Raw genomic sequence first — 130069 nt, 5'->3', positions numbered from 1 at the left:
ATTTATATTCCGTCTCCGGCTTTTACGTTTGTTCCGTATATTGTCGAAATGGTGAAATTCGATTACAATCATAGATTGATATCGCAAACAAGTCCCTACAAAATGAAACTTCTCTAATATCTTCATCATTGTACATTAACATTTTCACTACAATCCTACTATGTAACCTTACCAAGCGCAGTCGGCATTCATCATTCTATAAACTCCCATCCGCTTATATCATTATAACGTCATAATCATTGTAATGTCACACTTGTCGTGCCAGCGATCTCTGAAGATGGCTGTTCAAATAAGTCTTTGACGATAATGAATTTTCCATTAATTTTAGATGCAAAATCCCTTGGGACTTAATAATCATAAAATTGTTATCAAATATAAATACTGGTATAAGCTTAGCACGTCTTTCAGTTGGCATTCGTAGCAAAATAGGAATGTCAACTGGACAGAGGCAAATTCAACATGAAGCACTCTAAACTGGAAAACGTTCAATGCTTAAATGAATTCACATTTTCCGCATTTCTGTGTGTGAAAAGAGGATATGTCTTTTTCCAGGGGAATACACCCGTACAGAAGCAAATCAAAATGTCAGATGAAATGAAAAGCATTCATTGAAAGCTTAGACTTCATTAAGGTACTGGGATCCAACCAGCAGTCTTGACGGAACAGTAGTCGTGATTGAGTGCATATTCTATAGTGCATCCAGATTTCCGAATGTCTGGAGCTGGTGGCGAAAACTTCATGATGGTTTTGTTTTGTTTATGTAGAAATAACGTGCTTCATGAAATGCAAACAATTAAATTTTTCTCAAATCACGACTATTGTTCCTTCACGACCACTGGTTGGGTAAATAAGACAAATCGATGTATCTATGGACTTATACTGCAATGTTTGTTTGGTGTATAACGTAGATGTTAGTTGTATGACGTAGATATTAGTTGTATAACGTAGATATTACTTGTATGACGTAGATTTTAGTTGTATGACGTAGATGTTAGTTGTATAACGTAGATGTTAGTTGTATGACGTAGATTTTAGTTGTGCGACGTAAATGTTGCGTACGTAAATGTTAGTTGCATGACGTAAATGTTAGTTGCATGACGTAGGTGTTACTTGTATGACGTAGATTTTAGTTGTATGACGTAGATGTTAGTTGTATAACGTATATGTTAGTTGTATGACGTACATGTTACTTGTATGACGTAGATTTTAGTTATATGACGTAGATGTTTGTTGTATGACGTAGATGTTTGTTGAATAACGTAGATGTTTGTTGTATAACGTAGATGTTTGTTGTATGACGTAGATTTTGTTGTTCGACGTAGATTTTAGTTGTGCGACGTAAATGTTAGTTGCATGACGTAGGTGTTACTTGTATGACGTAGATTTTAGTTGTATGACGTAGATGTTAGTTGTATAACGTATATGTTAGTTGTATGACGTACATGTTACTTGTATGACGTAGATTTTAGTTATATGACGTAGATGTTTGTTGTATGACGTAGATGTTTGTTGAATAACGTAGATGTTTGTTGTATAACGTAGATGTTTGTTGTATGACGTAGATTTTGTTGTTCGACGTAGATGTTAGTTGTATGACGTAGATGTTTGTTGTATAACTTAGATACATAGATTTATTCTGACAACATACATGTTAACATGTACAGGATTTTTTATAATCCTATAATAGTCAGCTCTTAGAAATTTACGGTTTTATTTATTCAGTGTACAAATACTTTTGTGCCTGATTTTTCCAATGTGAATCGAGTTCATATTCAAATTGCTTAACTGTCCTAGAGTGAACAATATTTGATGGGAGACTGTTCCAAGTATTCACGACTCTCTGGGTAAACAAGTGTTTTCTCACGCACAGCCTTGAATGTTCTTTGTACATTTTCAAATCATGTCCGGGGGTACTTGATCCCTGGTTGATTGAAAACAAATCAGCGACTTCTTTATCGTATTTTCCAGAAAGTATTTTGAACATTTCAATCATATCCCCACGTGACCCCCTGTATGCGTGTTTTCTGTGTACGATAAAGTTGAGAGACATGGCAGATGTTTGTTGTATAACGTAGATGTTTTGTATGACGTAGATGTTTGTTGTATAACGTAGATGTTTGTTATATAACGTAGATCTTAGTTGTATCACGTAGATGTTTGTTATATAGCGCAGATGTTAAATGTATAACGTAGATGTTTGTTGTATAAAGTAGCTGTTTGTTGCATAACGTAGATATTTATTTGTTCATTGTAGATGATACACATTTTGTAGTCCAGCTGATAAACCATTAAACACATAATATCGTATTGAACAAATGTTTAAACGAAACGTTTGTTACAATTTAGTGCTACGTAATGTTTATGTAAGACTTTTAAAACCAACGTTAATTGTCATTAAATATTTCATGGCTATGATCGGTGCCGAATTTCTAGGATAATTCTATATCTAAGTTGGAAAGAGAACTCTCCTTCATTCAGACACTGGACTCATTCCCTGACATTACCATGGGTACATTGATGGTTTCGTTGTTGATTGGTTTTGCATCCATGCCCCTTGTGGTCGGTAAGTAAGTTATGCATTCCTTAAAGCGTAGGGCGACAGTGTCTTTACTTAACATATCTTATAAATCATTCATGCAATGGCACTCAATTATTTTTTCGAACAACTATGGCAACAAAAGACACGTTGGTTACCGAATGAAATATGTCTTTGATTGAGAAGATATGATGAATATGCAATAAAAGTTTAAACTTAAATACTATGGTAACAATACCATAACATTACCAGTTACCAGTAATATGTTAGGGTCAGGGACCTTTGAACCACATCGTTGCCTTGACTATGCAATGAAAGCTTAATGCAATGGTAATTACATTCATTCATTCATCGTGACCAAAGATGTTAAATGACTTAAATGACTTCTATTACAGGCAACCCGACATGGCATCACGAGATAATGAAAAGCAAAAAAAAAAAAAAAAAAAAAAAAAATGATTGGTTGTGTGGTGTACCAGAAAGCAGATAACCTCACTTCCTTCACCGTGAGCAACGGAAAGGTAGATAATGTTTACTTCCAGAAACATACATTTGCATATATATGGTATATATAGCGCTCCTTTCATTTTAATGTTGTGTGAAATTCGTGGTAGTGGTTTTTGCGGTATAAAATGCACGATAATTCAGGGACTTAGAAGCGGTTTATATCTCGTAAACTGTATACTAGCCGTGCGGTCCATTTGCGGATCCGTACCAGTTTACCAGTGATTCGGCACCGCCTAATGGAACTCGTTTGGATGTTTCCATGATGGCGGCATCCATATGAAAGATACGCTTCGAATATAACTATCAAAAATTTTTCTGTTAAAATAAATTAATATAAAAGTAATACCTAAATACTTTCGGCATACAGTGAAACAAATAATCCATGTAATTTTCAACAAAGAAAATACTTCGATGACAAATGAAAAATCTCGGGTCCACTATCTTGGATCCAAAAAGTAAGCTTCTGAAAAAAAACCACTTGTACAGTTCGTATCGAAAAAGGGGTGCGAATCTGCAAATAGAACGCACGGCGAATAAGACAAGAATGACGAAACAATACATACATTTCACAGTTGACCCAGACAGTCAACAACACATATAAAATTCTCACTGCCATACGTTTGATAAAAATATCATTTTTCTTTTGGCCTGTATCTGTCTTTGAAAAGGGATTCAAATAACTAAATATTTGAAATTAGAATTATCAAAAAATGTCGATCAGATTATAGATACATGTAACATCATCAGCTCCATCTGGCTGTCGTGGAGCGTATCGGTGTGCTAGGGGAGCCTCAAATTTGTACCAAAGTGACTCATAACTACGATGTCTAAATAACAATCTCTGAAGTCTAATGCCTATCTTATTTTTTTCAATTTATATTTTTTTTGTTAACTTTAAAAAGTTTTCCTGTTGTTATGGATATTGAGGCTATTACTATCTCATAAGTGAAGTCCAAAATCAATATTGAAAAAGACAATGAGAGAATACTTATGTAGGTAATGTCTGCTGTCTAATTCCTTTGGTATTTGTCAATAAAACTGTTTGAAATAGAAAAGTCATTGGTTTACTGAATTGTATAAAATAGCTTTTAATACATGAATTTATACATTAACTATTGTACTGGGCAATTGTTAAACGTTTTACTGATTTGCGATATTGTACGTTGTAATAATTCTAAGTGCACCATTGTTACCGTATCATATCACGGACCATATCTGCTATAACTAATGTTCTTATTCCAGGATCATTGCAAGACATTAGAGGATAAATGCAAGGACATGGCGTTGATTGGTAAATTCCGTGCTGCAAAACGCTTTGCAAAGGAATTCGAAAAGATTTCAGAGCAGCACGAAGGTAAGAAATGAGAATTAAATTCATAAATATAGGAATTCAAAGTGGTACACTATATCTACCATGAAAGTCACAGTTGTCTGAATGTAGGAATACTTAAGGGAGGCGGAAAAAACAAACTCAAACGAACTTTTGTTCGTCCTTAATTCAAGGCAAACATAGAATCTTTGCTCAGATATTTGGCATTGAAAAACGTCTTAATAACGGAATAGAAAAATATGCACATGAACTCTGCAAAAATACCAATGAGGTGTTTTTTTTTTATTTTATTCAGATCTAAAACATACAACAAGCTTTCTGACCGGCGTAATTCTTGACGGGGGCTGTGAAAATTGTCTGTTGGTGAAACATAATGGCAAGTTTGTTGCAGCAAAGGCTGGAGAAAGTCTTAGTGGGGATGTCGGAATTATATGCGCTAAATACAAACAGAAGGAGGATTAATTTATTACCTTCTGTTTTGTTCTACGCTGCAAACAAAACATTAAATGGCAACAACCTGATATTTGCTTTTGTTTTTGTTCTTTTTACAACAACACTACAAAAAGTCTATTACATTAAAAATGAAGCGAACTGTCATATTGGTGTTTTTAAGGGAAAACAGATATAATGGTTATGTTTCCCAGTTATCAGATGTCATCTGGTTGGCATGGTTAACAAATGAAACGACAAATTGAAAAATTGACAAATTTTGTACATGTTTGCGTATTTTTCTAAATTTTACAAGGTACCTAAAATACAAGTCAACAAATTACATAACGTTAGTTATGATGCATCCAAACTTTCATACTGCTAAACATCACTGAAGAAGTGTTTTATAGCTTGCAAACAGAGGATAATACTTTGAGTAGCAAAAGCTCATTGCAACTAGTTCTGAATATTTTTTTACAATTTAACCTACACATATTGTCAATAGAGCATACCTTCTCCTATATGAATTTTGAGATGAAGATCGACTATATTTTCGCCTACTTGGGAAATACAAAAGATACACACATGATGTTCAAGAAGTTAAGACAAGTTTTATTACTGATTTACGTTCCTACGCGTCTATATCGCTACAGAGAAGACACTGATACAAATCATCATCATAATAATCATACTCCTTAACTTAGAAATATCCTACAGGGATAAACGGTTACACGAGAAACGTCATCCGATTTGTCAAAAATTAATTCTCACAATTAAAGTCATATATGCAAACTGTTTGGTTTACTTACAAAACCTCATCAAAATTAACTCTTAATAAACGTTGCCAGAACTAACTGAGAGCATCAACAAGTTGTAAATCAAGGTAATTGTGCTAACCATTACCTCGTGTCATATGAAGATTGAGTTTCAAAAATCAAATGTAATAAAGACCCACTAACAAATACATTTCCATTCGACCGAACAAAGAAGAATTAAAGCAAAGAAAATTTTAGAATAACGATTATAGGGGACAACCCATCGCAGCAATCACATAACACAATTTGGGTGTTATGAAAGCGAGAATTATGTCTTCATTTATCATACATTTAGAATTGACTGCTAGGAAAATTAGCATTTCTTTACGTAAACAGAGATGTCTAAACTTCCTTTGACTAGCTTGAACATTTGTTACTTTAGATATGTCGCTGTATAAAAGTCTAGCGTTGTTGTACTTGATATAATTTCTTTAAATGATCAATAAAAGACAAAAAAGCTCCATAATTTCAATATATATATATATAAACAAAAGTTCTTTTCAGCAGTGGATTGACCACTTACAAATTTAGAAAACATCACTAGCGCCAACTTTAAACGTCCACTTCAATATATCAAAGAATTGTTTCCTGTATTCACCAGTTTCTAATTAAGTTACCACCTCATTATATAACTGTACGTTTAAATAATAAACTACAGTAATTGTAAAAAATATGGAATATTTATGAAAAGTTTCTTTCCTTGGTTGTACGATCGGCAAATGTTGAAAATACTGCACATCTTAAATATTAACCTACATGCATGTAACCAACCACTGCTTTGGATATGTCAATAAATTGTCTTCTTTAACGGCATTCTAATCTGATATTGTTCTGAACGTCTTAAAGTCAAGGCAGCGATGTTTCTAGATTTCAGCAAAGCATAAAAACAAGTGATTCTTTAAGTTCCTCAAACTAGTCACACTACCAAATTATCGTCTCGTAGTGATACAGATCTTCGAAACGAAAATTTTAAGAATCCGTTTTTAAAATAACAAAAAAAAAAATCAGATTACAAATTTCTACGAGTCTATTAAATTATGCTGATGATCATATTGCACAATTCGGAAACATGGGCGAAAACATATGGGGAAGACCAACTACTTCATGAAGCATTTATATGTATAGATAAACCTCGTTTTCAATTCAGCACATGAAAATGCAGATCTTAATATTCCAGTGATCAAGCAAAAAAATGTAAATTTTACATACATGTCCCAGGTAACTAATATCTCCTCTGAGATAACGTACAATGTATTTGATTAAATGGAACAACAGTATGAACGTTATTTGTCGTATCGACGTTCTGAGAGAAGGTATTATGAGACATTGTTCAATTAAGACTTACTTAGTACAACGTCTTTAAAACACAAATAAAACACCTGCATGGAGACACAAATATCTTACTACACCTGCATGGAGACCACTTCAGTTCACACGGTTAAAAGGCGTTTTGGCCTGCTAATTTTGATCGATTTTGGGGATGATTTAAAATCAGGCCAAATGAGGAAAGTCGCATATGTTCTGAACATTTTCACGGCGGGTGGCACAGTGACGAACCATCAGACGAAAACTACCGGCCGACGTTATTCTCGTATAAAGAAAAGACCCCCGTCCGTGACAGATCAGACGAGAACAGATAGAAAGACATGAGTTCTGTTTAACATAAACAAATATAACAAATTGAGGAACACTTTAATGACAATGAACTGTGCACGTATGCGTATGCATGGTCAACTTAACCACAGGAGTTTGACGTTCTGTGAATAATATATGGTATAAATATATAAAAAAAATATCCCTGTATCTAGTATATAGGGGTATTTTTTATATATGTATACCATATATTTTTTCACAGAACGTCAAACTCCTGTGACTTAACTGAAGGAGTCAAAGTGTGTTAAATGCTTTATTAAGGATTTCTGAAGTTCCATAGGCTAAGTACTGTATATTAGGTTAACATATCATATTCAAATTACGTGCATGATATGTACATCTATTATGTGCAAATATCTTATCTGTAAAAGGAGCGGGTCAGTGAGGTTTATACAGTATTTATATGGTTTTTCAGCTGGGAACATGCTTCATTGGCTCAGTCGGTAGAGCCTTGGTTCTTCACAACCAAAGACGGGGGGTTCGATTCCTGGTCGGAGCATTCAACTGCTGGAATCGTATGTATTTTTTCTTGTTCTGCAGAGTTTAAGAAAATACGTGAGGGGGAAAGCAATTATAACTTCAGCATGTTTTTCCCACCACTACTGTAAGACACATCACACGGTACAACCAACTGAACCAAAGACTTTTGTTGATAACGGTTTGTACTTATCTCACTTTTAGATTTGTTTGTTTACTTCTAATCTAACCCACTGGGCATATATTACAAGCATAACTATACATTTATTTTGTTTAAAAGAAATGCAGACAAACTTTGTAGTGTCTCTATTCTAAACAGGAAATGCATGAACTCTGATTTTAGCACTATATCAATAAAAGTTCAGTTGTTTACTTTTAAGTGAATGCTATTGAAATCTTCATTCTTTCATTTTTAGGAGTTCAGTGTGATCCTGATCCACTGTTAGAGGAAACAGGAAACTAAAGAAAGAGCTGCAAAAGACCAAAGAACAAGTGTAGGAGTCCAATTGGGGGGGTTCACAAGATCCAAGATAATGATGAGAAGACACGTTTTTATACTGGACAACCTACATTTACTGTTTTCTTGTGGCTGTTCAAGTATGTTGTCTTTATATGTAATGTACATATTATATTATTACCATAATTGTGTTATACTGTATGTGCATATAAACCACATCCAAGAATGCTAGGGTGAATATATTATAAACTAATACTGAACCTTACTTTTGAGATGTACATTTCTTAGGTCAGTATCTATTAATTTTTTTGTAGTTTCAGTTAAAGTACTATGAAAAATAACCAAGGTTCATTCTTGTGTACTATTATGTTCCCCATGTTATCTTTGATTCATTAATAATGATTCTTTTTTAGTTTCCTTAAACCAAAGGCAGAGAAGATGAGGTACTGGGTAGGGCAGAAGACGTCAAGTTTTGCAGACAGACAAAGACCATCTACTGGATACTTGGAGCTTGTAGACCAACTGTTTGCTGTAGTGATGAGGTTGCGGTAAGGTCTTTTAGTTGCTGATTTGGCAGATAGATTTCTCATATCAGAAGGAACTTTTTCTACTTTTCTACTGGGATTGTCTTTCTGCGGAAAGAAATAGATTTTTTTAAATCAATTTCCTTCACGAGATATCATTGATAGGAGTATGCCAACTTCTTTTAGATTGAAATATCCCTCTGTTCGAGTTATAATCGATTGTAGAGTAAAACATTTCCATATTCTTGATGGAGTCATGCAACTTACTTTGCAACCATTATCAACACACATTTTTAAGTCATCTGTTGTTTTGACAAATTTTGACGTCCCTTTAGTAAATTAAGTACAGTATCTTCATGCCTGTTTGTCTTGATAATTGTTTAATGACTAGGGACTTGCCATTTTATGCCAATCATGACTTCAATGTGATCACTTATGGTAGAGCTTTGCTGGACCAATCATAATTAACAAATGTAGGATTTTTGTCCTAATAACTATGATACAAGAAATAAATGAACTTTATTAAGTAGTTTTGTTGCAAAAGAAAAATACTTAAATATAATTAATTGTGTAATTTTAATAACTTTTGACAAAAAGCTTGTGTATAAATTCTTTTAGTGAAAAAAATCATTACACACTTTCATCCATCATAAAAAATTCACCTGTAGTGATCCCTGTTACTGCTACATTGATACAGACTTTTCAAGTTTGCAAACAGTTTAAAGAATACTTTTGGTTTTTGTAAATGTAAACTATTGTTTTATATTCAATTTATATTCTTGATCATTTAAAACCAACTGTTAGCACCTTCCAACTGGTCCACATGGTTTACAAAATCAAGATAAAGGCATTGACACCCTTAACCATTGTGGTTGATACTATGACCCAAGAGTTTTAGAACATGGTCATACAAACAATGGACATAATGACAAAAAGTACTAACTTTAAAACTAATTTATTTCTGTAATAATCATTTCTTTTTCATTAAAAAAATTCATTTTCAATACAGATTACAAAAATATTAAGCTCACTTATTGTCCCTTCACATAAATTAAATCCCTGTTCGACTTCATACATACATGTACATGTAAATAGTTCACTTTTAAGAAAAAGGAATTCAAAACAAACATATTGTAACTATTGAATACAATTAAAGACAGGTTTATTAAGTTTAAAAAAAATAATATTCAATTACTTTAATTTGTAAGCGTCAATTATATATGTGTACATATGTAATGTACTTTCTGATCAAATTACAGTTGGGAATAATCATTTCTATGCAGCTGTTAATTTAATGTTATGAGAATTCCACTACCGTCTGAGTTGTTCTTCCTTGAATTGTAAAAATGAAACTGGTTGAAGATCAAAATGATTTTTTTTAATCTTGGATCAACTCAAAAGCTTTCAATATTCTCAATGGATCACTGCAGTATCATTTGAGAAAAGTTAAAGCTCCTTCCACCGTTGGTACGGAAGAAGGTTGAAATATACCATGTACTATCAAGGCAACAGTGACAACTTTTGTAAATAACAATTAGTTCTAAATTTTTATAAGAGAGCTCATTCTTATTTGTGTGAAAAACTTTAGGACCACTTTCTCACTAGGAAGGAGTGCCCTCACTGAGGCAACATTTTGAATGCCATAAAAATATGTCATCAATAGCCATCTTTATCATAATTATTCTCTACTTAGGATTGAACACATTGCTTTCTGAAAATTACAAATCATTACTGGTAAAATACTTGGAAAATATGCTTAATATAAAATTCCACAAGTTTGGGGCATCATTGCATTGACATAATCAATATCAAAATTAATTCTTTCAACAAAGTCACAAAATGACAAAGACATGATTGCCATTTCCCCCTGTACCTGGGAATAATACTTGTGTTTTCGCCTTAACTGTACCTCTTCCTCTACACACTCAAGGCATAAGTCATTACTGTTCAAGGCAACAATATCCTGTACCTCCATTTGGTTAACCTTAATCCCCTTGACCGAGTATGGACATTTCACTTCCGAGACCCCACTTATGTCACCTTCATTTACTCTGCCATCACTGGAACCACCCAGAAATGAATGAGTTTCACACAATGTCAAGCCAGTATTCTCCACCTCGAAAGTGATGTTGGGGTTGACCATTGTCTGCAGGTGTGTTCTGCTCTTAAGCCTTACTTTCGCAGTTAATGCCCCCACTGTACAGCAGGTGGTAGTGCATCATAGCTGTTGAAGTCAGACCATTTTATGGCTACTGAGGCTCCTGTGCATTAATCATAGATTTTAGTACATAAACACTTGAAAATGAATGATCTACAAATTTACAGAGTTAAAGGAATGAAAGTAATTCTTATCGTAAACTTGCATGCATAATACATAATCCCTTGTGATATTATCTACCTGTCAAGATTTGATCCATTTAAGATCCTTTTTACTAAAGACTTTGGGTTGTCACCTGCACTCGAGACATCTCCAAATATGGAACTGGTCAGGCGGCCAATATGCAGGTCTTTCCACATCTGTGATACCCTCTGATCTCTTGTATGATACTCTATGAAACTGACCAGTTCTGCACTTATGCTCAACGAGGGTACTGTAATTCAGTAAACACTTCATGTCAATTATGTCAATTTACATCCTACATATACCTGTCAGCAACAAACTGTTATTACAGTATTGTTACTTGATCAGTGCACTAATTGATATGAATTGGTGTATATTGTAAAGTTATATTTGTAAATCAAAATATTATGAGCTTCAAGTTGTTATTTATTTAATTGAGTGGTTCTGATAAGGTTTTGTGATGTAAAATATTTGACTTACAATTTTCTTTACAGGCATTCGTAAACAACATGGGGTCTATTGTGGAACTGACTTCCATTTCAATAGAAGCATCTGGGGCAGTGTCTGGTATATTCCACAAATGTGCTAACCCTAAAACAAAATCTTTATTTCTATTTGAGTCACTCTTGTTGTTAGCCTTGGTAAACAAAATTCCCTGGCTGTTTCACAGATGAAATATAGGAATGCTAAGCCATTCATTTTAAAGGTTATGATATAACTTCGAAGACTAGTAATTTTGTGTATAGATATTTCTTGGAAATTTGCACATAATATATTACCCCAAATATTGCTTATTTATTTTATAAATTAAGGTTTTCTACCTGTATATTTTTTTTTTTTAATTTTGATTTTGTCTAGTCATGCAATTGTAAAATATGGGCCATTTAAAGTTAATCTTTCGCTTTCCATGCAAAAACATTTCCCAGTGTGTATTGTCAACACACAAAAATACTATTTAAGATTCTTACTTATCTAGAAACTAACAATATTAACACTGAGTTATCAGATTTTGACATCGCGAGAAATGAAGAAGTGCAATTATTAGTTTCAATTGGCCTTAATTGATGTTAATAAAATAAGCTTCTTCAATGCATAATATTTATTATCATAAGTTACTGTTATTGTTATTGTTGTTTTGTTGATATATATACAAATGTACCAGTATTTTGAAATACAGCTTTAAAATCTGTCAAGTGCTTTAGTCCTTTCAACATCATTGCCACGGGTTGATGTATGTCTCGGGTCAAATGCTGACATGCAAGGCAGTGCACTGCTGTCATCTGTTTGCACAGGATCCATGCTTGCAGGCATCAATGTGGGTTTTCCTTTCAAGTTAAAAAAGGTCATTAAAGGCTAGGTTTTTAAGAATCCATACAATATCTTCTGGTATGTCCTATGTTAAACTGTGTAAAATTACCACTGTACCAGTATAACATGTATAGGGTGGATTTCGTATAGGATTCTATGATCCATTAAAGGCCCACTACCTTTCCGAAAACGATTTTTAAAATGGGAAAGTAAAACAAGATCGATAATTATGTAGAGTCGCGAAAGTTATTAACTTAGAATTACCGTTAATACTACACCTATCATCACCTTCTGAACAATTTAATAAATCAAATGTTAATTCTAATAAAGCGGGTCATCTTATGTTTCCCTCCATCGTCCTAAATACCGCAGTATAGTTGACTATCACTGCGCCTGACGGCAAAACAGCAAATTGACTCACCATTGGTTTCATATATTACACCAGAAATATTGCACATGTTTGGTGTCGTAACCTTATCTTAGGCCATCGGCATGTATTTTCTGATGTTATTTATGTTTTTTTTTTAAGAAACTTTTATTTTGTTCCGGAAAGGTAGTAGGCCTTTAACTGTTCTCCAGTGAAATTTACACAAATTTAAAATCATTTTACCAAATTAAAATTGCTATGATATAGAACTTACTTTAACAACACTAAAATGTTTAACAAAGAGATTATGTTAAAAAAAATATTAAATGTTACACATGCAATTATTATTTAAGCATTGATGTCACTATTTTTTTAATTTTATCGGGGTAGCGGATTCTCACAAAAGTTCGCAAACAATTTTTTTTCATACCCCGATAAAATTAAAAAATAGTGACATCAATACTTATAATTAATTTCATATTCTATTTGATAAAATGAAGTATGTTTAAATGTAACATTATATTGGTTTTTCAAGGGATTATTTTTTCCTAATCAATACGCAACGTCAATGTCTCTATTGTGACGTCACGGTAACATCGGGGTTTCGCGCCGTTCTCGGATTTTTTTCTTCATAGTGGTATGCAAAAATGATATTGGCCAATCAGAAAGCCTGATTTGGTATGAAAACAAAGACAAATTAATTATAAGCATGTGAAATAAAAGACTATCGTAGTACAATATTTAATATTTCAAAATGATCAAACTTGAGTTTTTAACAGATTGTTTTTTTTAATTAGTCATACCTGTTTTCAGTTCACTCACTGCCTTTGGTTTAACAGAATGGTGAGGGATATTCCATTCGCACAGCCTGGAAGTTGAACTGCATGTATCAGTTGTTGCACTTGTTGCATTGCTTAAGGCAAACAGCATACTCCCCATATGACTGCATGTCTGTGCTAAACTGGAATCATATCAAACACTTTTTAATAACTTAACTAAATTAAAATAAAACAAATAACATATTCCTAGTAGAAACTAAATCAACATTTCTGCAGTTTACATGTCCTCTTTGATAAACTTTATAGCAAATATTTCAAGTTCCTTTTGCTTTTCAACAGAATGCATTATTTAATTTGAATTTCATCATAAAGCAAGCGAATATTTACAAATATTAACATAACCTCATGTCAGCTTTTAAAACCAATAATTTTGGTAGCAAAGCTAGCTCCTGTGCTGGACAGACACACATATACATCATAGACATGCTTCTTCATAGATGCTTGACAGGTTCCTTTGATGTATATGACTTTATCGGTCACCTATAAGAAAGAATAAAGACTATTTAGTATACACGGACCAAACAAGGGCATTAGTGGATTTGCATATAGAATACCATACTGTATAGAGTTTAAAACTTTTAACATACTAGAGAGCAAGCCATGCATATACTTTATGTATATTCGTGAAAGTATAGTCAGAGTTAAGTTTAAACACATAACCAGGAAGCTCATTCCATAAAAAGAACAATATATCGCCTTTGGTAGACTATGAAATGGGAATACGAAAAATAATTATGCCTACAGTACTGTACCTTTGCTGTGCCTATGACATTCACATCTCCTGCGCTGAAGTGCTTCACAGCTCTATCCAGTCCCTTAAAATTGTTCACACCACCATAAATAGAGAATACATGGTTAGTATCTTACAATACAAGGTTTATTTTGGTGCGAGACTTAGGAAAGCCGAGATGACGAGGCTTTGCCGAGTCATCTCGGCTTTCCGTGTCGAGCACCAAAATAAAACTTGTATTGTAAGATACTAACCGTGTATTCTGTTTATCCTGCAACCATTATGGCATTCAAAACGAAAGCAAATTGACAGTTCCTTACTTTGTTTCGCTCGAAGCGAGACGCTTCTTTGATGCGGAGGTAAAGATTCATTCACTTAAGCGAATGAGAGTGTACTCCTTTTTACTGCCGTGGGAAATAAAGAAGCGCATTCACAATCAGTAACCGTAATTCTATTCAGTGTGATATATCACTGAAAGGAAATGAAAATACTCAAATAACAATAAATACCCATTAAAGAATTACTTAACAATACATACCTTTGTCATAAGCCAAGAAAAAGACGACACCGCCATACGAGATTTTCGATATCGTAAAAATGACGTCATTTCGGTGAATGTGACGTCACGTTTTAGCGGGACTGACTGACGTTTCATTCACCGGAAGGTTCAAGTTCTGGGTCAAGTTAGAAAAAGTTCCGTCAGATATGGAACAAATTCACGTGATCGTATTGACGGATAAAGCATATCGTAATTGACAGATAAAGCACAAGTTTATCTGGCAGTAGTTATCGGTCAGTATGTGGGACAGTTGCAGGATAAAGTCATATATATCACTAAAAGTAACCAGAGGGTATTGCGCATCTTTGACATATGTGACCTGGTTGAATGGGGGTAAACTTTCCTCACGGGACACTGGTGTCTGTATCGATATCTCATCAGTTGATCTGTTGAGTACTGGCGTTAACACAGAAACAGGAGCTTTACATGATATCAGGTCGTTGATCAGATCAGCCTTTTTCTTCTTTAGTACGTCAACTCCATATTCTGCAGCTAACGACCTCATTATAAGTTGTTAAGAAATGCGGAACTATGAGTTGTCTTCCGTAAGCGTTTGTGCGCATGTGCGGAAATAACCGTGAAAAGGTATATTTTTCGCAACGACCAACATTTAATTTAAATAATTTTTGAATATATCTCAATGAAAGAAATTTCATTTGTAGCCACATGTATATTTGGTTTGGTTTGGTTTATAACGTTTAACGTACTAACAACCAGGGTCATTTAAGGACGGCCTCCCTTGTCTACAATGTATATGTTTTGGGAGGCTCTTGGTTCTGTCTCCTGGCCACTTTGCTGAAGATGTCGACGATTGCCCCTCCAACCCTCTCGGTATCGATGCTCTTCAAAGCGATTGCTTCTAGATATCTAGTGACGTAGCCTACGACAATCAAAATGAAACGATAGGCCATAACAGTGGTAGTTTCTGCTCCTGCTGAAGGCCCTTTGCAAAAATTCTGCATTTTTATTCATAAATCCTTTGAGTAAGTAGATCGTACACTATCTGAGCCATTCCTTGAGTGTTAAATAGATTCTATTTGAAACAACATTTTTACAAACAAACACACTTCTGGGGAAAAACAAAATAAAACCCTGTTCTTTTTTTTTATTCATTTAAAAACAATCACAGACATCTGCATACAGTTTACATAAATGTAACATCATACTACATATTATCCTCATTATCACACATATATTGTCATACTGTAAACATGTATAATTTTACATATGTATCAATCAGTATGTTATGGGCATTTTACAAATCTTTGTGCATAAAAATGAAAGTATGCTATTTAAAATAGACCATTCATGACTCCATAATATTCTATAAAATTGACATTTATCTTGTACTTGTGACAAAAAAAATCAAGGGACATAAATCGACCATTTTCCAGTAAGTTGGAAATATGAAAAACATCTTTTTTGCATCATCTCGTCATGAATAAAACTCTGATTGTCTCTTTTCATGAAATGATTGAGAAAAATAGGCTGAGATATTATTTCTTCTGGGGTTGTGGGTGACATATTTCCTTGTAGGGAAGCCCAAATTATAAATACTTCTCTCCAAAAAGTATTGAATTTTTCTGATAACTTTATTAAACCCTGTTTTGTAAGTTTGAAAATTTTTTATCTCCTCCAAAACGCTCTTATTTGTCAAATACAGTCAAGTCTCCCCATGCCGAATGGTTTTAAGGGGGAGCAACAATTTTCTTTAGCCAAGACATCTTAAGAGCATGACAGAAAGTCAAAACATGTGGTAGGTGTAATCCTCCATTTATGTAATCATTGTAAATAACATTCCTCTTTATTTTATACTGGCTTTCCATCCCATAAGAAATTGAAAAAAAAAAGTTTTTTTGTTATTCATCAATGATATGTGAGGGAGGGTCGGGAAGGACCGTCAATGTTTTGAATGAAAATAGTTAAAGCCAAACTTCTAATAATGGTTACTTTTCCAATAAGAGATGAATTTCGAAATGACTAATCTTTTAGTAATTTTTGAACAGATTGAAGTTTTTCATTGTAATTATCTTCATAGATGTTTGCCTTTTGAAAATTTATATTTAATACCAAGAAGTTTAAAGATACCTTGATTGTTCCATGGTAATTTCTTAATAGGTAAATAATTTATGCCTACAAACCTTTCTTGCCCCAATCCATATTACTTGAAATTTTCGAGATTTATTCTGAGACCCGATGCTTTTGTTATTTCAAGAGATACTGGATCATCTGATAATGTAAGTGATATGTCATCCGCAAATTGGTTTACTAAGTACTCTGAATTGTTTATTGTAATACATTTTTATACTTTGATTGATCTTTAGCTGAAATATGAAGTTCTACACATAGAATAAAAATATATGGACTCAAGGGGTCACCTTGCCTCACCCCATGTTGTACTTCAAAAAAGTTTGAACAATGGCCATTATTAATAATACAACAGGAACTTTTTTACCAAGGATTTAAGTCAATGAATAAATGAAGGTCCCAAAACTATAAAAATAAGAGTCGAATATAAAATCAAATTCGAGAGAATCGAAAAGTTTTTTCATTATCAATTAATAAAAGTAGTCCAGGGAAATTTTTTTTCAGTGTTTTCTATTAAATCAGCAATTAATTTACTACATTCTCCAATATATCTTCCTTTTATATTTCATTTTTCATTTGAAATAACCGATGATGCAATTTTTATAATTTAGAAGTGTAATGGGCCTCCAATTCTTCATAGATAATTTCGATTTTTCTTCCTTAGGGATACAAGTAAATCATCCCACGTCTTTGTGAGATTGAAAATTGGCCATTCTATATGTGCATGATTTAGAGAAACGTTTTAAAAAATATGATTCTCTACCCAATTTTGTGGCCCTGCAGGTTAGGGCGTTAGAATTGTACCTGCTGCCCCTATTGCATGATCGTAAAAGGTGACTAAATTTAGGATCTTATCTTTTCTATTCTTCCTAACTTTATCCTTCCTAATGCCTCCCTTGGCACCGCCTCACTTTTGGCCTTGAGTTGAGCGTTCGCCCCCTGTGAGGAAGCCTCTGGGTTCTGTCCCCTGGCCGAGACACACCAAAGTCTGTAAAAGTGGTAGTTTCTGCTCCTGCTTAGCGCTCAGCAAAAAGGGAGTGGGACGACTGGTTCGCCCGTTGTCAGTATAATGTGACCGGGTGGGGTATGTTGCTTGGTGTCTTCGGCGGCATGCTTCAGTGATTATAGCACTATAAAAAGGGCAAAAGTTCCACTATACAAGAAGACACAACACGAACATACCGCAGTCTCCCAGTACACTCACCTCGCACAACAATCACGCAACACACCGCATACATGGGAGGCCGTCCTTACATGACGCTGTTAATAGGGACGTTAATAAAATCAAACAAACAAACAAATACCCAATTTTGTTTTGTAAAATACTACAGTTTATCCGTTTATACCAGGTGACTTATTCCTTACATGTACCAAATACTAATTGCTGTTAATTTGTTAACAAATGGATTTATTTCATCAAAGAAAGTATGTGGATTAATCTGAATTTTTTTTGTGTAGAGGTTTTCGTAATAAAGTATTTGTTTCGTGTAATATATCTGCCAAATCGGTAACCTCTTCACCATTTTCTTTGATAAGTTTTAGGAATAAGTTTCTCCTGAAAGTTTCTTTTCTCAAAATTACAAAAATATTTGGTACTTTTCTCACCTTCTACTTTCCATCTTACTTTTACTCTTAAAATAATGCCATTAATTCTATTTTCTCTGAACGTTTTTTAGTTCCATTTCCAGCTCTTCTATTTCTTCTATTTGTCTATGCTCAGCTTTCTGTAGTTTATCAAATTTTGTTTCTATCTGGGTTTTTTTCTTTCTCCCTATCCCTCTTTTTCTGTGCTGAATAAGCAATAGTTATACCTCTTACAGTAAATTCTTTAGTTTCCAAAAAAAAAAAAAAATAAAAAAAAAAAAATAAAGAGCCACTCAAATCTAGTTGATTACGGTCTTCTTCTTCATGATTTTATACAGTTATACCTTGTTTAACAAATCTTACATATTCCTGATCTCACAGCAAACTATTATTGAGTTTCCATGTTCCTCTTCCCCTTTTTGTTTGATGAATTCAAATGTTATGGAAATTGGACTACGGTCTGTTCTATAACTGATACCAATGTCACTATCTTTTATTAAAGGAGCCATGTCTGAAGATACCAGGAAGTAATCCAACCTTGTTTCTTTATTATTTGGGCTATGCCAAGTATATCAATTTGTATCTTTGTTTTGTTCACGCCCAAATATCTATAAGATCAAAGAGAGTCCATAATATTAAGAGGTTTATCACAAAATTTATAGCATTGTTTCTATAAATATAAATTTCTGGTATCTTTAGCATAACCTGTTGTGTATTCCACCCCCCCCCCCCCACACACACACACATAATTATAGAAGTATTTTCACACGATTCAAGATAGTTAGTCATAAAAGTATTCATCTGTTACCGTTTGGCCGTACACAGCAACAAAGGTTAAATTCTTATTACACGAAGACAGATTAATATTTACAATAAATATAATAAAAATACTTGTTCTTTTGTCATCTCAGTTCACACTGTAAAAGATGTGTCCACATTTTTACCCTGCATTAGAAATTCTGTCAAGGGCATTTTTCGGTCTGTGTGTAAATCAGTTTCAAAAATTTAAAATCTGTGAAAACCGGTTTTATTTTACTTGAACATATCGAGTGCAGTTAACAATGGAACATATTTTGTAAATATACCTAGCTATGTATTTGCGTTTTTGATATTCCAGATTTCGATTTAAATAAAAAAAATTGTATATTAATAACGGTATGATATAATGGTAGCACTTGCAAAATTATTGGTTTCCATGGTAACAATATTGGCGACACTGAAACCAGGTTAGAATTTAGATATTTTTAGATATAAGTGAACATTATTGGTTATTATGTTTAAGATTTTTTATATTAATATCAAGTAGTTTTATATACATAAGAACGAAAGTAATTAGTCTTATTTAGCATCTTTTAAGTTTGAGCTGCTTAAATACGACAGGTTGGTGTCTGTTACATGTTTATATTCGGCGGCATGCTTAAGTGATATAGCACTGCAACATTCCCACTATGCAAGAAGACACAACACGAACCGACCGCAGTCTTTCAAAACACACCCGCACTTAATACACGTAACAGACCACGTTCATGGGATGCTTTACTTACATGACCCTGGCTGTGAATAGGACGTTTAGTAATCAAACAACCAATCAAACAAACAAATTGAGCTGCTGATAAAACTACATGGCTTTCCGATTAATCTTTTATTTCTAATAATAGAATAACCCTAGAGCATAATTATAAGGTGATTAAGCTTTTACAGTTACTATTACATAAAATGCAAGAATAGAAATGTACAATTTGATAATAAATATGTTAGTTTACAAAAATTTCTATCACAAATTGTTGTTTTATTTGGGTGCTTATTGACGATTTTGAATTAAAGTCACTAGAACAAATGATTACTTTTCAGTACATCTTTTGAAAAGATATTTTCCCAGATTTTAGTTTTTATTTAAATATCTGCTAGATAATATACTTATGGCATGTTTCAAGATGATCTAAAACTGTAGACACAATCGATAACATGCCACATTGGAGTCTGTCAAAAACTTTATTATCCCTGATAAAATTATGTTTTTCTGCTTGAAAAAATAATTTACTATCAAACGTATTAGTACAAAACCAATATAAATAGGTTTAAAATAAAAAATGAAGCCTCTTTCATAAGCATGTTTGGGTTCTCTTGCCACATACCCAGAGTGTTGTTAGAAAACATCATTTCAGGTCCTTATGCTTTTTCAAAAATGGCAAAAGGCATGAAAAGAAAATATTATGTAGTAATGCACCTAGACCTTTAAAGTTTTACATATCGTATTTGTCTTACTTACAAATCAAGATTAGCTTTTAAAATGTTATTAATTACTAAAAGTTACCTACATTTTGAGTATTACTGTATAGGTTTTAATTTACAGGTACAAATAAGAGCTGGAAACGATTTTTGGACGTACTGCCGAAAATCATTATATTTACATAAAATGAGTACATACGGTCAAATCCTGAAGCCAAATGGTTGTCTGCACTTTCATTTAACATTTAAATAGTGTTATTACTTTTTGAAGATATATTTCCAACTAAGAATACATATGGCATAATTTTTGTTTTTGTAACTAACATTCAATAGGCATCTGAAGTCATTTAAATGATTTTCAAAGCTTATTTCATCATCAAAACTTATGATTTTAGATAAATTAATGAAAAAAGAATAGCATGTCATTTTGAGTATTACTGTTTAGGTTTTAATTTATAGGTACAAATAAGAGCTGGAAACGATTTTTGGAAGTACTGCCGAAAATCATTATATTTACATAAAATGAGTACATACGGTCAAATCCTGAAGCCAAATGGTTGTCTGCACTTTCATGTAACATTTAAATAGTGTTATTACTTTTTTAAGATATATTTCCAACAAAAGAATACATATGGCATAATTTTTGTTTTGTAACTAACATTGAATAGGCATCTGAAGTCATTTAAATGATTTTCAAAGCTTATTTCATCATCAAAACTTATGGTTTTAGATAAATTAATGAAAAAAATAGCATGTCATTTTGAGTATTACTAGTTTAGGTTTTAATTTACAGGTACAAATAAGAGCTGGAAACGATTTATATTTACATAAAATGAGTACATACGGTCAAATCCTGAAGCCAAATGGTTGTCTGCACTTTCATTTAACATTTAAATAGTGTTATTACTTTTTGAAGATATATTTCCAACTAAGAATACATATGGCATAATTTTTGTTTTGTAACTAACATTGAATAGGCATCTGAAGTCATTTAAATGATTTTCAAAGCTTATTTCATCATCAAAAACTTATGGTTTTAGATAAAATAATGAAAAAATAGCATGTCATTTTTTCGCCCAGTAACGGCATCAATAACTTTGACACTTTGAAAAAAAATTGGAGTGTGGGCGAATTTCGCATCCACACCTTTGGAAATAATCTGAAGCATATGTACAGAAAATGGAAATATAGATTATTTTCGTATCAACATGATTTTGTCTAACGTATTAAAAGACGATGCAACATTCGTCTTAACGCTAATGGTGACATATCAAATTTTCAAACTCGAAAACTCAGACGTAAAACAGACAACACAGAAGTTTATAGATTATGGTCACATTCCATTAATCTTTTAATAGTACCACCAGCTGATAAAGTACTCATGTTATTATTGTGTAATGTATCAATTGATGTATATATTTATGTGAACATATGTTTAAATAAACACAAGACACGGCAGTAAATTATAAGGGTAGAAAGTGTGAAGCACTTCTAAGGTAACACATACATGTACGAGAAAAATATAAGAAACCCGCTATATTCAACATTCAGGCAAACACACTGACACGTTTTCTGGTGCCATATTGGATATATCACATTATGGATATGAGTGCTTTGCAGAATAGTTATTAGAATTGATCCAGCACGGTCCCAAATGCTCCTATGATTTCGTAGGAACTTAAATCTTTATCCGTCAGAAGCTTATATGGATTCTCGCTGTCGGCTCTTATATTTTTCCATACTGTTTCATTTGGTGACTTGGGGTAGTAGACATTACATAATGTAATAATTAGATTTATCTTGATATCTTGGATTGATTCATTTATTTTCATGTACATTGCCTCTTTGATGAATACCATGCAATTTATCGTTGTCATCGATCCATTATCCAAGCGTTAAGCAATATTTTGTTTGATATATATTTCTTGGGATGATGTTCAAATTAAAAAAACTCCCCTTTACACCTAGGGTCCAGTATTAATCATACTGCCCGAAATAGATCTGTCTGTAACGAAAACGAAATTTCATTCTCAAATGGGGTATTGGGTGAAAGATAGAGTGTGAATACATTAATTAAAAAGGAAATGGAAAAAAATAATTATCGGTTCCGTTATTTCCATAAAATATTTTTTTCACACTGCATTCTTAATGGTTACTAAACATCTAGATGAGCCCTTTAAAGAATTGCTTTCAATCACATTACCGATGATAAAAACGATCTTTACAATACGTGTCACAAAATAGCTTATTTTTATCGAAGTCGCGTCTAATTAAGCATTGCACGTCTTTCAGTTGGCATTCATAGGCAATATGAATGTTAACTAGACATAGGCTTATATTAATATTTGATTTCGATTTTATGTTAAAATCCCAAGAGAGTTTGCATTTATAATGAATTGTCATGATAAGCGAATGACAGTTCATAGACTGATGAATGCCAACTGCGATTGGTAACATTACATAGTAAGGCTGCAGTGAAAAATGTAAATATTCATGAATGTACTTCCGTCTTTTGTTTATGACTTCATAACCCAAAATAATATCAAGAATGCAAATAAATTAATTTGCATAACTCAGTGAGGTACTCATTAGGTGTTACTTTTCTTGTTTTTACTTAACTGTCGCTCGCTTTGATTTTGTTTTGCATGGATTCATCGACTTTAAAACAAAAATACTATCATTTGTTACTATCAAATCGAAACATCCTATGGGCAAGATAAAAGTTAAATCAATCACAACGCAAAACACACTAAAAATGCCAGCATCTGCTTAAAATAACTTTCACACCTATCATCTTCAAACATTTCTCCGCCATCTTGGAATGATTTTTGTGTTTTAGTTTTATTAGTTTAAAGGCACACTACCTTTCCGGAACGGCTTTTAAAATCTAAAATAGGGATGTATAACGAAATTGATAATTTTGTATAGTCGCAAAAGTTGTTAACTAACCGTTAATACTACAACTCATCATCATCTTCGGAACAATTTAAATGAAATAATTCAAATGTTAATTTTTGTAACGCGGGTCGTTTTATGTTTTCCCGTCGTTGTCCTAAATACCGCGCGGCTGTTGCCACTCCCTGCGCCAGACGACAAAAAAGCGAAATGAATTTCGACAGTAATCACATATTACGCAGTAAATCTTGCATTTGTTATTTGGTATTGTTAACTGATCTCATATCATGGATGTGTACTTTTTTGTGTTCTTAATGTTTTCAAGAAACCTTTTAGTTTTGCTCCGCAAAGGTAGTGGACTTTTAACGTCCTATTAACAGCAAGGGTAATGTAAGGACGTGCTAGGTTTGTTGTTTGAGGAAAGCCGGAGTACCCAGACACAAACCACCGACCAGAGGTCAATACCTGGCAACTGCCCCAGATGGGACTCGAACCCGCATCCTAGAGGTGGAGGGCTTGCAGTAATATATCGAGACATCTTAACCACTCGGTCATTGCGGTCCCTAAAATGAATGATGATTCCTGATAAGGGATAAGGCAGTATGATATCATCGTCCATCTTTCTGTCAACGGTAATCTGCTCTCCTGATGTTTCAGCTCCATCAAAGTCCCCTTTGGTTGAGAAATGAGGAGTGTCAATTTGGGCCCTCTGGTGGCATGACCGATAAGCATTACTTTGTGTTAACAGGTACCCAGGGTTTAGGACATCATGATATGACATATGATGAAGGTCAGGTCGGAGTCCCTTGTGAGTTATAGGGGGTTAAACAGGATGGACTTTTTTTATTTTGTCCCGCTTCGTTTGAACCAAATGATATTTTTGAATGATTTTTTCATGAATTATGATTAAAATGTTTTTTTATCAAATGTAAATAGCGATATTAGCATATAGCAAGTCTTTCAGTTGGCATTCGTAGCCAAATAGGAAAGTCAACTGGGACAGAGGCAAATTCAACATGAAGCTCTATATAAACTGGAAAACGTTCAATGCTTAAATGAATTCACGTTTTCCACATAAAATGCATGTGAAAGGAGAGAATATGTCCTGTTTTCTTGGGAATAGACCCGTAAAGAAGTAAATCAAAATGTCAGATGAAACGAAAAGCATTCACAGAAGGTTTAGACTTTAAGGTACTGGGTCCCAACCTGTAGTCGTGATTTTGTGCATATTCTATTGTGCATCCAGATTTCCGAATGTGTGGAGCTGCTTGCGAATACTTTATTATGGTGTTGTTTTGTTTATGTGGAAATAATGTGCTTTATGACGTGTAAACAATTATTTTTTCTCAAATCACGACTATTGTTCCTTCACGATTACTTGTTTGGTCCCAGTTGATAAGATAAATCAATGTATCTAAGGACTGATACTACAATGTGTTTAAGTGTATACGTAACTGTTAGTTATACGACGTAGATGTTTGTTGTATAAAGTAGCGGTTTGTTGTATGACGTAGATGTTTGTTGTAAAACGTAGATGTTAGTTGTATATAACGTAGATGTTAGTTGTATGACGTAGATGTTAGTTGTATGACGTAGATGTTTGTTGTATAACGTAGATGTTAGTTGTATAACGTAGATGTTAGTTGTATGACGTAGATGTTAGTTGTATGACGTAGATGTTAGTTGTATAAAGAGATGTTAGTTATATGACGGAGTTGTTTCTTGTGTGACATATATGTTTGTTATATGACGAAGTTGTTTGTTGTGTGACGTAGTTGTTTGTTGTATAACGTAGATATGTGTTGTATAACGTAGAATTTGTTGTATAAAGTAGCTGTTTGTTGTATGACGTAGATGTTTGTTGTATAAAGTAGATGTTAGTTGTATGACGTAGATATTTGTTGTACGAAGGAGATGTTAGTTGTATGACGTAGATAATTGTTGTACGAAGTAGATGTTAGTTGTATGACGTAGATGTTTGTTGTACGACGTAGATGTTAGTTGCATGACGTAGATGCTTTTTTGTATATAGTAGCTGTTTATTGTATAAGGTAGATATTTATTTTGTTCATTGCAGATGGTACACATTTTGTAGTCAAAATGATAGATCATCAAACACATAACAACGTTTGAACAAACGAAACGTTTGTTTTAATTTAGTGTACGTAATGTTTATGTAAGACTTTTAAAACCAACGTTAATGGTCATTGATTATTTTTATGACTATGATCGGCGCCGAATTTCTAGGATAATTCTATATTTAAGATGGAAGGAGAACTCTCCTTCATTCAGACACTGGACTCATTCCCTGACATTACCATGGGTACATTGATGGTTTTGTTGTTGATTGGTTGTGTATCCAAGCCTCTTGTCGTCGGTAAGTAAGAATTACGTATTCCTTAAAGCGTAGGGCGACAGTGTCTTTACTTAACATATCTTATAAATCATTCATGCAATGGCACTCAATTATTTTTTCGAACAACTATGGCAACAAAAGATACGTTGCTTACCGAATGAAATATGTCTTTGATTGAGAAGATATGATGAATATGCAATGAAAGTTAAAACTTTAATACAATCGTAACAATACCATAACATTGCCAGTTACCAGTAATATGTTATGGTCAGGGACCTTTGAACCACTTCGTTGCCTTGACTATGCAATGAAAGCTTAATGCCATGGTAACAACATTAATTTATTGATGGTGACCAAAAATGTTAAATTACTTAAAAATCCCTACTATTACAGGCGATCCGACATGGCATCACGAGATCATAAACAGCAAAAAAATGATTGGTTGTGTGGTGTACCAGAAAGCAGATAACCTCACTTCCTTCACCGTGAGCAACGGAAAGGTAGGTAATGTTTACTTCCAGAAACATACATTTGCATGTAAATGGTATATATAGCGCTCCTTTCATTTTGATGTTGTGTGAAATTCGTTCATCAGCTCCATCTGGCTGTCGTGGAGCGTATCGGTGTGCTAGGGGAGCAACAACTCAAATTTGTACCAAAGTGACTCATAACTACGATGTCTAAATAACAATATCTGAAGTCTAATGCCTATCTTATTTTTTCACAATATATTTTTTTGTTAACTTTAAGAAGTTTTCTGTTGTTTTGGATATTGGGGCTATTACTATCTCATAAGTGAAGTCCAAAATCAATATGGTAAATGACAACGAGAGAATACTTATGTAGGTAATGTCTGCTGTCTAATTCCTTTGGTATTTGTCAATAAAACTGTTTGAAATAGAAAAGTCATTGGTTTACTGAATTGTATAAAATAGCTTTTAATACATGAATTTATACATTAACTATTGTACTGGGCAATTGTTAAACGTTTTACTGATTTGCGATATTGTACGTTGTAATAATTCTAAGTGCACCATTGTTACCGTATCATATCACGGACCATATCTGCTATAACTAATGTTCTTATTCCAGGATCATTGCAAGACATTAGAGGATAAATGCAAGGACATGGCGTTGATTGGTAAATTCCGTGCTGCAAAACGCTTTGCAAAGGAATTCGAAAAGATTTCAGAGCAGCACGAAGGTAAGAAATGAGAATTAAATTCATAAATATAGGAATTCAAAGTGGTACACTATATCTACCATGAAAGTCACAGTTGTCTGAATGTAGGAATACTTAAGGGAGGCGGAAAAAACAAACTCAAACGAACTTTTGTTCGTCCTTAATTCAAGGCAAACATAGAATCTTTGCTCAGATATTTGGCATTGAAAAACGTCTTAATAACGGAATAGAAAAATATGCACATGAACTCTGCAAAAATACCAATGAGGTGTTTTTTTTTTTTTTTATTCAGATCTAAAACATACAACAAGCTTTCTGACCGGCGTAATTCTTGACGGGGGCTGTGAAAATTGTCTGTTGGTGAAACATAATGGCAAGTTTGTTGCAGCAAAGGCTGGAGAAAGTCTTAGTGGGGATGTCGGAATTATATGCGCTAAATACAAACAGAAGGAGGATTAATTTATTACCTTCTGTTTTGTTCTACGCTGCAAACAAAACATTAAATGGCAACAACCTGATATTTGCTTTTGTTTTTGTTCTTTTTACAACAACACTACAAAAAGTCTATTACATTAAAAATGAAGCGAACTGTCATATTGGTGTTTTTAAGGGAAAACAGATATAATGGTTATGTTTCCCAGTCATCAGATGTCATCTGGTTGGCATGGTTAACAAATGAAACGACAAATTGAAAAATTGACAAATTTTGTACATGTTTGCGTATTTTTCTAAATTTTACAAGGTACCTAAAATACAAGTCAACAAATTACATAACGTTAGTTATGATGCATCCAAACTTTCATACTGCTAAACATCACTGAAGAAGTGTTTTATAGCTTGCAAACAGAGGATAATACTTTGAGTAGCAAAAGCTCATTGCAACTAGTTCTGAATATTTTTTTACAATTTAACCTACACATATTGTCAATAGAGCATACCTTCTCCTATATGAATTTTGAGATGAAGATCGACTATATTTTCGCCTACTTGGGAAATACAAAAGATACACACATGATGTTCAAGAAGTTAAGACAAGTTTTATTACTGATTTACGTTCCTACGCGTCTATATCGCTACAGAGAAGACACTGATACAAATCATCATCATAATAATCATACTCCTTAACTTAGAAATATCCTACAGGGATAAACGGTTACACGAGAAACGTCATCCGATTTGTCAAAAATTAATTCTCACAATTAAAGTCATATATGCAAACTGTTTGGTTTACTTACAAAACCTCATCAAAATTAACTCTTAATAAACGTTGCCAGAACTAACTGAGAGCATCAACAAGTTGTAAATCAAGGTAATTGTGCTAACCATTACCTCGTGTCATATGAAGATTGAGTTTCAAAAATCAAATGTAATAAAGACCCACTAACAAATACATTTCCATTCGACCGAACAAAGAAGAATTAAAGCAAAGAAAATTTTAGAATAACGATTATAGGGGACAACCCATCGCAGCAATCACATAACACAATTTGGGTGTTATGAAAGCGAGAATTATGTCTTCATTTATCATACATTTAGAATTGACTGCTAGGAAAATTAGCATTTCTTTACGTAAACAGAGATGTCTAAACTTCCTTTGACTAGCTTGAACATTTGTTACTTTAGATATGTCGCTGTATAAAAGTCTAGCGTTGTTGTACTTGATATAATTTCTTTAAATGATCAATAAAAGACAAAAAAGCTCCATAATTTCAATATATATATATATAAACAAAAGTTCTTTTCAGCAGTGGATTGACCACTTACAAATTTAGAAAACATCACTAGCGCCAACTTTAAACGTCCACTTCAATATATCAAAGAATTGTTTCCTGTATTCACCAGTTTCTAATTAAGTTACCACCTCATTATATAACTGTACGTTTAAATAATAAACTACAGTAATTGTAAAAAATATGGAATATTTATGAAAAGTTTCTTTCCTTGGTTGTACGATCGGCAAATGTTGAAAATACTGCACATCTTAAATATTAACCTACATGCATGTAACCAACCACTGCTTTGGATATGTCAATAAATTGTCTTCTTTAACGGCATTCTAATCTGATATTGTTCTGAACGTCTTAAAGTCAAGGCAGCGATGTTTCTAGATTTCAGCAAAGCATAAAAACAAGTGATTCTTTAAGTTCCTCAAACTAGTCACACTACCAAATTATCGTCTCGTAGTGATACAGATCTTCGAAACGAAAATTTTAAGAATCCGTTTTTAAAATAACAAAAAAAAATCAGATTACAAATTTCTACGAGTCTATTAAATTATGCTGATGATCATATTGCACAATTCGGAAACATGGGCGAAAACATATGGGGAAGACCAACTACTTCATGAAGCATTTATATGTATAGATAAACCTCGTTTTCAATTCAGCACATGAAAATGCAGATCTTAATATTCCAGTGATCAAGCAAAAAAATGTAAATTTTACATACATGTCCCAGGTAACTAATATCTCCTCTGAGATAACGTACAATGTATTTGATTAAATGGAACAACAGTATGAACGTTATTTGTCGTATCGACGTTCTGAGAGAAGGTATTATGAGACATTGTTCAATTAAGACTTACTTAGTACAACGTCTTTAAAACACAAATATCTTACTACACCTGCATGGAGACCACTTCAGTTCACACGGTTAAATTTGGCCTGCTAATTTTGATCGATTTTGGGATGATTTAAAATCAGGCAAAATAAAGACAGGATTTCCTTGGCATTTGAAGACCTAGAAGTTTAACATGTAGGTTCCCCTAGCGTCCTAGTTGTGCATATTTCATTTTGGGACCGATCGGTCAACAAAATGGCCGACAGGCTTTTTTATAGTTGAAGCTTGTTACCGTTATTTCTCAGAGAGCACTGAAGCAATCTGTCTCAAATTGTATATGTATGTTTCCCTAGGACCTTAGTTGTGCATAATGCATCTTGGGACCACTCGGACAACAAGATGGCCGACAGGCGGAAATCTTTGATTTTGATAATTGAAGTTTGTTACCGCTATTTCTCAGAAAGTACTGAAGGGGGTTGTCTCAAATTTTATGTGCAGGTTACCCTAGGGGTCTAATTGTGCATATTGCATTTTTGAACTGATCGGTTAACAAGATGGCCGACATGCCACCATCTTGGATTTTGATAATGGAAGTTTGTTACTGCTATTTCTCAGAAAGTAATGAAGCGATCTGTCTCAAATTTTATATGTAGGTTCCCCTAAGACCTTAGTTATGCATATTGCAATTTTGGAGCGATCGGTCAAGAAGATGGCCGACTTGCCGCCATCTTGGTTTATAATAATTAAAGTTTGTTTCTGTTATATATTAGAAAGTACTCAAAGGATCTTTCTCAAATTTCCTATGTAGTAATATGTAGCAAAAATTTGAAAAAAAAAATCCCTCTTTTACCGTGGCTGATTTATGCCTTTTCGGGGCGAAAAGGCGAAAAGACGAAAAGTCAAACACGAAAAGACGAAAGTGATGCACACTTTTAAGCGCCTTTAATTTTCGTCTTTTCGCCTTCAAAAATCTTGGCGGAAATTAACAAACCTTAAATTTAGTCTTTTCGTCTTTTCGAGGCGTAAAGACTAAAATTAACAAACCTTTAATTTTGACTGTTTGTCTTTTCGCCCGAAAAATTACAAATTACAGATAAACTTTGTCATATTTCATATACGACGGAGATTATGGTATTTCTAATGTACAATTATGATGAAGACCATTTCATGTATGTAGTCAAAATGTCTTTTAAAATAATACACAGTACAATGTACCTACTGTTTGACTGTTATAATAAACTATATTTGAGCAATTTCTTGGTACTTAAGTCCTGCCTTTAAGTCAACGTCTTCACGAGTTATTTCATAAATTATTTCGTTAACAAGTTGATCCGTGGTTCAAACACTTTCAAATATTACCCGCCGACAACTTTTATTTTCAATTTGTGGAGAGGAGGCAACTCCTGTGTGTGCTATGTTTAGCATTTTATGTTCATTATGTGGCTTACATATACACGGCAATGTTTTGATAAGCATTATTACTAAATAGGGCAATTAGAACACAAAAATTAAGATATTGATGCATTTAAAAAAAATGTATCAATCAGGCTAAAAGATTTGCGGAATGACGAATCCGTTAGTGGCACATGTCACTTGTGAGAAACCTACGTATAACTGCTGTAAACATACATGATGACTTCTGAACTTAGTTATTGGTGATAAACCTGGTAATACTTATCAATTTAATAAATCGATTGTTATCATAAACTACTTTGAGACTTCCATATTGAACACTTAAGTCAAAAAGATAAAAAAAACTTCAAAATGGCTTCCACACCGGACCGGAAGACGAAAAGACGAAAATTAAGGTTTGTTAATTTTCGTCTTTTCGCCCGAAAAGACGAAATTTAAGGTTTGTTAATTTTCATTTTTCGGGCCGAAAAGACCAGAATCAAAGTCGCTAATTAGCGTGTATCACTTTCGGAGCGAAAAGACGATATTTAAGGTTTCTTAATTTTCGTAAGACGAAAAGACGAAATGGCACAAATCAGCCACCGTACTCTTTCCATTGTCAGACGTAGATTATTCTGAAGTTGGCGCCAAGAAAGATCCCTCTGGGATCTCTTCTTTGATATCAGTTTACGATTGTATTCTGAAAATAGCAGCATCGAGCTTCACCTGTCCGCGATATGATCCTTTGACGTACTAGGCCTGAAGACTCAAGAATGAATTTCTCTGACAGTGTTGCCTTGGTTACCATTGTCTCGAAATCATTGTTAGCGGTTTGCTGATTGCGGCGCGTTTTGATTATTTACATTTAAAATTTGTGGTTGTGCAGCGTCATAAATACTAGGACAAAATTTGAACGATACATTTTCACAATTTTCAATTTTGTATCTTGGTTATAGGTTTTTGACCTAGTTTTGATCTGAGAGTATTTCTATGTGTTTTATTTCGTTTCCAAGTTTTTGTCCAATATACAATGTTGTCTTCTAGGTCAGATTGTAATTAACCTATCTCAATGCCTTTCTTGAAAAAATTTGAGTCGTCTGCAAGTAATTTCATAGTGCTTGTTACTACCTCAGGCATGTCGTTAACTAATATAAATGAGAAACAGAACACACTACCCTGGGTGACCCCGCTTGTAACTTTAATGAGGCCAGACTTTCCACCATTTACAATGACCGTTTGTGTAAGGTCAGAAAGGAAGTCGGATATCCAGTATAAGACATTACCTTCAACCCTATAACCTTTTAATTTAGTTATCAGATGTTTGTAGGAGACTTTATCAAAGGTTTTGCTAAAGTCAAGGTAAATGGCGTTTATCTTTTCTCCATTGTCAATGTCTGTCGCCCAATGTTCCAAGACTTCTAGAAGGTTGGTTGTACATGATTTACCGGCACGGAATCCATATGGGATGCTGGTGTGTTAGGACATTTCGTTTTGATGACATGATTTTAGAAGGGTCCAAAATATTGTTATTTAACAATTACAACATGTGTAATTTATATATGTAAACAGAACAGGTCTGGCTTCGAGTAATTCACACTATTTTAATCCGACAGACAAACCGATTGATTACTGATATATCGTTCAATGACTTCAATCCGTTAACAAATAGGCATGTGTTGGAAAAGTTTAAATAATAACATACCAATAGTGTACATGTAGATGCAATCTGTACGCACTATGCAGACATCGCACATCATGTGTAATACAGATCACACATACGAATCGCACATATCACACATTAGATATAAAATTGTTCAATTTGAATCGCATATCACATGACATACGTGTACACATGTACATGTGAAGTGGAACCTTTTGTGGTTTTTCTCCGGGCACTCTGGTTTTCTTGAGCATCTTATCATATATAAACCTGACGTCCATATTTTTAAAAGTGACGATGTGCAGTAACTGTACAGATAAAAGTTGAAAACACTGAATAAAACCCAAACAAAGACAAGAGACTTTTAAATCTATATGTTATATCACATGTAGAGATATATATCACATGTAGAGTTATATTAACAATGTAGTACACACAAGATGCTTGCGTTTATACATGGCATACAGTTTACGGAAATTAAGTGAAAGTTTTAAAACTAAAAGTGAATTTAATACATTTATACATATCGGACCATATTAAATATAAAGGATATACTCCTCGGTGAAGTCAAAATTTTCTTGTATTAAACATTTGTTCTCATATATACTGTAGAACATATGGCCGTGTGCTCGTTTTTGAGCTATTTTCACTCAAAGATACCTAGTTGACAAAATATTGGGTTTTATGGGAATTTTGCCATTTTCACCATATATACAAGAGATTAAAGACATAATTTCCTAATGAGGTGATTGATATGTATAGATGTTTGTAGACTTTACTTACCAGTGGTATTCTTTAAAAATATACTAGTTTTGATTAAAAATATTCAGAATAACAACATATGCTACCCCTACATGTACCTCTTAATTTTGAGCTACAAAATGCACCATTTTCAGTCATTTTTTTCCAAATTTAGTCCTTTATAGAAATAGTTCTGGTTTTAAACTTTTGTTAATATTTTGCCTATCAACAGCGAAAGGGTTGTTCTTTCTAGACAACGCAGAAAAATGTGGTCCGTGTGCTTAATTTTTTGTAATAATAAGGTGATAAAAGTGTCTCATTTCACACACTAATGCTCAATGTTTTAATTAACAAGAACCTAGTAAAGATTTAAAGCAAAAATTAACTCGATACAGCTAAAAATGCTGGCGCAGTGATGATTTAAGTAAAAACAATATCAGTAAAAAATGGTAAAACTGTGGCTCTACTCAAAGCTAAAAAAGACACAATATCAAAATGGCCGCCAAATGGTCCGTTTTTTAAAATCCCGGTATAAAAAAATCTACTAGAATTAGAAATGTCTTTTTTGACAAAATTTGCAACTGGCAATTTGCTACAGATATTGATAGACTGTATTTGAAAATCTCATAACTTCTTTGATCTTTGTTTAAACGAGACTTCAACGGGACTGAAACCTCAGAAGGATAAATACATATATGTGTGTGTACAAAACCCCTCCCCACCCCAACCCATTTAAAAAAGCACCAATTCAGCGATTCAATTATCTAATTAACACAGCAACTGAAAAATTTGATATTCTTTGAGAGAATTTCTTCCATAAACATGATTTATTTATTAGTTTTTGTTTTATATCTTTTTACACAAGTTATTTTGAAAAAAAAAATCTTCATCAATGTTTAATATATAGATATTACATATAGGTATCAAAATGTAATACTTTTACTAATTCTAGAACCCTGACTAGCCTTTTATAAAATAATTGCGCAAACTCACAAAGTAAGCCATATAGCATAAGACCAAATGTTGAAATATATACAATGTATTTACATAAATATCTATATAAAGCTTCAAGTAGATCACCGCTATACAAGCAAACATTATAGTTGCACATACATTTTCACTAAGAATGTCTCATTTAGCTATAATCTGAAAAACAAATATCTTTTTTTGCAAGTTTAAGTTTTGACTGATGCTCAAAATTTCCTGCATTTACGGAGTTATCTCCCCTACTGAAAAAGATATGGAATATACAAACAGATACATATACATGCATGTCCCTTCTCTAATCAGATTGAATATATTTACAAGAATTCTTTGTGATTTTTTAAACATATAAGATATTAACAATACAAGTATATGAAACTCTTGAAATATGAAAATCTGTAGTTTGATAATGAAATGATTTCATCATAAAGTATTTTAATGTTTTACTGAAGTTTTACTTAAAAGATACACTTACAATGCTGTAACATTACACAAGACAAACATTTTTCAAAAACCAGTACTGTAAATGCAGTTCTAATGTTTGCCCTATACAATAGGAAAAAATGGTATGATTCACTGGGATGGACGGGTGGTAATATGCAAATTTATCAATTTTTCGAGGAATGCGGTAGTCCCATCCATTGTTACAAGCTGTTGTGTCCTGCAGTCCCGTTATATGTATTTCTGACAAAATCAGTTTTGGATTGTACGGAACCTGTTAGGGTCACATTGTAAAAAAATATTATGTCGTTATAACGACTTAGTATCTCGTTATAACTATTTACCTATGTCGTAATAACGACCTATTATCTCGTAACAACGACTTACCTATGTCGTTATAACGACTTAGTATTTTGTAATAACGACTTAGCTATGTCGTAATGACGACATAGTATTTCGTAAAAACGACATAGCTAAGTCATTATTACGACATACAAATGTACTAAGTCGTTATTACGAAATACTAATAGCTAAGTCGTTATTACGACATAAGTAAGTCGTATGAACGACTTAGTTAAGTCGTTATAACGAGATACTAAGTCGTTATTACGACATAATAAGTCGTTATAACGACATAGCTAAGTCATTATAACGAGTTATTAAGTCGTTATTACGACATAGCTAAGTCGTTATCACGACATAGCTAAGTCTTTATTACGACATAGCTAAGTCGTTATTACGACATACTAAGTCGTTATAACGACATACTAAGTCGTTATTACGAGATACTATGTCGTCATTACGACATAGCTAAGTCGTTATTACGACATACTAAGTCGTTATTACGAGATACTATGTCGTTATTACGACATAACTAAGTCGTTATTACGACACACTAAGTCGTTATAACGAAGCAATAAACAGAAGAGCAGTGTGGCCCTGGGTGATATTTGTATTCAGTGGGAAGCCTCTGTTTTGAACTATACATAAAAAAAAATCATACATGTATTTTCAAAAATCGGTACATCCAATTGCTACATTTTTAAATAGAAATAAGTAACATAGGTTACAGATTACAATCTGAGGCTCCTCCGGAAGTGTGTCTTGATTGAAAATACTTAAGCAGTTAATTAATTTACTTAAAGCAAAATCCATAGAACAGGTTCAGGCAAATTAAGAAATATTGGTAGATATATTTGTTTTATTTGAATGACTATATTTGGATTTATAAGCCATGTGCTTTATTTTCATAAATTGTCCAAATCTACTGTTTTCTGCCACCTTTTATGAAATGGAAATAAGATTTTGGAAGGATGTGCTGGATAGGTAAGGGGAGGTAATTGGCTTATTTCCTAAATTTCATGATATGTATACATGATTAATGTTAAATAAATCAGCTGAAATTCATTTTTCTGTTTTATTCTAAAGACTAACTCATGCGATAAGTTATCATATAATTGCTGTCATATAATCCATATGGCATGAATTCTGGTAATCTTAACTTGATTAATTCATCTTACCCGCTATACATGAAAACCTATAGCAATAGTGTAAATTTGTGATTTTTTCTGTAAAAACACTACTTAACTTTTCTTGTTCTCTAAAAAGTTTGTATTTTTAAAAGATTGAGCTTCCGGTCAAGTCAATATTATACAAATATTTACTTTTTGTAGGTTAATACGGGGAATTGTTAAACCTGGGAAAGGTGATATTCCCCGAGGCTGAAGGCCAAGGGAAATGTCACCTTTCAAAAGTTTAACTTTAATTCCCCGTATTCTGAACCAACAAAAAGTCATTAACTGTTTTGTTATATGCAATGATGCCTCTTTAAAAACCAAATTTGAAGGAAACATATTGACTATAATTTAACCAAGAAATCAAGAAAATCTTATCCACGTACATTGTGTCCTTCTGAAATGTTTTCTGCCATGTTGGCTTGTATTATGGCTATTGCCCTATGATCGGCCATGCTCTATTTTGATTGGTCAAAAATGTAGAAGACAGGGAATCCATGTGGCTATTTATAGCCAGGTTATCGGATTTGCAATGTCATCTTCTGAACAGGTGTTTATCGGTCTCAGGTTGATATTGCATTTTGCCAAGACCCTGTCTAGGCGATGTACACAAACCAGAAAACGGCAAAATTCACAGTCATATAACAATATCTATTAATATCAATTCCTTATTTATACAACAGATTCTTTTTGATGAAATTTGGGTACAGCAGAGACTTTCAAAAAATTATTTATGAAAAAGCATATTTCCAGGGTAAAAATTCAAAACTTCATGTCATGTCATGCATGATATTTCCACTTCTTTGATATCAAGTCATTATATATATATCAGAATCGGTGTAACTAGGATTTGTGCTGATATTTGTGTTGAGCATTTATTACATCATAGATACTGTCCATGCATACTGATTATGTAATTTGATAACTAGATGTATGCTAGGATGAATGGCTACTTTTGTTTAAATGAATGACCCTGAACTTAATTCAATGCCACATGATTCAAATAAGTTAGAATTTTTTTATCAAAAACCTAGCGGCCTACACACATGATATCACCGGTCATACATAGAAATTCTTATTGATTCTCTTACAGGTATGTACGTACTATTAAAAGTACATGCATATATACACTATGCAAGGTATAGCAGGTTCTTTTTTTAAAATCAGATCTACTTCAATTTACTTCAAACTGTGATATGATTTCCTAACATAATGAAATAGCTCCAAGAGTTATCTTCCTTTCGCAAGTCTTTTCATTTAATCCGCAACACTCCTTCAGGTGTCGCCCCACTAGTATTAATTTTATTTCTATGTAATGTGCCTCAATTTCTGATATATGACAACCATATCCAATACAAAAAAACTAGTTAAAGCCTATTCAAACTCTTTGTTTTGTGTTCTGTGGATTCTATCATAATAATGGTCCGAACAGAACCTGACAACAACACAAAAACTAAACAAAACAAAACTAATCAACAGAATTTGGTCCAACGCATTAAAAGTCGATACAGCATTCGTCTAAAGGCTGATAAAGACCTCATCCAACAGGAAACAAACAAATGTATATGGTCACATTCCATTAATCTCGCAATACTACCACCAGCTGATAAACTACTCCTGTTACCATCATATAACGGTTCATTAATGTATATTTTCATTTGATCGCATATTTACACAACAACAAGGCATGACAGATAATTGTTAATTAATGTTCAGTATTTGAAATAATGAAGCAGCATTTTAAAGAGGTAACGCATCCGTGAAGATATGAGAAACTCCCTCTCTTAAACATTCAGGCTTGCACACTCACAAATAAAGTTTTCTGGACCATATTGGATTCGTTCACGATGGTTATGCTACATTGCAGTAAACTTATTATGTTACTGAGTGGTCCAAACGCCTTTAGGATTTAAATGAACGTAAATTTTATTTGGCAGGAGCTTAAAGCGAATAGTCGGACAAACAAAGGCTAAAGTCGGTAAAAATGGTGTTAAAATATCCAGTATAATTTCTTTTGAAATAGAAAAATAAAATCTCCCGTCAAAATCGCTCTGTAAGCGAAGAAATTAATATATATCATAGGAATCCTAATACGTGTTCCCGACCGGAAAGAGTTAGGAGAATTGATATTTAGAATTGTGCTAAATTTAGACGGGGCTTCCCCATAATTTCAATGGTCAAAACTGGACACCGTAAGCAGAACTTGGCCATCTTATGGTATATAAGAACTTTTGGAAGGCCAAAGAACGCAATAAGACTGGTTTCCTTTACCCGACTATTCGCTTTAATAATACAGATCCTAACTAATTTTGAAGGAACTCAGTGGTTTGATTTCTTGTGCTTGACTGGTATATTTATTACATTACATAATGAAATGTTACACAACAATGTGCCGATGGTGTGAATCCGGTATGTTCAGTTGCATAATGGTATGACGACACTCACAATTATCATTTCTAAATGCAGGTAACTTTAAATCGAAAATTTACCGTGTTAAGAACGCTTTAAAATCATACATTATAAAACTAATCTCAGCCATTCTAAATCGTAATTTGTTTTTCCGGGGGAGACCCTCGGACCCTCCCCCCCCCAAACACCAAAATCACGTGCCTGCGGCGCTCGCAAATTCAACAAAATGCATTGTAAAACTCATCTTTCCCATTCAAAATCGTACAATCCCTCCCCCCATTACGTTTCATCTTCCTACGCCACTGCCATGGCTAAAGGACATTAATATAATAGACCAAAACAAACCAGTCTCCATAAAATCAAATTTTTTCACATTACATATTTAATGGTTAATAAAACATATGGCTGAACCCTTTAAGAAATTGCCTTCAGTCATATTACCGACAATAACGAGGACACGGCTATAATGTTTGTCAATTATGGCGTCATAATACTCGGCGTATAATTATTTCATACTATATGAAAAATAAGGTGGCAATGTATAGATATCTGAAAAAAAAGACTAAAATGATGTCTATAGCTTCAATCTTGTTTTGTTTAATCTTTGAAACAAAAATGTTGGCATTTGTTACTATCTAATCGAAACGACCATATGAATCAAACGCAAAAGTTGTCAGCATCGATCTACTTAAAGTCCTCGGAAACGTTGTTCAAAACTTGACAGCTACTTTCTTGAAACGTTTTGTCCGCCATCTTGTTATGATCATTCCTGGTCCTGAATAAGGCAGTATAATGCCAACAGTATTAACCTGTAAATGTTTATGTGTTGGGTATCGTAAACTTATAATTGATGTATGACAAAAATATTTATTGGTTCCATACCGCATTTGTTCTTTCACATAGATAAATGTTTTTCTATCTCGAAGATGTTTGTTTTATGACTAATATGTTTACTTGATGTTTCCCGTAAATGTTTATTTTTTATATGACATGTGTGATATGTTTGTCACGGAGGTGCTATTTCTGTATGATTTAGATGTTTGTCATGGAGATGTTATTTCTGTATGATATAGATGTTTGTCATGGAGGTGTTATTTCTGTATGATATAGATGTTTGTCATGGAGGTGTTATTTCTGTATGATATAGATGTTTGTCATGGAGGTGCTATTTCTGTATGATATAGATGTTTGTCATGAAGGTGTTTTTTCTGTATGATATAGATGTTTGTGATGGAGGTATTATTTCTGTATGATATAGATGTTTGTCATGGAGATGTTATTTCTGTATGATATAGATGTTTGTCATGGAGGTGTTATTTCTGTATGATATAGATGTTTGTCATGGAGGTGTTATTTTTGTATGATATAGATGTTTGTGATGGAGGTATTATTTCTGTATGATATAGATGTTTGTCATGGAGATGTTCTGTATGATATAGATGTTTGTGATGGAGGTGTTATTTCTGTGTGATATAGATGTTTGTGATGGAGGTGTTATTTCTGTATGATATAGATGTTTGTCATGGAGGTATTATTTCTGTATGATATAGATGTTTGTCATGGAGATGTTATTTCTGTATGATATAGATGTTTGTCATGGAGGTATTTTTTCTGTATGATATAAATGCTTGTCATGGAGGTATTATTTCTGTATGATATAGATGTTTGTCATGGAGGTGTTATTTCTGTATGATATAAATGTTTGTCATGCAGGTGTTGTTTCTGTATGATATAGATGTTTGTCATGAAGGTGTTATTTCTGTATGATATAGATGTTTGTCATGGAGGTGTTATTTCTGTATGATATAGATGTTTGTCATGGAGGTGTTATTTCTGTATGATATAGATGTTTGTCATGGAGGTGTTTTTTCTGTATGATATAGATGTTTGTCATGGAGATGTTATTTCTGTATGATATAGATGTTTGTGATGGAGGTATTATTTCTGTATGATATAGATGTTTGACATGCAGGTGTTATTTCTGTATGATATAGATGTTTGTCATGCAGGTGTTATTTCTGTATGATATAGATGTTTGTCATGGAGATGTTATTTCTGTATGATATAGATGTTTGTCATGGAGATGTTCTGTATGATATAGATGTTTGTCATGGAGATGTTCTGTATGATATAGATGTTTGTGATGGAGGTGTTATTTCTGTGTGATATAGATGTTTGTGATGGAGGTGTTATTTCTGTATGATATAGATGTTTGTCATGGAGATGTTATTTCTGTATGATATAGATGTTTGTCATGGAGATGTTATTTCTGTACGATATAGATGTTTGTCATGGAGGTGTTTTTTCTGTATGATACAGATGTTTGTCATGGAGATGTTATTTCTGAATGATATAGATGTTTGTCATGGAGATGTTATTTCTGTATGATATAGATGTTTGTCATGGAGATGTTCTGTATGATATAGATGTTTGTCATGGAGATGTTCTGTATGATATAGATGTTTGTGATGGAGGTGTTATTTCTGTGTGATATAGATGTTTGTGATGGAGGTGTTATTTCTGTACGATATAGATGTTTGTCATGGCGGTGTTATTTCTGTATGATATAGATGTTTGTCATGGAGATGTATTTCTGTATGATATAGATGTTTGTCATGGATGATGTATAGATTTTGTATGGAATGTTATGATATAGATGTTTGTCATGGAGGTGTTATTTCTGTATGATATAAATGTTTGTGTTGGAGGTGTTGTTTTCTGTACGATATAGATGTTTGTCATGGCGGTGTTATTTCTGTATGATATAGATGTTTTTCATGGAGGTGTTATTTCTGTATGATATAGATGTTTGTCATGGAGGTGTTATTTCTGTTTAATATAGATGTTTGACATGCAAGTGTTATTTCTGTACGATATAGATGTTTGTCATGCAGGTGTTATTTCTGTATGATATAGATGTTTGTCATGGAGATGTTATTTCTGTATGATATAGATGTTTGTCATGGAGATGTTATTTCTGTATGATACAGATGTTTGTCACGGAGATGTTATTTCTGTATGATGTAGATGTTTGTCATGGAGATGTTCTGTATGATATAGATGTTTGTCATGGAGATGTTATTTCTGTATGATATAGATGTTTGTCATGGAGATGTTATTTCTGTATGATACAGATGTTTGTCACGGAGATGTTATTTCTGTATGATATAGATGTTTGTCATGGAGATGGTCTGTATGATATAGATGTTTGTCATGGAGATGTTATTTCTGTATGATATAGATCGATGTTTGTCATGGAGATGTTCTGTATGATATAGATGTTTGTCATGGAGATGCTATTTCTGTATGATATAGATGTTTGTCATGGAGATGTTCTGTATAATATAGATATTTGTCATGCAGGTGTTATTTCTGTATGATATAGATGTTTGTCATGGAGATGTTATTTCTTTACGATATAGATGTTTGTCATGCAGGTGTTATTTCTGTATGATATAGATGTTTGTGATGTTTTCCATGGAGGTGTTATTTCTGTATGATATAGATGTTTGAGATGTTTTCCATGGAGGTGTTATTTCTGTATGATATAGATGTTTGAGATGTTTTCCATGGAGTTGTTATTTCTGTATGATATAGATGTTTGAGATGTTTTCCATGGAGGAGTTATTTCTGTATGATATAGATGTTTGTCATGAATGTGTTATATTGTATGATATCGTGATGTTCGAGATGTTTATCATGAAATTGTTGGATTATTCCAGATGATACTCATTCTATAAGCCAGCTGGTAAACAGTTTAACACATAAACATATAGCAACATTTGTTTAAACTATCAATTTATTGTTATCAAAGGTTAATGTAAGGCTTTTAATACTTATGTTAATTGACATTGAACATTTAATGACCTACATCGGCGCCGGCATTCTAGGATAATCTACTATATATGAGGCGAGAGGTGATCTTTTCTTCATCCAGACATTGGACACATTGCCAGACGTCACCATGAGTACGTTGATGATCTTGCTGTTGATTGGTTGTATATCCATGTCTCTTGGCACAGGTAAATCACATTTAAGTATCCCTTAAGGGTAGAAGTGAACTCAATATGATATAAATTATTCACTTAATCTGGCATTTGGTTATATGTTGGAGAAAAAAAAACAACGTTAGGAACTATTACATCGAACGATACTTTCCTCATCTAATAATGTTCATCTATTCTTTGAGTGAAAACATATGATCACTATGCAAAGAAACCATGGTTACAATACCATAACAATACCATGTACTGTAATATGTTCGGGATAGGGATCTTTGAACCACATCGTTCATCTAAGGCCGAAGACAAGAGATTGGTCCTATCTAGGCTCAAGTTACATGATGACCAAAAACGTAAAATGTCTTTAATCTCTACCGTACAGGAGGTCCGAATTGGAGCCACCTGAGAATCCATAACAGAAAAACCAAGGAAACGGTCGCTTGTGTGGCGTTCCAGAAGAAAAATAACGCAAAATCCTTCACCGTCGAAGATGCCAAGGTAGGTGATGTTTATCGAGAGTGTGTTCTTCAGTGGTATACATAAGGCTCCTTTCATTCTGATATTATATGAAAATAATTCAATTTTGCTCGTTACGAGCATTTTCATTGGCTTAAAAATTTACTGTATCAGCCCATAAAGTAAAAAATGGCGTCGCCGTTTGTAACGTTGCTTCTGATTGGCTGAGATGACGGCGTAATGATTTCATAGACAAAAGAGTATAAAAATGAATTTTGAATATTGAAGAGATTATCTTTAGTAAATTGAATTATAAGGATTAATTTGAATAGATTTTTAATGTTATGGAGATATAACACAAAAATCTGAGTGTACTCTCATCATAAACCGCTTCGCGGTTTATTTAGAGTACACTCAGATTTTTGTGTTATATCTCCATAACATAAAAAATCTATTCAAGTTAATCCTTAATGAAATTCGTGCTGGTGGCTGTGGTGGCATTATAAAATGCACGGTAATTCAGGGACTTGATAAAACAATATCGTCTACTGTCTAATTTCTCTGACATTTGGTAAAGGCCCACTTCCTTTCCGAAACGGATTTTAATTTTTAAAATGGAAATGTAAAACGAGATTGATAATTTTATAGAGTTGCAAAAGTTATTAGTTTACCGTTAATACTATACTTATCATTGCCTTATGAACAAGTTAATTTAAATAAATAAAATGTTTATTTTCACAACGCGGGTCGTCTTATGTTTCCCGCCGTCGTCCTAATTACCGCGCGTTTGTTGACAATTACTGCGCCAGACGACAAAACAGCAAAATTAATTTTCATTGTTAACATAAATTATGGCGGGAATCTTGCATTTATTTGGTGTTGTAACCTCATCTAAGGCCATCAATATATATTTCCGTCTGTTATTGTTGTTTTTAAGAAGCTTATTTTTTTTGCTTTCGAAAAGGTGGTGGTACTTTATTATAACTTTTTGAAATTGAAAAGCTTGAACACGGTTGTATATTTTGTAAAGCTTATCAATCTTAATAACTGAAATGGCCATGCATAAGTGAAATCCTGAATAATGTATCGCTAAACTAATAAATCGGTCCAGACAGTCAACAACACACAGAAAACTGAAACCTATTTTCCAATGTATAGACTTTCGATTTCATTATTTTGTATAGCTTCAGTTCACTGCCATACGTTTGTCTAGGAAAATAGTTATATTTGCGCTGTATTCATTCTAGCTCTATTGTTTTATCATTTTGGTGTCGATCAGATTCTCGATACATGCGACATCGTGAACATCTGAGTGTCGTGGAGCGTGTTGTTGTGCACTCAAAACTAAGATGTCTCATAACGATATACATGTATGAAGTCTAATACTTATTTTACTTTCAAAATTAAAATTGCATCTTTATTTTAGTCGCTGGCTGTTTAAGCTTTTATTATTTAACAAATTTAACTGCAATTGTAGATATTGAGGCTATTGATATATATCATATAGTGGTGCTAGAATTCATTTTGAAAAAGACCGAAAGAATAAGCCAACGAGAGACGACCTATAATGGTATAGAGGCATTACCTGCTGTTTAAATCCTTCGATCTATGTTAATAGAATTGTTTGAAATCAAGTTTACTTAATTGGAAAAAATTGGTTTTCATGACTGAATTGATACTTTATTGTACTGAACAAGTGGTAACCGTTTTGCTGATTGGTAATATGGTACATTGTGCATTATTGTAACCATATTTGCTATACTAGTTAAAATTCCTTTTTCAGGATCATTGCAACTCATTAAACCAGAAGAAATGCAAGGACATGGAGTTGCTTGATGATCCGAAAAAAGCAACGATATTTGCGAATATATTCATATATGTATCAAAGAGATATCCAGGTAAGAACTGAGCGATTGGTTACCTACATTGCGCATGGAAATTACGTCTGAATGCAAACTGTCAAGAAAGACAATCCAAATTCAAATAAATGTTTATTTCCTCCTAAATTCAAGGCAAACATAAAATCTTTATTTCTTAATTCAAATAGGCATTGAAATAAGTCTTAGTTGCGGAGATAAAAACTGCACATTATTTTTCAGCTTTGCAGTATACTGACAGATTTCTGACCGGCATAAAAAGTGCACAGTGTGAAAACTGTGTGTTTAAGAAAATCGGCGACAGGTTCTTTGTAAAGACACCCCAAGGGAAACTTGATAAACAAGTCGGAATTATATGCGCTAAAAAGAAACAAAACCAATAGTTTGATGCCTCCTATTTTGATAAAGGCTGTAAACAAATTAGTAAATGACAAAAAATAACAATCTATTGTTTGTTTTTTGTTCTTTTTTTTAAATACCCTGTATCTCGAAAATCAATCGAACTGCAATATTGGGGTTTCAAGTCATCAATTGCCATTTGGTTACCATAGTTACCAAAACAAATCGAATTGAAAATATTACAATTGGAGAATATGTACATTTTTGAATATTGTGCTAAATTTACAAGGCACCCAAGAATACCAGTCAGCAGTAATCAGTAACATTAGCTTTGATGCATCCAAACTTTCATACTGCTTAACATTTTTTTTACACTTTAACTTACGCAATAGAGCATACCTTCTCATATACGAATTTCGAGATGAAGATCGATAATATTTTCGCTTACTTACAAAACAAGAATTCCACGGAAGTGGATGTGTCCCTGCACAGCAACACAAAAAATAGTTATTTACAGTTGAAAATATTGTTAATAATTTAGTTGAAGAATTCAAGTTCCATAACTCTTGCAAATATTGATGGATTTTGAAAAGGTATCAAACCCATCTAAGATCTCATTGATATTAAGCAATATACGAAATTTGGTTGGAATCGGACAATAAATACTTATGTTTCCAGCGGAAGCCATGTTTCGACTATTTTAAGGTCCCGTAACTCTTGCAAATATTGACAGATTTTGACCAGTATCGAACCCATCTAAGATATCATTAATATAAAGCAACATACCAAATTTGGTTGAAATTGGACAATAAATATTTAAGTTATTGTGCGGAAACCATGGATTTTTCTGTTTTCATGATTTTAAAGTCCCGTAACCCTTGAAAATATTGACGGATTTTGACCATTATCCATTATTTAACTCATCCAAGATCTCATTAATATAAAACAATTTATGAAATTTGGTTGAATTTGGACGATAAATATTTAAGTTATCGAGCGGAAACCATGGATTTTTCTGTTTTGACGATTTTAAAGTCCCGTAACCCTTGAAAATATTGACGGATTTTGACCATTATCGAACTCATCCGAGATCTCATTGACATAAAGCTATATACCAAATTTGGTTGAAATCGGACAATAAATACTTCAGTTATCGCACGGAAACCGTTTCCCGGACGCCGACGCCGACGATGCCGACGACACCGACGACACCGACGCCAACATAGTGATACCTAAGTGTCGCCCTTGCGTTGCAGGCGACACAAAAATTACAAAAGATACACACAAGATGTTCAAGAAGTTAAGACAAGTTTTATTACTGATTTACGTTCCTACGCGTCTACATCGCTACAAAGAAGATACTGATACAAATCATCATCACAATAATCACACTCCTTAACTTAGAAATATCCTACAGGAATAAACGGTTACACGAGAAACGTCATCTTATTTGTCAATTTATTAAAAATTAATTCTCACAATTAAAGTCCTATATGCAAACCGTTTGGTTTACTTCAAAAACCTCGTCATAATTAATTCTTGATAAACGTTGCCAAAACTAACTGAGAGCGTCAACAAGTTGATCGAGGTAATTGTGCTGTCATATGAACATTGATTTTCAAAAATCAAATGTAATAAAGACCCACTAACAAATACATTTCCATTCGACCGAACAAAGAATAATTAAAACAAAGACAATTTTAAGATAACGATTATAGGTGACAACCCTTCGCAGCAATTACATAACAATTTGGGTGTTGTGAAAGCGAGAATTATCTCTTCATCTATCATACATTTCGAATTGACTGCTAGGAAAATTAGCATTTCTTTACGTAAACAGAGATTTCATAACTTCCTTCGAGCTTTTGACACTTTATATATGTCGCTGTATAAAAGGCTAGCTTTGTTGTAGTTGATATAATTTCTTTAGATGATCAAAAAAGAAAAACAAACTCCATAAATACAATAAATATATAATAACAAAAGTTCTTTTCAGCAGTGGAGCAACCACAAAGTTAACATATTCTGAAAACATCACTAGCGTCAACTTAAGACGTCCACTTCAATGTATCAAAGGACTGTTTCCTATATTCACCAGTTTTTTAATTAGGTGACGACCTCATTATACAACTGTACGATTAAATAATAAACTACAATAATTGAAAAAAAATATTGATTTTCTAAAATTTCTTTCCTTTTTCGTACGATCGGCAGATGCTGAACATACTGCACATCTTAAATATTAACCTACACGGATGTAACCAACAACTAAATTGTCTTCTTTAACGGCATTCTAATCTGATTTTGTTCTGAACGTCTTAAAGTCAAGGCGGCTTTGTTTCTAGAAAAGCATAAATACAAGTAATTCCTTAAGTTTGATTCTCACACTATTCACACCACCAAATTATCTTTTCGTAGTGATACAGATCTTCGAAACGAAAATTTTAAGAATACACTTTTAGAATAACAAAAATCTTTCAGATTACAAATTTCTACGAGTCTATCAAATTATGCTGATGATCATATTGCACAATCCGGAAGCATGGGCGAAAACATATGGGGAAGACCAACTACTTCATGAAGCATTTATATGTACAGATAAACCTCGTTTTCAATGCAACACATGAAAATGTAGATCTTAATATTCGAGTTATCAAGTAAAAAATGTAAATTTTACATACATGTCTACGTAAAATGTTCCAGGTAACCAATATCTCCTCTGAGATAACGTACAATGTATTTGATTAAATGGAACTATCGTTTGTTATTATTACGCCACCTGTTACACAATCGTTGTTTTTTATAACTGGTAACATATTATTTTGTTGCTATGTTTATTCAAGGAAAACTAATTCACACTCTTCTAACTATATTTATATGAACATTCTTTCCTAAAATTACAAAAGCTTTGAGTCATCTTACATATTGCGTTGAATCAACCTCTTGATTTGCCATAAAAGCATGCAACTACTTCTAAATATACTAGTTATATACAAAATATAATTTTTATTTGAAATTTTCACAAATACTAAAACTAGACATATAAATCACTATTCTTTTCTAAAAATTCAAAGCAATGATCCTTCGGGTCAGATGACCTAAAAAGGAATTAGGCAGTCATTTTATTCCTACTTGATCAATTCATGAGCTTGATCGTGAGGTCGCAATGATCAAAGTATCCCAGTGGTTTAAAGTTACATGTACCAGGTATATATTACACGAGTAATGCTTTCATACAAAATATACTGTAAAAGTAAAATCAAATTGTTGATTTTGAATAAGCACATTGATGAATTCATACATTTGCAATATTTTCTATATCGAAGACATGCAAATGGCATAATAGCATTATAGCATTATAGCACAAAATGTGCTGATATATATGATTATCACTGAAATATGTAGGTTTACATTATACAAATATCTCAAATGTTACCATTCACTCAAAGTATTAAATTTTCGTTAAATCTACTGCAGCTTAGAATTATGGATATTTAATACAACAAAAAACTTAACAGGCCTTGATGGTCACCTGAGTGCCGATACAGGAAAAGTATTGCAAAGTCGGTTCAAATCTGTAAAAAGCAAATTTGTTAATAGGTTTCAATGGCCATCTCATACTGATAATTATGACAACATTTGAATCATTTCCTATTATAAATGACTAAATAATGCTTAAAAATATGTTTTTCCCTATAAAAACTTTAGTCAACTTGACCTCCTCCCTAGGGAGAAACATGAGACCCTCGGGTCATATAGTTCACAATTTTTGTAAAGAACCTTAAGAGTATTTGATTCTACCATTTTCGTGGCATGACGTCCAGCGCACGATGCATGACGACGGGCAAAAGGCGATTAGAATAGGACTCTTGAGACTTGGTCTCAAGTGACCTAAAAATACTAAATCTACTAACTTGAAGAAGCAATATATTACAAAGATGTTTATCAGACAATTATAAGACATAACACAAAGTTTAGATCAATTACCTACTAAAACCCTGAAACATGGATGTCTAAAATAACTGACTAATCTATTGGATAGTTTACAAAAATTATCGTCTACTGACAAGAAAGACAATAGAAAAGACTACAGATTATGTTTGGGAGTTACATCTGTTCAGATGTTGACACATTACCAACGCATACCTGTATTGTGGAGGGAGTCTAAAGGTGTGCATGAAAAACAAGGACAATTCAAGGGAATAAGCACCATCAATCAACAACACCAGGAGAGCTAACCAATAAGTCAGGGAGGACATTTCTCATCTAAACAACTAATGTTTCACAACATGTTTTTAGTTTTTAGTGCCTGCAGTACTTTGATTACTATTTGTACAAGTTTTCAGTGCCTTCAGTACTTTGATTATATTTGTACATGTCATTGTTGTTGTAAATCCAACTGAAATAGAAACATGTCTTATATCTGATCAAGAAATAAAACAGAGGAAATAATTCCCTTCATATACATTTATATTTATCAATAATAAATAATGAATAATAAACAAATAATGACGTGGTAATGTGCTTTTACTTTGGTATAAATTCTACAGATTAGTTCCGAAGGTTAGTATTATTTTCATAAATATGTTTTGCCTTTTTCCTAAAAAGTAATGCTTTATAAAGTCATTAAATAAGCTTTGATTTCTAACAATGTTATCATCTGCCAACACAAAGTAGCACACATCTTGTATTTCACACAGAATGATATGGTAAAAGTTAAAGACTATTGGAATTTATCAACTTAGTGTCTTAATACTTACAAAACGTCAGTTCATAAAGCATGCTGACAGCTATATAATGCATGTTTTACATGTATTCAGAATAGTACCTAATAAAATAGTTTTCCATCGTGTTATCTTGCAGTATTTAATGAATTGAAGACCAAACTTAGAAGAACATAAGACAACATTTACCGAACACAATGTGTACATCACTACAAAATGGGCAGACGACTGAAAATAGGACATAAAAATATCAAAATGTTCCAGGTAGTGTACAATGAGTCATGTAACCTAGCTATAGCTCTTGTTTTTGTTGTTCTAAATATAGCATGGATCTCTTCTTGAGGAAATTGATTAACCATCTGGTAATAAATGGCTAAGACATCAGGACAGATGTTTCCTACTTCTCAGATTTGTTATCTTTCTTCTGATGAGACTGATATTTGATATATCTTACCAAACTTTACCTCTCTTTACCAAACTTTATGTTTTGAACAGAAGAGTTTTTATAAAACTTTTCATTCATTAGTCAGAGTCGATGTTGCTTCTAAAAATAATAAAGCTTGATATGTAGGCAAAAGAGCAAAAAAAGGAAAAATTAGGTTATTTGTAATGGATGATTTTGTTCTCATTCAAGTGACTTTGAATTGCCAAAATAAAACAATGGAAATAAATTAAGCATGAACTGAACTATGAACTGACAATGTTACCATGACGATGAGGTCACACTCTGGGGACATCCACTACACCAAATGCAGGGAAGGTCACTCCATCAGTATTACCTTCATTAAAATTCTCTCCTCTTAAACTTTCTACTATGACAAATATTTTCTTTAAACTTTGCATTTTACTTTCTAACACAGTACCATGGGATAAAGTTTCATACACGCCCCTCCCCCAATCAAAAACTAGGTGGTTTTGTTCTAAATCCTTCTCATTCATATTTCTTTCTCTTTTTATCATTATAGTAATGACAATACCTTTCCAACATTTTTTGCTTCAAAAAAGATTTTGACTTTTTTTCTTCATGTTTTTCACAAAAATGAAAGTTCTTCCAACCACTTTGATCTCTAACATTAACAATAGCCTTGTGATAATACTGACAGATATGACAGGGGAAGGAACAATACAGTCACGTCCACTAGTACTAGTGTGTGATAAAATTTGACCTTTCGACTGAGCCTGCCCGTACGACTGGTCTGGAGGCTGGAGGTGCGAGTCGTCACGGCTACGCTCTGCACTTTTAGACCGCTTTTTAGAACGAGAAAATCTCTTCTTTATTGTACGGGCTAGTGAAGAGCCCTTCTTTTTCTCTGTAATATCAGAGCAAACATAAAAATATTTAATCTCCCAAATAAATCAACTTTTAACCATACCATTTATTTATAAGAAAACATTTAAAAGTTTAAAAGGTCAGAAGACATTATTATGAAATAATACAACTAAATACGTGCATACCAAAAACTATGTAAGTTCAATATATCAAATTTACCCTAACCAATATCAAGAGGTCAGCTTCTTAAAAGCTATCCTCCATTAAGTGTTAAGACAAAGACAAAGACGAAGAAATATCTATTGTAACATAGGACTGCAGTAAAGTGTTGATTTGTATGTAAATATACACAGCTCATTAATAAAATTGATTAAGCAGACCAAAATGATATGTTAAATCAGATGATGAATCCCTTTACAAATGTAGATAGGCAGCAATTACTATAGCAGTACACTGCATGACATGTTTATCTTATCAAAAAGCAACATCACATAAATTCAACACAAAAACACTGAACCAAGATGTCCGTTTTTACTCTCAATCCTAACTAAACAAGGTTATACTGAATCTGTTTTACTCTATGTAGCCATACCTAGGTTAACAACATGTGATTCTTGTACTGCTCTAAACAACAGCATGTATGATTGGAAGGGGCGAGATGATTGATTGTGGAATATTTTCATATCCATTATTATATTGCATCTTATTTTTTATTCAAAATTATCTAAATTGCAGAAGCATGACTCAATCAGCTATTAAATTGTTGATAAAGATATTTCTACTTTTTTGAAACAGACTGAGATTGAACAACATTAGTCAAGCATATGCCGGAAAGCCAATCTTCAGATCTACTGATCGACAGGTTCCATTAAAAAAGCCATAAATCATAAATCAGAAATTGTAATGTTCCTGAAAATGTGTGGTATTTTGTTTTAATTTCGTTTGTTATTCAATGAAACACTTGAAACTGTTTCATATTTAACATAAAATGATAACCATCCTTAGATAAAATAGAAGAAATGACTTAAGGAGGCTTGTACCTTTTTCGTCGTGACCAGTTGGTGGAGGGTCCATTCTGACAGTAGCAACTGCTTTAAAACAGTCTAACTGATATCATTAACATTAATACAATAAACATTCTAAGAACAAATAAATGTCATGCCTTTAAATTTAAGCGCTTGTAATTTCATATCAATTCAAGATTTTGCAAACAGGAAAGAGATGAAAATAGATAATCGAGGAAACAATAGTTTAGAAAAAATAAAAATGTTTAACAACAATCCGTTTACCTTAATGGTTGGTATAGATTTTATAGGTTCCTGTGAGCATGCAACCAGAGATAAAAGGTATGGTAGTTCATGTCTTAGCTTCAATCATATTTACAATCTTTGTTTAAATTTTGATTAAAAACAAGATACCTAATATTTAATTACTAACATTAATGTCAATGAATAGATGAAATTTAGAACAAATTTGATCTTTGTATAACGTCCTGAGTTTATTTGGAGTCAATATCGAATCACATTGTGCACATTGTCCAAGAAATGCTTACCAGGTACATATATTTATTTCTAAAACAATTTGTTCATATTCACTCAAGTAAGCATAATTCCATGTAAATAACAGTGTCAGCTGTCTATAAATACAAATTATTTTCATATAGGGCTGCAAATGAGTCAAATCGGTTTAAACTGATAATACCAGGTAAACTTAGAATAATAAAATTCTATCCATATTTATTCTTAAGTATCACATTTACAAGTCTATGTGTAATTAATATGAAAAAAACAAGAGCAATTACTATACAGTGAAACAAAAAATTCTCTTCAAATTATCCAGATTTCAATATAACCAAGGTAAAATAAAAAGACTACATGTGAACGGGGATAATAATTCATTTCAAGATAATAAGTTGTACGTACACGATACTAACTTGTACGTACAAGATACTAACTTGTACGTACAAGATACTAACTTGTACGTACAAGATACTATCTTGTACGTACAACTTAGTATCTTGTACGTACAAGATACTAAGTTGTACGTACAAGATACTAACTTGTACGTACAAGATAAATTAACTTATATATAGTGGCCCTAATACGCCGCCGTATATTACAAAAGACAAGTGCATGAAGTTTAAATGTCAAATACAATGTTGAAGTATTGCAATGACGGTTGCAACCAATACATGTATTTTAAAAGTTATCTTTGATTCTTGCATAATTCAAGACGGCGGATCAAAAAGGAGCCAAAATATCTAAGATAAATCATTTATTATAGCCTCGATGCCAACTAACGAGTATTTTTTCGGCCCACTGTTTCGAATAGTTTTTTTCTGTACTGAATATCATCTTGTGGAATGTATGTATATAAGATCCAGATGTGTGAAACACACATTCTTGAGTATTTTCAAGCATTAAAAATGGCTTCTGGTATCTAAGATGGCCACATGAATCATACTATTGTGATAATGCCTTTAACATTCACACCAAATACAGATTAACCATTTACATTTGTACTTTACTATGTCTCTGTAAATCACTAACTAATGCTCTTATTTTTCAAAAATTCAAGATAGCGGAAACAAATATGGCCGCCAGTAGCTGTCATCTTCGTTCAAGATGGTTGCTATATTTTGGGAATTTTTATATTTCCATCAAAAAGCAGATACAAGCAAAAAGCAAAACTGTATTTACTTCAGTAAAGTATATTGGGGAGTCAAATGCTAATTACTAAAGTAGTATGTAGATTGTATTTATAATTGTACATCGTTAGAAATAAACCAAGATGGCGAATAAAATATCAAAACTGTCTAAAAATGATATCATACTTATCCTTAATATCAAATGGAAGTAATGCCATGCAGGTTGAATTGCCAATGCAAAGTTAAAAAGTAATATAAGGACAGAATTTTAAAAATAATCTTTGATAATTACTGAATTTAAGATGGCAGACCAAAAGGGCCTCATTTTTTTTAATTAATCATCTATTATAGTCTGGACGCCAATTTGCGATTTTTGTCTGATAAAGGTTTTTTCTCTGCTGAATAATACATATTGATATGTGTATAATAATATCCTGATGGGTGTGGAGTTCACACCCTTTAATATTTAGAAATATTCAAGATAGTGTACAAGATGGCTTCTGAAATCATAAAATTGTCATAATTTCTTTAACATTCACGCCGTATATAAAACACTGGGTAGTATTAACATTTGTGCTTTATGGATTCGATATTTACATGTAAGGTTTCCATTTACGTTTTTGTTATTCGCAATTCCAAGATAGTGGACACAAAAGCTTAAGATATGTATTTGTCTGTTTTGTGTCATGCCACATTTCCTGAATCATTAATCTATGGATCTAACAAGAGATCCCAGAGGGATCTTGGCGCCCACCAAAGAATTATCTATGTCTAACAATGGAAAGAGGGATCTTTTCACTGCTTTTCAATTTTTACTACATACTACATGTGAAATTTAAGAACCCTTTCAGTAATTTCTGAGATATATAGCACTAACAAACAATTATCAAAATTCAAGATGGCTGGTTGTCGGCCATCTTGTTCATCGATCGGTCCCACAATGCAATGTGCACAACTAATTTGCAAGGGGAACCTGCAAATGGAATTAGACACAGATCGCTTCAATACTTTCTGAGAAATAGCGGTAACAATATTCAATTATCAAAATCCAAGATGGCCGCTTGTCGACCATAATAATAATTGTTTGTTACAAGACAGGCCGTTAAGTCGGCCATTGTTGTATATTGATACTCCATGCGGTCTCCGGCACCCAAAATTGAAAATCCAGTGTAATCACACTTGACTCAAAACATCGAACTCCGAGACCGCTAAACAATCATCTCAGTATCATCAGGTTTCTAAAGTATGTAGAATTGTAACGATAACTTGATACCTTACCATCAAAACCTTGCTTGAAATGTTTCCTTGATTTGATCAAGCCGCGACGAAGAAGGAAGTATTCACCGCGCATGCTTACTGGGAAAAAACGCGTTTCACTAAATGCCGCTATTTGCGGTAGAATGACACACACCGGCTGTAACCCAACCCAAGCGTATGAAATAAAAATTACGGCCCCAATCCTACACAACTTACCATTCCATCCAAACTGAATAAAATTTTTGCTCCTTTAATAAATTGATTTATTCGTTACACAATAAATCTTATTATTTTTGAGCACATAAATATGCCATAACATTAATATGATCTTCAATATCAACTTTAGTTTTATTTTCAAAAAAAATGATTTTGAGAAAAAGTCTGTTTCCTGTGGTCGACATGAAGGTTGGTATTTGGTTTCTAGGGTATAAAATCAGTTGCTAGGAGGTTTCATTTTGATAATAATCTAAGTAAATCGTCTGTAATAGCACTATCATAAATATCTTATATTTTTCTTTTTGGTACCTAATATTCAATATTTTTCCGTAGTATATGTAAGAATTGATGTCACTATTTTTAATTTTATCGGGGTATGAAAGGAACTAGCTAGTATGAGCTCTGACCTTTAATCCATCTAACCGTTTCCAAAAAATTCCCATTATAAAAAAGTCTTTAGTGAATATATTGAACATATGACATATGTTGATGAAGAAAAATCAAGTTAAGTGTTCTAAAAGTCAAAATATGACTCACTCCCGCCAGTTTTTCAGCTAATAAACGACTTGACCTTTGACCCTTGTCCTTGACCCATCCATATGATCAATAAAAATTGAGATCATCAGTTTTTGAAAGAGGATGGCCTACTGAACATTTTGATATATGGTGTCAACTTTCCTAACGAAAAGCTCACATAATTACATAAGCCACCGGACTATTTGTTCTATAGCGCTGATGTTTGTTGTACCATGTTATATTTGTTGTATAACGTAGATTTTCATTTGTTGTATGACGTAGATTTTCATTTGTTGTACGACAACAATGTTTTTTATTGTATGGCATTGAAGTTTGTTTTATCACGGAGATGATAAGCAAACATCTACGTTATAGAACAAACAAATATCTCCGTGATGAAACAAATATATATACAAGCAAGGTATCATGTAGACGTTTATTTGTTGTATTACGTAAATGTCTATTTGATCCATCATGAAAGTGTTGGATATCTTCCTTCCAGATGGTACACATAGTGTGTACCAGCTGATAAACAGTTAAACACATAACATGGTAATAAACGCATTATTAAACGAAATGACTTTTTCAATTAGTTGTATGTACTGTTTGATGTAAAGCTATTAAAACAAACGTTAATTGTCATTAAATATTTTATGACTATCATCGGCGCCGACATTCTGGGATAATTCTGTATATAAGGTGAGGGGAGAACTCTCTATTATCCAGACATTGGACTCTCTTCCCAGACGTCACCATGGGGAAATTGATGGTTTTGCTGTTGATTGGCTGTGCATCCATGACTCTTGCCGCTGGTAAGTAATAATAACGACTTCCTTCCTCAAAGTGTAGGGAGGCGTTTTTTTATTCCAAATTTTATAAAGCATTCATGCAATCTGTCATTCAGTTATATTTTAAGGAAAAAGATCATTACTATTGCATCAAAAGATACGTGCCGTACACAAGATATATATCTAGATTGGTCCTCTCGTTCTAGTTTCATGGTGATCAAACTGTTTTAAATGACTTAAATATCTACAAATGTACTTCTACAGATCAGAAGTGGCATAAGAGATGTTTCGATGGGCCAAAAAGGATCGTTTGTGTGGCTTACAAGAAAGCAGATGACTCCATACCATTCTCCATTGGAGATGCCCAGGTAGGTAATGTTCACTTTCTAAAACATATGATATTTGAATATTAGTGGTATATAATGCGCTCCTGATTCTGACATATAGTGTTAAATGTAGTGGTTTCGGCAGTATAAAATTTTCGATGATTCAAGGACTTGGACGAAGTTGTATATCTCTTTAAGCTTACACGAATTACACATACACTAACATCTGAACAGTTTAAGGATGACTGAACTAAACTGCTAAGTTGACAGTCAGCAACACATAAAATAAGGAAACATTGAAAATTTATTTACGTTGATTTCATAATTTTGCATCGCTCCGTTATCATTTCCATACGTTTTGTATAGGAAAATGTTTTTGCCGTTGTAATTCGATGACTACTTTTGTTATGCGGTCCTATTTAGGAATGTTTGTAAATTGTGTGTTGTTTTGTAGAAAGAACACCTATATAGGCAATGCCTGTTGTCTAATCTCTTTGACATTTGTCAATAAAATCATTTGATATTGGTACCAAAATGTAATGCGCAGTGCTATATAATGGCTGGTGTATACAGGACTTACATAAGTCATCAGTGACTTTAATGAAATTTTTTTACGGGCACTATAACAATACGCTTTAGTTTTTTTTTTAAATCATTTTTTTTTTGTGTTGATCCGAATATCTATACATGTGACATCATCAACAGCCGAGGTCGCTCCGTAAGCTCCATCTTGGTGTAGTGCCGCGTATCGGTGTTCAAGGAGAGCAAGAACTCAACTTTGTATCCTAAGTGAATTATTGTTACCATATCATACCAAGGACCATATCTACTTTAAAAATTAATGCTCCTTTTTCAGACTCGTTGCAGACGCTTGGGAATGACGTTGTTGAATAAACTAGGTGCCGCAAGAAATGTTATAAAGGCATTTGAGGGGAAGAAAAATACAGGTAAGAAATGAGAAATTAATTGATCCATATTGCAATTTCACGTGGTACCCCATATCACCCATTAAAGTATTCACAGTTGTCTGAATGCATGAACTGTTAAGGGAGACAAACAAAATTTTGTTTGTCATATATCCAAGGCAAACATAGAATCTTCACTCATACATTTTGCAGTGAAATACGTCTTAATCATGGAATAGAAAAGCATGCTCATGAAGTCTACAAAAATCCTAATGAATGTTTTTTTTATTTGTATTCAGCGCAAAAACATATAACAAAATTTATTACCGGAATAACCGCTAAAGAGTGTACCAATTGTGTGTTGAAGACAACAAACGGCCGAGAGCAACCTGTCGCGAGACTTAGGAATAACGTTGGAATTATGTGCGATAAATTGAAAAAATAGCAGTAATTTGTTGCCTCCTGTTTTGATATACGCTGTAAACAAACCAGTAAAATTACAAAATTCTGATTTTTGGATTTATTTGTTCTTTTCAGCAACTGTACAAAATGCCCGATACCTAGAAAATTAATCGAACTGCAATATTGGTGTTCTTAAGGGAAAACACATTTAATGATTATGCTTTCCAGTCATCAGATGGTATTTGGTTGTCATGGTTAACAAATGGAACGACAAATTGAAAATAGACGATTGCTGAATATATTCCAATCCCTGGATCCCCATATTTGTACACGTTTGCATACTTTTACAAAGAGGTATGGCGTATATTGGCCTGTGTCGACCTAAAGATGACAGCTTTCAAAACCTAAAAATAAATATCAAAATATGAAGTTTCTGAATACACATACTTCAAATCTGATATATAAATGATCGCATATGGGAAAAGGGAGTCTATCAATTGCAGTATATAATTAACTAAATTATCCCAAAATGGGTTTAAAATCCAGGTTATTCATAGGGCGTATCAGAGGACCAACTTTTACAATGTCTCATTCAATTCAGCATAGTATAATACAGCTTTAATCCTATGCGAGAAAAAATTAAAATCAGACGACTGTGTAGCTCAGATGGTTGGGACGTGGAACCGTGTGCTGAAGTGTCAGTGTTTGGATCACTACCAGGTCTAACTGTTATTGTTATTTTGAGCCCAATTATTCACGAGTTCCAGTAAATAGTAATCCATAAAGTTACCTATGTTGCATCCACACTTTCATACTGCTTAACAGCACTAAAGTGGTTTATAGCTTGAAAAAGATCACTAGTTCAAACAAGAGGCCCAGAGGGCCTGTATCGCTCACCTGGTTTTTTGTTAGTAATTATCTCAAGACTCTTGATAATAAGAAAAATAAGCAAAATTGACTCCCAAAGTTGAATTTTGAATCACAACGATACAATGATGCTATTGATACCATACAAATATGCTATCCAAAACATAGGTTCAGAGACAAAGTAATTTATATGAAAATAGTAGCCTAATTGACCTTTTTGACCTCGCATCTATTGCCGTTTAAGGCCCCGGGGGTCAGCCCTATCATTTGTACAATTTCAAATCCCAACCCTATAAGGATGCTACCATTGCATTATAAGTGCTCTTCCATTCTTAGTTGCAGAGAAGAAGTCGTTTATATTGAAATAGCTAAATTGACCCCTTTTGACCCCACCCTTCAGGCCCCCGGGGGGTCAGTCCCATCATTTGCAAAATTTTGAATCCAAACCCTATAAGGATGTAACCATTGCATTATGAGCGCAATCCCATGTTAAGTTGCAGAGAAAAAGTCATTTATATGGAAATTGACCACTTTTGACCCCGCCCCTCAGGCCCCCGGGGGTCAGCTTTATCATTTGCTCAATCTGGAATCCCCATCCTACAAGGATGCTACCATTGCATTATGGGTGCTATACCATGCTTAGTTACAGAGAAGAAGTCATTTATATGGAAATAGCCAAATTGACCCCGCCCTTCAGGCCCCCCGGGGGTCAGCCCTATCATTTGCACAATTTTGAATCCCCACCCTATAAGGATGCTATCATTGCATAATGGGTGTTATACCATGCTTAGTTGCAGAGAAGAAGTCATTTATATGGAAATAGCCGAACTGACCCCTTTTGACTCCGCCCCTCAGGCCCCCGGGGGGTCAGCCCTATTATTTGCACAATTTTGAATTCCCACCCTATAAGGATGCTACCATTGCATTATGGATGCTATACCATGCTTAGTTTCAGAGAAGAAGTCGTTTATATGGAAATAGCCTAATTGGCCCCTTTTGACCCCGCCCCTAGGGCCCAGGGGGTCAGCCCCATTATTTGTACAATTCTGAATCCCCACCCAATAAGGATGCTACCATTGCATTATGGGTGCTATCCCAAGCTTGGTTTCAGAGAAGAAGTCGTTTATATGGAAATAGCCAAACTGACCCCTTTTGACCCCGCCCCTCAGGCCCCCGGGGGTCAGCCCTATCATTTGCACAATTTTGAATCCCCACCCTATAAGGATGCTACCATTGCATTATGGGTGCTATCCCATGCTTGGTTTCAGAGTAGAAATCGTTTATATGGAAATAGCCAAATTGGCCCCTTTTGACCCGCCCCTCAGGCCCCAGGGGGTCAGCCCCATCATTTGTACAATTTTCAGTTAGTAGCCCATAAGGATGCTACCAGTCAAATTTTGTTGAAATCCGACCAGCGGTTATGGAGAAGAAGTCGATTGTTGACGGACGACGGACGACGGACGCTGCGGTATCCCATAAGCTCACCTCGGTCCTTTGGACCAGGTGAGCTAAAAATAGATATTACTTTGCGTAGCAAAGGTTCATTGTAACTGATCCTGAATATTTTGTTAACACTTTAACACTTAAATAACGAAAATTGTCAATAGAGCGTACCTTCTCGTATGTGGATTTTAATATGAAGCTTACTTGGTGAATACAAAAGATACACACAAGATGTTCAAGAAGTTAAGACAAGTTTTATTACTGATTTACGTTCCTACGCGTCTACATCGCTACAGAGAAGATACTGATACAAATCATCATCACAATAATCACACTCCTTAACTTAGAAATATCATACAGGAATAAACGGTTACACGAGAAACGTCATCCGATTTGTCAATTTGTCAAATTAATTCCCACTAATAAAGACATATATACAAACCGTTTGGTTTACTTAAAAAACTCATGAAAATTATTTTTTAATAAACGTTGCCACAACTAACTGATAGCGTCAACAAGTTGTAAATCGAGGTAATTATGGTAACCATTACCTCATGTCATATGAACATTGAGTTTCAAAAATCAAATGTAATAAAGACCCACTTACAATTTTCATTCGACCGAACAAAGAAAAATTAAAACAAAGAAAATTTTGAAATAACGATTATAGGTGACAACCCTTCGCAGCAATCACATAACACAATTAGGGTGTTATGAAAGCGAGAATTATGTCTTCATCTATCATACATTTAGAATTGACTGCTAGGAAAAATTAGCATTTTTTTACGTAAACAGAGATGTCTAAACTTCCTTTGAGCATTTGACACTTTATATATGTCGCTGTATAAAAGGCTAGCTTTGTTGTAGTTGATATAATTTCTGTAGATGATCAAAAAAGACCAATAAAAACTCCATAAATACAATGAATATATAATAACAAAAGTTCTTTTCAGCAGTGGATCAACCACAAACATATTCTGAAAACATCACTAGCGTCAACTTTAAACGTCCACTTCAATGTATCAAAGGATTGTTTCCTATTTTCACCAGTATGTTAATTAAGTGACGACCTCATTATACAACTGTACAATTAAATAATAAACTTTACAATAATTGAAAAAATATGGTTTTTTTAAAATTTCTTTCATTCGTCGTACGATCGGCAGATGCTGAACATACTGCACATCTTAAATATTAACCTACACACATGTAACCAACAACTGAATTGCTTCTTTAACGGCATTCTAATCTGATTTTGTTCTGAACGTCTTTAAGTCAAGGCGGCTTTGTTTCTAGAAAAAACATAAAAACAATTGATTCCTTAAGTTTGAATATCACACTATTCACACTACCAAATTATCTTCTCTTAGTGATACAGAACATCGAAACGAAAATTTTAAGAATCCACTTTTAGAATAACAAATATCTTTCAGATTTCAAATTTCTACGAGTCTATCAAATTATGCTGATGATCATATTGCACATTCCGGAAGCATGGGCGAAAACATATGGGGAAGACCAACTACTTCATGAAGCATTTATATGTACAGATAAACTTCGTTTTCAATGCAGCACATGGAAATGCAGATCTTGATATTCGAGTTATCAAATAAAAAAATGTAAATTTTACGTCTACGTAAAATGTTCCAGGTAACCAATATCTCCTCTGAGATAACGTACAATGTATTTAATTAAATGGAGCAATAGTATGAACATTGTTTGTCGTATCGACGTTCTGAGAGAAGGTATTATGAGACAAAGTCCAATTAAGACGTACTTGTTACAACGTCTTTAAAACACAAATATCTAACTACACCTGCATGGAGGCCAATTCAGTTCACACGGTGAAATTTGGGCTGTGAACTTGGGTCGATTTTGGGATGATTTAAAATCATACAAAATACAGACAGGATTTCCCTGTTTCTTAAAGAAACTAGAAGTTTAACTTCCAAGTTTATCGAGAATTTTTTCTCAACGACCTACCTTTAAAATCCGAATCATATGGCATTAAGACTCCAACAAATTGAAAATGAATATGGATGAATATTGAGATATATACATTTTTTGGAATATATCTCAATGAAAGATTTCGTAAGACTGCTTATGTTTAATGATTAAAAACGAATTTTGTTAACTTATATCCAAAAACTACTATGTATATCTATTCATGATTTGAGATGTATGAATGTAATTGTCTTCATGCGTTCTGTCTCAATGCCATAACTATCGCTTGTTATAAATACGCCGCCTGTTACACAATCGTTATTTATTATAACTGGTAACATATTATTTTGTTGCTATGTTTATTCAAGGAAAGCTAATTTACATCTTCTAACCATATTTATATGAATATTCTTTCCTAAAATTACAAAAGCTCAGAGTCATCATATATATTGTGTTGAATCAACCTCTTGATTTGCCATAAAAGCATGCAACTACTTCTAAATATACTTGTTATATACAAAATATAATTTTTATTTCAAATTTTCACAAATACTAAAACTAGACATATAAATCACTATTCTTTTCTAAGAATTCAAAGCAACAATATCAACATAATTACCTTCAAATTTCTAATACTGGAAGTCACACACGTACACACACGTCTTGAAACCGAGGCCTGAGGGGTTCAACCAAATAACGTACAATATTATCAAAATGAGACCATAAGCAAGGAGGTGTTAAAAATGGAAGGATATGTCAAGAAAATGTAAACAAAACAGTGAATATTGATAAAGCTCAGTGTCAACAATACTAATAAGGATAGAGCAAACAATTAATATTCAACAAAGAGAAATATCGGATTTCTTCAACTAGACAAACAATACATTCTGTTCATTATTATGTATGTTGTGCTATTGTCCAGTAATATTATGATATATATTCATACACTGTATAGTAAGACAATGTAACTTAAACAATATCAAAACAATAGATATCTATAATGCTTTCAAACATCTAAAGCATTGGTTATCTTACAGCTAATCGAATCCCGACAGCAGAACTAAAACAAACTATAATAACATAAATATCAAAATAAAAGCACTTAACAGAAATAATCATCACTATTTCTCAATGTTATATATCAATCTTTTGTTGAAAATAAATAAAAAAGGATATGTGGACGGGATGATTTGGGAATAAGTTAATAAAACGTATGTATATGATAATGTAAAACTTGTTCCGAACTTGTTTTGTTATGTGTGCATATACGAGTTTTAAGTTAGTATTTTTTTCTTTGAGTTTAGTAACTTAAAAGGCTTTTGACAAATAACCAGCACAGTAAAAAGCATGAAATTTCTCAGTTATTCGTAAATTTGTAAACATTGTCACACAAAGAAATAGCTTGTCATTTTTGGATTTTGAGCAATGGATATATGGCACAGTACTCCAAAAATACGAAAGACGAAAATGTCTCGGAAAGAATATTCTTATAGTTAGTAAGTAGTTTCAAAGTTTCCATTTGAGCTTTTGCAATGTCTTGACATATAAAACATAAGTGAATACCTTTAAACTGTCACCAAAAGGGACATTATGAAGGGGAAAGGCCGGAACATTTTATATTAACTTGGCATGGCACTATGATGAATCCAGAGAGAATTGTTTGTTCTAATCTGGATGAACAGTAAAATGTTCCTTGCATTATTCACGAGGATTCTATCGTTGAAGTTAGAAATTGTCCAAGGCATACGACTGCACTACCACCAGAACCACTTCTATTGCACCTTGTTTTCGTTAACGTTCGTGATCACCATGCACTATCATAATCAATTTACAGATATCTGAATATCAATTGTTGTCTAAAAGAGATTTAAAGTCGTTGTAGAGAATCAGGATGCGCTTGTCTTTGGCTTTGTCCAATGTCCGCGGCGGACATCTACAGGTTCTGCTGGTATGACGGGTACCTCAGCTATATCTGTTGTGACCACTACTACCCCGCCACCTGATGGTTGGCTTGAGTCTGTTGCTGTCTTGCTCCAGTGGCCTTTTTTTGCACTAGGTGGTGGTGGTACTATAGGTTCCTCGGAAATCATTGGTTCAGGTTCCTCAAGCGCTGATTCAGCTTTAGAAGGTTTGGCTTTTATTGGTACAACTTTAACAGGTTTGGACTTGACATGTTCAACTTTCGTAGATTTCGCTTTCATCTTAACATTATCTGACGATTCTTTAACTGGAGAAGGCTGAGATTCAACTTGAGAAACAGGACTAGAAGGTTGGTTATCAGGCACCGATGTCCCAGGACTAACAGTAGGAAAAGACTCTCGTTTAGGAGACCTTGACTTGCTCTTTGTCCAGTGACCTTTGCGTATATCCACCTCTGCGTGAGGTGCAGCTGTGACTGGGGCGTTAGACACTACGATCTGTCCTATTCTATCACGCTCACGGCTAGGCGATTTTGATTTACTCCAATACCCTCTGCGAACTTCAGGTTGGACACTACTTGCATCTGTAGTTGTTTCAGTCTTATCACTAACATCGATCTCCATGGACTCTTTCTTCTTTATAATGACTGGCCCATAATGAACTGGTGTTTTGGATTTACTCCAGTGGCCCTTCCGTACATCATCTGATAGTTCAGGAGGTGATACACTGTCCTCAGTTGAGTCAACATTATCTATTTTCTCCATTGATTATGATTTTACTTCAACCTCCTTGATCTCTTCTTTGACCTCTGGTGCTGTGACCTTTGCACTAGAGCTGGACACAACATTCGGGCACCTCATGTTTGGGTTTTGTAATAACAACTCCGCCTACCGACCGGCCAGGAGACTTACTCTTACTCCAATGACTCCTTCTTACCTCCATTTTATCCTCCGGAGGCGCCGCCATTGTATCATAGCTTGGTGTTACCACATCTAACGGCTCCTTTTTCGGAGTTGTAATGACAACAGTTCCTGATCTTGGTGGCGACTTCGATTTACTCCAGTGACCCCTTCTGACGTCCTCTGTCTCAGGAGGGGCACAATGTGTATCATAGCTGTGCCTGGCCACGTCCAATTGTTCTCCAGATTTAGGCCTGCTCCAATGCCCCCTGCCAACATCTGCTTCATGTGAAGACATGCCCCGTGGCTGAATGACAGCAGGTTCTTGCTGTAAGACAGGGTAGGTAGCTAGTATAGTGTCCATCTGTTGATGACGTGGCGACACATCTATGCCCCTCTCCAGATATTCATTGGAGGTGGTGTTTGACTTGCTCCAATGACTGCGGCCTATCTCCCCCTTCTGATCAGGAAGTTGTCCACTCCTGGTCAGGGAGGAACTAGCCCCTCGCGTGATTGAGCCCTCTCGAGATCGACCTTGGGAGGCGTTACGTGTGGATGATCTGGAGTAAGAGCTCTCGCGAGATGTCTCGCCACGATCACGCGATCTCTTTCTACCTCTCCTGAACAGCTTCTTCAAACTTCCACCTAGGGATCGGGACTTCTTCAGGCTAGGAGTATCAGGCTGGGCTCGTATAAGTTCTATGTCATCTGTAAAAGAAGTAAAAGCTGATGAAGATTAAGCAAAACAAGGATTAAGAAGGGAACATATTACCTGTAATATCTACAGTAAGATTGTTTCTAAAGTACATCATAACACTAGTAATAAACTCTTTCGTGAAATTTGGATATTTAATATAGTCGTTTCAACAATCTACTTATTTAATGTTATCGTGAACTGTGTCAGTATTGGTCAGATGAGATTACTTGAATCAAGTAGTTAAATCGGGTAAGTGAAAGATAAGTCTCTTTGTTTCTGTTGACCTAAATAACTTTGTTTAGTTCACTTGCTTTCACTTACTTAGAAAACATAGAAAATGTATGAAGTAGCATTATCTTTAAGATACTAAAGCATTGTTCTAATATTCAGAAGCTAATGAAGTTATGTAGTAATTTTATTAAATATAGGAATCATATTTCAAACAATTCATCATGCGGGCAACTACTCTCTACTTGGGTTTAAAAGTATTAAATCTAAAAACAAAACAATAATTTACAGCTCAGGTTAACAGAAAAAGCTTAAATAGAAGGAAAAAATATCTAAATATTGATAAACAGGTATATTAAAAATATGTCTATAGAAGCTGAAATTTTGCTACGGATACGTAAAACAATTAGATTTGCTTTTAAAATGCTACATAAACAACATCCAGATTGGGCTTACACTTCACCAGATCACACTTCAATCAAGCAAATAAAGAATGTTTATATCTACTGAATGTTGCAAATTTCAATCGATTTTTCCAATGGAAAAATACACAGTCATATTTATCCTGATCTTAATCATTATCTAGAGCATGACGTCACAATGATCAAACCTCCATGATTAGAAAAAGGCAGTCATTTTATTTCTACTTTATCAATTCATGAGCTTGATTGTGACGTCGCAATAATCCAAATACCCCAGTGGTTTTAAGTTAAATGTATATATTACACGATAAATGCTTTCATACACATATAATGTAAAAGTTGATTTTGAATAAGCACATTGATGAATTCATACATTTGCAATATTTTCTAAATCAAAAAACATGCAAATGGTATAATAACATTATATAACACAAAATGTGCTGATCATATATGATTATCACCGAAATATGGAGGTCTACATTATATATCAGCTGTTACCAATCAATCAATGCATTAAATTTTCGTTAAATCTACTGCAGCTTAGAATTGTGATTTAATACAACAAGAGGCTCAAGAGGCCTTAACGTCGCCTGAGTGCCGATACACGAAGAGCATTGCAAAGTCGGTTTAAATCTGTAAAAAGTCCCAACCCTCAGGCCCCTGGGAGTCAGTCTTTGAAAATTTGTTAATAGGTTTCAATGGCCATCTCATACTAATAATTCTGACAACATTTGACTCATTTCCTCATAAATGACGAAATAATGCTCAAAAATGTGTTTTCCATAGATAAACTAGAGTCAATTTGACCCTCTCCCCAGGGAGAAACGTGAGACGCCAGGGTCATAAAGTTCACAATTTTTGTGAAGAACCTTAAGAGTATTTGATTCTACCATTTTTGTTGCATGACACACAGCGCTCGATGCATGACGACAGACAAAATACGATTAGAATATGTCACTTGAGACTTGGTCTAAGGTGACCTAAAAATACTAAATCTACTAACTTAAAGAAGCAATATATTACAAAGATGTTTATCAGACAATTGTTAGATATAACACATAGTTTAGAGCAATGACCTACTAAAATCCTGAAACATTGATGTTTAAAATAACTGACTAATCTTTTGGATAATTTACAAAAATTATCTTCTGCTGACAGGATATAGAAAATAGAAAAGACTACAGATTATATTTGGGAGCTACATCTGTTCAGATGTTGACACATTACCAATGCATACCTGTATTGTGGAGGGAGTCTAAAGGTGTGCATGAAAAACAAGGACAATTCAAGGGAATAAGCACCATCAATCAACAACACTAGGAGAGCTAACCAATAGGTCAGGGAGGATATTTCTCATCTAAACAACTAAAGTTTCACAACATGATTTTAGATTTCAGTGCCTTCAGTATTTTGATTTCTATTTGTACAAGGTTTCAGTGCCTTCAGTACTTTGATTATATTTGTACATGCCATTGTGGTTGTAAATCCAATTAAATAGAAACAGATCAAGAAATAAAACAGAGGAAATAATTCCTTCATATACATTTTATATTTATCCATTACAAATAAATGAAGTCGATAATTTGCAGTTACTTTGATATAAAATTCTACAGGATTAGTTCTTAAGGTTAGTATTATTTTCATTAATATGTTTTTTTGCCTTTTTTCCTATAATAAGTAATTATTTTATGAAAGTTCATCATATAAGTTTTGATTTCCTAACAATGCTTAATTCATTACAAAACAAGATTTGAACCTCACAAAGTTGCACATAATCTTAAATTTCACATAGAATGATAATCGTGTATTATTAAATTAAAGACTATTATTGGCAATTAAACCACTTTAGTGTCTTAAAATACCTTACTCAAAACAACCGTTATATCAAATAAAGCATTAGGCTGACAGTTACATCTCAGGCTTTATTTTTACATGTATATTCTGCAATCAAAGTATCTAATAAAACCCAGTTTTCCACAATATTATCTTGCTTTATTTAATGAAATGAAGAACAGAACCCTTAGTAGAACATAAGACAACATTTACCTAACACAAACTTTTACATTACTAAATATATGGGCAGACAACTGCAAAAATAGGGACATACAAAAATAAAAATGTTACCAGGTAGTGTCCAATGGAGTCCTGTAACCTAAGCTATTAGCTCTTGTTTTTGTTCTTCTAATTATAGCATATATTCCTTATTGAAAAAATTGATTAACCATCTGGTAAAAAATGGCTAAGACATATGGCTGAGACATCAAGACAGATGTTTCCTCACCATCTCAGCATTTGACATCTTTCTTCTGATGAGACCGATATTTTGATAGGTCCTTACCAAAACTTTACCTCTCTTTATCAAAACTACCTTTTTTATAAAACTGTTCATTCATTAGTCAGAATTTTTGTTGCTACTAAAAAAAATGATAAAGCTGGATATGCAGGCAAAAAAAGCAAAAAAGGAAAAAATGAGATTATTTATAATTAATGATTTTGTTCTCATTCAAGTGATTTTTGAATTGCCAAAATAAAACAATGGAAATAAATCAAGCAATGAACCTGAAACTATGAACTGAACAATGTTACCATGACAATGAGGTCACACTCTGGGGACATCCACTACACCAAATGCAGGGAAGGTCACTCCATCAGTATTACTTCATTAAAATTCTTAAACTTTCTACTATGACTAATATTTTCTTTAAACTTTGTATTTTACTATCTAAACATCAGTACTCGAACTTGGGATGGGTATTCCAAACACGCCATCGCACCCTCTTACACCAATCCCTAACTGCTGGGACAGGTTTTGTTATTAAAACTTTCTTATTAGCATTTTTTTCTGTTTATTTCTATGTTTTATCTAAGGGTTTAATTTTATTACTGACAAATTGACAATACCTTATTCAACTTTTTTTTAGCTTAAATTTAATTTTGATTTTTTTTTCTTTAGTTTATTCACCAAAATGGGCGAAAATTCATTTCCAAACACTATAGATCTGTAACAAGAAAATGAGATTGTGTGATAATACTGACAGATATAGTACAGGAAGAGTAACATTACCAGTCCACATCCATCTAATACTAGTGGTGTGATAAACTATTGACTTATCGACTGAGCCTGCCCGATACGACTGGGTCTGATTGAGAGGCTGGAGGTGCGAGTCCGTCACGGCTTACAGCTCTGCCACTTATAGTCTGCTTTTAAGAACGCGGGAAAATCTCTTTCTTTAATTGTTACGGGGCAATGTGAAAGTGCCCCTTCATTTTTACTCTGATAAATTTAAGAGCTAACATATAAAAGTAAAAAATCTCCCGAATAAAACTCAACTTGTAACCATACCAGTCTATATACAATGAATATAAAGTAGTTTAGAAGGTCAGAAATGCACTTTTTATTGAATTTAATACAAAAAATTTTTCCCAAAAAAAACCAACGTAAATTCGTAATTAATATCGTAAAGGATTAATTTTCCTTTCAATAAATGAGATACTAGGTTTAGTGAATAGTGAAAAAAAGAAAAAAAACATGCTATAGAGGTTTTAACAATAATAAATGACGGCTATTTACTTACTCTAAAAAAGTAAAATGTCACAAAGAATAAAACCAATGTGATTTACCACTAACCAATATCAAATGGTCAGCGTCCTAAAATCTTTCCTCCATTAATCACATGCCTTGTGATTCTAGCAGTTTATCAATCGACCCTTAAAAAACATGGAATGACACTATCCCTCTGGATTCATCAAGTTAATTTTCAATTGCTTATCTTAATCAACCAAATCATGATAGAACCACATACAGCATACTGAATTTCATGGATTTAAGATAATAAGTGTTGAGACAAAGACAAAGAGATATCTATTGTAACATACGACTGCAGTAAAGCGTTGATTTGTGTGTTAAATATATACGCAGCTCATTAATAAAATGGATAAAGCAGACCAAAAACATATGTTAAATCAGATGATGACTCCCTTTACATATATGACAGGCAGAAATTACTCTAGCAATGCACCTCATGAGAACATGTTTTATCTTATCAAAAAGCAACATCACATAAATTCAACACAAAAACACTGAACCAAGATGGCAGTTTATACTCTCAATCCTAATCAAACAAGGTTATACTGAATCTAGATGTCAGTTTTTACTCTCAATCCTAATTACACAAGGTTATACTGAATCTAGATGTCAGTTTTTACTCTCAATCCTAATTACACAAGGTTATACTGAATCTAGATGTCAGTTTTTACTCTCAATCCTAATTACACAAGGTTATACTGAATCTAGATGTCAGTTTTTACTCTCAATCCTAATCAAACAAGGTTATACTGAATCTAGATGTCAGTTTTTACTCTCAATCCTAATTACACAAGGTTATACTGAATCTAGATGTCAGTTTTTACTCTCAATCCTAATCAAACAAGGTTATACTGAATCTAGATGTCAGTTTTTACTCTCAATACAGTTTCTGCTGGCATTGTTTCGGACAACACTACCTCGGCTGTAGGAATATTTTGTGCAGCTAGTAATCGCTCTCCGCTGGCATAGCGGGACAAGATTCCATTGTCTCCTCATGAGCTATTTGTTCAGACTTTTCAACTTCACTTAAAGCAATATCGCCTTCAGATGCAACTTGTGCAACAAGATCACCTGCTGGTAACTTTGTCTCTCTGGGCATTGTTTCAGATACCACTGATTCCAAAGCAGTAACTGTTTGAGTATGCCAATAATCTTTCAGTGGGAAACGAAGAACAGGAGGAAGTTGTCTCTTCATGACACATTTCCTCAGAAGCCTCCACTTTTGTTACAATAACATCCCTGTCAACATCTGTCGGTTCGGAAATGCACCGTTCCTGAATTTCAGTTTCATCTGCTGAAAGAGTTGTTTCTACAGGCATTGCTGAAGATAGCACAGCTTCGACTGAAGGTACTTCTTGAGGTGCCAGTACCCTCTCTGGTGGCATCGCACGGCATGGAATTGTTGTTTCTTCAGACACTGTTTGCTCAGTTGGCTCAACCTTACTTGCAATAATATCATTTTCTGCTATTTCTAAAACACTCTTTCAGGAGATTGAATAATCTCATTCTCTGATGCTGACAGTGTAGTCTCTTCTGGCATTGACGAAGATACAAATGGTATCAGTTGGTGATAACTTTTGAGCTGCCAACACCCTTTCTGATGGCATCATTAGACATGTGTCAGCTGTCTCTTCGGATACAAATTGCTTTGAAGGTTCAACTTGAGCAAGTACAGTATCCTCGGAGGTTGAGCACTGGACTTTATCTGGAAGTGTAGGGTCAGATTGTTCTTCTTGTTCACTTTTGGAAGAAACCACATAATCAAGATCTATTTCGGATGTGACTGCGGAGTGCTGAGATTGATCAATAACTGCTATTGGTTCTGGCTCAGGTGAAAGTTCAAGGTGATCGCCTGGTTCGGGTGTAAACACCTTTGTAGTAACGGCTGCATGTTCTTCTGGTTCAATGTTTGCTTCTTCTAACGGTTCGACATCCTTCACTGCTTCAGGTTTTGGTTCTAACGCATCATGAAAATCTTCTGATTGTTTGGGATCGCATTTGAACACCTGAGATGCGACAGCAGCTTGCTCTTCTATTGCCGGCGCTGCCTCTTCTGCTTTTTCCACAGTGGACTCCTGATGAGGACTCTCTTTGAGTACATCTTCAGACTTGACACAGGACGTATCTATCGATAAATCGCAATTTTCACCTGGTACTACATCGACCTTGTTATATGTAAAATAATGAGTAGCTGCATCTTCTGTCAGATCTTCAGTAGATGAATGTGAAATATACTCTTCATCATGGAATGAGGAACATGATCTGTCATCTGCAAATAGAGAAGCAGACCTTGAATGTGTCAAATCCTCAACATTTGTAGAATCCACGACAACCCCTTGACAAGTTTCTTGTTTTGTTTCTGCTGTAGACACATCATGTTCGATTGTATCAGGTAAAGTAGAAGGAGTTACTTCGGAAAATGAGTCTTTCTGAATATCTTCATTTGATTGAAAGGTTTTGGTGGCTTCAGAACACATGTCTTCATTAACGTCTTTATCATATTGTAAGATAGGGGCTACCTCTGAAGACACATCTTTTTCGATATCTTCAGATTGTGGGACAGAGTTCTCCTGAAAAGACACATCTTTCACAAGATCTCCATCAGATTGAGGGATTCGAGTTACCTCAGAAGATACGTCTTTTTCGATATCTTCAGATTGTTGGACTGAGATCTCCTCAAAAGACACATCTTTCACAAGATCTCCATCAGATTGAGGGACTCGAATTACCTCAGAAGATACGTCTTTTTCGATATCTTCAGATTGTGGGATAGAGATCTCCTCAAAAGACACATCTTTCACAAGATCTCCATCAGATTGAGGGATTCGAGTTACCTCAGAAGATACGTCTTTTTCGATATCTTCAGGATGTGGGACAGAGATCTCCTCAAAAGACACATATCTTTCGTGAGATCTTCATCAGATTGAGAGGCTTGAGCTACCTCAGAAGACATGTCTTTTTCAATATCTTCATCAGATTGAGGGACTGGAACTTCCTCAAATGACACATCTACACCAATATCTTTTTCTAAAGCTTGGGCAGTTTCTGCCAGTGTATCAAGACCAGATTTAACCTCAGTGTCAGGTTTCTGTTTAACGTTTTCAGAAAGAGTGTCAAGCGTAGTATCAATTTGAGCCTCTGTCAGTTCAGCTTCCCCTAGAGCATAAGAAATCTCAAAGACAACATTTTCATCAAGCAGGTCAACGGTCGGGATTGGTGAGGGCTGCATTTCCTTAATTTTGTATTCGGATTCAAAATTTGGGGTTGGAGATTTTTTTTTGTCTGGAAATGTTTTAACTTCAGCTGGCGGATGCATTTCAATAGGAACAAATTTTGGGAAAGAGAAATCTAAGCTATCTGCTTGTTCAGCCTTTGTAGGTTTGAAGCCACATTCAGACAAAGGAACAGTTTGAGATGTCAGACTGGAGTTTTCTTGAAATTGCTCTACCACTGCATCGGAAGAAACAGCAACAGAAGAGATAGTTGTTTCTTCGACTGTAACCGAGTCTTCCTGAGCACTAGTGACTGGAGTAGGTGGTTTCTCATCAGACGGCTTGTCAGAAGCCTACCAGATAAACAGGACACACACAATCAAGTGTAATACATAGCCTTATACTATTATTAAAGATGCTCCACCGCTGACAAATTGTATTTTTTAACTATAAAAAACAGGAGCAGGCGATTTTGTATTTTTCTTCAGTTACAAAAGTTACTTATTTTACACCATTTCCACCATTGAAAAGTTTGAGCATTTAATTTGACTTCAAGTTAAAAATATGAAAAAAATAATTAATTGCATCACGAAAAAATTCCGTGGCACTATATCATATATAGAATGAAGTAATGATTGCGCATGCACGAAAGGCGAAATAGAATATTTTATGTTATTTTTTGTGTTAATTAGGCATATATATACACGATTAAACACCAATTATTGTTCAAATGATGAATATCATTTATGCCCTGTCGGCGGTGGAGCATCTTTAACATTGAATGATTGTTTGGTTCAGTTTATATAGAGATGGTGAATTTATAATTGAGTACTTGTAATCATGGAAATGTTTTAATCTTGTCTTGACTTCTGAAATAATATAAATATGACATCACTGATAGCTACAATCACTCTAAATCAATAAGGACATTTGAAATATCTGTAAGGTATATATGGCCACCCTCAGTATATTCAGGAAGGGACAAGGACTTAATAAAATGAGATTAACATATGTACAACTCTAGCCTCCCCCCAATAAACCTGAGGGTATCATTATTTTTCATTTATTGATCCATCCATTTATTACATGCTATTATTCAAATATAATTCACAGAGACAAATACTTTGCATCATGGAATGAGAAAACACACAATATGTTAAAATACTATTAATAAATTATAAATAATTGACCCACAATATATATAAGTAAGAAAAATACTTAAAACCATATTATTCCATGTAATATACTTATCAATATTATATACGAAGCAAAAAAAAGAAAACATAGTTCCCAAAATAATAATACACTGAAAAATTAAAAAGAATGATGTTCCAAATTCATTTGAACATATATACATTAAATCATTATAGACAATGGATTCTGCAACGGAAACACCTGTACACATTAAAACAGGTAAATTTCTGAGTACATATGTACCCTCATATGTGCATTTGTACTCTCGTTACCTCAAAATTATAAAAAACCTCAAGGTCAATCTTACAGTTTTCCAAATTGAATGTACTAGAGGAAATTTGAATATTTAGTGTTCAGTTTGACTTGGACTAAAGAAAACTGTATGGTAAACTGAGATGATGAGGATCATTTGTATACAAAATATAACTGTAAACAGAGTAATCAACATTATGCAAAAAATCGTACCAGACTGTGTGAACGGTGAAGAAAACTTTCTTAACAAAAACTTAGTACTACCATCATGCATAAAACGTATAAGAAAAGAATTGATGATGAAGCGGTCAAAAAATAACGTCAATGGTGTAAGGTAGGTAACTGGACTAATTCTAAGGTATCAAAAAGGTCACAAAACCATACACATAATTCATCTGTGCTTCAAGTACACACACAATTTAGCTTAATAAATTTTTTTTTTTACTAGAAATCACTTATCTAGCAGTTATCTATTCATGGATTATAGAGTTGGTATGTGTGTTGGATTTTCAAATTGATATGTAAGATGATTTAATAGTAATAGACTATTCGTATCACTTAATCTTCTGAATACCAGAAATAATCATTGATGACCTCTGACCTTTTGGTCAAGGCTATAAGTTCATAAATGATTCAGGTATTCAAAGGTCTATCAAGTTTTACAGATAAATTAAACTGAGCTGGAAAACTTTGTTAGGTCAGTGCAATGCTTGCAGAGTGGTTATATAACCAGCAAATGTCATTCACAAAGTTTGACATATATTTCTTTTTACTTTATAGATTCATGTTTGAATATTTTCCTTCTTATTAACTTACAATTAAATTCAGCGTATTGTGTGTTTGATATTTACAGACAAAGTGTAGGTATCATAGTTACACTACCTGTAATCTGACATATGAACTGTCTTACGTCCTGTGTCAGATAAAGTATCCATCACATTACAACAGATAGCCCTGAGATTCCACACAGTACAATCACTTAATGTTCATAATTGTTGACTTCTGGTTTTGTTGTGAATCTCTTCAACCCATATTCACCCCTGAAATTTTATAATGGGCTGTCCCAGATCTTAGAGTAAAAGGGCCTAAAGGTGTCTTCGGGGGGTGAATGAGTTTAATTCAGTGGTGTAATTCAAAGTGATAAGTCCTTCCATCTTTGGAAATAATATAAAATAATCTTTTTTTATACATATACAGGACTTTTATATGTGTACAGGTTTTTTTTTATACGTGAATAGGGACTTTTTTGTCATGCAGTCAAATAAATTGATGTGTGGTTTGGTGTAACAGTCTGTCACAAGCTTACCCGTTTGACCCCTGTGATTATCAGGGTACTGGTTTTGGTTGGGGTGCGTGGTTTGCGTGAGCGGTCCATCAACTCTCTAATGGCGGTTTCCGCTACAGATTCAACCCCGTTAATGTGCAAATGTTCTGTGGAAACACACATAAACAAACTCTAATGACAAACACATACAGGGCAAGCACACAAATCATTCTCAGAGGTAAACCTAAAACTTTGTAATCCCATAAAAAATCTAACCTGACTTTTATTTTAAAAACAAAAAGTTTATTTAGCAGAAAATCATTTGATCAAATTTTGAATAATTAAGCTAAAATCATTTTTTATTGAAAGTGAATTGCAAGCATTAAAATTCCAAAGCTGAAAAGCTTAAATTTTATTATAATTACTAACAGTATTAAAAAGTTGGTTATCCTAAATATTTGATAAAATACTTGTAGAATCCACAACAACTTGAAAGATTTAAGGGCGAGTTTGAACCTTTTTTTGAAATAAGAAACCTACCTAAATATATATAAATGATCACCCCCGTGTCATAACAATGCATGTAGAACATACATGTATGGTTTAACTTAGAGTATCATATTGTATATCTATCTAATTGTTTTACCGTTTAATCAAATTATTAACAATAGTTCAAATTGATAATTGAAGAACGGGAAGTTTCCATACTAATGATAGAAAAGAATGTTTTTAAGATAAACAAATCTAAACCTAATTGGTAATAATGCATTTAAAATAAAATCATATAACTCATCAGTTAAATTAAAATGTTATATCTTAATTTTATAAAAAAAATTCAAACAATCTACTTTATAGCATTTTAAAAGATTCTGGTCTTAAAACAAAATTTTCAAGTAATTGCAGGGTAAAAATAAATATGAAAATATTGGCACATTTAAAAACATATTAAAAATTATTATAAATCATTCATTCACATGTTTTGAAATAATCAAATATATTTTCTACTGTAGCTGGGAAAACATTTAGAAATATTCAAGATAGTGTACAAGATGGCTTCTGAAATCATAAAATTATATAATTTATTTAACATTCACGCCGTATATAAAACACTCGGTAGTATTAACATTTGTGCTTTATGATCCTTGAGGGATTTTGGCGCCCACCAAAGAATGATCTATGTCTAACAATGGAAAGAGGGATCTTTTCACTGCTTTTCAATTTTTACTACTTACTACATGTGAGATTTAAGAACCCTTTCAGTAATTTCTGAGATATATAGCATGAACAAAAAATTATCAAAATTCAAGATGGCTGCTTGTCGGCCATTTTGTTCATCGATCGGTCCCAAAATGCAATGTGCACAACTAATGTGCAAGGGGACCTGCAAATGAAATTAGACACAGATCGCTTTAGTACTTTCTGAGAAATAGCGGTTACAACCTTCAATCATCAAAATCAAAGATGGCCGCTTGTTGACCATAATAATAATTGTTTGTTACAGACAGGCCGTAAAGTCGGACATTGCTGTATATCGATAATCCATGCGGTCTCCGACACCCGAAATTAAAAATTCAATGTAATCACACTTGACTCAATACATCGAACTCCGAGACCGCTAAACAATCATCTCAGTATCATCAGGTTTCTAAAGTATGTAGAATTGTAACGATAACTTGATACCTTACCAACAATACTTACGAAAACCTTGCTTGAAAATTTTTCCTTGATTTGATCAAGCCGCGACGAAGAAGGAAGTCTTCACCGCGCATGCTTACTGGGTAAAATGCATTTCACTAAATACCGCTACTTGCGGTAGAAATGACACACACCGGCTGTAACCCGACCCAAGCGTATGAAATGAAAATTACGGCCCCAATCCTACACAACTTAACATTCCATCCAAACTGAATACAATTTTTGCTTCTTTAATAAATTGATTTATTCGTTACACAATATTATTTTGAGCACATAAATATGCCATAACATTGATATGATCTTCAATATCAACTTTAGTTTTATTTTCAAAAAAAATGATTTTGAGAAAAAGTATGTTTCCTGTGGTCGACATGAAGGTTGGTATTTAGTTTCTAGGGTATAAAATCAGTTGCTAGGAGGTTTCATTTTGATAATAATCTAAGTAAATCGTCTGTAATAGCACTATCATAAATATGTTATATTTTTCTTTTTGGTACATAATATTCAAAATTTTTCCGTAGTATATTTAAGGATTGATGTCACTATTTTTAATTTTATCGGGGTATGAAAGGAACTAACTAGTATGAGCTCTGTCCTTTAATCCATCTGACCTTTTCCAAAAAAATCACATTATGAAAAAAGTCTTTAGTGAATATATTGAACATATGACATATGTTGATGAAGAAAAATCAAGTTAGGTGTTCTAAAAGTCAAAATATGATCTCACTCCCGCCAGTTTTTCAGCTAATAAACGACTTGTCATTTGACCCTTGTCCTTGACCCCTCCATATGATCAATAAAAAATGACATCATCAGTTTTTGAAAGAGGATAGCCTATTGAACATTTTGATATATGGTGTCAACTTTCATCACGTAAAGCTCACATAATTACATAAGCCACTGGACTATTTGTTCTGTAGCGCTGATGTTTGTTTATTGTACCATGTTATATTTGTTGTATCACGTAGATTTTCATTTGTTGTATGACGTAGATTTTATTTGTTGTATGACGTAGATTTTCATTTGTTGTACGACAACAATGTTTTTTATTGTATGGCATTGAAGTTTGTTTTATCACGGAGATGATAAACAAACATCTACGTTATAGAACAAACAAATATCTCCGTGATAAAACAAATATATGTACAAGCAAGGTATCATGTAGACGTTCATTTGTTGTATTACGTAAATGTCTATGTGTTCTGTAACGTAAATGTCTATTTGATCCATCATGAAAGTGTTGGATATCTTCCTTCCAGATGGTACACATAGTATGTACCAGCTGATATCCAGTTTAACACATAAACGCATCATTAAACGAAACGACTTTTTCAATTAGTTTTATGTACTGTTTGATGTAAAGCTGTTAAAACAAACGTTAATTGTCATTAAATTTTTTATGACTATCATCGGCGCCGACATTCTGGGATAATTCTGTATATAAAGTGAGGGGAGAACTCTCCATTATCCAGACATTGGACTCTCTTCCCAGACGTCACCATGGGGAAATTGATGGTTTTGTTGTTGATTGGCTGTGCATCCATGACTCTTGCCGCTGGTAAGTAAGAATAACGACTTCCTTCCTCAAAGTGTAGAGAGGCGTTTTTTTTATTCCAAATCTAATAAAGCATTCATGCAATCTGTCATTCAGTTATATTTTAAGGAAAAAGTTCATTACTATTGCATCAAAAGATACGTGCCGTACACAATATATATATCTAGCTTGGTCCTCTCGTTCTAGTTTCATGGTGATCAACTTGTTTTAAATGACTTAAATATCTACTTCTACAGATTGGAAGTGGCATAAGGTATGTTTGATAGGGAAACTAAGGCACGTTTGTGTGGCTTACCAGAAAGCAGATGACGCGAAATCATTCTCTATTGCAGATGCCAAGGTAGGCAATGTTTACTTTCTAAAACATGTGATATTTGCATATTAGTGGTATATAATGCGCTCCTGATTTTGACATAGTGTGAAATGTAGTGGTTTTGGCAGTATAAAATTTCCGATAATTCAAGGACTTGGACGAAGTTGTATATCTCGTTCAGCTTACACTTAATTACACTTGCACTAACATCTAAACAGGTCAAGGATGACTGAAGTAAACTACTCATTTGACAGTCAACAACACATAAAATACGGAAACATTGAAAACTTATTGCCACTGAATTGACCGTTGATTTCCTTATTTTGTATCGCTGTGTCTTTGCCGTTCTAATTCGATGACTACTTTTGTTATGCGGTACTATTTAGGGATGTTTGTAAATTGTGTGTTGTTTTGTAGAAAGAACACCTATATAGGCAATGCCTGTTGTCTAATCTCTTTGACATTTGTCAATAAAATCATTTGAAATTGGTACCAAAATGTAATACGCAGTGCTATATAATGGCTGTTGTATACAGGACTTACATAAGTCATCAGTGACTTTAATCAAATTTTTTTACGGGCACTATAACAATACGCTTTAGTTTTTTTTAATCATTTTGGTGTTGATCCTAATATCGATACATGTGACATCGTCATCGTCGCTCCGTAAGCTCCATTGGTGTAGTGCAGCGTGTCGGTGTTCAAGGAGAGCAAGAACTCATCTTTGTATCAAATTGACTCAAAACTTTAATGTCTTAATAACGATATCTAAAGTCTAATGTTCATTTTATTTTTTCAATTATTATTCATTTTAAAGCAATATGGTCTACTGTCTAATTCCGTTGACATTTGTTAATACAACGTTTTGAAAATGAAAAGCCAATGGTTTACTGAATTTAATATAATTGGTTTTAATAATTGAATTGATGCTTTAATGTACTGGACAATTGTTAAGCATTTTACTGATTTGTCATATCGTACATTGTAGTAATCCTAAGTGTATTATTGTTACCATATTATATGACGGACCATATCTACTGTAAACGTCAATGCTCCTTTTTTAGACTCATTGCCAAAGCTTGAACATGACTTTGATGGATTTACTAAGAGGTGCAAAAGCAGTTGCAAAAATATAAAGGATTTCTCGGAACAAACAAGGTAAGAAACGAGAAATTAATTGATCCATATAGCAATTTCATGTGGTACACCATATCACCCATAGAAGTCGGTCACAGTTGTCCGAATGCATGAGTTATTTAGGGAGACAAAAAACCAAGCTCAAACATTTTTTTGTCCTAAATCCAAGACAAACATAGAATCTTCACTCATATATTTTGCAGTGAAAAACGTCTTAATCACGGAATAGAAAAGCATGCTCACGAAGTCTACAAAAATTTTCAATAAATGTTTTTTTTATTTGTATTCAGAGCTAAGATATACTAAAAGCTTTTTGACCGGAACAAGAGTCACTGGAAGGTGTGGCAATTGTGTGTTGATGCAAGAAAACGGCATATTGAAAGAAAAGCAACCTGGACAGAGTCTTCTGGGTAACGTTGGAATTATGTGCGCTAAAAAGATATAATAGCAGTAATTTGTTGCCTCCTGTTTTGTTATACGCTGTAAACAAACCAGTAAAATAACAAAATTCTGATTTTTGGATTTTTTTGTTCTTTTCAGCAACTGTACAAAATGTCCGATACCTAGAAAATAAACCGAACTGCAATATTGGTGTTTTTAATGGAAAACACATTTAATGATTATGCTTTCCAGTCATCAGATGTTATTTGGTTGTCATGGTTCACAAATGAAACAACGAATTGAAAATAGACGATTGCTGAGTATATTCCAATCCCTGGATCCCCATTTTTGTACACTTTTGCATACTTTTACAAAGAGGTATGGCGTATATTGGCCCGTGTCGACCTGAAGATGACAGTTTTCAAAACCTAAAAATAAATATCAAAATATGAAGTTTCTGAATACACATACTTTGATATATAAATGATCGTATATGGGAAAAAGGAGTCGATCAATTGCAGTATATGATTAACTAAATTATCCCAAAATGGGTTTAAAAGCCATGTTATTCATAGGGCGTATCAGAGGACCAACTTTTACAATGTCTCATTCAATTCAGCATAGTATAATACAGCTTTAATCCTATGCGAGAAAAAATTAAAATCAGACGACTGTGTAGCTCAGATGGTTGGGACGTGGAACCGTGTGCTGAAGTGTCAGTGTTTGGATCACTACCAGGTCTAACTGTTATTGTTATTTTGAGCCCAATTATTCACGAGTTCCAGTAAATAGTAATCCATAAAGTTACCTATGTTGCATCCACACTTTCATACTGCTTAACAGCACTAAAGTGGTTTATAGCTTGAAAAAGATCACTAGTTCAAACAAGAGGCCCAGAGGGCCTGTATCGCTCACCTGGTTTTTTTGTTAGTAATTATCACAAGACTCTTGATAATAAGAAAAAAAAGCAAAATTGACTCCCAAAGTTGAATTTTGAATCACAACGATACAATGATGCTATTGATACCATACAAATATGCTATCCAATACATAGGTTCAGAGACAAAGTAATTTATATGAAAATAGTAGCCTAATTGACCTTTTTGACCTCGCATCTATTGCCGTTTAAGGCCCCGGGGGTCAGCCCTATCATTTGTACAATTTCAAATCCCAACCCTATAAGGATGCTACCATTGCATTATAAGTGCTCTTCCATTCTTAGTTGCAGAGAAGAAGTCGTTTATATGGAAATAGCTAAATTGACCCCTTTTGACCCCACCCTTCAGGCCCCCGGGGGGGGGGGGGTCAGCCCCATCATTTGCAAAATTTTGAATCCAAACCCTATAAGGATGTAACCATTGCATTATGAGCGCAATCCCATGTTAAGTTGCAGAGAAAAAGTCATTTATATGGAAATTGACCACTTTTGACCCCGCCCCTCAGGCCCCCGGGGGTCAGCTTTATCATTTGCTCAATCTGGAATCCCCATCCTACAAGGATGCTACCATTGCATTATGGGTGCTATACCATGCTTAGTTACAGAGAAGAAGTCATTTATATGGAAATAGCCAAATTGACCCCTTTTGACCCCGCCCTTCAGGCCCCCGGGGGTCAGCCCCATCATTTGCACAATTTTGAATCCCCACCCTATAAGGATGCTATCATTGCATAATGGGTGCTATACCATGCTTAGTTGCAGAGAAGAAGTCATTTATATGGAAATAGCCGAACTGACCCCTTTTGACCCCGCCCCTCAGGCCCCCGGGGGGTCAGCCCTATTATTTGCACAATTTTGAATCCCCACCCTATAAGGATGCTACCATTGCATTATGGGTGCTATACCATGCTTAGTTTCAGAGAAGAAGTCGTTTATATGGAAATAGCCAAATTGGCCCCTTTTGACCCCGCCCCTCAGGCCCCGGGGGGTCAGCCCCATTATTTGTACAATTTTGAATCCCCACCCTATAAGGATGCTACCATTGCATTATGGGTGCTATCCCATGCTTGGTTTCAGAGAAGAAGTCGTTTATATGGAAATAGCCAAACTGACCCCTTTTGACCCCGCCCCTCAGGCCCCCGGGGGTCAGCCCTATCATTTGCACAATTTTGAATCCCCACCCTATAAGGATGCTACCATTGCATTATGGGTGCTATCCCATGCTTGGTTTCAGAGTAGAAGTCGTTTATATGGAAATAGCCAAATTGGCCCCTTTTGACCCCGCCCCTCAGGCCCCAGGAGCTCAGCCCCATCATTTGTACAATTTTGAATCCCCATCCTATAAGGATGCTACCATTGCATTACGGGTGCTACCCCATGCTTGGTTTCAGAGAAGTCGTTTATATGGAAATAGCCAAATTAACCCCTTTTGACCCCGCCCCTCAGGCCCCCGGGGTTCAGCCCCATCATTTGTACAATTTTGAATCCCCACCCTATAACGATACTACAATTGCATTATGGGTGCTATCTCATGCTTAGTTTCAGAGAAGAAGTCGTTTATATGGAAATAGCCAAACTGACCCCTTTTGACCCCGCCCCTCAGGCCCCCGGGGGGTCAGCCCTATCATTTGCACAATTTTGAATCCCCACCCTATAAGGATGCTACCATTGCATTATGGGTGCTATACCATGCTTAGTTTCAGAGAAGAAGTCGTTTATATGGAAATAGCCAAATTGGCCCCTTTTGACCCCGCCCCTCAGGCCCCGGGGGGTCAGCCCCATTATTTGTACAATTTTGAATCCCCACCCTATAAGGATGCTACCATTGCATTATGGGTGCTATCCCATGCTTGGTTTCAGAGAAGAAGTCGTTTATATGGAAATAGCCAAACTGACCCCTTTTGACCCCGCCCCTCAGGCCCCCGGGGGTCAGCCCTATCATTTGCACAATTTTGAATCCCCACCCTATAAGGATGCTACCATTGCATTATGGGTGCTATCCCATGCTTGGTTTCAGAGTAGAAGTCGTTTATATGGAAATAGCCAAATTGGCCCCTTTTGACCCCGCCCCTCAGGCCCCCCAGGGGTCAGCCCCATCATTTGTACAATTTTGAATCCCCACCCTATAAGGATGCTACCATTGCATTACGGGTGCTACCCCATGCTTGGTTTCAGAGAAGTCGTTTATATGGAAATAGCCAAATTGACCCCTTTTGACCCCGCCCCTCAGGCCCCCGGGGGTCAGCCCCATCATTTGTACAATTTTGAATCCCCACCCTATAAGGATGCTACCATTGCATTATGGGTGCTATCCCATGCTTGGTTTCAGAGAAGAAGTCGTTTATATGGAAATAGCCAAATTGACCCCTTTTGACCCCGCCCCTCAGGCCCCCCGGGGGTCAGCCCCATCATTTGTACAATTTTGAATCCCCACCCTATAACGATACTACAATTGCATTATGGGTGCTATCTTATGCTTAGTTTCAGAGAAGAAGTCGTTTATATGGAAATAGCCAAATTGACCCCATTTGACCCCGCCCCTCAGGCCCCCGGGGGGTCAGCCCCATCATTTGTACAATTTTGAATCCCCACCCTATAAGGATGCTACCATTGCATTATGGGTGCTATCCCATGCTTGGTTTCAGAGAAGAAGTCGTTTATATGGAAATAGCCAAATTAACCCCTTTTGGCCCCGCCCCTCAGGCTTCCAGGGGGTCAGCCCCATCATTTGTACAATTTTCAGTTAGTAGCCCATAAGGATGCTACCAGTCAAATTTTGTTGAAATCCGACCAGCGGTTATGGAGAAGAAGTCGATTGTTGACGGACGACGGACGACGGACGCCGGACGCTGCGGTATCCCATAAGCTCACCTCGGTCCTTTGGACCAGGTGAGCTAAAAATAGATATTACTTTGCGTAGCAAAGGTTCATTGTAACTGATCCTGAATATTTTGTTAACACTTTAACACTTAAATAACGAAAATTGTCAATAGAGCGTACCTTCTCGTATGTGGATTTTAATATGAAGCTTACTTGGTGAATACAAAAGATACACACAAGATGTTCAAGAAGTTAAGACAAGTTTTATTACTGATTTACGTTCCTACGCGTCTACATCGCTACAGAGAAGATACTGATACAAATCATCATCACAATAATCACACTCCTTAACTTAGAAATATCATACAGGAATAAACGGTTACATGAGAAACGTCATCCGATTTGTCAATTTGTCAAATTAATTCCCACTAATAAAGACATATATACAAACCGTTTGGTTTACTTAAAAAACTCATGAAAATTATTTTTTAATAAACGTTGCCACAACTAACTGAAAGCGTCAACAAGTTGTAAATCGAGGTAATTATGGTAACCATTACCTCATGTCATATGAACATTGAGTTTCAAAAATCAAATGTAATAAAGACCCACTTACAATTACATTTCCATTCGACCGAACAAAGAAGAATTAAAACAAAGAAAATTTTGAAATAACGATTATAGGAGACAACCCTTCGCAGCAATCACATAACACAATTAGGGTGTTATGAAAGCGAGAATTATGTCTTCATCTATCATACATTTAGAACTGACTGCTAGGAAAATTAGCATTTTTTTACGTAAACAGAGATGTCTAAACTTCCTTTGAGCATTTGACACTTTATATATGTCGCTGTATAAAAGGCTAGCTTTGTTGTAGTTGATATAATTTCTGTAGATGATCAAAAAAGACCAATAAAAACTCCATAAATACAATGAATATATAATAACAAAAGTTCTTTTCAGCAGTGGATCAACCACAAACATATTCTGAAAACATCACTAGCGTCAACTTTAAACGTCCACTTCAATGTATCAAAGGATTGTTTCCTATTTTCACCAGTTTGTTAATTAAGTGACGACCTCATTATACAACTGTACAATTAAATAATAAACTTTACAATAATTGAAAAAAATATGTTTTTTTTTTTTAATTTCTTTCATTCGTCGTACGATCGGCAGATGCTGAACATACTGCACATCTTAAATGTTAACCTACACACATGTAACCAACAACTGAATTGCTTCTTTAACGGCATTCTAATCTGATTTTGTTCTGAACGTCTTTAAGTCAAGGCGGCTTTGTTTCTAGAAAAACATAAAAACAAGTGATTCCTTAAGTTTGATTCTCACACTATTCACACTACCAAATTATCTTCTCGTAGTGATACAGAACATCGAAACGAAAATTTTAAGAATCCACTTTTAGAATAACAAATATCTTTCAGATTTCAAATTTCTACGAGTCTATCAAATTATGCTGATGATCATATTGCACATTCCGGAAGCATGGGCGAAAACATATGGGGAAGACCAACTACTTCATGAAGCATTTATATGTACAGATAAACTTCGTTTTCAATGCAGCACATGAAAATGCAGATCTTAATATTCGAGTTATCAAGTAAAAAATGTAAATTTTACGTCTACGTAAAATGTTCCAGGTAACCAATATCTCCTCTGAGATAACGTACAATGTATTTAATTAAATGGAGCAATAGTATGAACATTGTTTGTCGTATCGACGTTCTGAGAGAAGGTATTATGAGACAAAGTCCAATTAAGACGTACTTGTTACAACGTCTTTAAAACACAAATATCTAACTACACCTGCATGGAGGCCAATTCAGTTCACACGGTGAAATTTGGGCTGTTAACTTAGGTCGATTTTGGGATGATTTAAAATCATACAAAATACAGACAGGATTTCCCTGTTTCTTAAAGAAACTAGAAGTTTAACTTCCAAGTTTATCGAGAATTTTTTCTCAACGACCTACCTTTAAAATCCGAATCATATGGCATTAAGACTCCAACAAATTGAAAATGAATATGGATGAATATTGAGATATATACATTTTTTGGAATATATCTCAATGAAAGATTTCGTAAGACTGCTTATGTTTAATGATTAAAAACGAATTTTGTTAACTTATTTCCAAAAACTACTATGTATATCTATTCATGATTTGAGATGTATGAATGTAATTGTCTTCATGCGTTCTGTCTCAATGCCATAATTATCGCTTGTTATAAATACGCCGCCTGTTACACAATCGTTGTTTATTATAACTGGTAACATATTATTTTGTGACTATGTTTATTCAAGGAAAGCTAATTTACATCTTCTAACCATATTTATATGAATATTCTTTCCTAAAATTACAAAAGCTCAGAGTCATCATATATATTGTGTTGAATCAACCTCTTGATTTGCCATAAAAGCATGCAACTACTTCTAAATATACTTGTTATATACAAAATATAATTTTTATTTCAAATTTTCACAAATACTAAAACTAGACATATAAATCACTATTCTTTTCTAAGAATTCAAAGCAACAATATCAACATAATTACCTTCAAATTTCTAATACTGGAAGTCACACACGTACACACACGTCTTGAAACCGAGGCCTGAGGGGTTCAACCAAATAACGTACAATATTATCAAAATGAGACCATAAGCAAGGAGGTGTTAAAAATGGAAGGATATGTCAAGAAAATGTAAACAAAACAGTGAATATTGATAAAGCTCAGTGTCAACAATACTAATAAGGATAGAGCAAACAATTAATATTCAACAAAGAGAAATATCGGATTTCTTCAACTAGACAAACAATACATTCTGTTCATTATTATATATGTTGTGCTATTGTCCAGTAATATTATGATATATATTCATACACTGTATAGTAAGACAATGTAACTTAAACAATATCAAAACAATAGATATCTATAATGCTTTCAAACATCTAAAGCATTGGTTATCTTACAGCTAATCGAATCCCGACAGCAGAACTAAAACAAAGTATAATAACATAAATATCAAAATAAAAGCACTTAACAGAAATAATCATCACTATTTCTCAATGTTATATATCAATCTTTTGTTGAAAATAAATAAAAAAAGGATATGTGGACGGGATGATTTGGGAATAAGTTAATAAAACGTATGTATATGATAATGTAAAACTTGTTCCGAACTTGTTTTGTTATGTGTGCATATACGAGTTTTAAGTTAGTATTTTTTTCTTTGAGTTTAGTAACTTAAAAGGCTTTTGACAAATAACCAGCACAGTAAAAAGCATGAAATTTCTCAGGTATTCGTAAATTTGTAAACATTGTCACACAAAGAAATCGCTTGTTATTTTTGGATTTTGAGCAATGGATATATGGCACAGTACTCCAAAAATACGAAAGACGAAAATGTCTCGGAAAGAATATTCTTATAGTTAGTAAGTAGTTTCAAAGTTTCCATTTGAGCTTTTGCAATGTCTTGACATATAAAACATAAGTGAATACCTTTAAACTGTCACCAAAAGGGACATTATGAAGGGGAAAGGCCGGAACATTTTATATTAACTTGGCATGGCACTATGATGAATCCAGAGAGAATTGTTTGTTCTAATCTGGATGAACAGTAAAATGTTCCTTGCATTATTCACGAGGATTCTATCGTTGAAGTTAGAAATTGTCCAAGGCATACGACTGCACTACCACCAGAACCACTTCTATTGCACCTTGTTTTCGTTAACGTTCGTGATCACCATGCACTATCATAATCAATTTACAGATATCTGAATATCAATTGTTGTCTAAAAGAGATTTAAAGTCGTTGTAGAGAATCAGGATGCGCTTGTCTTTGGCTTTGTCCAATGTCCGCGGCGGACATCTACAGGTTCTGCTGGTATGACGGGTACCTCAGCTATATCTGTTGTGACCACTACTACCCCGCCACCTGATGGTTGGCTTGAGTCTGTTGCTGTCTTGCTCCAGTGGCCTTTTTTTGCACTAGGTGGTGGTGGTACTATAGGTTCCTCGGAAATCATTGGTTCAGGTTCCTCAAGCGCTGATTCAGCTTTTGAAGGTTTGGCTTTTATTGGTACAACTTTAACAGGTTTGGACTTGACATGTTCAACTTTCGTAGATTTCGCTTTCATCTTAACATTATCTGACGATTCTTTAACTGGAGAAGGCTGAGATTCAACTTGAGAAACAGGACTAGAAGGTTGGTTATCAGGCACCGATGTCCCAGGACTAACAGTAGGAAAAGACTCTCGTTTAGGAGACCTTGACTTGCTCTTTGTCCAGTGACCTTTGCGTATATCCACCTCTGCGTGAGGTGCAGCTGTGATTGGGGCGTTAGACACTACGATCTGTCCTATTCGATCACGCTCACGGCTAGGCGATTTTGATTTACTCCAATGCCCTCTGCGAACTTCAGGTTGGACACTACTTGCATCTGTAGTTGTTTCAGTCTTATCACTAACATCGATCTCCATGGACTCTCTCTTCTTTATAATGACTGGCCCATAATGAACTGGTGTTTTGGATTTACTCCAGTGGCCCTTCCGTACATCATCTGATAGTTCAGGAGGTGATGCACTGTCCTCAGTTGAGTCAACATTATCTATTTTCTCGATTGATTGTGATTTTACTTCAACCTCCTTGATCTCTTCTTTGACCTCTGGTGCTGTGACCTTTGCACTAGAGCTGGACACAACATCGGGCACCTCATGTTTGGGTTTTGTAATAACAACTCCGCCTACCGACCGGCCAGGAGACTTACTCTTACTCCAATGACTCCTTCTTACCTCCATTTTATCCTCCGGAGGCGCCGCCATTGTATCATAGCTTGGTGTTACCACATCTAACGGCTCCTTTTTCGGAGTTGTAATGACAACAGTTCCTGATCTTGGTGGCGACTTCGATTTACTCCAGTGACCCCTTCTGACGTCCTCTGTCTCAGGAGGGGCACTATGTGTATCATAGCTGTGTCTGGCCACGTCCAATTGTTCTCCAGATTTAGGCCTGCTCCAATGCCCCCTGCCAACATCTGCTTCATGTGAAGACATGCCCCGTGGCTGAATGACAGCAGGTTCTTGCTGTAAGACAGGGTAGGTAGTGTCCATCTGTTGATGACGTGGCGACACATCTATGCCCCTCTCCAGGTATTCATTGGAGGTAGTGTTTGACTTGCTCCAATGACTACGGCCTATCTCCCCCTTCTGATCAGGAAGTTGTCCACTCCTGGTCAGGGAGGAGCTAGTCCCTCGCGTGATTGAGCCCTCTCGAGATGGACCTTGGGAGGCGTTACGTGTGGATGATCTGGAGTAAGAGCTCTCGCGAGATGTCTCGCCACGATCCCGCGATCTCTTTCTACCTCTCCTGAACAGCTTCTTCAAACTTCCACCTAGGGATCGGGACTTCTTCAGGCTAGGGGTATCAGGCTGGGCTCGTACAAGTTCTATGTCATCTGTAAAAGAAGTAAAAGCTGATGAAGATTAAGCAAAATAAAGATTAAGAAGGGAACAGACCCCTGTAATATTTACAGTAAGATTGTTTCTAAAGTACATCATAACACTAGTAATAAACTCTTTCGTAAAATATGGATATTTAATATAGTCGTTTCAACAATCTTCTTATTTAATGATATAATGAACTGTGTCAGTATTGGTCAGTTGAGATTACTTGAATCTAGTAGTTAAATCGGGTAAGTGGAAGATAAGTATCTTTGTTTCTGTTGACATAAATAACTCTGTTTAGTTCACTTGTTTTCACTTACTTAGAAAACATAGAAAATGTATGAAGTAGCATTATCTAAAAGTTACTAAAGCATTGTTCTAATATTCAGGAGCTAATAAAGTTATGTAGTAATTTGCCATGTTTTTGAATATAGGAATAATATTTCAAACAATTCATCATGCGGGCAACTACTCTCTACTTGGGTTAAAAGTATTAGATCTAAAAACAAAGCAATGATTTACAGCTTAGGTTAACAGGAAAAGCTTAAATAGAAGGAAAAAATATCTAAATATAGAAAAACAGCTGAAATTTTGCTACGGATACGTAAAACAATTAGATTTGCTTTTAAAATGCTACATAAACAACGTCCAGATTGGGCTTACGCTTCACCAGATCACACTTCAATCAAGCAAATAAAGAATGCTTATATCTACTGAATGTTGCTAATGTAGTCAATACACCTCTAACTAATGCTGTAGAAAACATCTTTCAATCTAGCTTTAAACAATGCAGACAATGCAAATTTCAATCGATTTTTCCAATGGAAACTAGCTTTAAACAATGCAGACAATGCAAATTTCAATCGATTTTTCCAATGGAAAAATACAGTCATTTTTTCACTGATCTTAATCATTATCTAGAGCATGACATCACAATGACCAAACCTCCATAATTAGAAAAGGCAGTCATTTTATTCCTACTTTATCAATTCATGAGCTTGATTGTGCCGTCGCAATAATCCTAATACCCTAGTGGTTTTAAGTTAAATGTATATATTACACGATTAATGCTTTCATACAAATATAATGTAAAAGTAAAATCAAATTGTAGCGGACAGTTGATTTTGAATAAGCACATTGATGAATTCATACATTTGCAATATTTTCTATATCAAAGACATGCAAATGGTATAATAACATTATAGCACAAAATGTGCTGATCATATATGATTATCACCGAAATATGTAGGTCTACATTATATATTAGCTGTTACCATTCATTCAATGCATTAAATTTTCGTTAAATCTACTGCAGCTTAGAATTGTGGTTATTTAATATAACAAGAGGCTCAGGAGGCCTTGACGGTCACCTGAGTGCCGATACACAAAGAGCATTGCAAAGTCGGTTTAAGTCTGTAAAAAGTCCCAACCCTCAGGCCCCTGGGAGTCAGTCATTGAAAATTTGTTAATAGCTTTCAATGGCCATCTCATACTGATAATTTTAACAACATTTGACTCATTTCCTATTACAAATGACCAAATAATGCTCAAACATGTGTTTTCCATATATAAACTATAGTCAATTTGACCCTCTCCCTAGGGAGAAACGTGAGACCCTAGGGTCATATAGTTCACAATTTTTGTGAAGAACCTTATTTAGAGTATTTGATTCTACCAATTTTTGTTGCATGAAGCACAGCGCACGATGCATGACAACAGACAAAAGACAATTAGAATATGTCACTTGAGACTTGGTCTCAGGTGACCTAAAAATACTAAATCTACTAACTTAAAGAAGCAATATATTACAAAGATGTTTATCAGACAATTGTTAGATATAATACATTGTTTAGATCAATGAACTACAAAAATGTACTAAAATCCTGAAACATTGATGTTTTAAATAACTGACTAATCTATTGGATAGTTTACAAAAATTATCTGCTGACAGGAAAGACAATAGAAAAGACTACAGATTATATTTGGGAGCTACATCTGTTCAGATGTTGACACATTACCAATGCATACCTGTATTGTGGAGGGAGTCTAAAGGTGTGCATGAAAAACAAGGACAATTCAAGGGAATAAGCACCATCAATCAACAACACTAGGAGAGCTACCCAATAAGACAGGGAGGACATTTCTCATCTAAACAACTAATGTTTCACAACAAGATTTTAGTTTTTTAGTGCCTTCAGTATTTTGATTTCTATTTGTACAAGGTTTCAGTGGCTTCAGTACTTTGATTATATTTGTACATGCATTTGTTGTTGTAAATCCAATTGAAATAGAAACAGATCAAGAAATAAAACAGAGGAAATAATTCCCTTCATATACATTTATATTTATCATACAAATAATGAAGTGATAATATGCTTTTACTTTGATATAAATTCTACAGATGAGTTCTGAAGGTTAGCATTATTTTCATAAATATGTTTTGCCTTTTTCCTAAAAAGGAATTATTTAGAAAGTCATCAAATAGGTTTTGATTTCTAACAATGCTATCATTACAACAAATTTGACCTTACAAAGTAGCACAAATCTTTCACACAGAATGATATGTTAAAAATTAAAGATTATTGGAATTTATCCACTTTAGTGTCTTAATACCTACAAAACATCTGTTCATAAAGCATACTGACAGTTACATCATGCTTTTTTTACATGTATTCAGAACAGTATCTAATAAAACTAGTTTTCCACAGTGTTATCTTGCATTATTTAATGAAATGAAGACAGAACTTAGTAGAACATAAGACAACATTTACCTAACACAACGTGTACATTACTAAACAATGGGCAGACAACTGCAAATAGGACATAAAAAAATAAAAATGCTCCAGGTAGTGTCCAATGAGTCCTGTAACCTAGCTATAGCTCTTGTTTTTGTTCTTCTAAATATAGCATATATTCCTTATTGAAAAAATTGATTAACCATCTGGTAATAAATGGCTAAGACATATGGCTAAGACATCAAGACAGATGTTTCCTCCATCTCAGACTTGACATCTTTCTTCTGATGAGACCGATATTTGATAGGTCTTACCAAACTTTACCTCTCTTTATCAAACTACCTTTTTTATAAAACTGTTCATTCATTAGTCAGAATTTTTGTTGCTACTAAAAAAATAATAAAGCTGGATATGCAGGCAAAAAAGCAAAAAAGGAAAAATGAGATTATTTATAATGAATGATTTTGTTCTCATTCAAGTGTTTTTGAATTGCCAAAATAAAACAATGGAAATAAATCAAGCATGAACTGAACTATGAACTGACAATGTTACCATGACGATGAGGTCACACTCTGGGGACATCCACTACACCAAATGCAGGGAAGATCACTCCTTCAGTATTACCTTCATTAAATTCTCTCCTCTTAAACTTTCTACTATGACTAATATTTTCTTTAATTTTGTATTTTACTATCTAACACAGAAACATGGGATGAGATTCCAAACACGCCCCTTCCCCAATCTAAAGCTGGGCGGTTTTGTTCTAAAACCTTCTTATTAGCATTTCTTTCTTTTTTTGTTTTGTTTTTATGGGTTACTATTATTACAGTAATGACAATACCTTTTCAACATTTTTTGCTTCAAATAATTTTTGATTTTTTTTTCTTTATATTTTTCACCAAAATGAAAATTCTTCCAACCACTTTGATCTGTAACATTAACAAGAGCTTTGTGATAATACTGACAGATATGACAGGGAAGGAACAATACAGTCACATTCACTAATACTAGTGTGTGATAAACTTTGACCTTTCGACTGAGCCTGCCCGTACGACTGGTCTGGAGGCTGGAGGTGCGAGTCGTCACGGCTACGCTCTGCACTTTTAGACCGCTTTTTAGAACGAGAAAATCTCTTCTTTATTGTACGGGCTAGTGAAGAGCCCTTCTTTTTCTCTGTAATATCAGAGCAAACATATAAAAGTATATAAACTCCCGAATAAATAAACTTTTAACCATACCAATTATATACAAGAAAAAACAAGTTTAAAAGATCAGAAAGCATTATTATGAAATTATACAAAAAAATATTCCAAAAACCACGTAAATTCAATATATCAAAGGATTAATTTTTCCTTCAAAAATGAAGTGAATAGTGAAAAACAGCAATAGTTTAACAATAATAATGCGCTTTACTCTAAAAAAGTCACAAGGAGTAAAAACCAATGTGATTTACACTAACCAATATCAAGTGGTTGGCGTTCTAAAATCTTTCCTCCATTAATCACATGCCTTGTGTTTCTAGCAGTTTTCAATGGAGCTTAAAACATGGAATGACACTATCCTCTGGAGTTATTTTTTCAATTGCTTATCTTAATCAACCAAACCAGGATAGAACCAAGTACATACTGAATTTCATGGATTAAGATAATAAGTGTCGAGACAAAGACAAAGAAATATCTGTTGTAACATACGACTGCAGTAGAGTGTTGAATTGTGTGTAAATCTACACGCAGCTCATTAATAAAATGGATAAAGCAGACCAAAAGCATATGTTAAATCAGATGATGAATCCCTTTACAAATATAGACAGGCAGCAATTACTATAGCAGTGCACCTCATGAGAACATGTTTATCTTATCAAAAAGCAACATCACATAAATTCAACACAAAAACACTGAACCAAGATGGCAGTTTATACTCTCAATCCTAATCAAACAAGGTTATACTGAATCTAGATGTCAGTTTTTACTCTCAGTCCTAATTACACAAGGTTATACTGAATCTAGATGTCAGTTTTTACTCTCAATCCTAATTACACAAGGTTATACTGAATCATCTAGATGTCAGTTTTTACTCTCAATCCTTATTACACAAGGTTATACTGAATCTAGATGTCAGTTTTTACTCTCAGTCCTAATCAAACAAGGTTATACTGAATCTAGATGTCAGTTTCTACTCCCAATCCTTATTACACAAGGTTATACTGAATCTAGATGTCAGTTTTTACTCTCAATCCTAATCAAACAAGGTTATACTGAATCTAGATGTCAAAAGCAACATCACATAAATTCAACACAAAAACACTGAACCAAGATGGCAGTTTATACTCTCAATCCTAATCAAACAAGGTTATACTGAATCTAGATGTCAGTTTTTACTCTCAGTCCTAATTACACAAGGTTATACTGAATCTAGATGTCAGTTTTTACTCTCAATCCTAATTACACAAGGTTATACTGAATCATCTAGATGTCAGTTTTTACTCTCAATCCTTATTACACAAGGTTATACTGAATCTAGATGTCAGTTTTTACTCTCAGTCCTAATCAAACAAGGTTATACTGAATCTAGATGTCAGTTTCTACTCCCAATCCTTATTACACAAGGTTATACTGAATCTAGATGTCAGTTTTTACTCTCAATCCTAATCAAACAAGGTTATACTGAATCTAGATGTCAGTTTTTACTCTCAATCTTATCAAAGAAGGTTATACTGAATCTAGATGTCAGTTTTTACTCTCAATCCTAATCAAACAAGGTTATACTGAATCTAGATGTCAGTTTTTACTCTCAATCCTAATTAAACAATGTTATACTGAATCTAGATGTCAGTTTTTACTCTCAATCCTAATCAAACAAGGTTATACTGAATCTAGATGTCAGTTTTTACTCTCAATCCTAATCAAACAAGGTTATACTGAATCTAGATGTCAGTTTTTACTCTAATCTTATCAAAAAGGTTATACTGAATCTAGATGTCAGTTTTTATTCTCAATCTAATCAAACAAGGTTATACTGAATCTAGATGTCAGTTTTTACTCTCAAATCCTAATCAAACAAGGTTATACTGAATCTAGATGTCAGTTTTTACTCTCAATCCTAATCAAACAAGTTATACTGAATCTAGATGTCAGTTTTTCTCTCAATCCTAATCAAACAAGTTATACTGAATCTAGATGTCAGTTTTTACTCTCAATCCTAATCAAACAAGGTTATACTGAATCTAGATGTCAGTTTTTACTCTCAATTCTAATCAAACAAGGTTATACTGAATCTAGATGTCAATTTTTACTCTCAATCCTAATCAAACAAGGTTATACTGAATCTAGATGTCAGTTTTTACTCTTATCCACACCTTGGTTAACAGCATGTGATTCTTGTACTGCTCTTAAAAACAGCATATATAATTGGAAGGAGCAAAATGATTGATTGTGGAATATTTTCACATCGATTATTAAATTGCATCTTATCTTTTATTCAAAATTATTTAAATTGCAGAAGCATGACTCAATCAGCTATTAAACTGTTGATAAAAAATATCTCTTCTCTATTTAAATAAACTGAGACTGATCAACATTAGCCAAGCCTTATGCTGGAAAGCCAATATTTAGATCTACTGACCAACAGGTTCCATTAATCAGAAAATAGCTATGAATTATAAATATTAAATTTTAATGTTCCTGAAAATGTGTGTATTTTGTTTTTGTTTCGTTTGTTATTTAATGAAACACTTGAAACCTTTTCACATGTAATATAATATAACAACCATCCTCAGATAACATAGAAGAAATGACTTAAGGAGACGCGTACCTTTTTCGTCGTGACCAGTTGGTGGGGGGTCCATTCTGACAGTAGGGATATCAGTACTTGCCTCATCTGTTGGAGAGCTTTGAGTTGTCTGTCAGTGAAAAAATGAGAAGTGAGATTAGAATTTTCCAAACTTACAATAAAACAACTCCAATATTCTATAACAGTATAATGTAACTCTCTCTTCAGGAATACCAGTACATGTGTAGTATATTAACATATGAACCGGATCAAATCAATCAAGCATTTACTGAACAGGAAGATATAAATCGTGCTAGAATGGGGTAGATCAGCTTAATACAAAATCATCATATCTTTACATTAATCTTAATTTTCTGTTATTTCACAAAATAACTTTAAAATGATAGTTTTTAACAGAACCCATGCAGAGAGATATTCTTTTAATAGATAATATATCAGAGTATGGTATACTTGATAATAAAACCCTGGCCAAGAAAGAAAAAAATAACAGTGTCTATCTATAATATCAATATCAGACCTTACATTTATCACATGAGATATGTATTATACATGTATCGTTTTGTTTCTTGTTGATTCTCTTTCATATACAACTGCTTCAAAATCAGTTTAAGTGATATCATTTACATTGATACAAATACAAAATTCTAAGAACAAATAAATGTCATGCCTTCAAATATAATTTAGCCATAAGAGCTTGTAATTTCATATCATTTCAAGATTTTGCAAACAGGAAAGACAGAAAAATAGATAGTTGAGGAAATAATAGTTTAGAGAAAATGAAAATGTTTAACAACAATCCGTTTACCTTAATGGTTGGTATAGATTTTACAGGTTCCTGTGAGCATGCAACCAGATATAAAAGGTATGGTAGTTCATGTCTTAGCTTCAATCATATTTACAATCTATGTTTTAATTTGGATTAAAAACAAGATACCTAATATTTAATTACTAACATTAATGTCAATGAATAGATGAAATTAAAATCAAATTTGATATTTGTACAACGTCCTGAGTTCATTTGGAGTCAATATTGAAACACATAGTGCACATTGTCCAAGAAATTATTACCAGGTACATGTCTTTAGTTTTAAAACAATATGTTCATATTCATTCATGTTAGCATAATTCCATATTAATAGCAGCATCAGCTGTCTATAAATAAAAATAATTTTCAAATAGGGCTGCAAATTGGTTTAATCAGTTTAAAATGACAATATCAGGTAAACTTAGAATAATAAAATTCTATCCATATTTATGCTTAAGTATCACATATACAAGTCTATGTGTAGTTAATATGGAAAAAAAATAGAGAAATGACTACAGTGGAACACGGTTATATTGAAGTTATATTGAAATTCTCTTCAAATTAATTATTCGGATTTCAATATAACCAAGTAAAAATAAAAAGACTACATGTGAACGGGGATAATAATTCATTTCAAAGTAAGCAGTATTTCAATCTGATTTCAAATTAAGTGGGGTCCATTGAATACAAATACTTATTGAAGTTGAAAAGTATCATACAGTCTAAACATAACATTTCTCATTATATTTTTATATTCTTTACTTTCTCCACAACATGCAGAGAGGTAAACTGATGATTTTTGTCGGAAATTAAAAAGGATATGTATAATACAATATTAAATCCAATATTTCCTTCTGAATTGCATGAACTACTATACAAACAAATGACGATAAAACACAGGAATTCTCAAGTCAAGCACTCTCGTCAAAGGCGTTTGAAAACTAGAGAGAACTTATGAAACATCAAAACACAATGGCAGATCCAGGAAAAGGTATTGAAAGATAAAATGTTAAATGCAATCTTCTCCTTTTTATTCTGGATTGGTGCTCAGGCAGAATTAGCATCATCCAATGGGATTTCAATGGATTGCTAGGAGTCTATGTAACACCATGTACAGCCAGTGGGTTAAGGTTGCAAGAAATCTCAAAGGCCAAATAGAATTTGAAACAAACTGTAATAATTTGAAGCCAAAAGGATTGTGCCAGGCAGCAGAAGAAACATCGGGGAATCTGGGGAGATTAGCAGATGAGAGTACTCCTAGACGGTCTAATAAAGCAACAAGGGAGAGCTAATTCTGGGGGTACTAAAAAGTTATTGCTCAAACTGTTTCTGTATGTACTCAAGGAATCAGTGTAAGTGTAAATCTTTAAGCAACTTCTATAAGACTATAAGACATTCATTTATATACATGAACAAATGTTAACATGCCTACACTTGGCCCATCAACCAACAATTTGCCATCTAAAATATTTCAATTAACTTACAAACAGCAGTTTAATTTCAAGACATCCCCCCTAGAAGTACTCTCCATTCACTTCACAATCATGGATGACACTTTTCAGCATACACTTGAACTACCCAAGCCCTACCTGATGTTGCCTATCAGCAGAAGAAGAGCTCCGAGGCAGAGAGCCAGCCCGTTTTGGAGTACTCACATCTTTGTAGGATTTTGAGGGACGTGGAAGGGTATTGTAGTCTTTTCTGGGACGGTACACACGACCTGGCACAGGAGCAGACTCAACTTCAGGGAGAGATTCAGGGGAAAGTTGGGCATCTTCTACGCTAGGTTGGGGATTTACCACAGATTCTGGTTCAGGCTGAACATGGTCAGATTGAGGTTGTGGGGTTTGGGGTAGATTGTCTGCAGGACACAATACATTTGCTGGAGGTTGGGGCTCTATATTTACAGCAGGTTCAACAGTTTGTCTACTTATAGCAAAACCAGGACGCTGCACAACCTGAATGTTTGCCGGAGGTTGGGGCTCTATAGCTACAGCAGGTTCAAAATTTTGTCTACTTATAGCAAAACCAGGACGCTGCACAACCTGAATGTTTGCCGGAGGTTGGGGCTCTATATTTACAGCAGGTTCAACAGTGTGTCTACTTATAGCAAAACCAGGACGCTGGACATTACTAACCACTTCTGATGGAGGTTTTTCGGTGGTTTGGGGACGAATTACAAATCCAGGTTTGTTTACACTTTGAACATTTTCTAACAAAGGTGGAGAGACCTGAACATCTTTAGGTGTTTGTTGGGACACACTCTCAGACAGAGACAATGGTGTTTGATCAGTGGAAGTTCCAGTAGTAACAATCAAATCATCAGTAGTAGCTGTTACCCAGTCATCCACCCTCTTCTTGTTAGCTTTACTGGTGTCATCCTCTATATCACTACTAACCTGTTTATAAACCCTCAGAGGACGTGTCAGAGAAGCATACCTATCAGGGGAACTGGGGATTTTCTGACCAGACATTAAATCAGACACAAGTTCTTTAGGTGGACCAGTTATCTCTGTACTTTCTACTTGAACTACCATTGTTTTTGGCATGCTGTCAAAAGGTTGCACACGTGGCTTAATTTCTTCAAATGCTGCAGAATTTGACATCTTTGGTTTGGATTCTTTTATATAACTTTCATCTGGAATTTTGGGCAAGACATTTTCTTGTGATATTTCTATGGAGGTTTTATATGATTTGACAGCATCATTATCCTCAGTATGCCCAGAACCCTCGAAAAGTTCTTTTTTTTTAGCTTGCTCAGCCAAATACTTCTGTCTGCGATGAAGAGCACGCATTGTCGGAGAGTCATCTTGTGTTTCAGATTGGGCTTGAAAAGATTCCTCTGTCGTCTTTTCTTCTTCTGCAGCAGGAAGAGGCAAAGTGATTTCCTCTGAAGACAGCTTTTCTGGCAAAACCGAAAATTCTGGTTTTGTTTCTAGACTTTCATCATCGACTTTAATTTCTAGGCTAGCTTCAGTAGAAGGTACGTCTTCAAAAATCAAACTTGCTCTGTACTTATAGATGTATTCACAGTTTCTACATCAGAAGGTAGAACCAAACATTCCTCAGTAGAAGGCTCACCAACAGAGACCGACAAATCTTCAACAACATCATATTTAGCAAGAGGAGAAGAAGGTTCTGAAGATTCCGTATTTGCTGTGACAAACACATTGACCTTGAGTCCTTCTGTAGATTGAGAACTGATATCAGCCAAAGATATTTCTCTTGCAAGTTCAGCTTCATCTACTGGATCGCTAATGAACTGCCCAGTAAAAACAACATCTTCAGTGGCTAGACTACTCTTTCCCTCCTGTGATTTTGAGTACTCGGTGACTTCATGGAGCAAATCGTCAACAGCTGAAAATTCATCTTGTATTGGATCTGACTCAGCAGTAACATCAACAGAAACAGTAGATGATTCTAACAACTCTTGTTCAGACCTAGTAGAATGTGCTGGCAGGTCTTGGATGATTTCTGAAACTGAAGAAATTGAAGCCAGTTTCTCTCTAGCGGTTGAAGAGAAATCCAGCGCAGTTGCTTCTGTAGCCTGTGCTTCAATAAGTTTTAATGTTGCTTCGTCAGGAGAAATCGCAATAACATCCATGTCCTGATTATTAGTGGAAGACTCCACAGGACTAGTATTATCATCTGACATCTCATATTCGCTGTCTCTTACCACAAAAACATCAGCTGAATGACAAGATACAGATAAAGATGTATCATCGGCGTTGCTTGATTCTGTCTTATCATATTCAGTGATTTCAGGTGATTCCTCAGCTGCAAGAACAGGACTTTTTGATATGTCTTCTGCAAGTGAGGACATATCTGAAGCAATTTGTTCCATCTCCTGTAAAAGAGGAGATGGCACCAAATCTAGCTTCATTGTTTTTTCTGGTAATGATTCCCCTGCTATCTCAGAGGTTATGTGCTTTAAATCACTTCTGACATCCTTACTGAACTGATCTGTCACTAAATGACTAGAAGAAGAACATGTCACGTTCAGTGCCGTCTCTGTCACTGCAGTCTGGTTCACAGGTTCCGTAATGGTTTTTTCTTCATCTGTGCTTTGTTGCACCATTGCTGGTATATCCGCTGTAATTTCCAAAGTTGCATCTTCTGATTCATCTATTAACACAGGAAATTTAGCCAGCTTTTCTGTTTCTATTTCTAGTTCTTCAGTCATATCTTCTAACATAAATTCAGATGGAATATTTTCTGGAAGATCATCATAATCTGACAAGTCATCTTCTCCTATATATTCTTGTTCAGTACTTAGTTGTTTGTCCTCTGTTGAAACATCTGCAACATTCCTCTCCGGTGACACAGCTTTATTATCTGCTGATTCTTCTATTGAAGTTTCCTTTTCCTCAGATGTAAACACAATTGCTGGTTCTCCAATTCTAGCTACAGCAGTTTCATCGCCTCCGCAGGGCACAGTTGCAGAAGAGGCAGAGTCATCCACTAACAATACAGTTTCTGCTGGCATTGTTTCGGACAACACTACCTCGGCTGTAGGAATATTTTGTGCAGCTAGTAATCGCTCCGCTGGCATAGCGGGACAAGATTCCATTGTCTCCTCATGAGCTATTTGTTCAGACTTTTCAACTTCACTTAAAGCAATATCGCCTTCAGATGCAACTTGTGCAACAAGATCACCTGCTGGTAACTTTGTCTCTCTGGGCATTGTTTCAGATACCACTGATTCCAAAGCAGTAACTGTTTGAGTAGCCAATAATCTTTCAGTGGGAAACGAAGAACAGGAGGAAGTTGTCTCTTCATGACACATTTCCTCAGAAGCCTCCACTTTTGTTACAATAACATCCCTGTCAACATCTGTCGGTTCGGAAATGCACCGTTCCTGAATTTCAGTTTCATCTGCTGAAAGAGTTGTTTCTACAGGCATTGCTGAAGATAGCACAGCTTCGACTGAAGGTACTTCTTGAGGTGCCAGTACCCTCTCTGGTGGCATCGCACGGCATGGAATTGTTGTTTCTTCAGACACTGTTTGCTCAGTTGGCTCAACCTTACTTGCAATAATATCATTTTCTGCTATTTCTAAAACACTCTTTTCAGGAGATTGAATAATCTCATTCTCTGATGCTGACAGTGTAGTCTCTTCTGGCATTGACGAAGATACAATGGTATCAGTTGGTGATAACTTTTGAGCTGCCAACACCCTTTCTGATGGCATCATTAGACATGTGTCAGCTGTCTCTTCGGATACAAATTGCTTTGAAGGTTCAACTTGAGCAAGTACAGTATCCTCGGAGGTTGAGCACTGGACTTTATCTGGAAGTGTAGGGTCAGATTGTTCTTCTTGTTCACTTTTGGAAGAAACCACATAATCAAGATCTATTTCGGATGTGACTGCGGAGTGCTGAGATTGATCAATAACTGCTATTGGTTCTGGCTCAGGTGAAAGTTCAAGGTGATCGCCTGGTTCGGGTGTAAACACCTTTGTAGTAACGGCTGCATGTTCTTCTGGTTCAATGTTTGCTTCTTCTAACGGTTCGACATCCTTCACTGCTTCAGGTTTTGGTTCTAACTCATCATGAAAATCTTCTGATTGTTTGGGATCGCATTTGAACACCTGAGATGCGACAGCAGCTTGCTCTTCTATTGCCGGCTGTGCCTCTTCTGCTTTTTCCACTGTGGACTCCTGATGAGGACTCTCTTTGGGTACATCTTCAGACTTGACACAGGACGTATCTATCGATAAATCGCAATTTTCACCTGGTACTACATCGACCTTGTTATATGTAAAATAATGAGTAGCTGCATCTTCTGTCAGATCTTCAGTAGATGAATGTGAAATATACTCTTCATCATGGAATGAGGAACATGAGCTGTCATCTGCAAATGGAGAAGCAGACCTTGAATGTGTCAAATCCTCAACATTTGTAGAATCCACGACAACCCCTTGACAAGTTTCTTGTTTTGTTTCTGCTGTAGACACATCATGTTCGATTGTATCAGGTAAAGTAGAAGGAGTTACTTCGGAAAATGAGTCTTTCTGAATATCTTCATTTGATTGAAAGGTTTTGGTGGCTTCAGAACACATGTCTTCATTAACGTCTTTATCATATTGTAAGATAGGGGCTACCTCTGAAGACACATCTTTTTCGATATCTTCAGATTGTGGGACAGAGTTCTCCTGAAAAGACACATCTTTCACAAGATCTCCATCAGATTGAGGGATTCGAGTTACCTCAGAAGATACGTCTTTTTCGATATCTTCAGATTGTTGGACTGAGATCTCCTCAAAAGACACATCTTTCACAAGATCTCCATCAGATTGAGGGACTCGAATTACCTCAGAAGATACGTCTTTTTCGATATCTTCAGATTGTGGGATAGAGATCTCCTCAAAAGACACATCTTTCACAAGATCTCCATCAGATTGAGGGACTCGAGTTACCTCAGAAGATACGTCTTTTTCGATATCTTCAGATTGTGGGACAGAGATCTCCTCAAAGGACATATCTTTCGTGAGATCTTCATTAGATTGAGAGGCTTGAGCTACCTCAGAAGACACATCTTTTTTGATATCTTCAGATTGTGGGACAGAGATCTCCTCAAAATACATATCTTTCGTGAGATCTTCATCAGATTGAGAGGCTTGAGCTACCTCAGAAGACATGTCTTTTTCAATATCTTCATCAGATTGAGGGACTGGAACTTCCTCAAATGACACATCTACACCAATATCTTTTTCTAAAGCTTGGGCAGTTTCTGCCAGTGTATCAAGACCAGATTTAACCTCAGTGTCAGATTTCTGTTTAACGTTTTCAGACAGAGTGTCAAGCTTAGTATCAATTTGAGCCTCTGTCAGTTCAGCTTCCCCTAGAGCATAAGAAATCTCAAAGACAACATTTTCATCAAGCAGGTCAACGGTCGGGATTGGTGAGGGCTGCATTTCCTTAATTTTGTATTCGGATTCAAAATTTGGGGTTGGAGATTTTTTTTTGTCTGGAAATGTTTTAACTTCAGCTGGCGGATGCATTCCAATAGGAACAAATTTTGGGAAAGAGAAATCTAAGCTATCTGCTTGTTCAGCCTTTGTAGGTTTGAAGCCACATTCAGACAAAGGAACAGTTTGAGATGTCAGACTGGAGTTTTCTTGAAATTGCTCTACCACTGCATCGGAAGAAACAGCATCAGAAGAGATAGTTGTTTCTTCGACTGTAACCGAGTCTTCCTGAGCACTAGTGACTGGAGTAGGTGGTTTCTCATCAGACGGCTTGTCAGAAGCCTACCAGATAAACAGGACTCACACAATCAAGTGTAATACATAGCCTTATACTATTATTAAAGATGCTCCACCGCTGACAAATTGTATTTTTTAACTATAAAAACAGGAGCAGGCGATTTTGTATTTTTTTCAGTTACAAAAGTTACTTATTTTACACCATTTCCACCATTGAAAAGTTTGAGCATTTAATTTGACTTCAAGTTAAAAATATGAAAAATAATTAATTGCATCACGAAAAAATTCCGAGGCACTATATCTTATATAGAATGAAGTAATGATTGCGCATGCACGAAAGGCGAAATAGAATATTTTATGTTATTTTTTGTGTTAATTAGGCATATATATACACGATTAAACACGAATTATTGTTCAAATGATGAATATCATTTATGCCCTGTCGGCGGTGGAGCATCTTTAACATTGAATGATTGTTTGGTTCAGTTTATATAGAGATGGTGAATTTATAATTGAGTACTTGTAATCATGGAAATGTTTTAATCTTGTCTTGACTTCTGAAATAATATAAATATGACATCACTGATAGCTACAATCACTCTAAATCAATAAGGACATTTGAAATATCTGTAAGGCATATATGGCCACCCTCAGTATAATCAGGAAGGGACAAGGACTTAATAAAATGAGATGAACATATGTACAACTCTAGCCTCCCCCCAATAAACCTGAAGGTATCATTATTTTTCATTTATTGATCCATCCATTTATTACATGCTATTATTCAAATATAATTCACAGAGACAAATACTTTGCATCATGGAATGAGAAAACACACAATATGTTAAAATACAATTAATAAATAATAAATAATTGACCCACAATTTATATAAGTAAGAAAAATACTTAAAACCATATTATTCCATGTAATATACTTATCAATATTATATACGAAGCAAAAAAAAGAAAACATAGTTCCCAAAATAATAATACACTGAAAAATTAAAAAGAATGATGTTCCAAATTCATTTTAACATATATACATTAAATCATTATAGACAATGGATTCTGCAACGGAAACACCTGCACACATTGAAACAGGTAAATTTCTGAGTACATATGTACCCTCATATGTGCATTTGTACTCTCGTTACCTCAAAATTATAAAAAAAAACTCAAGGTCAATCTTACAGTTTTCCAAATTGAATGCACTAGAGGAAATTTGAATATTTAGTGTTCAGTTTGACTTGGACTAAAGAAAACTGGATGGTAAACTGAGATGATGAGGATCATTTGTATACAAAATATAACTGTAAACAGAGTAATCAACATTATGCAAAAAAACATACCAAACTGTGTGAACGGTGAAGAAAACTTTCTTAACAAAAACTTACTACTAACATCATGCAGAAAACGTATAAGAAAAGAATTGATGATGAAGCGGTCAAAAAAATAACGTCAATGGTGTAAGGTAGGTAACTGGACTAATTCTAAGGTATCAAAAAGGTCACAAAACCATACACATAATTCATCTGTGCTTCAAGTACACACACAATTTAGGTTAGTAACTTTTTTTTTTACTAGAAATCACTTATCTAGCAGTTATCTATTCATGGATTACAGAGTTGGTATGTGTGTTGGATTTTCAAATTGATATGTAAGATGATTTAATAGTAATAGACTATTCGTATCACTTAATCTTCTGATACCAGAAATAATCATTGATGACCTCTGACCTTTTGGTCAAGGCTATAAGTTCATAAATGATTCAGGTATTCAAAGGTCTATCAAGTTTCACAGATAAATTAACCTGAGCTGGAAAACTTTGTCAGGTCAGTGCAATGCTTGCAGAGTGGTAACCAGCAAATGTCATTCACAAAGTTTGACATATATTTCTTTTTACTTTATAGATTCATGTTTGAATATTTTCCTTCTTATTAACTTACAATTAAATTCAGCGTATTGTGTTTTTGATATTTACAGACAAAGTGTAGGTATCATAGTTACACTACCTGTAATCTGACATATGAACTGTCTTACGTCCTGTGTCAGATAAAGTATCCATCACATTACAACAGATAGCCCTGAGATTCCACACAGTACAATCACTTAATGTTCATAATTGTTGACTTCTGGTTTTGTTGTGAATCTCTTCAACCCATATTCACCCCTGAAATTTTATAATGGGCTGTCCCAGATCTTAAAGTAGAAGGGCCTAAAGGTGTCTTCGGGGGTGAATGAGTTTAATTCAGTGGTGTAATTCAAAGTGAGAGTCCTTCCATCTTTGGAAATAATATAAAATAATCTTTTTTTATACATATACAGGACTTTTATATGTGTACAGGTTTTTTATACGTGTATAGGACTTTTTTGTCATGCAGTCAAATAAATTGATGTGTGGTTTGGTGTAACAGTCTGTCACAAGCTTACCCTTTTGACCCCTGTGATTATCAGGGTACTGGTTTTGGTTGGGGTTCGTGGTTTGCGTGAGCGGTCCATCAACTCTCTAATGGCGGTTTCCGCTACAGATTCAACCCCGTTAATGTGCAAATGTTCTGTGGAAACACACATAAACAAACTCTAATGACAAACACATACAGGGCAAGCACACAAATCATTCTCAGAGGTAAACCTAAAACTTTGTAATCCCATAAAAAATCTAACCTGACTTTTATTTTAAACACAAAAAGTTTATTTAGCAGAAAATTATTTGATCAAATTTTGAATAATTAAGCTAAAATTATTTTTTATTGAAAGTGAATTGCAAGCATTAAAATTCCAAAGCTGAAAAGCTTAAATTTTATTATAATTACTAACAGTATTAAAAAGTTGGTTATCCTAAATATTTGATAAAATACTTGTAGAATCCACAACAACTTGAAAGATTTAAGGGCGAGTTTGAACCTTTTTTGAAATAAGAAACCTACCTAAATATATATAAATGATCACCCCCATGTCATAACAATGCATGTAGAACATACATGTATGGTTTAACTTAGAGTATCATATTGTATATCTATCTAATTGTTTTACCGTTTAATCAAATTATTAACAATAGTTCAAATTGATAATTGAAGAACGGGAAGTTTCCATACTAATGATAGAAAAGTAAAAAAATGTTTTTAAGATAAACAAATCTAAACCTAATTGGTAATAATGCATTTAAAATAAAATCATATAACTCATCAGTTAAATTAAAATGTTATATCTTAATTTTATAAAAAAAAAATCAAACAATCTACTTTATAGCATTTTAAAAGATTCTGGTCTTAAAACAAAATTTTCAAGTAATTGCAGGGTAAAAATAAATATGAAAATATTGGCACATTTAAAAACATATTAAAAATTATTATAAATCATTCATTCCCATGTTTTGAAATAATCAAATATATTTTCTACTGTAACAGTTCTTTGAAATATTTACGATAATTACCAATGGTGATAAAACTGTACAGATGAAAATGTCTCTTTAATTTAGTATATTGACCAATAGTAAACAAACTATAACAGGCAAACTACAAAGCATTCACATGAACAAGATCATCCCAAAATAGTAATTCGGTCTGAAATTAAAACACTGAAACGATTGGTCAAAACATTCCTATGAAATCAATGGACGAAGCATTCATGTTATAATTTCATTGGTGAATAAAATGGTGAAGCTACTTGGTCAAGCATAACAAATGATCTTATTGGTCACACAAAAATGATGCATCATTCACATGTTCTGTTTAAATTTCTATTTCATTCTTCTGTCTTTTGACAGAACAAACTCACCTGTCCATACGACTTTCGGTCTGAAAAATGCCAGATCTATTTATAGTACGCTCTCCTTATTTATATAGAGCTATTGACACATAGAGCTTTGTAAGATTGATATGAATACTCATCTAATTGCTTTCCCTCCTACTTATTCTTTTTGCAAAGAGTAGATTTTAACTATTTCAACTTTCAATATTTCATATGCATGATAAAAATAGGACACTACATGCACCATGTTTGTCAAAACAGTTGTCTTAAATGTTGAATACAATCTGGCAATTATCATTTTGAAGTGAATTAAACAATAGGTTAATTGTGATGAAAAGATTTCTCACTAAAACAAATCCTTTGTGATTGATATCTGGTTTAAGTATTGAACCATTCTATGAATAATGCATACAAATGACTTCTATGAGACCAATGACTATGCATTGTGACAATGGTGACCCTACAATCTGTGTTGACCTTAATGTTGTCATGACATAAGCAATACAAATGTTATGTTTACTGCCATGTGAATACTTCCCAATATTATTTTATGTTCACCATAATGTTTGATTTCTATTGTGTTATACATGGTAAATGGTTTCTGTGATAATAAAAGTAGTTTATATGGTAATGTCAGTCGTTTGTATGGTGATGTCAATGATTTTGTTGATGGTTCAAGTGGTTTGTATGGTGATATCAATGGTTTAGTTGTTAATTTAAGTGGTCTCTATGGTGATACCAATAGTTTAGTTGTAGATTTAAGTGGTCTCTATGGTGATATCAATGGTTTAGTTGTAGATTTAAGTGATTTTTATGGTGATATCAATTGATTTGTTGATGATTTCAAGTGGTTTCTATGGTGATATCAATGGTTTAGTTGTTAATTTAAGTGGTCTCTATAGTGATATCAATGGTTTAGTTGTTAATTTAAGTGGTCTCTATAGTGATATCAATGGTTTTGTTGATGGTTCAAGTGGTTTCCATGGTGAAATCAATGGTTTTCTTGATGGTTCAAGTGGAGTCTATGGTGATATCAATGGTTTGTTTTGTTGATGATTTAAGTGGTCTCTATGGTGATATCAATGGTTTTCTTGATGGTTCAAGTGGAGTCTATGGTGATATCAATGGTTTGTTTTGTTGATGATTCAAGTGGTTTCTATGGTGATATCAATGTTTTTTTTGTTGATGGTTCAAGTGGTTTCCATGGTGATATCAATGGGTTTTTTTTGTTGATGGTTCAAGTGATATATATGGCGAAATAAATGGTTTGTTTTGCTGATGATTCAAGTGGTTTCTATGGTGAAATTAATGGTTTGTGTTGATGATTTCAAGTGGTTTCTATGGTGATATCAATGGTTTAGTTGTTAATTTAAGTGGTCTCTATAGTGATATCAATGGTTTAGTTGTAGATTTAAGTGATTTCTATGGTGATATCAATTGATTTGTTGATGATTTCAAGTGGTTTCTATGGTGATATCAATGGTTTAGTTGTTAATTTAAGTGGTCTCTATAGTGATATCAATGGTTTAGTTGTTAATTTATGTGGTCTCTATAGTGATATCAATGGTTTTGTTGATGGTTCAAGTGGTTTCCATGGTGAAATCAATGGTTTTCTTGATGGTTCAAGTGGAGTCTATGGTGATATCAATGGTTTGTTTTGTTGATGATTTAAGTGGTCTCTATGGTGATATCAATGGTTTAGTTGTAGATTTAAGTGATTTTTATGGTGATATCAATTGATTTGTTGATGATTTCAAGTGGTTTCTATGGTGATATCAATGGTTTAGTTGTTAATTTAAGTGGTCTCTATAGTGATATTAATGGTTTAGTTGTTAATTTAAGTGGTCTCTATAGTGATATCAATGGTTTTGTTGATGGTTCAAGTGGTTTCCATGGTGAAATCAATGGTTTTCTTGATGGTTCAAGTGGAGTCTATGGTGATATCAATGGTTTGTTTTGTTGATGGTTCAAGTGGTTTTCATGGTGAAATCAATGGTTTTGTTGATGGTTCAAGAGGAGTCTATGGTGATATCAATGGTTTGTTTTGTTGATGGTTCAAGTGGTTTCTATGGTGATATCAATGTTTTTTTTGTTGATGGTTCAAGTGGTTTCCATGGTGATATCAATGGGGTTTTTTGTTGATGGTTCAAGTGATATATATGGCGAAATAAATGGTTTGTTTTGTTGATGATTCAAGTGGTTTCTATGGTGGAAATTAATGGTTTGTTTTGTTGATGGTTCAAGTGGTTTCTATGGTGATATCAATGGTTTAGTTTTTAATTTAAGTGGTCTCTATAGTGATATCAATGGTTTAGTTGTAGATTTAAGTGATTTCTATGGTGATATCAATTGATTTGTTGATGATTTCAAGTGGTTTTTATGGTGATATCAATGGTTTAGTTGTTAATTTAAGTGGTCTCTAAAGTGATATCAATGGTTTAGTTGTTAATTTAAGTGGTCTCTATAGTGATATCAATGGTTTTGTTGATGTTCAAGTGGTTTCCATGGTGAAATCAATGGTTTCTTGATGGTTCAAGTGGAGTCTATGGTGATATCAATGGTTTGTTTTGTTGATGATTTAAGTGGTCTCTATGGTGATATCAATGGTTTAGTTGTAGATTTAAGTGATTTTTATGGTGATATCAATTGATTTGTTGATGATTTCAAGTGGTTTCTATGGTGATATCAATGGTTTAGTTGTTAATTTAAGTGGTCTCTATAGTGATATCAATGGTTTAGTTGTAGATTAAGTGGTTTCAATATTTCTATGGTGATATCAATGTTTGTTGATGATTTCAAGTGGTTTCTATGGTGATATCAATGGTTTAGTTGTTAATTTAAGTGGTCTCTATAGTGATATCAATGGTTTAGTTGTTAATTTAAGTGGTCTCTATAGTGATATCAATGGTTTTGTTGATGGTTCAAGTGGTTTCCATGGTGAAATCAATGGTTTTCTTGATGGTTCAAGTGGAGTCTATGGTGATATCAATGGTTTGTTTTGTTGATGATTTAAGTGGTCTCTATTAGGTGATATCAATGGTTTAGTTGTAGATTTAAGTGATTTTTATGGTGATATCAATTGATTTGTTGATGATTTCAAGTGTGTTTCTATGGTGATATCAATGGTTTAGTTGTTAATTTAGGTGGTCTCTATATAGTGATATCAATGGTTTAGTTGTTAATTTAAGTGGTCTCTATAGTGATATCAATGGTTTTGTTGATGGTTCAAGTGGTTTCCATGGTGAAATCAATGGTTTTCTTGATGGTTCAAGTGGAGTCTATGGTGATATCAATGGTTTGTTTTGTTGATGATTCAAGTGGTTTCCATGGTGAAATCAATGGTTTGTTTTGTTGATGGTTCAAGTGGTTTTCATGGTGAAATCAATGGTTTTGTTGATGGTTCAAGAGGAGTCTATGGTGATATCAATGGTTTGTTTTGTTGATGGTTCAAGTGGTTTCTATGGTGATATCAATGGGTTTTTTTTTTGTTGATGGTTCAAGTTGATGGTTCAAGTGATATATATGGCGAAATAAATGGTTTGTTTTGTTGATGATTCAAGTGGTTTCTATGGTGAAATTAATGGTTTGTTTTCTTGATGGTTCAAGTTGTTTCTATCGCGAAATCAATGGTTTGGTTTGTTGATGGTTCAAGTGGTTTCTATGGTGAAATCAATGGTTTGTTATGTTGATGGTTCAAGTTGTTGCTATGGCGAAATCAATAGCTTAATGATGAATAAACTAGATTCTATGATGAAAATACTGGTTTAGTTGATGTTTCAAGTGGTTTCTATGGTGATATCAATAGTTAAATTCATTAATGATTCAAGTGGTTTCTTGGTGATTCAAGTGATCGTACAGTTGAATGAGATAAGCATGCTTCTATGACTAGTCGTACTTACCTGATGATGAAGAAACAGATCGGTCCTGTGGATTTGTGCTGAGAGAATGAGAGTCGGAGCCATCGTAATCGTAAAGGTTAGTATGCTTCTCAATGTAATTGGGTGATCCTAAAAAATCAACAATGTTGTGTAAACACATGGAAGTTTTCTATGTCAAACAAATCAAATACATAATGTCTTTTATTACGAAGTATTGCCTACTTAAGAAAAGCTGTAAAAAGGAAAGACAAGAAGGCAATTCTAAAAGAATCTTAACTTTTCCTTAGCTTTTAAATCTCCATTTTCCTTAGCTTCAAGTTTTCAAAAGAAAACCAGAAGATAAGGAGCATGGATTTCCCCACTATATCAACATCCTTGCCTCCATTAATTAAACCCTTGTTTACATCACTCACTTTAACCTACTGGTGTATCTGTAGTAATTATTGATGATAATGAATTTATTATAATTCATGATCAACTCTAAAGGCATATTGATGAAAACAGCCCTTTTCTTTTGTTTACTATACACCATATATTGTATTAATTAGAACTGTACTGCATGTTTGCATTAACAGTTCTTGCAACAGCATTGTGTAGCTTCAATTCATGCCAATATCAAAAGCCCAATAGCTAACTATCATAAATTGCAGAACAAAGATTATTTTAACATTTGTTAAATCATAAAATACCACACTGTTAGTGGTAAATCGTACACAGTGAGAGAGACGGGTGAATGGTGCACCATTCATAATTCTGAGTCACACAGGAGTTTGATATGTTTGTGAGTATGGTGCAGTGCAAAGCATTTTGTTGACAGGGAAACATTGCTTTGGGGAATATCTCAAAAATACCTAGTCAGTCAGAGAGATACTGGAGAAGGACAGACTTATATTTCTTTTTCTGGACATCACCCCCTGTAACAAACAGTGTCCCCCATCATGTAAGTTCTGCATCTAATAGTACATGTATAAGCTAAGTTAATTATACACATTTGAAATAAAATACTGAGCGAAAAAAACTACCATTGATCATAATAAAATTCTTGCACTGATTGTATATCTATCTATGTTATGTAATCTTCAAGTTCAAACATAAGAGCATAGAACACTCAACCTCAGCAATCAAATACATTGTATAGTTTAATTTCTGGTTAGTTGTTTCCTGTTTTTTACTTGTAACCACCTGGATACTGTAGGCCTCACTGTGTCTGATATGACTGTCGACTTGTTTCTATCCTATTTACTGCCTCCTTTTCATCAAGGAAATAACATTATTCTGTCACTTGACATGCTTACTTACCATCTACTTTTGTCACATGACATGCTTACTCACCATCTACTTCTGTCACATGACATGCTTACTCACCATCTACTTCTGTCACATGACATGCTTACTCACCATCTACTTCTGTCACATGACATGCTTACTTACCATTTACTTCTTTCACATGCCATGCTCACCATCTACTTTTGTCATATGACATGCTTACTTACCATCTACTTCTGTCACATGACCATGACATGCTTATCATCTACTTCTGTCACAAGACATGTTTACATCTTTCTGTCACATGACATGCTTACCATCTACTTCTGCTCCTTGTCTGCCATGGCGTGATCGTTCTGTTGTTGTGGTTGTCTTGGTGACAAGGGTGCCCCCTGGTGTTTTAGCTTGGTTTACCTCAACAGTCCTTTTAGGTGACATAGCAGCGATGGTTTGGCGGATAGCTTCTGCTTCTAATGGGTCCACAAAAAGAAACTGGAAAACAGACCCACAAGTATACTTAAGAATGTCTTCCCTTGAAAAATTGATAAATAACCTATACTTTAGTTGTTTGATATCCTAAAATATACTTTTATATTCTATCATAGTGATACATGTAGTAGCAGTTACCCTCAGAGGGAGAAATTTACCTGTGATAATTATTATCATACTTTATCTGTAAAGTGGTATTTAGTTTTATGTGAATTAAAATTTCAAGTCACTATTTCAACAATTTGATAGGAAATTATGAAAAATAACAAAATCAACGAAAATGAACTGTTAAAATCAAAATCAAATCACACAAAATTAATAATTTTTGAGAAATAGTATTTAACCATATTGTACATCTTATGATTTTATACACGAAACTTGTCTGCTCGTTTGAACTACTTAATAAAATGTATTTTACTTTCTTTTTTTTCATCAATTTCTATTGAAGCAAATTTATTATCTAATCTATCAATTTAGTATTTGAAATATTTCTTTACAATTTATCTTGCAAATATAACTATTAGTTTCAATCAATTACACCCATTTATTTTTAATGAATTACAGAGTAAATACATGTATATTACATACATGATTTTACATTTCAAGTAAAACTACATAGATTATTAAACAAGTTTAACTTTATAATTTACAGTACTAATTTGAACAAAGTACTCCTGTTTTTATCCTGTCACTGTATATATAATACCAAATAAATATCTTTCATGGGACTTTCCTGAAAAACCTTCAGAAACAAGGCTTTCAAATCATACGAAATAAACATAGAGTTTTTTTAATCAAAATCATTTAAGATTTTAAGATTTGCTTAATTTGAAAACAGTTTTGTATTCTTTTAGACGTTTTGTAAGTATTTCAACTCATGATGATTTTGTATGAAATGTGTTGTATATTTGTTCTTCCTCTCTCTCACAACCTTTCCACAGACCGTCTAAAACCAGTTAGTATGGAACAGAGTATATGGTCACAAGACATTTAGTAGGCAGTGGTGTAGAGGTCACTGAAGGTAAATGGAAAACATTTAGTCAAACAAAATATAAACAGAATCAGCAAAGGAAGGAAAAGAAAGCTAGGGAAACTGAAATCAAAATGGCCACATATCCTCTAGGTGGGTTGGTGGATTGATTCCATGTACATTTTTTGTGACTTGGTCTAATGATAACAATTACTTGTACAACAACTAAAATAATTTAAACTTTTTCTTGGCAAGATAAATGTTAGTAAGTTTGTGGTCTAGTGTAAATTGTGCTTGCAAATACATATAACGAAAACATATCCATTTTCACAATGTCTGCTATTCATTCTATTTCCTGTTTTTCTAGAGGAAGACAAGTTATAAAATTACGTAGTTTCCACCAATCATATTCCTTGCCTCAAAGATTGGTCAATAAAAAAAAGAACAAAGATGACAAAACAAGATTTTTACTTATTCTGTCTGCAGCCAATCAGGAGAGAGGATACAGAAGGCCTTGCAATTGTGGACTAAGATGACAAAACAAGATTTTGATTATAGTGTCTGCAACCAATCAATCAGAAGAGAGGACACAGAAGGCCTTGCAATCTTGAACAAAGATGACAAAACAATTTTTTACTGATTGTGTCTGCAGCCAATCAGAAGAGAGGACATAGGAGGCCTTGCAATCGTGAAGAAAGATGACAAAACATTTTTTTACTTATTCTGTATGCAGCCAATCAGAAGAGAGGACACAGAATGCCTTGTAATTGAGAACAAAGATGAAAAAACAAGATTTTTACTTATTCTGTCAGCAGCCAATCAGAAGTGAGGATACAGAAGGCCTTGCAATCGTGGATAGAGATGACACAAAACATGATGTTTGCATAATCTGTCTTCAGCCAATCAGAAGAAAGAATACAGAATTAAGTATGGTAATCTCTAACAAAGATGACAAAACATGATGTTTGCATAATGTATCTTCAGCCAATCAGAAGAGAAGAGACATAATCATATGACAGTGATTTGTCTGCATTCATCCAATGAGAAAAAAAGTCTACCAATTATGAGATGAACATCTTTTCTCTTTTTTTTCAACGATAATTATTTATGAAACAGAAAGAGTAAACGTGTCATATTTCACAGATAATCAATTTTGAAAGAATGTACAGGTAAAGGATGGACTCTTATAGGATCTAAAACCAGACAGTAAAATGTAGGAGTGAATTTCAGTGACAACTACAACAGATAATGGTGTATGGGGTGTTCTATACAATGTATCAACAGGATCAAATGTGGCCTCAACCAAAAAACTGTCCTAGCTTTAAGACACCTTCATTTTTTATTGATTTTTTTTATAGTTTTTCATCTATTATATAGACAGTATAAAATGAAACTCAAAGAATGGTGACTAAAGAACTTAAAAGTGTTGAATCTCTAGATGGTATAAGAATCTTCTACAATGGATTTTCCAAAGGAGGGAAGAAGCATCCAACTTAACGGTAGGTAATACAAATAAGGGGAACAAAAAGCAAGACGTTAAATGAAAATGGCATCCACTGTATAAAAGAAATAAACTTATCAAACATTTAAAAATATTGAATAATAATTAAATAATATGAAAAAAATCATCAAAAGTCAGCGTAAAATGAGTTTCGAAGCAGATCACATGACCGCCAACATCCAATGAAGAAAATGCCCAGTGCAGTGATGAATTATTATTAGCTTCTAATCTAACGACAAAACCAACCAACATTTAGAGGGAATATCAAATGCAATAAAATATTACTGATTGCCACATGTTATGCTGACAACCAATCAAAAATTGGGATGCAAATCACATGACTTGTTCTGACCAATCAAGGTTTCAGATTCAAATAACAAAATATTTTAAGAAAAAAACAACTTTAAAGATTTGTTCCGACCAATCAAAATTTGGCTTTCAGATCATGTGACTTTTGATGCTGTATAAATGGGGTTTGGGATGCAAAATCACGTGACTGTTACTGACCAACAGAATTGCCAGATGCAACTCACCTCCAAAATTAAGTTTGATGAGTTGTAGAAGTTGACTGAGTATGTGAAATGATAGATAAATTGAGCTAGATTGAGCGAAGATGAAGAATGAGTATATTCTAACACTACACAGTCAAACACACTGAAATTCACTCCTATCCAACAACCAGCAGGGAACATAGGGTCAGGGGTCAGCTGAGCTGGGTCAAAGGTCAGAAGTCAGTAGGATTCCGTCATACAGCGGAACTGAAAACAGGAGAATACAAAAAAAGATTTGGTTAATGTTGTGTCATCTCACACTGGTGATCAAAACATCTCTCACACATTTCATCCACAGAATCTCAGCACAATCAACTCATTTTTTCAAATTCTGAGGCCTTTTACAAAATATGTAAAACTAAAAAACAAACCTAATATCTAATCTTTAACCAGCATTTCATGAATATTATCACCCTTTCAATCACTCTTTAGTCAGGAATAATAATTCCCCATGAAAGTGAAATTTTCAAAGTCTGAAAGGTGCTTAAGCATTAAAAAAAATGTTGTTAAATTTTGAAAATCTTAATTCTTGAGGAATCTATTATTAAAGCATTTCAGTAAAAATTAAATATTTGCTGTGATAAGGATTTCAATCGCACCTATTTAAAGTATGATTCTGTGCTAAACCAAATGTATAGTAAACAGTGATAAGCACTTTATTCATTTAATATATGACACAATTAAGAAAAGAAAAACAAACCACCACATTTCACATAAAAAAAAGATCCAGCAAACCAAGACTCTGAATTAAAAACATATCTTAAAATCATTTAAAGCATACCAAACATTGCCCTTGAGCATATGACAGAGGTCAGTGGATGACCTTGACCTACCTAGTATAGCAATATCTCGATCAACATGGCGATCAAATTCACCACACACCAACAGTTTTAAATTAGCTCATTCTATCTTAATTATGTAAGAATGAAGCCACAAATACAAAAATAAAAAATAACAAAGGGAAAATAGGAAAAAAGGAAAACACAATATCTATCACAACAAACCAAGCTTCCTGATGTAATAATGTTTGGAAAAATTGGATGTCATATGGACATGTTATTATACTGCTATTTATAGGATCTTTGCTAAGAACGTGATCTTTAATACTCCTTATGACACATACATGAAACAAAAATTTCCATCAAACAGACACTTACAGAAGATCTAGAATACGTAGTTCAGATTATTAATAAATGATTAGATATATACATGTTTAATGTATTCTATCTATTTTAAGTGATGTTAAAATTTGTTAACATCTACCCTTTCTTAGCTTTACAAATGCAATATCATTGTTATTGTTACTGAACTGGTATAGTGTTTTCTGCTTTAAAATTTACATCCAATGTACAGCTATTTATAGGCATGCCTAGCTAGTTTGTCCTAGTGGAATGCTAGACTTTTTGAATTAGAAACATTGACCTTCAGCTACGGTGAGTAACTGTCAACTTCACTCTCAAGCACATGACCAAGACCTTCAAGTGAAGGACTATTGGTACAATAATTCTGACAACATAAATGTTAGATTTTATCCACACAAAGCTAGACCAAGTTATTTATAATTACATTTGCATTTCATGGATACAGTTTTATTATTGAAAACCTATACTTTTGAAACCTGGTGGCAGGTGATTTAGTGAGTATGTTGGTGTGGATGAAGCATGCTAGAGTTGCCTCCCCTACCTCGACTGTGAGGGAGCCCGAGACCATATCCCCCCTGATGTCAGGATTGCCCTGTAGAGGGATAATCTGCCGACTGCTTGGTGTTCTCTTGAGATCGTCGTAGTAAACATACGCCTCTCCCAGGAAATTCTCTGTACAAACACAACAAGACTAATGAACACTGTGCTTTAATGTACCATAAAAAGTATTTACTGAATTTAATTTATATTCTATTCACCCTTTCTGATAAAATATTTGTTCCTTAGAAAAAGAAATTACTTAGTGTAGGTTTTATATCTTGATTTAAATATTTCTTTTATGTAACATCACTAAGTAATATGATTTGTAATTATTACATTAGATTTATCATTTTGCCATATTCTTTGATAATTCTTTATTGTGTATTTTCTTTTTGTCATTGTCTAAACAACAAACATTGAAAAATCCAGGTAATAATCTGAAAGTTATATACCATGAAAGAAGAACAGAGGAAGATAGTCTGTATTACATTAAAGAGTGCTTTTGCAGTTGACATTTTTTAAAGAACATGTTAAAACTAAATCAGGTATATGTGTGATAAAATGTGCTGAAGGATTCCAACCATACAATGTGTTAGTGTGTTATATACCTGTAGCTGGCCTCCTCCTGTCGCGAACCTCGAACTTCACCTCCCGTGAGTTTCCAGAGACGTCACTGTAACATAGACATCCAAAAAGGTTTACAAAATAACACATCAATTCATTTTCTGTGATAAACTCTGATCCAAGTTTGTAATCATTACATTTCAAAATATCTACTCTCTATGGCCTTTAAATAACGTGGGTTTTGAACTCATAACCCAGAGGTGGCGCAACTATAATGGTAATATACATTTGTATGTGAAGATATGGTTTAAGGGACTTCACTGATCCCTAGTTGACAAGTCATGGATTCGCGTTTTTCCAGTTGGAATAAAAAAAAACTGTTAGAACCTCTCAAATTAGTAACAGGACAATTTAAATTTGAAAATTAGTGTACTGGATTCATATTAACGTAAATATTTCTAAAATCGCTGATGTCGGAATGTCAGACATATATATATATATCTTCTCATCATCCTTCTCAATGTTTTTTTTTTTTTTTTTTTATCTGAGGTTGATATATTAATCAACATTTCATAGTGATATGTTCATGACAACTTTAACTTACAAGAGAAACTGTTCGTCCCAGAAAGGGTTGACAGTACTTTTGACAACACTGGTAGCCTGGGTTTGAGGTGGGTTGTCCAGGGTTACCACACAGGTAGGGTCAACAGAGCCTGAAAGGGCAGATAAATCTTGTTAGGCAAGCAGAATGTGTTAACTAGACAAGGTGTCTGACCATTAACATATGTTTAGTGTTAAGTCTTACAAAGTTATTAGTGGACATATATAGACATTTTGAACAGACTGTTTTCTTCTTAACTTTGGGCTTTAGCTGTTATGACGAATCAAAATGAACGGGATCATAAAATGTTGTAGACTATTGATCAACAGAATCACATACCAGATTTGTAAGCTTTTGTATAGTGCCGTTTCCATTGGTTAAAAATGCAGAAGTTGTCTATTATGGCGTTGAGACTCAAAATCAATTAATTTCCTTTTATGGAATTAAACAATCTGATTCAAATACAAATCCCCATAATACACTCCATAACGTAGTGAATAATGGGGATCTGTATTTTAATCAGATTTGGAATTAAAGAAAGTAATGACCAAAAAAAATTGATATATAACATATAATATTTGAAAATCTCATTAGAAGTTGAAAAAGACTATAAACTGATCATGTAGGAGTTATTTTTTTACGGAGCATGGAACTAAACACAAAAAAAAAAAAAATATTAACCAAAAATCAAAAACTTAAAAAAAACATTTTTGCCAACTTTAATTTTTTTAAAAAATAAAAAAAAAACTCCCCCAAAAAAAAAAAAAAAAAAACAAATTTTGAAAGCTCGAAAAAAAAAAATACAATATGCAAAAAAAAAAAAAAAAAAAAAAAAAAAAACAAAAAAAACATTTGTAAAAAAACACAAAAAAATCACCAAATTATTCATAAAAAAAATAAAAAAAAAAAAAAAATTTACCAAAAAAACCCCTAAAAAAAAAAAACCCAAAAAAAAAAAAAAAAAAAAAAAAAAATAAAAAAAAAAAAAAAAAAAAAAAAAAAATGTTTAAAAAAAAAAAAAAAATAATCTTACTAAAACCCAAATGCCCCTTTTAAAAAATAAAAAAAAAAAAAAAAATGATAAAATCTTGAAATAAAAAAAATTTATATAAAATATTGTATTGTAAATTATATTCCACTTTGTCACAAACAAAAAAAAAAAAAAAAAAAAAAAAAAAAAAAAAAAAAAAAAATGTAAAAATCCATAAAAATCCCCTTAAACCCACCCCCCCCCCCACCCCAAATCACTTCGAAATTGGCCCCCCCCCAAAAAAAAATGGGAAAAAAAAAAAAATAGGGGCGGGTCTGTGCCCCATGACCCCCCTAAAATGGTTGCCCCCCCCCCCCCAAAAAAAAAAAACCCCCCCCCCCCCAAAAAAGCAAATACCCCAAAAAAAAAAAAACCCAAAAAAACCCCAAAAAAAAAAACCACCCCCCAAAAAAATCCCCAAAAAAAAAAAGTCAAAAAAAAAAAAAATCAAAAAAACCTAAAAATCAAAAATCCCTATTTAGTCGTTAGTAGTCAAAAAAAAAACCAAAAATCCCAAAATCCCCAAAAATCAAAAAAAAATAAAAAAAAAAAAAAAAAAAAAAAAAAAATAAAAAAAAAAAAAAAAAAAAAAAACAAGTAAAATCATATAAACAAAAAAAAAAAAAAAAAAAAAAAAACATTAAAAAAATCCAACAAAAAAAAAAAATTTACAAAAAAAAAAAAAAACAAACAAAAAACAAAAAATAACAAAAAAAACCCCACACACCCCCATAAGTCCCCCAGTCCTTAAAAAAAACACAAAGTATCAACAAAAAAAAAACCAAAAATCATCAAAAAAAAAAAAAAAAAAAAAAAAAAAACAAAAAAAAAAAAAATCAAAAAAAAAAAAAAAAAAAAAAAAAAAAATAAAAAACATCACAAACCAAAAAAAAAAAAAAAAAAAAAAAAAATCTAAAAAAAAAAAAAAAAAAAAAAAGCAAAAAAAAAAAAAAAACCAAAAAAAAAACACATCCATCGTTATCCCCCAAAAAACAAACCCCAAAAAAAAAACAACTAAAATTAAAAAAAAACAACACAAAATCAAACCTACACCCCCTGTCCCCCCAAAAAAATGTCACATCTCCATTTAAAAACAAAAAAAAAACAACAAAAAAACAAAAAAATCATCATAAAAAACAACATCCATATACCCCCCCCAAAAAAAAAAAAAAATCCATCAAAACCCCAAAGTCCAAAAAACTCAAAAAAAAATTGTTCCTATCAAAACAAAAAAAAATCATTATCAAACATCACAAAAAAAAAAATAACCTTAAAAAAAACACACAAAAAAAACACCAAATATATCCCAAAAAAAAAAAAAAAAAACAATAAACAAATCCCCCAAAACAAATTATAATCACCCCAAACCAATCCCCCCCCAAAACAAACCCCCCCCCACAACAATCAAAAAAAAAAAAAAAAAAAAAAAAAAATGTCAAAAAAAAAAAAATTAAAAAAAAAAACCCCTACCAAAAAAAAAACCATTTAACCCCAACAAATCCCCCCCCAAACCCACATCCTGTAAAAAAAACAAAAAATATTTCCAACAAAAAACCCAAAAAAACCCACCCCCCAATCAAACAACCCCCCCCCCAAAAAAAAATCAACCCCAAAAAACCAATCCCCCAAGTCAAACCCCCAAAACAAAAAAAACTAAAAAAAAAAAAAAAACCCCAAAAAATATAAACTAAAACCCCTGTCAACAACATCCCAAAAAACCCTAAACCCCCCCCCCCAACCCCCCCCCAAAAAAAACCCCCCCCCAAAAAACCCCCAAAAAAAAAACCCCCAAAAAACAAACCAAAAAGTCCCAAAATTCCCCAAAAAACAACCCCCCAATCAAAAAAATCAAAAATCAAAAACCCCAAACAAACCCCCAAACAACAAAAAAAAAACCCACCCCCAAAAAATAAAAAAAAAAAAAAACCCCCCAAACAAAAAACAAATAAACCCCCAAAAAACCCCCAAAAACAAAACAAACACTCCCCCCCCCACCCACCCCAACCCCCCCCCCCCACCCCCCCCCCCCACCCCCCCCCCCCCCCACCCCCCCCCACCCCCCCCACCCCCCCCCCCCCCCCCCCCCCCCCCCCCCCCCCCCCCCCCCCCCCCCCCCCCCCCCCCCCCCCCCCCCCCCCCCCCCCCCCCCCCCCCCCCCCCCCCCCCCCCCCCCCCCCCCCCCCCCCCACCCCCCCCCCCCCCCCCCCCCCCCCCCCCCCACCCCCCCCCCCCCCCCCCCCCCCCCCCCCCCCCCCCCCCCCCCCCCCCCCCCCCCCCCCCCCCCCCCCCCCCCCCCCCCCCCCCCCCCCCCCCCCCCCCCCCCCCCCCCCCCCCCCCCCCCCCCCCCCCCCCCCCCCCCCCCCCCCCCCCCCCCCCACCCCCCCCCCCCCCCCCCCCCCCCCCCCCCCCCCCCCCCCCCCCCCCCCCCCCCCCCCCCCCCCCCCCCCCCCCCCCCCCCCCCCCCCCCCCCCCCCCCCCCCCCCCCCCCCCCCCCCCCCCCCCCCCCCCCCCCCCCCCCCCCCCCCCCCCCCCCCCCCCCCCCCCCCCCCCCCCCCCCCCCCCCCCCCCCCCCCCCCCCCCCCCCCCCCCCCCCCCCCCCCCCCCCCCCCCCCCCCCCCCCCCCCCCCCCCCCCCCCCCCCCCCCCCCCCCCCCCCCCCCCCCCCCCCCCCCCCCCCCCCCCCCCCCCCCCCCCCCCCCCCCCCCCCCCCCCCCCCCCCCCCCCCCCCCCCCCCCCCCCCCCCCCCCCCCCCCCCCCCCCCCCCCCCCCCCCCCCCCCCCCCCCCCCCCCCCCCCCCCCCCCCCCCCCCCCCCCCCCCCCCCCCCCCCCCCCCCCCCCCCCCCCCCCCCCCCCCCCCCCCCCCCCCCCCCCCCCCCCCCCCCCCCCCCCCCCCCCCCCCCCCCCCCCCCCCCCCCCCCCCCCCCCCCCCCCCCCCCCCCCCCCCCCCCCCCCCCCCCCCCCCCCCCCCCCCCCCCCCCCCCCCCCCCCCCCCCCCCCCCCCCCCCCCCCCCCCCCCCCCCCCCCCCCCCCCCCCCCCCCCCCCCCCCCCCCCCCCCCCCCCCCCCCCCCCCCCCCCCCCCCCCCCCCCCCCCCCCCCCCCCCCCCCCCCCCCCCCCCCCCCCCCCCCCCCCCCCCCCCCCCCCCCCCCCCCCCCCCCCCCCCCCCCCCCCCCCCCCCCCCCCCCCCCCCCCCCCCCCCCCCCCCCCCCCCCCCCCCCCCCCCCCCCCCCCCCCCCCCCCCCCCCCCCCCCCCCCCCCCCCCCCCCCCCCCCCCCCCCCCCCCCCCCCCCCCCCCCCCCCCCCCCCCCCCCCCCCCCCCCCCCCCCCCCCCCCCCCCCCCCCCCCCCCCCCCCCCCCCCCCCCCCCCCCCCCCCCCCCCCCCCCCCCCCCCCCCCCCCCCCCCCCCCCCCCCCCCCCCCCCCCCCCCCCCCCCCCCCCCCCCCCCCCCCCCCCCCCCCCCCCCCCCCCCCCCCCCCCCCCCCCCCCCCCCCCCCCCCCCCCCCCCCCCCCCCCCCCCCCCCCCCCCCCCCCCCCCCCCCCCCCCCCCCCCCCCCCCCCCCCCCCCCCCCCCCCCCCCCCCCCCCCCCCCCCCCCCCCCCCCCCCCCCCCCCCCCCCCCCCCCCCCCCCCCCCCCCCCCCCCCCCCCCCCCCCCCCCCCCCCCCCCCCCCCCCCCCCCCCCCCCCCCCCCCCCCCCCCCCCCCCCCCCCCCCCCCCCCCCCCCCCCCCCCCCCCCCCCCCCCCCCCCCCCCCCCCCCCCCCCCCCCCCCCCCCCCCCCCCCCCCCCCCCCCCCCCCCCCCCCCCCCCCCCCCCCCCCCCCCCCCCCCCCCCCCCCCCCCCCCCCCCCCCCCCCCCCCCCCCCCCCCCCCCCCCCCCCCCCCCCCCCCCCCCCCCCCCCCCCCCCCCCCCCCCCCCCCCCCACCCCCCCCCCCCCCCCCCCCCCCCCCCCCCCCCCCCCCCCCCCCCCCCCCCCCCCCCCCCCCCCCCCCCCCCCCCCCCCCCCCCCCCCCCCCCCCCCCCCCCCCCCCCCCCCCCCCCCCCCCCCCCCCCCCCCCCCCCCCCCCCCCCCCCCCCCCCCCCCCCCCCCCCCCCCCCCCCCCCCCCCCCCCCCCCCCCCCCCCCCCCCCCCCCCCCCCCCCCCCCCCCCCCCCCCCCCCCCCCCCCCCCCCCCCCCCCCCCCCCCCCCCCCCCCCCCCCCCCCCCCCCCCCCCCCCCCCCCCCCCCCCCCCCCCCCCCCCCCCCCCCCCCCCCCCCCCCCCCCCCCCCCCCCCCCCCCCCCCCCCCCCCCCCCCCCCCCCCCCCCCCCCCCCCCCCCCCCCCCCCCCCCCCCCCCCCCCCCCCCCCCCCCCCCCCCCCCCCCCCCCCCCCCCCCCCCCCCCCCCCCCCCCCCCCCCCCCCCCCCCCCCCCCCCCCCCCCCCCCCCCCCCCCCCCCCCCCCCCCCCCCCCCCCCCCCCCCCCCCCCCCCCCCCCCCCCCCCCCCCCCCCCCCCCCCCCCCCCCCCCCCCCCCCCCCCCCCCCCCCCCCCCCCCCCCCCCCCCCCCCCCCCCCCCCCCCCCCCCCCCCCCCCCCCCCCCCCCCCCCCCCCCCCCCCCCCCCCCCCCCCCCCCCCCCCCCCCCCCCCCCCCCCCCCCCCCCCCCCCCCCCCCCCCCCCCCCCCCCCCCCCCCCCCCCCCCCCCCCCCCCCCCCCCCCCCCCCCCCCCCCCCCCCCCCCCCCCCCCCCCCCCCCCCCCCCCCCCCCCCCCCCCCCCCCCCCCCCCCCCCCCCCCCCCCCCCCCCCCCCCCCCCCCCCCCCCCCCCCCCCCCCCCCCCCCCCCCCCCCCCCCCCCCCCCCCCCCCCCCCCCCCCCCCCCCCCCCCCCCCCCCCCCCCCCCCCCCCCCCCCCCCCCCCCCCCCCCCCCCCCCCCCCCCCCCCCCCCCCCCCCCCCCCCCCCCCCCCCCCCCCCCCCCCCCCCCCCCCCCCCCCCCCCCCCCCCCCCCCCCCCCCCCCCCCCCCCCCCCCCCCCCCCCCCCCCCCCCCCCCCCCCCCCCCCCCCCCCCCCCCCCCCCCCCCCCCCCCCCCCCCCCCCCCCCCCCCCCCCCCCCCCCCCCCCCCCCCCCCCCCCCCCCCCCCCCCCCCCCCCCCCCCCCCCCCCCCCCCCCCCCCCCCCCCCCCCCCCCCCCCCCCCCCCCCCCCCCCCCCCCCCCCCCCCCCCCCCCCCCCCCCCCCCCCCCCCCCCCCCCCCCCCCCCCCCCCCCCCCCCCCCCCCCCCCCCCCCCCCCCCCCCCCCCCCCCCCCCCCCCCCCCCCCCCCCCCCCCCCCCCCCCCCCCCCCCCCCCCCCCCCCCCCCCCCCCCCCCCCCCCCCCCCCCCCCCCCCCCCCCCCCCCCCCCCCCCCCCCCCCCCCCCCCCCCCCCCCCCCCCCCCCCCCCCCCCCCCCCCCCCCCCCCCCCCCCCCCCCCCCCCCCCCCCCCCCCCCCCCCCCCCCCCCCCCCCCCCCCCCCCCCCCCCCCCCCCCCCCCCCCCCCCCCCCCCCCCCCCCCCCCCCCCCCCCCCCCCCCCCCCCCCCCCCCCCCCCCCCCCCCCCCCCCCCCCCCCCCCCCCCCCCCCCCCCCCCCCCCCCCCCCCCCCCCCCCCCCCCCCCCCCCCCCCCCCCCCCCCCCCCCCCCCCCCCCCCCCCCCCCCCCCCCCCCCCCCCCCCCCCCCCCCCCCCCCCCCCCCCCCCCCCCCCCCCCCCCCCCCCCCCCCCCCCCCCCCCCCCCCCCCCCCCCCCCCCCCCCCCCCCCCCCCCCCCCCCCCCCCCCCCCCCCCCCCCCCCCCCCCCCCCCCCCCCCCCCCCCCCCCCCCCCCCCCCCCCCCCCCCCCCCCCCCCCCCCCCCCCCCCCCCCCCCCCCCCCCCCCCCCCCCCCCCCCCCCCCCCCCCCCCCCCCCCCCCCCCCCCCCCCCCCCCCCCCCCCCCCCCCCCCCCCCCCCCCCCCCCCCCCCCCCCCCCCCCCCCCCCCCCCCCCCCCCCCCCCCCCCCCCCCCCCCCCCCCCCCCCCCCCCCCCCCCCCCCCCCCCCCCCCCCCCCCCCCCCCCCCCCCCCCCCCCCCCCCCCCCCCCCCCCCCCCCCCCCCCCCCCCCCCCCCCCCCCCCCCCCCCCCCCCCCCCCCCCCCCCCCCCCCCCCCCCCCCCCCCCCCCCCCCCCCCCCCCCCCCCCCCCCCCCCCCCCCCCCCCCCCCCCCCCCCCCCCCCCCCCCCCCCCCCCCCCCCCCCCCCCCCCCCCCCCCCCCCCCCCCCCCCCCCCCCCCCCCCCCCCCCCCCCCCCCCCCCCCCCCCCCCCCCCCCCCCCCCCCCCCCCCCCCCCCCCCCCCCCCCCCCCCCCCCCCCCCCCCCCCCCCCCCCCCCCCCCCCCCCCCCCCCCCCCCCCCCCCCCCCCCCCCCCCCCCCCCCCCCCCCCCCCCCCCCCCCCCCCCCCCCCCCCCCCCCCCCCCCCCCCCCCCCCCCCCCCCCCCCCCCCCCCCCCCCCCCCCCCCCCCCCCCCCCCCCCCCCCCCCCCCCCCCCCCCCCCCCCCCCCCCCCCCCCCCCCCCCCCCCCCCCCCCCCCCCCCCCCCCCCCCCCCCCCCCCCCCCCCCCCCCCCCCCCCCCCCCCCCCCCCCCCCCCCCCCCCCCCCCCCCCCCCCCCCCCCCCCCCCCCCCCCCCCCCCCCCCCCCCCCCCCCCCCCCCCCCCCCCCCCCCCCCCCCCCCCCCCCCCCCCCCCCCCCCCCCCCCCCCCCCCCCCCCCCCCCCCCCCCCCCCCCCCCCCCCCCCCCCCCCCCCCCCCCCCCCCCCCCCCCCCCCCCCCCCCCCCCCCCCCCCCCCCCCCCCCCCCCCCCCCCCCCCCCCCCCCCCCCCCCCCCCCCCCCCCCCCCCCCCCCCCCCCCCCCCCCCCCCCCCCCCCCCCCCCCCCCCCCCCCCCCCCCCCCCCCCCCCCCCCCCCCCCCCCCCCCCCCCCCCCCCCCCCCCCCCCCCCCCCCCCCCCCCCCCCCCCCCCCCCCCCCCCCCCCCCCCCCCCCCCCCCCCCCCCCCCCCCCCCCCCCCCCCCCCCCCCCCCCCCCCCCCCCCCCCCCCCCCCCCCCCCCCCCCCCCCCCCCCCCCCCCCCCCCCCCCCCCCCCCCCCCCCCCCCCCCCCCCCCCCCCCCCCCCCCCCCCCCCCCCCCCCCCCCCCCCCCCCCCCCCCCCCCCCCCCCCCCCCCCCCCCCCCCCCCCCCCCCCCCCCCCCCCCCCCCCCCCCCCCCCCCCCCCCCCCCCCCCCCCCCCCCCCCCCCCCCCCCCCCCCCCCCCCCCCCCCCCCCCCCCCCCCCCCCCCCCCCCCCCCCCCCCCCCCCCCCCCCCCCCCCCCCCCCCCCCCCCCCCCCCCCCCCCCCCCCCCCCCCCCCCCCCCCCCCCCCCCCCCCCCCCCCCCCCCCCCCCCCCCCCCCCCCCCCCCCCCCCCCCCCCCCCCCCCCCCCCCCCCCCCCCCCCCCCCCCCCCCCCCCCCCCCCCCCCCCCCCCCCCCCCCCCCCCCCCCCCCCCCCCCCCCCCCCCCCCCCCCCCCCCCCCCCCCCCCCCCCCCCCCCCCCCCCCCCCCCCCCCCCCCCCCCCCCCCCCCCCCCCCCCCCCCCCCCCCCCCCCCCCCCCCCCCCCCCCCCCCCCCCCCCCCCCCCCCCCCCCCCCCCCCCCCCCCCCCCCCCCCCCCCCCCCCCCCCCCCCCCCCCCCCCCCCCCCCCCCCCCCCCCCCCCCCCCCCCCCCCCCCCCCCCCCCCCCCCCCCCCCCCCCCCCCCCCCCCCCCCCCCCCCCCCCCCCCCCCCCCCCCCCCCCCCCCCCCCCCCCCCCCCCCCCCCCCCCCCCCCCCCCCCCCCCCCCCCCCCCCCCCCCCCCCCCCCCCCCCCCCCCCCCCCCCCCCCCCCCCCCCCCCCCCCCCCCCCCCCCCCCCCCCCCCCCCCCCCCCCCCCCCCCCCCCCCCCCCCCCCCCCCCCCCCCCCCCCCCCCCCCCCCCCCCCCCCCCCCCCCCCCCCCCCCCCCCCCCCCCCCCCCCCCCCCCCCCCCCCCCCCCCCCCCCCCCCCCCCCCCCCCCCCCCCCCCCCCCCCCCCCCCCCCCCCCCCCCCCCCCCCCCCCCCCCCCCCCCCCCCCCCCCCCCCCCCCCCCCCCCCCCCCCCCCCCCCCCCCCCCCCCCCCCCCCCCCCCCCCCCCCCCCCCCCCCCCCCCCCCCCCCCCCCCCCCCCCCCCCCCCCCCCCCCCCCCCCCCCCCCCCCCCCCCCCCCCCCCCCCCCCCCCCCCCCCCCCCCCCCCCCCCCCCCCCCCCCCCCCCCCCCCCCCCCCCCCCCCCCCCCCCCCCCCCCCCCCCCCCCCCCCCCCCCCCCCCCCCCCCCCCCCCCCCCCCCCCCCCCCCCCCCCCCCCCCCCCCCCCCCC

The 130069-nt window shown here is 37.1% G+C and overlaps 6 protein-coding genes and 1 long non-coding RNA gene across 7 annotated transcripts; 5 read left to right on the top strand and 2 right to left on the bottom strand.

The window, feature by feature from the left end:
- Positions 1 to 1160: 1160 nt before the first annotated feature.
- LOC138319955 (uncharacterized) lies at positions 1161 to 27724 on the top strand. Its single transcript, XM_069263062.1, has 4 exons — positions 1161 to 2563; positions 26418 to 26524; positions 27117 to 27228; positions 27500 to 27724. Exons 1-4 carry the CDS (start codon positions 2506 to 2508, stop codon positions 27664 to 27666), a joined length of 444 nt encoding a protein of 147 aa, XP_069119163.1. The 5' UTR covers positions 1161 to 2505; the 3' UTR covers positions 27667 to 27724.
- Positions 6881 to 9192, top strand: LOC138320147 (uncharacterized). Its single transcript, XM_069263201.1, has 6 exons — positions 6881 to 6930; positions 7113 to 7227; positions 7642 to 7785; positions 8271 to 8344; positions 8618 to 8752; positions 9120 to 9192. The coding sequence occupies exons 1-6, from the start codon at positions 6881 to 6883 to the stop codon at positions 9190 to 9192; spliced, it is 591 nt and encodes a 196-aa protein (XP_069119302.1).
- A 15130-nt stretch (positions 27725 to 42854) lies between the features above and the next one.
- Positions 42855 to 45675, top strand: LOC138319954 (uncharacterized). Its single transcript, XM_069263061.1, has 4 exons — positions 42855 to 42929; positions 43291 to 43406; positions 45148 to 45262; positions 45464 to 45675. The coding sequence occupies exons 1-4, from the start codon at positions 42872 to 42874 to the stop codon at positions 45622 to 45624; spliced, it is 450 nt and encodes a 149-aa protein (XP_069119162.1). The 5' UTR covers positions 42855 to 42871; the 3' UTR covers positions 45625 to 45675.
- Positions 45676 to 56943: 11268 nt separating this feature from the next.
- Positions 56944 to 58740, top strand: LOC138319953 (uncharacterized). The gene is made up of 4 exons (XM_069263060.1): positions 56944 to 57022; positions 57263 to 57366; positions 58181 to 58271; positions 58529 to 58740. Exons 1-4 carry the CDS (start codon positions 56965 to 56967, stop codon positions 58672 to 58674), a joined length of 399 nt encoding a protein of 132 aa, XP_069119161.1. The 5' UTR covers positions 56944 to 56964; the 3' UTR covers positions 58675 to 58740.
- A 13399-nt stretch (positions 58741 to 72139) lies between these two features.
- Positions 72140 to 77142, bottom strand: LOC138319538 (uncharacterized). Its single transcript, XM_069262688.1, has 4 exons — positions 77100 to 77142; positions 76602 to 76726; positions 73579 to 74202; positions 72140 to 73519 (listed from the first exon to the last, which is right to left on the bottom strand). Exons 1-4 carry the CDS (start codon positions 77140 to 77142, stop codon positions 72140 to 72142), a joined length of 2172 nt encoding a protein of 723 aa, XP_069118789.1.
- A 3987-nt stretch (positions 77143 to 81129) lies between these two features.
- On the top strand, positions 81130 to 81773 carry LOC138317765 (uncharacterized). The gene is made up of 2 exons (XR_011207801.1): positions 81130 to 81280; positions 81550 to 81773. It is a non-coding gene; the product is annotated as an uncharacterized lncRNA (long non-coding RNA).
- A 3867-nt stretch (positions 81774 to 85640) lies between these two features.
- Positions 85641 to 120781, bottom strand: LOC138317764 (micronuclear linker histone polyprotein-like). Its single transcript, XM_069259648.1, has 10 exons — positions 120654 to 120781; positions 120094 to 120158; positions 119487 to 119617; positions 114610 to 114784; positions 113048 to 113155; positions 109176 to 109195; positions 105327 to 105443; positions 97408 to 97495; positions 94627 to 94770; positions 85641 to 90873 (listed from the first exon to the last, which is right to left on the bottom strand). Exons 3-10 carry the CDS (start codon positions 119511 to 119513, stop codon positions 89243 to 89245), a joined length of 2310 nt encoding a protein of 769 aa, XP_069115749.1. The 5' UTR covers positions 119514 to 119617; positions 120094 to 120158; positions 120654 to 120781; the 3' UTR covers positions 85641 to 89242.
- Positions 120782 to 130069: the final 9288 nt, after the last annotated feature.

This window comes from Argopecten irradians, chromosome 3, assembly GCF_041381155.1.
Source record: "Argopecten irradians isolate NY chromosome 3, Ai_NY, whole genome shotgun sequence".
Classification (NCBI taxonomy): Eukaryota; Metazoa; Mollusca; class Bivalvia; order Pectinida; family Pectinidae; genus Argopecten; species Argopecten irradians.
This window is presented reverse-complemented; position numbering and strand designations above follow the sequence as displayed.

Bases quoted from the DNA above. Each gene is read 5' to 3' on its own strand.
- LOC138317764 (XM_069259648.1), bottom strand. From the start codon at position 119,513: ATGGTCTCGGGCTCCCTCACAGTCGAG. The intron at 114,785-119,486 runs GTAGGGGAGGCA...TCTGTTTTCCAG, and splicing joins CGGGCTCCCTCACAGTCGAG to TTTCTTTTTGTGGACCCATT. The intron at 105,444-109,175 runs GTGAGTTTGTTC...TTTATCTGGTAG, and splicing joins ACCGAAAGTCGTATGGACAG to GCTTCTGACAAGCCGTCTGA.
- LOC138319538 (XM_069262688.1), bottom strand. From the start codon at position 77,142: ATGCATTGTTATGACACGGGGGTGATCATTTATATATATTTAG. The intron at 76,727-77,099 runs GTAGGTTTCTTA...GTGTTTCCACAG, and splicing joins GATCATTTATATATATTTAG to AACATTTGCACATTAACGGG. The intron at 73,520-73,578 runs GTAGCTCAAGCC...TCTTTTGAGGAG, and splicing joins AAAAAGACATGTCTTCTGAG to ATCTCTGTCCCACATCCTGA.
- LOC138319953 (XM_069263060.1), top strand. From the start codon at position 56,965: ATGGGGAAATTGATGGTTTTGCTGTTGATTGGCTGTGCATCCATGACT. The intron at 57,023-57,262 runs GTAAGTAATAAT...GTACTTCTACAG, and splicing joins ATCCATGACTCTTGCCGCTG to ATCAGAAGTGGCATAAGAGA. The intron at 58,272-58,528 runs GTAAGAAATGAG...ATTTGTATTCAG, and splicing joins TGAGGGGAAGAAAAATACAG to CGCAAAAACATATAACAAAA.
- LOC138319955 (XM_069263062.1), top strand. From the start codon at position 2,506: ATGGGTACATTGATGGTTTCGTTGTTGATTGGTTTTGCATCCATGCCC. The intron at 2,564-26,417 runs GTAAGTAAGTTA...CTACTATTACAG, and splicing joins ATCCATGCCCCTTGTGGTCG to GCGATCCGACATGGCATCAC. The intron at 27,229-27,499 runs GTAAGAAATGAG...TTTTTTATTCAG, and splicing joins GATTTCAGAGCAGCACGAAG to ATCTAAAACATACAACAAGC.
- LOC138319954 (XM_069263061.1), top strand. From the start codon at position 42,872: ATGAGTACGTTGATGATCTTGCTGTTGATTGGTTGTATATCCATGTCT. The intron at 42,930-43,290 runs GTAAATCACATT...TCTACCGTACAG, and splicing joins ATCCATGTCTCTTGGCACAG to GAGGTCCGAATTGGAGCCAC. The intron at 43,407-45,147 runs GTAGGTGATGTT...TTCCTTTTTCAG, and splicing joins TCACCGTCGAAGATGCCAAG to GATCATTGCAACTCATTAAA.
- LOC138320147 (XM_069263201.1), top strand. From the start codon at position 6,881: ATGGAACAACAGTATGAACGTTATTTGTCGTATCGACGTTCTGAGAGA. The intron at 8,345-8,617 runs GTATGTTGTCTT...ATTCTTTTTTAG, and splicing joins GTTTTCTTGTGGCTGTTCAA to TTTCCTTAAACCAAAGGCAG. The intron at 8,753-9,119 runs GTAAGGTCTTTT...TTTAATGACTAG, and splicing joins GCTGTAGTGATGAGGTTGCG to GGACTTGCCATTTTATGCCA.